The sequence below is a fragment of the Podarcis tiliguerta genome, assembly GCF_965153285.1.
Source record: "Podarcis tiliguerta genome assembly, chromosome: 1".
Classification (NCBI taxonomy): Eukaryota; Metazoa; Chordata; class Lepidosauria; order Squamata; family Lacertidae; genus Podarcis; species Podarcis tiliguerta.
Window position 1 is genome coordinate 31,481,663 of NC_139534.1, and position 108,302 is coordinate 31,589,964.

Genomic DNA, 108,302 nt, shown 5'->3' on the forward strand with positions numbered 1-108,302 from the left:
CCTTTACTCTCCAAACTGAGTGAATGTGCCATAAAATGGCAAATGAAACTCAGTGTAAGCAAGTGTAAAATGATTCATGGGATATAAACTGGTGGTGACTGATCAGGAACAAGACCTTGGGGTTGTAGTGGATAGCTCACTGAATATATTGACCCAGTGTGGACTCAGTTTGTGGCAGCTTTGGAAAAGGCCAATCCCATGCTAGGGGTCATTAAAACAGTAAAAAGACCAGAATGCTGTCACCACATTCTGAACTATTGGTAGGTCAGCCATAATAGCCCACTTTGGCATTACCACTGAGGGTGTGTGAGGAATTTCAGTTTCCGGAAGATGTATTACGAATGTGAGGATGAACTATTGGTTGGGTTTCTCCCATGTGGCCTGTGGCTTCTGACTATCCAAACAACAAGGGGCAACCCTTATGCTTCACTCTTGACCATGCTACCTGGCTATGCATGGGAAGAATCTGATGTAGAGGAATAATCAAAGAAGGAATTCTCCCTCTGTAGTGGTACTTTCATAGGAAACCCATACCTTGGCCTGAAAATTAGACAAAAACTGTACTAGGTTTCCTCCCTGCTGTTAGGTTTTTAAGTTTAGTATCTGCTGAATACTGAACTTGCCCTTGAAATAGGGAATCGGGTGGCAAGCTTGAACTGTGCATGCTGCAATTCTGTAATTAATTTTGGAAATTATCCTAGTTAGGTTCCACTTCCTTGGAAGCAAGCCCCACTGAATTCAGCAGTACTTATCTCTGATTATACAGTAGTACCTCAGGTTAAGTACTTAATTCGTTCCGGAGGTCCGTACTTAACCTGAAACTGTTCTTAATCTGAAGCACCACTTTAGCTAATGGGGCCTCCTGCTGCCGCCGTGCCGCCAGAGCACGATTTCTGTTCTCATCCTGAAGCAAAGTTCTTAACCTGAAGCACTATTTCTGGGTTAGCGGAGTCTGTAACCTGAAGCGTAGGTAACCGGAGGTACCACTGTACAGTTAAGATTGATCCATTAAACCAGAATACAAAAGTGACCCCACAGAATAAAGGAATGGATTGGGGGGATTCTCCTCCCTATAACTATTTAAAATGGGGCTGTAACTGCCATTATAAAGAAACAGATCTGTTACTGCAACTCTCTGCTGGAGGATAGCCTAGGAGCCTCAACCTTGCAAAAACACACACAGTGCTTTTTTTCTTAAAAAATGTTTAGGGGTACTCTCATTTTGACTCAAGAAAATCACCATTTTATAGTTAAAATCAGGGAAAATAAATGCAGTAAATGGACAAAAGTACTGTACATAGATTCACAAAATGTTTAGGATGCATACCCCTGCGTCCCTCCAGAAAAAAGCACCGTTTATATACAGTATATACCACCCTCCCCAAGCACCCCAGCAACTATATTCTGCCAGCCCTATTGCCTCGCTGCTAAACCGTTAAAACTCCGACGGACTGGGGTTCATCTCTCTTGCAGAGCAATACTCTCTTCTGCTGCAGCTAGTTTACTTTCGGTATCTTAACTTCTCATCGCGGGACCTCGCCTTATCTACAGCCGTAGGCCCCTTTAAGGCGAAGGCGTGGGTGTGAGAGAGAGATACAAGGGCTTATATAGCAACTCCTCGCCATCCGCGCGCACTGCTCGGTCTATCTTCTCCTGGCAACAACTTGCGCCTTAACACCAGGGCAAGGCGAAAAAAAACCCTGATTGGCCTGGACGTCCGCCAATAGCTTGCGCCCGTTGTCATTGGCGCTGCGGCGGCGACGGGGACCGAGCGCCCGGGAAGCGCCCAGAGGAGGAGGAGAAGGAGAGGGGCAGCATTTCTCCGGGAAAGCGGCGGTCGCGCCCGCCCGTCTCCGCACTTGCCGCTGCAACTCTGCCGTCCGCTGCGGGGAGGATGAGGAGGGGGGCGCGCCGGCATTTCCTGCCCACCACCTGCCGGGAAGCTGGGCTGCAGCTGTTGCTGCCGCCCCTGCTGCTCGCCACCTTGCTGTGCTGCGGCGCGCGCTGCTCCCCAGGTAAAGAACCGCAGCCTGGCGGGTAACTTGGCCGCGCACTTTTGCGCCCGGTCTGGGGACCGAGGGAACCTGGTGCCGGCCAACGTTGGCGCAACCCCGCAAGGCGGGAAAAAATAAAAATCCCCGCGCAAAGTTCTCGAGGGTTGTTGGGGAAGCCCCTCCTTGTGGCGCGGTGCAAGTTTCTTAGAGGGGTGGGGTTTTTTTTGGAAGAGACGCACCTTGGCGCAGTTAGATTCCATAGACTTAACAGATACTTTTTGCTCAAGGGGGGCGGGCGGCCCTTTAGCTGCTAATGTGCGCGCGCGTGTTATTTCGGTTACTTCAAAATGGGGGGGGGGGCAGCTCTGCACCGCATTGGGACGCCCCCTTCCGCTGAGCAGGGGCCCCAGACGTCAGCCCTGACAGCACCGCCGAAGCGAAGCCTTGCGAAACTGAAAGTGTGCCTCGCTTGTTCCCCATTTTCTGAAGTAACCGAAATGCCCCGAGTGGGTTTTCCCCCCGTGGTGGGTGGGTGGGTTTCCCCTGCTGAACTACCCGGGGTGGGGGTGGGGTGGGAAAGCACATTTGCCTTCCCAGATGCGTAGGACGGATGTCTTCTTTTCGCCTGCGTTGGACAGAAAGAGCTACGTTTGAAAGGAACCGTGACTAGACAGAAATCCGTGTTTTATTTTTAGCTGGGCAACCTGCACATTTCGTCCAAGGGCTCCGGCCTGGAACCCCGGGAAGTACGGATATAAAACGCGAGCGCGTTTGCAGAGCACCTTTATCCTGTCAACTCAGCAGCGTAGCTTCTCGAGATCCGAGCCAGTAGGAGTTCGAGCCTTACTTTCTACCAATAGGGTGGAGGCGATTTCCTCTAGCAGCTACTGCAGTAGAAGGTGCTTTAATCCGGCAAGCCGGAGTGGGCGGGGCAAGAAAGACTTTCGTTTTTCCTCTTCTGATGTCCTGATTGCCAAGTGCATTTTTCACCTCCGTTTTTCAACGGCTTTCCCACACACCCTTTTTGCTCTTTCTCCAGGAGTTGTTTATATGCTCCGGGGAGCCTCTGTAATAGAATCCTTCCGCAGCATGACTCAGGGGCTCAAAGGTTGGCCCGACTCCAATTGCCACCCAGTTCACAGTAAAGAAAGGACAGTTCGTGGGTGGGTGAAGGGGAATTCCACAAACCGGTTGGAACTACCTTGAGGAGCTCAGTAGCTACAGTCTGGAGGAAGGTTGATTGTTCTTTCCCCCCCCCAGGCAACAGAGCAAATTCTCCTAAGGGAGATGAGGCACTTCCTCCACCTCTGGCAATGTCTGCTTGAAAAGAAGGTTGCGAAAGTTTAGCGGTTACAATTTTTCATTTCACTGCATTTCCATGGTGCAAAAATTGCACCTGCACCTGTTTAATCTTTACCTGTTATGCAGTGGTAGTTGTTTAGGCATCTTGATTTAGTTCATGTGATATCCTTGGACCAGTCAGGCACTATGCCTGGTTCTCATACTTAGCTTGAAGACTGGTAGTATTGGCACCAGTGATATGGATTTTCTAGAATTTTTGAACTGAATTAGTTTTCTTAAACTAATTTGAGATTTGAAGTTTAAAAAGTATGCCATGTTAATTTTACATGATGTACCATATTGGCCCAAATATAAGCTGCACTCGAATATAAGCTGCACCTTTAAAATTGGAGGGGGGGAAAGAAAAAATAGAAAAAATCCCCGAATATAAGCTGCTCCCTTCCTCACTGCTTCTGGCTGCATTTGGGGGGGGGGGGGAGCTGCGCTGCGTTGCCGGTGGTTTTCCCCTTCCACGTTCTCTTCCTTCCCAGCCTTGGAGGAGATGACAGGGGACTACGCATAGGGCAGACGCCACTTTGCCGCACTCCTGACACTGTTTACCTGTGTAAGGTCGTGAATATAAGCCACACTTTTCACGGTTGGAATTTGGGGGGAAAGTGAGGCTTGTATTCAGGCCAATACGATATAAACATCCCAGTTTTTCTCCCAATGGCTAAAGTAAATGTTTGAAGAAGAGGGAAAGCTTCCTTATAGTGCAATCCTATGCATGTCTACTCAGAAGTAAGCCCCATTGAATTCTGTAGGATTACTTCCAGGTCGATGTGTATAGGATTGCAGCCTTAATGTCATTTGAATGTTATATTCAAATACACTCAAAAGCTTTCAGTCAAACTTATTTTTTTAATGGAATACTTTCAAATAATTCAAGGCATGATGGTTAGAACCCAACTTGAGACCACACTGTGAAAAGGGCAGAATATACATTTCCCTTATTAATGAAATAACTAAATAAAAGCCTGCAAAAGTACTTGGAGAAACTTGCCAAGCTAGTCATTAAATTGGCTCATGCTACAATGCGAGAGTCCTTAATATAGCATGATAGCAGGGATTGTTTCTTCAATTTACCATAGGTTCCAACACATTGAGGTCTGGGGATCTTTAGCAATTTTCAGGCACCTCACCGCTTAAGGGGTGAGAAATACTTGTTTAGGCTGTTTTTCAATGACCGCTCTGGGTAAATAAGAACTTACTGCCTCAGTTTTTTTCAGTGTGCTTCCTTTCTATAACTCTAATCTTCAGATGTTTACAGGTGGCAGGCATATCTTTTAGCTTGCACCCTGATATGACAACACTTTTGGCTTTTTTTCTTCTAGACAGAAGTTACTGGTTTTGTCTGATAGAACAGGAAGGAAGTACAGTAAAGGAACTAGTAGTAAAGGAAGAGTGGTAAGAGAAAGAAGAGAACAAAGGGAGAAAAGCTGCAATGTTGACAGTCCTTGTACTACAAAGAGGTGATGTGATGTCTATGTATACTTAGGTCTTAGGAACGTAAGGCTCTAAGTTATAACTAAATAGATATTGCCTATAGACAATACTTGTGATTGCTGGAGCTGATTTCAGCTTTTGTAGAGAAGTTTGCCCATCTTAAGATACATATCTTACAATTCTCATGTTTGAAGAACCTGCATCTATGATAGGCATTTCCCCATGGAATTAAGGGAAGTAGCACTCAGATGTAGATGCAGGGCAGGGTGTGTGTGTGTGTGTGTGTGTGTGGATAATAACATGCTTGCTTTGCTCTCGTTCTCATCTACCCTGTGCTGATGGTGCTGTCAGAGCGCCGACCGGTCCCACTGCTGCTGGAAATACAGCCCTCAGGTGACTCTCCTGGCTCAAGGCTGGCAACAAGGCTGCTATAGCAGCCAGGTGCATTACACAGCACAGTGCTGGGCAACTGTGGGTGAGACTCTTCTCTGACCTTGAAAAGGAGGGAAACAAGTGTGAGAGACTGGCCCATGTACAGTGGTACCTCGGGTTAAGAACTTAATTTGTTCTGGAGGTCCGTTCTTAACCTGAAACTGTTCTTAACCTGAGGTACCACTTTAGCTAATGGGGCCTCCCACTGCTGGCGCCACACAATTTCTGTTCTCATCCTGAAGCAAAGTTCTTAACTCAAGGTACTATTTCTGGGTACTGTAACCTGAAGCGTCTGTAACCCAAGGTACCACTGTACATAGCATTTGCAGCACCCCAGAGTTCTACTCAGTGGCCAGCCAGGTGATGCTGATACATTAGAATTACAGTGGTACCTCAGGTTACAGACGCTTCAGGTTACATATGCTTCAGGTTACAGACTCTGCTAACCCAGAAATAGTGCTTCAGGTTAAGAACTTTGCTTCAGGATGAGAACAGAAATAGGGCTCCGGCGGTGTGGCAGCAGCAGGAGGCCCCATTAGCTAAAGTGGTGCTTCAGGTTAAGAACAGTTTCAGGTTAAGTATGGACCTCCGGAACGAATTAAGTACTTAGCCTGAGGTACCACTGTACATTGCATCTCCTCTGATTCATTAGCGCAGTTGCAACAGCCCTGTAGAATAGACCCATCTTCTATTATTTCCATATTGCAGAAGGCTGAGTGAGGATGACATAACCTAATGTTCGTGGCTGAGGTTTAAGTGGGGACTTCAGGCTGAAACCTCACAGTTCTTCAGTAACCAGAAAAGCTTGCAAGTGGGACGTGACAGAAAGAGACACCCCATGATGTTTTCTCTGCACAGCCAGTGATCAGAAACATGCTGTCTCTGATTATAGGCAGTCTATTCTTTGTTGGCATGACTTAACTGCTGTCCTTGTGCTTGTGTGTTCGCTAGCTTTTCCAAGGTAACATAAATTCTGCACACAAAAGAGGAGTCCATGTTTATACATCAACTTGTACAAATTATACATGCATAATAATTTCTCTTATGTTGGATAGTTTATTCTGCTTCTGCCTCTCAAGGTGTTGCAGTCCCATTTCCAAATGACTTGTTGCCTTTCTGGGTTTAACTTTTCTGTGAATTTAGGCATTGTATCTGTAACATTTGCTTTCACTTAGTTAAATGCATCAGTCTGCATCTCCAGGTAGCAATGGTAATGCCCCCTTGTCTGAAACATGGGAGATCCACTGTCAGTCAGTGTAGACAGTAGAGAGCTCAATGATCCGATTCAGTATCCCATGTCTACAATTCTCAATACCCTTTACAATAATTATTTTCTTATCATTGCTTGCACCATTGGAAGGACTCTCAGAATGCTCCATCATTATATTCCAAGATGTGATGTTTGCTTCCATATGTAGTTTATTCTTTTAAAAAATCCTTTGTGTGTCTTAACATTTTCCTTGCAACTCTGTTAAGTAGGGTTAGTTTTAACTGCTGTCACATAAACAACTCAGACTGTCCTATATTGGACTGCCCTGAGTCGTCATCTCTGCGGAAAATCTTGAGAACTTCAAAACATTTTAAGGTAGAGGCTCTTTCCAGCAACCTTAGCTGACATTGTTAATCATAGGAAACCCCTTGTGGTTGGACATGTAGGAGAATCATAGAATTGTAGAGTTTTAAGAGACCCTGAGGATCATCTAGTCCAGGCTTCCTTAAACTCAGCCCTCCAGATGTTTTTGGCCTACAACTCCCATGATCCCTAGCTAGCAGGACCAGTGGTCAGGGATGATGGGAATTGTAGTCTCAAAAACATATGGAAGGCCGAGTTTGAGGAATCCTGATCCAGTCCAACCCCCTGCAATGCCGGAAAATAAACAGGAATCGAACCTGCAACCTTGGCGACATCAGCATCGCACTCTGAATTAGTTCTTCTCTGTTTACTGGGTTTTCTTCAGCTGCAGAAGAGAAATATTGCTTATGTAAAAGAACGTGAACTCAACCTTTCTTGATCCTCTTCTTTATCTATTTAGAAACTTGGTTGTTTAGCATTTACATTTTGTGAGGGCTGATGTGTGCTTTAAAATGGTGTTGAGGTGTGGATTAGCTTGCTGAGCCTGCAGAGATGATAAACAATAAATACTTATGTGACAGGATTGAACCTCATGGGATCGATGTGCTCACTTCTAATGCTGGATGAGGGGTGATTATAGCTAGGAGTGGATTCCTCTTGAGATCCAAATCACATGGGTCAGATTTCTGATGATCAAGTAAGCTTGAGTCTCAGCAGTTTCAGGAAACATGAAGAGTAAAGAGATTATTGTGTGCCAGAGGAAATAGTGCACTACATAAAATATATCTTCTGGTGCTATTCTTTTGTTTTTCATAAATGACATTTTAGAATGTGTTGCCAGCCATAAGATGGCAGCTCTTAAATCTGCCTACCCCTTTATTTAATGAAGCAAGCTATTATACTATACACCATGTCAGCGATAAGGTTTTAGTTAATTTCTGGCTGTTTAAAAAACAAAAGTTATGGAAAGTTGATTAAAAATCAATGTCATAATCAGTTGCAAATTAGGAACTACAGTACTAAGACTTTATTGTTGTATTGTCTAAATACAGAACACACACACTCCAAAGGCTGCAAACTATAAATCAAATCAAATAAAGAGAATATTGCACTCCCAATAAGACTGAACACCAGGCCAATCTATTATTCCTGTGCCCATGTCTTAACGCCAAGTTAAGAGATTGAATACTGACTATTCTTATGCTGCCCCCCTCCTTTCCACAGAATTATCCATGAGGGGTTGGGTTGGGTATTGTTTGTTTATTTTCTTGAGTATTCAGCAGCCTGCTCCAGCACTGGGTGACATTTTAGAAATGAAATAGAACTTGCATAGCGCATTTCAGCTGAAGGCATAAAACACAGCACAATTGTTTTCTTCCAGCAAATTGCTGGAGGCATGACTCCAAGGAATAGGCCCTGAGTGGGCCGTGAGTGCACAAACATACTTCTCTCCAGCTAGAAGCTTTTGTATATAAAATTCCAGCATTCAGGCTAATGAATTCTGAATAAATATTTTATGTCCCAGTTAACTTGCTATTTTCCATAGCTTTATTTAACAGAGCAATTATTACTTCAACACTATGATCTTAAAAAAAAAAAAGGACCAGTAATTTAATAGACACACACACAGGATTCAAACAAACACACATTTTCCTGCATGACAAAAGAGGTTTAACCATATCCATACATGGCTGTCCCCTGGGATTGTTTGTTCCAGTGTAAATTAGACAAAAACCACACCATTTAGCTTGTGCTTTTATATAAGATTTGCTCATCACAAAATCAACTTCCATTTCAGTCAAGGTGCCTAGAGTTATCTGGGATAAATTTCATGATGAGTTGCAACTACTTTGGACTTCAAAATACTTCTAGAGCAGGGTTTCCCATCATCCCTAGCTAGCAGGGCCAGTGATCAGGGATAATGGAAATTGTAGTCCAAAAACAGCTGGAGACCCAAGTTTGGGAAACGTCGTAGCTAGAGACTAATAAAAGTCAGGGTCAGGAAAGATGAACCTGTGGCCATCAAGATGATATTGGACTCCAACTTCCACCATCCTAGTCCATTGGTTATGCTGCTTGGGCCTAATGGGAGCTGTATTCCAGCAATATCTGGATGCCACGGGTTCCTTGTTCCAGGTAAAAGTGAGCTGTGTTCTATTGTCCCTAAGGTGTGATAATGATTCAAGCTCTAGGACCTCTGGTTTACAGAACTTGGTTAACTTACCACTTCATGCTAAATTAAAAAGTTTTCCATTTTTATAAGTTATAGATAAGTTCTAATGAACACATTCCTATTGTTTCTAAACAATACATTTGATTCTAATAAACCTAGAATTACACACACACCAAACAACAACAACAATAATAATAAAAAAATTTATTTATATTCCGCCCTCCCCAGCCGAAGCCGGGCTCAGGGCGGCTAACAACAATAAAATAGTGCAACGTTCTAAAAACATTTCATTATAAAAATTAATTAAAATCAAATTGATGGCAACCATAAGCTTAAGTTCTGTAAAGATTGCCAAAGGAGGGAGTCAGGCTGCGCCCTGACCAAAGGCCTGGTGCAACATCTCTGTCTTGCAGGCCCTGCGGAAAGATGTCAAATCCCACAGGGCCCTAGTCTCTTGTGACAGAGCATTCCACCAAACAAACAAACCAATAAAAAAACCTTATCAATTCCCTTTGCCCATTTCTTTGATGAGTTACCCTGATCAGTTCAGCCTTGATCAAGCTTAACAAATTTATAGTTGGAATACATTTTACATAGCAGTAAATTTACAGAGCAGCAACTTTCTGTATTGGGAATTACATGTTTAGAATCACACATTTAGGGAGATATTATGTTGCATAAACTGTTGGTGGTAGTACTTTACAGGAAACATTTTCTTAATGTACCTCCAATATAGTATTGTTTCCCCACTGCAAATCACAGAAGAAAAACTCACCAAAGCATATGCCTCTTTTCTAACACAGATAACAATGTCTTCACCATCCGCCATGAAAAAACCAACAAGTGCATCCAAGTTAAAAACCAGCAGATAACAACAGGAGACTGCCATGGAGCAGAAGAGACCTTATGGACATGGGTCTCCCAGCATCGCCTTTTTAACTTGGGGTCCCAAAAGTGCCTTGGACTAGAAACTGCCAAATCCCAGAATCCCTTGAAAGTAGTGGATTGTGACTCAGATCTTTCACTGTGGTGGCGCTGTGACGATGCCTCAATATCATCTGCATCTGAGAACAAGCTGACTTTACAGAATGGAATTGTGACAGCAAGCATAAACTCTTCTGATACCTGGAGAAGAAGCAATTCCAGTGATACTATTTGCAAACTCCCTTATCGCAGTATGTATTTTCCTTCTCATTTGTTTTTATCTGGAGAAAGGAGAGGTTTGCACATGAGTTTCAGTTAAGTAAATACATAGGTAAATGCTGATTTTGAAAAGAGTTAAAGAGTAGACAGTCAACAGTGGTTCTGTCTTATGTGTACAGATTTGGACTTAGGAAATCTCAGATCCAAATCTTCACAAACCCATGGAAGCTCATTAGGTACTAATGGCTAGTACACCTCCCTGAGCTCCTTGAAATGGCAGAATAAAAGTGTGATAAAGTGATTAATTGCAGTCTTTTCTAAAGTTAATGGATCAGGTCCAGTTTAAATTCTGACTGGCAGTGCAATCCTGTAATTGTATATTGAGAAGTAAGCCCCTTTGAGTTCAGTTGGGACTTACTCCCCATTAAGTGAGTTTAGGATAGGCATGACTAATGTAAATTTCATTGATTTTAATGAGATTAAAGAAAGCTTAATCTGGCTCAAACTCAGTATTGTTTTACGGTAAAGGTAAAGGGAGCCCTGCCCATTAGGTTCAGTCGTGGCCGACTCTGGGGTTGCGGTGCTCATCGCGCTTTATTGGCCAAGGGAGCCGGTGTACAGCTTCTGGGTCACGTGGCCAGCATGACTAAGCTGCTTCTGGCAACCAGAGCAGCGCACAGAAACGCTGTTTATCTACTTGCACTTGGACGTGCTTCCAAACTGCTAGGCTGGCAGGAGCAGGGACCGAGCAACGGGAGCTCACCTGGGGATTCAAACCGCCGACCTTCTGATCGGCAAGTCCTGGGCTCTGTAGTTTAACCCACAGTGCCACCCACTTCCCTTTGTTTTACAGTAAGGGTTATCTAACTTTTTTTAAAAAAATAGCTGGCCTGAGTGTTGTATTTGTGGATGATTACAGTTATTATGATATCAGAACATGAATGCTTTAAAAATAATAGATCATTTAACCAATTGGCCAAATCTTTTTGTACCTATCAAACTCTGAACCCTAATAGTAGGTCGTATCAGTTTTACATATTAGGAAATAGCAGATTTAGAAATAATGACTTACACAACATTGTGCATGGCTGAGCTGAGTTTTCAACTCAAGTTTCCCAGGTCCAAATATAACACACTGCTCTTCACCACTATTATGGGACTTCCTTTTGGTAGAAGGTCCCAGCGATAATAGCCCTTTTAAATAAGAATCTAATGAAGGCTGTAACCATATATTCCTTTACCTGGGAGAAAGTCTCACTGAACTCGGCAGGCTTTACTTCTGTGTAGACACATACAGATGCTGTAAAAAATGCAGACTGAAAATATTTAATCATGTTATTACAATCTGTTCTTATGTGCAAGCATTGCAGCTTGCCAGCTATACCTCCTTTCCTCCCCCCTCGTGCTTTTCTGATGGTTCCTGCACCCCCAAGGCCAATTTCTAGGAGTGTCTGTGTGTGAGTGAAGAGCCCTGTTGAGCAAGCAGAAGTCCTTGTGCAGGTTTGTGCAGACAGGGGTGGTTAGGTAAATCCTGCCCACAGTTAACAGATCCTCAAGCATGCCAGAAATGGCATGGGAGAAAGAAAACTAAAACAACAGGCATACCTTCATTTTTCAACTACCAGCTGTTGTTTATTATTATTATTATGGACCATGTTTAGTTCAAACAAAATGTGAAACACTATGCTGTAAAACTAGAATGACGAGTAGTGAGAACACATGTGGTTTAGCCTAGTTAATGAAGATGATCTACAAATAATAATGTGAATAATCTCGTTTTGCAGCCAGCTGCTTTGCCAGTAGGCCAGATCTGGCTCCCAGGACCATTTTACCTAGACCCTTGTAGTCCTCCCAAGTTTAATTGAGTTGTTGTTAAAAAAAAATAGCAAGTTTTAGTCATAAGGAATAAAAAACATATTTTCAAGTTGTAAGATATAAAGATATCCCATATTTTATTTTATTCTATTTGCTTTAAAACAAATTCCTATGTGTTTCCACTATAAAAATCCTCAATATGGCCTACAGTTAAAATCATAACAACATGCATGATTTAAATGAAATTTAAGTGCTGTGCTGAGCAGTTTGGCCCTCAAGACTATGGGTGACATAAGTCCATGGATGGATTTCCTGCTAACAGTAACATTATCATTATGAAGAGAATTTAAGCAGGGGCGGTCACACACTAACATGATGAGAGGACCAGTGTGTGCTGAATACAGCTCAAACACTAGAGAAACACGAACAATGTATACAGTATAAAGTGTAACAGTGAGAAGTGGGAGAACTGCAAATGGCGCCATAATGATTAGGCTTTATGCGGTTGCTGCCTCAATCCCCACTTAAGTGCCCAGGAAACTGGGTGTGTGGGTGTGTGTTGTGAGGATTGTCAGTGTAAACCTGTGTTTTCTAATTGGCTGCATAGTAAGCACCCCTAGTTTACAAACCCAAACCCTTTGTGAATTTGTGGTTCTCGCTGAGGAAAATGTTCTGACGTGCCCAAGCAAGTGAAAATTTACCTCAAGGCAGGTAATTTTGTCTTTCCCTGTTGCTGGGGAGAAACTTGGTTTGGATACACACTATATCTTTAAAGCACATTCAAAACACATTTTCCCACTCAAAGATTTCTGGGTACTGTAGTTTATGAAAGGTGTTGGGAATTATAATGTTGTGAGGGGTAAACGACAGTGCCCAGAATACTTCGAGGAGTGGCGGGAATGTGAAATCTGCTTCAAATGTGCTTTACAGTGTGCCACACTGCAATTTCTAGGCATGATTATCTTTCTGTGCTTATGTAACTATGAAGCATTAATGCTTGGATCTGCTTTCTCTTCCTTCCCCTCCCCCTCCCCTTCCCATTCTTTTTTCATTTTTGGTTTTGTCAAATAGCTTATAAGGGCATCAATAGATACTGTGGTGTTCAATCCCTCAGTACAGTGCATAGAAAAAAAACATAGGTGCTTTATATATTACTGTATATAATAACTCCTACTGAGTTTGAAATGGCTGCCTCGTCTACAGAGGCTGCAGCCACCAGACAATTTTGGGGTGTTTGCACCTACCATAGTTTGAGCCACACTGATTGCAGCGAAACAGGTGACAATTTCAGGTGGACCTTAAAGATCCACTTTGATTGCAGTGAGTAAGAATTTGCAAATTTGTTAGGTTAAACTGGAGTAGAAATGCCTAGTTGTCATACAATAGTAGCCTTGACCTACAAAGCGGTCAAGACCAGCTCTGCCACTTGAAGCAGGTAACATAGGTAGGCTGGCTAGTTTTGCACTCCTGCTGAGTTGCCTATCACTTCTAATCCACTTGACTATTTTTCCTTATCGGCTCCACTGACTTTGAGGCATTGGTTTCTGGAGTGGGGGCAAAGTCCCCTATTTGAGCTGTAGAACCCCAACTGTCATTAATAAAAAATAAAAGCAAGTCTCTAGGTCTTGTAGATCTCAAGATATGAGGCAAATGTGCAGGCATTATTCAGCCTGCTGGTTTTGTGAGAAATAACCCTTATACTGCCTTTCAGGGTCTTTAGCCAATGAATGAAGTCATAGGTGCGGTTGACATTTAGGAAAGCAGAGCTAGCCATATAGAGTGACACGGTCACTGCCTGGAGACAGAGTTTTCAGGTTCATTTTTTAAGCTAGTTTTTAGTTCTCCTGGTCGAGCTGAAGTTGCTGCCCACGGAAAACAGTTCAGAAATCCAGGAGTTTAGTGCTTAGGCCCTGGTTAGGCAGTAGTGTGCCTATCAAAACACAACAGGTAGCAGTAAAGGCAAGAGTCGATAGTTCAGGTCTTACTTTACTATTGAAAAATGTGACGTACGCACACCCGGTTTGTAAACATTTAAAAGTTGCTCCATGATGCAAACGCAGATAAAGCCCCATCGTTACTGTATCCAGATTTCAGGGCGTGGGGCTATTTTGCCGAGAGAGTGTTGACCTGTTGAAAGAATTTATGACAGACCCATAAAGTATCCCAGAAGTGTTTCTGAGTGGGATAGGGAGGCAACAACCTCAAGTCTCCTGAGGTGTTGGTTTTTTGAAAGGGAAACTGGGACTGTGAAGTCCATACAAGCAGCCATTATGAGGAGAGGGTGTGATTACAGTGGTACCTCGGGTTAAGTACTTAATTCGTTCCGGAGGTCTGTTCTTAACCTGAAGCTGTTCTTAACCTGAAGCACCACTTTAACTAATGGGGCCTCCTGCTGCCACTGCGCAGCCGGAGCACGATTTCTTTCTCATCCTGAAGCAAAGTTCTTAACCCGAGGTAATATTTCTGGGTTAGTGGAGTCTGTAACCTGAAGTGTATGTAACCTGAGGTACGACTATATTATTTTTTCTCACCCATGGGAGAAAAAAAGGACCCTAGAGACTGGTGGATTTTGCTGCAAAAAGCAACTTGAAGGGAAAGTTAACCACCCATACATTCCTACGTGCCACTGCTGTGGTCAACTCCACAGCCCCCTGTACACATTTCAAAAAATAATAATCCTCAAACAAACCTGAGAAGTTACTAGCACCTCTTACTCATCTGATTATTTTGTCATTGACTGGTTTGGGTTTTCAGTCAAACATGTACATACTCCCTCCCTCTTGGGTCACAACAAAGCTCAAGACTATTTCAGTTGCTCCCTTCCAGAGCAGCAAAGCAGTTCAAAAGTCAAGAAAATGTCTTTCTCCTGAATACAAAATGCTTGTTTTCTGTCTTTAGATTTATGTTTATGTATTTTGTATGTATACTTTCCCGGAATCTAGGGTGAGGGGAATTCCTGCAGGTGTCCATGCTTTTTCAGTTATTACTTTCCTACTCCTGGCAAGACATATTTTCTGTTTCACTTTTCAAATTCATACATTGTTTGTTTGATTGAATGCTTCCTACCACCAATATTGCCGTGAGTATTTAAAAAAAAACTGAGAAGAAACTAAGATTGAAATCCTTCCCTACCCTCCTCAGTATTGATAGCTGAATAGGTGGGTTAGGATAGAGGATGAACCCCTTTCTGCCAGTGGTGTGGAGTCCTGCTGTTGAGGGTTTTGCTGTGATGTAGGCCCAGTCTTCACCTGAGCAGGTGGTATCCAGTGGAGCATGAAAATGGACCTTTTGGGGGCAGGGGCTACAGGATCCATTGGATCCTATGTCAGGCCAGCTCCCAGAGAGGGGCCTGGGCTCTGGTACAGTGGTGAGGGGAGCACAAAATAACTCCTAACACCACCCCCTCCTTCTTCCCTGATCTGCAGAAGCTGGCAGAGATGCAGTAGTTCTTTAATGACTCCCTGGGCAGGGACAGGATTGTTCTGCCCTAAGGCAAATTTTTAAAAATGAGACATGCATGAATGGCATGCAAGAACTGCAGCTCTGTTGCCAGCCGTCTCTCAGAATTTCCAGTAGTTGTGAAAGAATGCATTAGTTATTACAGTACCTTGATGAGGTTGAAAGCTTGATATGTCAATACGTAGATGAAACTGCTACAGGGAAGAAGGTCATGTGAATTGTGAAGCCCTAGAAACAGTATTGGTCTCTGCCTTGAGGCTTATTCTCACTTTTTTTAATAAAAAAAAGTGTTTTGAGAGTGGCTTGCACTGCTAACACAGTTAAATTTACTCCTTTTTCCCAGCAAGCAGGGCAGATCCTTACTAAGGAGGCGCTCATGAGTATTTGCTGTTATAAGTGTCTTCTGTGGGATTGTGGCAACATTCCATTAATGCTAGTAACCCCAAACGTTGGTTGGGAAGCTGCATAGTGCAGCACACCATCAGGAGCGAAGTGTATCGGTGTAGCTGGTGCTGAACTGACATATCTCAGCAATAGCTTTGCTGGTTGAGATGCACTAGTTATGCCTTTCGCAAAGCACTGAACCCAAAACATGGGCGTACCCAGGATTTATTTTAGGGGAGGCAGGCTTTATGTTGAGGTGGGGGAGAACCGAGTTACCTGCAATGCAATTGGTCAGTTAAGTATTTTTATTTAATTGATTTAGAGGGGGGCAGTTGCCCCCCCATACCTCCCGGACTACGCCCATGCCCCGAACGCTGCTTAGGTTTGGGCCATGAGACATTTTTAATTTCAAGAGTTCACTATTGAGTGATTTTTGGCTTCTACGGATCTTATCATATTAATTTGTTTTATATATCCATATTTATGCACTCACATAAATTATGGTGAAAACAACACAAAAAATTTTTTGTTTAATTGAGAATATAATAATAATAATGAATTATTATTGCATGAAGTGCATATGGCTGAAATGTTAAGCATTTTCCTACAGCATTATACAGTGGTGCCTTGCAAGACGAAAAGAATCCGTTCCGCGAGTCTCTTCGTCTAGCTTTTTTTCGTCTTGCGAAGCAACCCTATTAGCGGATTAGCGCTATTAGCGGTTTAGCTGCTATTAAAGGCTATTAAAGGCTTAAGGGATTAGCAGATTAGCTGCTAAAAGGCTATTAGCAGCTTAGTGCCTTAGAAAAAGGGGGTGGGGAGTGAAAAAAATTTGCAAGAATTGCAAGACATTTTCGTCTTGCGAAGCAAGCCCATAGAGAAATTCGTCCTGCGAAGCGCATTGAAAAACGGAAAACCCTTTCGTCTAGCGGGTTTTCCGTCTTGCGAGGCATTCGTCTTGCGGGGCACCACAGTATTAAGATGCACTGCAACTGTGTTATATATACCTGTAAATAATAGTTTGCGTGTGTCAATAATCTTTACTTCTGAATGACTCCAACAGTGTCTTAATATTGGTTCAGTTTACCATGCATTCATATCCATTTTCCCCCCACTCAAATGTCAAAACCATTTCCCCCCCTACAGAAGTTTATACAAAGGATGGAAATTCCTATGGAAAGCCTTGTGAATTCCCTTTCCTATTTAATGGAACATGGCATCATGACTGCACCCGCAATGAAATGTTTACAGATGATGAATGGTGTTCTACAACCTACAGTTTTGATCAAGATAAAGAATGGGGTGTCTGCTTAAAGCCAGGCAAGTAGCATTGCTAAAATGCTATATACTGTGCTACACTGAAATGTTTAAATGTTTCTTTGATTGTCCTTGAATCTTTCTGCTGCAGTTGCTACCCTCCTGCAACACCAATGTAGTGCAGCACATAGATATGGGAGGTGCAGGCAGACTTCGTGTTCATCGCAATGCCTCGTTCTAACTATGCGTGACCATGCTCTTCGTTTGAAGGGTGGGGGAAACATCTATATTGCCCCCTTCTGGAATTCTCAGCACATGGTTACTGTGGTACCCAGGTGGTTGCTTTTTAATTATTTATTTCTCTTGCATCAGAGGATGGTTGTCGGAATGCATGGGAACATGATGCAGATTCTGGAAATTGCTACCAGTTAAACACACAGGCTGCCCTTACTTGGAAAGAAGCATATGTCTCATGCCAGAGTCAAGGTGGAGATTTGCTGAGCATCGCCAGTGCATCCGAGTTAAGCCGTATTCAAGGTACGTACAAGGTATAGTGAATTTCTGGGGAAACCTGGCACTACCAAATTGGGGAGTCGGGATGGAACCTTAGCAAGAGGATTAGTGTCAAGCTGGATTCTTAGCTACCACCACCTATCTCTTGAAGGAGTTGCCTCCGCATAATTCTCTAGAATTATCAAAATAACCAAAATACCCACAAGAAATTCTGGACCCAGAATGTGTCCTTGGTTTTTTCTCCTTCCTTTTGCTTTCTCCTCCTTTTTCATCTACCTGCCACTCCCTCTGATACTTGGCTCCTTCTTAAGCCATGGATTTGCTGAGCATGATGTACAAACTAAGCCACTATCTAATAAATTCATAAAATGCTTGTGCAACCACATCACATACTGTGCTCCATAAGCTTGTGCCCAAATATTTCTGTTTGACCTTAAATATGTATATTATTTTAGCAACAGAAAGCTACCTGGAAAGACGATACCTAGGTTCAGTACAGCTAAATGGGAACTATGAATTTACAGTGTGAAAACCAATCAATATTATTCATCTCGTAATATTTTTAACTCTTTAGCAAAAGAAGGCATCGCAGAGAGATTCTGGATTGGATTAAACCAGCTGGATATTTCTGGAGGCTGGCAGTGGTCAGATCATACACCATTGAATTTCGTCAGCTGGAGTCAAGGTGAGCACATTTCACTGATCGGTTGCCCAGTCAAATTCTGTGCATGTCTACTCAGAAAAAGTCTCACTGTGTTCAGTGGATTACTCTTAGGAAGGTGTGAACAGGATTGCAGCCTTATTTTAAAAAATTGATTTATAGTGCTAAATGTTTGGAACTCTTCCTTTCCAGCCCTATAATTATGTGATGCTATAACTTTAAATTTCTAAATACTTGTTGTTGTTTTTCTATAGAGATTCAGAATTCATCTCCACTAGATGGATCTGGCTGTGTAGCTATGGAAGCCAATGAAGGTACCTGGATGAGTTATCCTTGTGAGAATAAACTTCCGTATGTTTGCAAGAAGCCATTCAACAATACCCAGTCAGAGTTTGCAGGTAAATTTGTATTAAATTGTGGATTTGGTTTTTGTTAGGCAGTTACGTAGTTAAATTGACTCATATTTACAGCTGCTGCAGCATCTGTCGCACACTGCTCCGTAACTCCTTTTTTCTTCAAGAACAACTTAGTTATGGAAGCCTGCTTGCAAGAAAAACAGCATACCAAAAAGTATATTCGTTGCAATGCCTATTGGTCTCTAACCTGCAGAGTAGACAATAAAGAGGTGCAAAGGGTGAGAGGAGAGTTTCAGCCAGGTGTGGCTGTTTCGTTTTTTGTTTGCAGAAATAGTTAATAGTTACAAAATCAGGGGAAACGTTTGGGATTTTTTACCATTGTAAAAATGCTACTGTATAGTGTCATGCTATAGTTGCCTTTCCTTTAAAAAAAAAAAGTTGTGTGTTTTTTTCTGCGCATCACCCGGTGTATATTTCCTGCTGAATGGTTCACATGTTTTATTTATTCTCAGCAGTTGAGCAGTATGTGGAGACCCAGTGTGAACCTAATTGGCATCCCCACAATGGATTTTGCTATATGCTAATGAGCGGCACTGCTTCCTGGGAAGACGCACATCAACTTTGCAATGCAAGCAATAGCAACCTTATCAGCATACACTCCATAGCAGATGTTGAGATAGTGGTTACAAAACTTCATAATGGTAAGTTTGGCTAAGCATAGGCATGAATTTCTTCTGCCTTTTTCATGCTAATCACCCCATCTCAACTTAAGGCTGAAATGACTGGAAATTTGGTTTAGAAGGTTGCTTGCCTGGCATCAGCCTTATATATCTTTAGGGGCCAGGCAAAAACATTCCTCTTCTCCCAGGCCTTTGACTATTTAAACAGTCTATGACCTTTTAAACTATGTAGATGTGTTTGTTCTTATGGTCTTATATGGGTTCTTATATCGTAAACCTCCCTGTGATCTTCAAATGAAGGATGGTATAGAAATTTAATCAACAACAACAGCTGCTGCTGCTGCTACTACTACTGGTACTGCTTCATCTGTGGCCAGAATTTTTGTCACTCTAGATCACAGACTCAATAATAAAAATAAACATATATTTTTTCAACTTGGATAAAATGCACTGTGCTGGTCCTATCTCTATATGTCTTGCCTTAGTCATAGGGCATCTGTTGTATAATTCCGTGCATTCTGAAAAAAGTGAGCTTGTTTGAGTTATATGGCTGTGCTCCTGGTGTCTTGTCTGATTAGCTATATTGCTTTTTGAATTGCTTATTTTTTGCTATTGAATATAGACACCACAGACAGGGTGTGGATTGGCTTCATAAACGAGGATGTTCCAGCTTTGTTTAAATGGTCTGACGGTTCCAAAGTAGTGTTTACTTACTGGGATCAGGATGAGCCGAAACTTCTCTCCAACAACACTCCCAACTGTGTAGCTTACTCAGGAAAGGTAAGTCGCTTATGTGTTACTCTGGTTCAAGTGCCTCTTTTAAGTTTCTGGGAAAGAAAGAAAAGAAGCATGTGGATTTATGTACATAGCCTGGTCCCTCCTATGGAAGTGGAAAAGATGATACCCTAGCAGTTCAACCTTTAACAGACTTCCACAGAATTAACGTCCTAGTATTTCAGTGGAACTCGCATGCTTAGGATTATACCCTTGAATTCTAGCAAACCTCCACCCCAGAAGTCCACTCCTGCCAGCTGCATCTGGTAGCATTGTTGCAGCTGGCTAGGGAGACAGGTGAGGCAATGCTGCTTTGTGTGCATACAGACACCAGCACATGTGTCTGGCAATGTATCTATAGACTCTTTGTTCTTCTTCTTTAGCGATCACTCGTAGTCGAGTAAGATTGTCTTCCCTAAACACTGTTTTAAAAGCAAGCCCACAAGTGGAGGCCAATTTTAGATCCACACATCCTTCCACAGTGGAGACATAGGTTTCTGGGCAGGAGTTGATCATGGTGAAGGTTTGCCAAGCGTGCCTTCCTCTTAACACATTTCTCCCTTTCGTCCTAAGTTTGAGCGTCTTCAAAACCCATGACACCTTTGGTAAAGGCTTTTCTGTAATCGGAGCACTCGCAGGCCAGTGTTTCCCAGTTGTCGGTGTTTATACATTTTTTTAGGTTTGCCTTGAGAGAGTCTGTGTCTGGCGATGTATCTATAGACTATATGGTCTTTGGCTGTGCCTCTATGTGGTCTCTGGACATTTTTCCCCACACCCACCAAGCCCACACTCAGTTCCAGAATGGGATTTCCAGTCACTTCGGGGCACAGTCGGAATATTTTGCCTGCCTGCAAACTGGCGAAGCTGGGCAGGGGTTTTTTCACCTGCTCTGTACTGGGTTCAGGGAACAGTGAGATTTAGGGATGGGTATAGTTAAATCAGTTAACTGGGAAAGGTTAAAGTGAGATAACAAAACAGTTGAGCACCCTTATGTACCTTTGAAGGTGAAGGGCATTTCTGGATGCCAGCTTCTCCAGGCTATTGGGCTCTTAACCTGGATGGGGAATGTTCTTGAGGCTCACCTGCCACACCTGTGGGGCCCTGGGAGGGAATGGGGACAAGAAGGCTGCCCTACTCATCATAATGTGGGGCCCCAACCTTGGGACTGTGCTTTGTCATGCCCTTTGGCATGCGGAGTTGAAGTGAACATTAAAAGGTAAAGGTAAAGGTACCCCTGCCCGTACGGGCCAGTCTTGACAGACTCTACGGTTGTGCGCCCATCTCACTTAAGAGGCCGGGGGCCAGCGCTGTCCGCAGACACTTCTGGGTCACATGGCCAGCGTGACGAGGCTGCTCTGGCGAGCCAGAGCCGCACACGGAAACGCCGTTTACCTTCCCGCTAGTAAGCGGTCCCTATTTATCTACTTGCACCCAGGGGTGCTTTCGAACTGCTAGGTTGGCAGGCGCTGGGACTGAACAGCGGGAGCGCATCCCGCCACGGGGATTCGAACCACCAACCTTTCGATCGGCAAGCCCTAGGCACTGAGGCTTTAACCCACAGCGCCACCCGCGTCCCTGAAGTGAACATTAGCTTCCTGCAATTCTCATTTCCCCTTGCAGTTGTTGATAATAAAATGTGGCCCTAGTTCAACCCATCACTTGTGTCTCTCCTCTCTATTCCTGGGTCCAGTCACAACAGAGGAATAGAAGGCAATTCACTGTGCTAACAGAGAAAACCTTAAGCCTTAGAACAGGAACACAAGGGCCTATTGTGAGCTCTCCCTGTTTCTTCACAGCTTTCTATGAGAAAAATCTCAAAGCAGCTGCTTGTCAGTGTTGGTGGGTTAATAGTTTTTCTGTATGTGGTATTCGTAGCCTATGATATACAGCAGAGGTGCATGAGCAACCATTGCCCCGTTAACAGATAACTCTTAACAGTGGCGGAGAGCAGGCGGGGGCAGGGCACCCTGCCAGAAGTGCACTGCTGGGGGCGGGGCACTCCCCCCGCCCTCCTCTTCCTCCGCCAGTGACTCTTAAGCAATGGTGTAGCACTATGTGAATGCGCCAGAGCAAAGAATCGGGCTCCTCTGCTCCTCCAGTCTCTTGCTGCTGCCTGTGTTTTCTTCTGTTTCCCAATTGCGGGACTCACAAGAGTTGGCCACTGTGAGAACAGAATGTTGGGCTGATTTAGCAGGGTGCTTTTTAAGTTCTTTAAATCCTCATTCAGGTTGGGATGCAGGGCGGGCTTGTTACATTTTTAGACTCCCATCCAGGAAAAAAATAGGGAGGAAGAGAGAGAGAGTAGAAGGGAAGCTAAGCACTCTCAAAATCTGTTCCTGTCTGCATATAGACAATGTGGTTTTAAATGAGACTTCAATTACAGTGGTACCTCGAGTTACAAATGCCTCAGGTTACAAACACTTCAGGTTACAAACTCCGCTAAGTAGTTACAGGTTACAAACTCCGCTAAGTGGTTACCTCGAGTTGAGAACTTTGCCCCAGGATGAGAATGGAAATCGTGTGCCAGCGGCGCAGCAGCAGCAAGAGGCCCCATTAGCGAAAGCACGCCTCTAGTTAAGAACAGTTTCAGGTTAAGAACGGACCTCCGGGACAAATTACCGTATTTTTTGCACCATAACACTCACTTTTTTCCTCCTAGAAAGTAAGGGGAAATGTCTGTGCGTGTTATGGAGGGAATGCCTACGGGTGGCATGCCTACGGATTTTCCTCCTCTAAAAACTACGTGCGTGTTATGGTCGGGTGCGTGTTATAGAGTGAAAAATACGGTATGTTCATAACTAGAGGTACCACTGTATTTTAAAATTTCTTTATTATTGACCCCTTTTGGAAAGACTAATTAGCACTCATGCATTTGTTCATTATATTTATCCAACTACTTTCTTAGAAGTTTATGCATAGATACAGTGGACTTTTTGCTTTGTTTGTGCCTCCCCATTTTTTCCCTTGTATGTTTACTCTGGCTGTTTGCTTTCATTGAAAATCAATAAACAATGGAGAGAATAATATTGGGAATGTTCTAAAAAAAAATCTCCCCCTTCCTCTTGCTGATAGCTGGGTCGATGGAATGTCCTGCCTTGTGACAATAAACTTAAATACGTCTGCATGAAAAACGGAAAGATTCTGAATGACTCAAAAGCTGATAAAAATTGTACTGGTGAGGTAAGGTTATATCAATAATTACATTTTAAACCAATCTTGGAGGTTGTATTAAAAGTATTTTGCTTACTGTCTGCCTGACATTTTGAATTTCAGATTCATTATTAATAATAGAACGGAGTGGAATATTTAGAATTCTTACATATTAAATAAATATTAAGCTTCTGTCATTTATCTAATGTTCCCCCAATTTCAAAGTAGTAGCAATTCTTAAGTTTCACCATTCTGCCTTTGCAAAAATGTAATGTGGAACATAATTAATGCATACTTTTGAGTAAAAGAGTATTATTCTCTAAAACAGGAATGGAGGCATGGAGACTTTTGTTACAAGGTTCAGAAAAGTGAAGAATTGTTTGGGAAACTGTGCAACCTCACTATAACAAACAGGTATTCTTTAGTGTTTGTCTTTGTCTAGGTAAAACAAATGTGTGTTGTGCAACAAGAGATGAGTATGCACTACTGTTGAAACATGAATGTAGAATGAACTCTGCAATATGCTAGTGAAGTATTTACATTTATGACTACAGTGGTGCCTCGCAAGACAAAAAGAATCCGTTCCGCGAGTCTCTTTGTCTAGCGGTTTTTTCGTCTTGCGAAGCAACCCCATTAGCGGATTAGCGCTATTAGCGCTGTTAGCGGTTTAGCGGCTATTAAAGGCTTAAGGGATTAGCGGATTAGCTGCTAAAAGGCTATTAGCAGCTTAGTGCCTTAGAAAAAGGGGGTGGGGAGCAAAAAAAAAATCGCAGGAACTCGCAAGACATTTTCGTCTTGCGAAGCAAGCCCATAGGAAATTCGTTTTGCGAAGCACCTCCAAAACGGAAAACCCTTTTGTCTAGCGGGTTTTCCGTCTTGCGAGCCATTCGTCTTGCGGGGCACCACTGTATTAGATTTATTCATGTATTTGATCATGATAGTTGCATCCTTAGTTTTTGAAACTTGACTCTTACAGATTTGAACAAGAATTCATAAACAATTTGATTAGAAAGCATAGCAGAGTTGAAGAAAAGTACTTCTGGACTGGCTTGCATGATATCGGCTCTTCAGGGGAGTATAGCTGGGGAACTGTAGATGGGAAGAATGAAATGCTCACGTACACAAACTGGGGTCATTTCCAACCAGGTACAGTACCTTCTCGAGATCAATGAAGGGCTACTATTTGTTCTATGTTAAATCTTGAACAATACTAAATTTCTTGGTTACAATTTTGATTTGATTTTAATCTACATTCTAGCATTGCGTGGAGGATGCGTGGCTATGTCAGCAGGAAAATACCTTGGAAAGTGGGAGGTCAAGAATTGCAAAACCACGAAAGCTTACTCTATTTGCAAGAAGTACATTGGACCAAAAGTAGAACCGGAAGTAGTTCCTAAAGTTACTGACCCTTGCCCTCCAGGCTGGCACAGCGGATCAGGTCTTGCTTGTTATAAGGTAGCATATATCCTTCCAATTAAATCACCTAAAGGATCTAGTTCAGCCTTCACTATCCTGATGCCCTCTAGATATTACGAACTTTGAAAGAACCGAGCTAACACTTTAAAAAAACCCATGTATATTATCTTAATGAAGAACAAACAAAAGCACTACAAAATGTTGAACTAGATATTTCCACCATATGGGAAGAGATCTTTTCTGATGTTCATTCCGAACACACCTTACAAAATCAAGTGCACAAATGCCATTTTAGGCATGCTTGTTTCGGAAAGCCTAGCCAGATACGTAGAATGTTGCCATACGTTTTAATCTAGTTTTTAGCGTGTTGTTGATTTTAATCTAGTTTATAGCCTGTGAAGTCATTAATTTTAATGACTTTTGTGAAATTTTGTTTGGACGCGGGATGAGAACCCAGAAGCTGAGAGGCAGGGTGTGTCAGAAGGAATATTCTCTCTCTCTGTGTGTGTGTGTGTGTGTGTGTGTGTAACTTTGTATTAATGTAACATTTTATATGTAACTCTATCTTCGTAATATTTTAAGTCGTCTGTTGTTTATTCAGTTTTTTGTACACTGCTTAAGATATCTGTAATATGTTAAATGATATTTAATATACTAAGTGGTATAGAAATGAAATAATTGAATAGTCGACTACAGCTCCCATCAGCTCCAAGCAGCTGGAACTGATGGGAATTGTAGTCCAAAGCATCTTGAGGGTAGCAGGTTGGCTAAGGCTAATCTAGTTCAGTGACTTGAGTGTGCACACATAGACACACACACACACACACTATTCATATTCTTGAATTACTTTGGACCTGTATCTAAAACTCACAGAACACCCTTGCATAATCCTTCCTTTCCCACGGTCAACTATTTCTTTGCATTACATTTCTTTGTATTAGCTGATTAGATTAGATCTTCGTTTGGTTTTGTTTCCCTGGCTGATCAGCCTCTGTGCATCAGAACAAGAGCACCACTTGGATCCTGAGTTGCCCTTTAAAGGTGCTGGGAGTTGTAGCTTTGTGCTGGGGGGTAAAACCACAATTTCCAGAATTCCTTGAAGGTAGCTATATATTGGGGGGGGGGGGGGTTGTACAGGACAAAAAAGATAAATTTGTGATGCTTTCTTAGGGCAGTTTTTGTTAACAAGACAGGGAGAATAGAATGCAATGTGTGTGTATGAAACCAGATTGGGTAGGTTTCTACGGCAGCCAAGTAGCTTTGAAGTATTAGCTACATCTTTGGCCCCTTTCTTTTTATTGATAAAGGGTTGAATCGGATTTTCTTTTTTTCTTTGCAAAGTTATTTCATAAGGAAAGAGTGCTGAGAACCAGGACCTGGGAAGAAGCAGAGAGATTCTGTGAGGCTCTTGGAGGACACCTCCCTAGTTTTAGCCACTTAACAGAAATCAAGGAGCTCCATGACATTCTGAGAGAAACCATAAGGTAACGTTCTTGGAAAGCTAGTTTTCTGGTCAAACTCAGTTGGTAATGTGGCATTTAATAGTCATGTCCTTTAAAAAGAAGCTCTTCTGGATAGCATTAATGGAACATGAACTAAAACCGCTATTGTTGACGTGCAAAGAACAATCGGCAAATTTGTTCTTTCAATTATTTTGTTTTAAACATTATTTTCAGTAGTATGTGGTGACATGTCTGTTTGCTCCTCTTCCTCCTTGCTTTGAGTATTATTTCCTAGTGAACACATTAGTTAAATGATTAAGCAGTATACTGTTGCATACATACATACGTACATACATACATACATACATACAGTGGTACTTCGGGTTAAGTACTTAATTCGTTCCGGAGGTCCATACTTAACCTGAAACTGTTCTTAACCTGAAGCACCACTTTAGCTAATGGGGCCTCCTGCTGCCGCCACGCCGCCAGAGCACAATTTCTGTTCTCATCCTGAAGCAAGGTTCTTAACCCGAGGTACTATTTCTGGGTTAGCGGAGTCTGTAACCTGAAGCGTATGTAACCTGAAGCGTATGTAACCCGAGGTACCACTGTACATACATACATACATTCCAAGATCTCTAGTACAGATTGTGGTGTGTGTTTTTAGGATTCTGCAGAAAGGCTTCCTGCAGCCAATCAGAAGCCGTGCCTTGGTTTCCAAACGTTTTGGAAGTCGAATGGACTTTCGGAACGGATTCTGTTCGACTTCCAAGGTACCACTGTAGCTAAGTATTTATTAATTAACATAAATGCATTGTGAAATCTACAGTAAATCAGAATGTACAAATGGCAGGCATAATCGGAATTTTGGCAGAATGGTAAAATGATTCATATTCTCTCTCTCTCTCTCTCTCTCTCTCTCACACACACACACACACACACACACACTGTGCTTTCAGTTTGGAAGTCTGCACAGGGCTCTTGTCTTACGTAATTGTAGTGATGAATAATTTGTGCTTTTAAAGCTGCACTTGAACTGAAATGGTATTTCATTTACAGCGATAGCCGGTGGGTCTGGATTGGGCTAAATAAGAGGAATCCTGACTCTCTAGGATCCTGGCAGTGGAGTGACAATAAGCCTGTAAGTTAAACTGATGGCAATAGCATATCATCGTACCTTAGTTGGGGGAATGTAGGTGGGTCTGAAAGAAATTAGGCATCTTTAAAAAAAAAAAAAACTATTTCAGACATGAAGAATGAAAGGGATTTTGAAGAATGCAATTCTGAACATATTTTGTCAGTGGAAGACTTTTTAAGAATCTAAAGATCTAGCCATTTTTACTGTTGTTTTGTATTAGAAGTATGTGCATATACAACAAAAAAAGATCTAGCTGTTTCTTAACATGTGCAGGGGCTCTGAGAAGCATAGGGATGTTTCCCATCACAGGCACTGTGTTCTATCCATTTCATTGGAAGAATCAGGTTTTCATGCAGATTCTTTTGGGCTCACTGAAATAAATTGACAGCCCATATGTAGGAGCCTTGTGTGATCATAGAAGCGCACATGAAACTCTGAGTCACGTTTGGTGACTTTTTTGAACTATGCATCGGATTGTGATCTTGCACTTCAGCCCCTATTCAGGCATTCCTTTATCTTACATGATTAAAGCCTTTGCATGAGGGTGTGCTCTGCTTCTTCCAGTGCATCAAAGTCCCATCTGTTTATTTACAGCCCTGCACGGGTTGAAAGGCATTCTTCTTAAGCAGGGAGACACCTCTGCTTGTGGAGACTGTAGGATTTTGGAACGCTAATTTCGCACGTGAGGGAAATGAATGCTGCAATACAGCTGTAATTCTGTGCAGAAGACCACATTCTTACGTACATTCACCAACCATGAGCCCTAAGTATGGGCTCTCTGTTTACTTCACTCAGCAGAACGGAATGTGTGTGTAGCCCTGTTTCCTCCAATGAATCAAATGGAGGAGTGCCTGTGGTGAAGAACTACAATGTGCTCATTGCCAATTCAATTCAATTCTGTATCTTCTCTTTCTGTAGGTATCTACTGTTGTTATGCACCCTGAGTTTAAAGATGAATACGATACTAGAGACTGTGCAGCCGTGAAGGTGCGGTGTAACACGCTTGATAACTAAGTGGGAATACTTTGGGGTTTTTTAATAAATTAGTTCAATTGATAGATTAAATTTAGAATGATTTGCTGCAACTTTGCCAGTGTGAAGTTGTCATTGAGTTAATACAAAGAAAATGCTACAGCACGCTTACTGTCACGTAACTTAAGAATGAAATAGAAATATTGCATTGGACCGATAAAAAAAAATTAGTCTATAATTTTGTGTCCCTTGCTGTCTTCTCTGAGAAATGTGGTAACAAGCGCTGTCTAAATTCTTCTTTTTGTAGTTGAAAAACAGTTCCTTTTTAATTAGTTTCAAAAATATATAATAAAATAATGCAGTTTTGATTACCAGTACTGGTGATAAACATATTTGTGTGTGTGTGTGTGTGTGTGTGTGTGTGTGTCTGTTACAGCAAATTAAATAAGGCTGCATTCACCTTTTTCCCAGGTGTAAATAACATTGAATACAGTGGAGTCAACATGCTTAGGCTTGCACTGTAAAAGAGTTACAGGGTTTCAAATCTATGCAACAATTACAAGTGCAGTAGGATCCATATCTATTCCACCTGGCCAACCTTGGCCTAAGTGCATGCGTCCTTGTGGTTTAGTTTTTGAGCTACAATCCTCTGTAAGCATACTTGGAAGGAAAATTGATTAGACAGCCATGCTTCTGTGTGAGATTGCCTTAGATCTGGCTGCACAAAAGCAAGTAGCTGTGCTTTTTTATCCATAGAAAAGCCCGATTTATTTATTTTTTAAAAAAGAATGAAATATAATTTCTGTTTATTAACAGTTCACTTAGGTTGTATTACACTCACCTGATAGTAAGTCCCACTTAAAACAGTGGAACTTAGTTGCATGTAAATATTACACTGCACATGCAGGAATCAGTTTCATTGGGTTTTTTTATCTTAATAATGTGTGCAGTTTCTAAGACTAACACGGCGAACAATGTGGACTCTTTACTATTCTGAAGACAGACAAGAAGATTTCTACTTAAAGCCTTTCTACTGTGGTTCACAACTTGAATGGGTGTGCCAGATTGCTAAAGGTAAACATCATTCACAGCTCAGTCGTATGCATGTTTAATTAAAAGTGAGCGCCACCATATTCAATATGGCTGCCTCCCTGGTCAGTGTTCATAGGAAGGCAGCATTAGGCTTAGAAATGTCTTTACTTTCATTTTATTCACATTTGTCAGCATGAACTGTTTGCCCAAATTCTTGTGAATTTGAGGCAAAGAGCACTGGAAAAAAGGTTTATTTCACATGGTGTGTGTTTTTTACAAGAACAATAAGAGCTTGTTGGATTAGGCCACAGGCCTAACAAATTAAGCATCCTGTTCTCAGTGGTCATTGATATGTCCTTGGGAACCCTCAAGCTGGATGTGAGGCTTTAAAAAAAGAAAGGTGATCCTTGAATCAGCATTTGACTTTCTGTGTCTAGTTTACCTTGACTATAAAGAATCTACATGATAACATTAAAATTACTCTCATGTTTTTATTCCACATAATTAAGCAGGCCTTGCACTCCACAATTATTGGGCATGACTTGTTCTGCTTCTAATAATTGGATGCCATTTTAAAATTTTCTGATGATGCCCAAGTATAGAAGGAATGTCTGTCTTTCACAGGTTCTTGTTACAGTGGTACCTCTGGTTACGTACTTAATTCGTTCCAGAGGTCCGTTCTTAACCTGAAACTGTTCTTAACCTGAGACACCACTTTAGCTAATGGGGCCTCCCACTGCTGCCACACAAAAATCCCCATGCCTCTTCTATTCGTACTTTAGAGAACAGTGCTTCTTTACTCAAAAGTAAAATCAGTATGCATTATATACAAAGGACTACTTCCCCTGCTCATTCTGCTTGCCTCACCACAAACCCTCATCCCCCCCATCCTGCCCTGCCCCACCTTCTACACTTCACCCACCTTTGCCTGCCCCGCCCCACAACTTTTCCAAACCTCCCCTTCCCTCACAACTCACCTGAGCCCCTCCCAAACAAACATAATAAGCAAGCTACATGGTTGGTTGGTTGGTTGGTTTTTCCAAATTGCAGTTGTGTTCAAGTTTGTAAGCTGTAATAAAACTTTACTGCTTGCACCTTTCGGGTAAAAAGAAAAAACAACACAATTTCACTCTTTGTTTAATGGTTCTCCTGAAGATTCCAGCTCTCCTTTTCTTCTGATAAAAGGGAAATTGGCATGCCCTAATTTTCCTTAATCTCATCAACAGGTCGTACTCCAAAGACACCAGAGTGGTACAAACCAGGTAAGCGAACAACTTAGGCTTCCTACACATCATTGATAAAGGTGCTAGCCACATATAGGTCTCCCAAAGTGCTAGTGATCTCAAACACAGCCTCTAGCAACTTGGACCCCCAGCTATCTTATTTTCATTACTTTTAATACAGCCTGCAAGCAGAGGGTGTTGTTAGCCTGCTCTCTGCTATTCTGCAGTACCACTGCTTCAGTTGGCCTGAGGGTGTACTGTGGCCCCCAGCCCAGCAGTGGTCAGATGACGGAAAGAATCCAATGAATTTCATCTCATCTTACATAACGACTCTGGCTTGGCTTCACACTCTGAACAACTTACTCAAACACAAGCAGAGCAGCTCTTAGACTGATACCTTACTTGTTCCCTGTTGAATCCAAAAGCCGACTGAAACCTGAAATAATCTTACAGTACTTTATATAGAAACTTAAATTTGGCAAATCTTCAGGGAAAATAGCAAGTGGCGTTGAAGAAAAATCAGTGAGAGGGTGTCTTTCTGTCTTCATTAATCTATGGGTGGTTAATTTAAGAGAGCACTTAAACGCCATAATGGAACATAAAAGCATAGTGCTGTCTCAAATACGTTGAACTGAGGCTGTTCTGTAGGCCACAACTATCTTATTAGCCATTGACATACAATCTCCAAAATGTATCGCTCATAAAATTGCTGTCCTTGATCATTTGCTCATCAACTGAAGGCAGGGATAGGGAACCTACAGCCTTCCACATGTTATAGGATTCCTGCTTCCATCAGCATGGTCAGGAAAGAAGGGAATTGTGACTCCCAACATCATCTTGAAAGGTTCCCCATCCCTGATTTAAAGGTATCTTCAATTGACTTTCGTGGAGATCATACATATTCCTTTGGTCTATTCCTCCCCACAAGATGAATGTGCTCCTTCTGTTTGCCTTGCAGCTATTGAGGCCTCCACAGACAATGCTGTCCTCATATCATACTTACTTTTGGGGACAATGTGTCTCAGAGCACAATATCAGAAACTGGAGAAACTTTTAGAGGGACTCATTTGTTACTTTGCTTAGTTTTGTGTTGGGTCAGCAATGACTCAGCTTTGCTGCAGTGAATGTCTTGGAGCATTGCCCATGGGGAAGCATATGCTCATATTTCTTATGGGTTGGGGGGTTTTATGTTGGCTTTTATCTATGGTTGCTTGCTGCCCTACAATTGCCAGATGAAGGGTGATCTAGAAATATAATAATAATGTTGCAGAGTTTCCTGCATTAATGCACAGTATTTTTTAGATAACTGTTAATTCACTTCATTGTTAAAATAGTTCATCTACCACTACTAGATAACATGGTGAAACTGGAGGTGGGGTTGTGTGTGCATGCAATGTTTCATTTAGTTTAAACTTAGGTTTTTGGCATTCTTTTTCTTTCTTTCTGTTGTAGATGGAGATGGACTTCAGGGACCAGTACTGAATATTGATGGGTCTGAATTTTGGTTTGTGCCAAATAAGCACTTGAGCTTTCAAGAAGCTGCTCTGTACTGTTCTAATAATGGAAGTGATTTAGCGTCTGTGGCCTCTTTCACTGCACTAACGGGAATTCTAAACAGGATTGCAAATGTAATTTATTTCTTTGTCTCTTGGATATATTTTGTTGTGAAAATGTCCGTGCCAAAATAGGGTTTTTTAAAAAAACAAAACCACCTTCTCTTGTTGTTGCTATAAGCTGTTCAGGAAAAGTCTGTGAGAAGTAGGATACCTTTGTCTGGCAGCATATAAAGCAAAAGTGTTTTTCCTGCATCCAATGAAAAAATGTTCTTCTCTTATCCTTCTTCCCCAGCTTTTCCTCTAGTACTAGGGAGGGTATAGAGTAAAGGGTAATCCAGAGCATGCCTAATTCTCATTGGTGATATGAAAATTCAGAGTAAAAAGTGGGAGCAATCCATCTCCCATACTGCAGGCAAAACAGGGCTTGACTTGAAAACATTAGTTTCTGAAATGCAGGAGAAAGCTCTATTAAAAAAACTGCACCAAGAAACCTGCCTGTAAGTCTCACACTTGCTTTTATTACTATGGCATTGGAAATGCTCTTGGGACTGTTTAATTAAAAACTAGGATCTACTAAATACCTGAGGGAGAAGGCTTAAAAATTATCTGCCTTTAGTTTGCATGGTAACACTTTTTAGTGTATTTAGGGTATATAGACTTTTTATGGAATTTATGCCAGATTCTACATTTTTCTGATACTTAGGTTGAGATGTAACATGGCATTTAATGCTAATGCATCTCCTTTTTGTTTTTGCAGTTATCGGACGAAACACAAAGTTGGTGGCTGAAATACACAGCTCCTGCAAGTCGCTACCATTCACTGTACGTAGAACTATCAGAGTCTATATATGTCTGAAATACTTTTGCCATTCACTTGATGAATATGATCTAGTAACGATGAATGTATTATGGTCATAGGTCAAGATACTTGAGCTTTGAGGCTCAGGATTTCTTACATATAATAAACACGTAAACGCTGCAGCAGAAACTTCAGAATTTGGCAGCTGTGCTCTGTAGCTGCAAAAATTAAGATGCCAGCTCCATTTTGGTCCTTTCTCCAGTGAGTCAACAAATCTTTTGTGCAGTAGGACACATGAAAAAGAAATGAGCAAGCTAATCAATGATGATAAATATTTACATGCACCAGGAGGGCAAATCTGAAATAATTCAGTTCTTCATTGTGCCTAGGTTTTCAGTATTTTCATACTATCATGAACGATACTACAGGAATTGTTGGCATATTTCTTATCAAAGTTGGTACAGAGGTAAGCTGTTTAATTTTTTATTTTAAACAATGCTAAGATACTATTCTCTCCCCAAACTTTCAGTCTTAGAGAAAAAGTTCTCCTTTAGACTTTTTATTAGAAGCTGCACTACTTCTAATAAAGTAGTTTTATGGAGTTGGAGTGCTGTTCTGGATGTTAAAAGCAACAAAATAATCAGCTGGCGGTGCCTGTTTGTGGATGTCTTGGGGGTGGCCAGCTGCAAAAGAGAGCAGGGCTCCTAATAGCTGTGTAGAAGAGGGAATTTCAGCAGTTCAGCTTGCACGACAGTCTCCCATCTACACAGCTATTAAAGTTGAAGAAATCCATTCCTCTTTTGCAGATGACCACCCTACAGTATGGCATTCAGAGTTTATAGTTGTATCCGGACCCTACTTTGATGTCCAGTCCTTTGCCTTTCAGAATTTGTGGAAATAATGCACAGTAAATGCAGTATGAATATAAGCATAGATAAATATTAATACATACATGTATGTGTCTGTGATTCCTGCAGACAGCACGATAAGCTGCAGTACAAAACTCCCCTTCATCTGTGAGAAATACAATGCGTCGCTATTGGAGAAGCACGACCCTGGTTATAAACCAACTTACAGGAAGTGTCGCGAAAATTGGCTTGTTTTTATGGATAAGGTAATATTTATTAAAAAGTGCCTTGTAAGAATCTCCTAAACTTGATGAGTATTTGCGAAATGGTAGTTTTCTTGTGAACGACTCGGAGATCTTTTGATGAAGGGTAGTATATAAAACTAGTAAATAAAAAGTAAATAAATAAATAATAGTGACCTTCACCTGCAATTAAAATATTTTTGTAAGGTGTTTTCCCCCTTTAATTTTGTTCTGCTCTGTAAATTTCCCCTTAATCATAAAAGCTAATGTGAAATCCAGGTACTTTAGACATATTGTTTATAATTAAATCTTCTTACAGTGTTACCGCATGGTACCCCCTAAGGATTTCAAGTTTCAGGAGGCAGATGAACATTGTCAAAGTTTGGGAGGTTCTCTTCCATCAATCACAAGCAAAACTGAACAAGGTAAAGTGATAACATTTGATACTTCTTATAAAGTGTGGTTCTCTTCTATAAAACACTGTGCATTGATAATTTTTTTCTTTCTGTGGATATGGTAGGCACCAGTTTTCTTACAGATTTGCTAAAAACTGCTGTGGAAATGCAAGTGAATACTTCCCACTCCTTGAATCTGCTACCTATCTGCATGATATATGAGGGAGGTGGGAAGAAATCCATTCAGCTCGCATTTTAATGTGATCGTGCCTAATTCACACTTCCTAAAACCAAAACGCAGATACGCTTAGCACTTAGCTGAATGTTACAATTTATTTCTCAAACTAAACTAAATGCATATATTAGGGGAAATTACGCACAACTTTTGTGTAACATGCAAAAATAGGTTGCGATAGGGAGAACTGCTTGCAAAAATCTGTATATTAGGAGAAGTGCACATTAAAATGCTGGGGGGGGTTGTGTGTGGATGCATTTTTTTTAAAAAAAAAAGCTAACTAATGCAGAAATGTGGCAAGTTGAACAGAATACTAGAAAATAAAAAACTGAGGGAAGTTAAAATTAACAGATTTGTCCATCCTGTGTGTGTGTGTGTGTGTGTGTGTGTGTTGTGTGTGTGTGTGTGTGTGAGAGAGAGAGAGAGAGAGAGAGAGAGAGAAATTCTGGACAATGTGGATTTAGCTGTGTATCTACTCAGCTATGTTACTTACTGTGTGTTCTTGAGCCAATCACGTTCACTCAGCATCCATTTTTCATAAAATTGGCAAAGGAAGACCACACCACCCTTGGGAATTATGTATCAGTGGCATGATACGGCAGCTCTCCATGACTTAGAAGCATGGCAAAGAGAAGAGGTGAATGTTATCTGAGGAAGAAGAAATTGAGAGTGATCTAGTTTGCCCTTACCTATTACAACAAATTTGCAAAATCAGACCCCAAAATGTTGGAGATGTTCTTTGGATGCAACTTCTAAGCTTCAGAAGGAACTTGAGTCTCATATAAATGCAGATCAAGTATTGCCCAAAATGATCTTAAGGGATGGAAGTGGTAATACCGACAATAGAAGGCTGGAGATCAAAGTTGTTAGACTATGCTGAATTGGATAAGATGACTGGAAAGATTAGATACTTAAGAGACCAAAAGTTTACAGAAGACTGGGGAAAATTTGTTGAATATCTGGAGAGTATAAGTGAAGGTCAAATAATGCTAGAAGGTTTTAAAAGAGCACTGTGAAAACGCGAGAGATATTGTTAAAAGGAAATAGAGGGAAAAAAGACTTAAATAATGACAATATTAAAAAAAAGAAATGCGTAAATTAATGATGACTACGAAAGATTTGCGGAAAAGCTGAAGGAAGTCCAAAAAAGAAAGATTTGGAAAAAATTTGAATGTGAAAAAATGTATGTTTTGTTTTGTTTTGTTTTGTTTTGTTGTAAATTAATAAAAATCATTTTTTTAAAAAAAAAAGGAAGTGGAGGAGGAAAGCCATCAAAGCAAACTAAAGATTGCTTCCATTTATAGCTGCCAAATTGCCGATATTGCGCCAATTAGCCTTTGGGGTATATTGTCTAAATATTATTTACAGTCCACAAAATGCTGTAAATTTAACAGAAGTAGAAGTTGCATTACCTTATGCAGTCAAGTTTGGGATATTTACCCTGTCTACCCAATCCAATGTGCAAATACTTATTTTTTTTTATGCCAACAGATTTCATAACGTCCTTGCTTCCTGGTAAGCCCCCAAATATTTGGATTGGTTTGCACTTTGAGATCCGTACACGTGAAAACAGGTGGACAGATGGCAGTGAGTTGACATATTCCAACTTCCATCCATTGCTGCATGGAAGACTAAGGAAAATTGAGCATGATGTGAGTCATTGGAGGGGTTTTTCTCCATTGTAGGCTTTTCATTATAAGTGAATTAAGCACTGCTAAAATGGGGAAGACTCCCATTTTCAACAGCAGTTTCAATATAAACTGTTTCATGCTACTGTAGGCATTCTGCCACTGCCAATTAGCTCTAGCTGGTAAGCTCCCAGTTGTTCCTTTGTAACCATGTTGTTTCCTTCCCCACATCTGACCTCCCATCCAACCCAGGTGGGTCAAATTGGAACCCCTGTTGGGCTAAATTTGGTCCATAGATCAGAGGTTCCCCACCCCTGTTTAATGAAATACAGTGGTACCTCGGGTTAAGAACTTAATTCATTCTGGAGGTCCGTTCTTAACCTGAGGTACTACTTTAACTAATGGGGCCTCCCGCTGCTGCCGCCACCCCGCAATTTCCATTCTCATCCTGACGTAAAGTTCTCAATCTGAGGTACTACTTCCAGGTTAGCGGAATCTGTAACCTGAAGTGTCTGTAACCCGAGGTACCACTGTATGCTAATCTACTATTACTCAGCCTTCTTGGTTTGTTTGCTTTTCAGTTTTTTGATGATGAGGTGAATAACCAGTGTGGTGTTTTGCTCAACAATCCAAAATCACCGTATGCTGGAACTTGGAATTTCACTTCCTGTGCCAGTATTCAAACTCTGGCCATATGTCAGATGAAGTCAGGTAAGTCTGAGAATAGTAAATTTGCATATGAGACAAAATATTATTAAAACTTAATGCACAGTAGTTTCATTATTAAATGATGCATGAAATGTGTCACAGGAGGTTTTATTTTAGGAGAGGTCGTTTTACTTTCTCTCACACACAGTAAGGAATGCTACTTAAAATGGTGTCTGTGTCAGCTGCAGTTTTTATAATATTCAGTTTTTTATAATAAAACAAAATATTGATCAATCAAGGGCATTGATTGTTTGACCTCTTAAGTGATTGCTCAACTAATTGTTGCAGTTCTAATCTTACCACCTCACTGAGAATATTATGAACAACATGGGTTAAAAAAAAGGTAAAGTACCCCTGACAGTTAAGTCCAGTCGCAGACGACTCTGGGGTTGCGGCGTTCATCTAGCTTTACAGGCCAAGGGAGCGGGCGTTTGTCCACAGACAGTTTTTCTGGGTCATGGGGCGAGCATGACTAAGCCGCTTCTGGCGAAACCAGAGACAGAAACGCCATTTACCTATTTATCTACTTGCACTTTTTGGCGTGCTTTCGAACTGCGAGGTTGGCAGGAGCTGGGACTGAACAACGAGAGCTCACCCCATTGTGGGGATTCGAACTGCTGACCTTTTGATGGGCAAGCCCAAGGCTCAGTGGTTTAGACCATGGGTATAATACCTTTTAACAGTTTAAAACAAAATCTGCCCGAGACCTAGGTGATGTGGTTTTTTTTCTTCTAAAAATCAGACTGTTAGATGAATGATACCATTTCTCTTGCTCAACTTTTTTGTTCTTTCATTAGATGAGGCAGAAAACCAGACACAGCAAGTGCTTAATGTCACCATGGACTATCTAAATGTCACATACACCATAATTCTGAAGAACTTGACATGGCATGATGCACAACAGGAGTGCCTGCAGAATAACATGCAGCTGGTTAGCATCACAGGACAATACCATCAGGCTTTTCTTGCTATGCAGGCTGCCCGTTATAATTACCCACTGTGGATTGGACTCTCCAGCGAAGATGTAAGGCTTGTTTCTGAACCAATTCAAAATATGTCATTCGAATAAGAGGGTTTGGGGAAAACCTACCGAGCTATATTAAACGATGGGGTAAAATGACAGACCTTTGCTGCCGCTTTTGTCTGTGGCAGCAACATGTCTTGTGGATATATGTTTAAAAAGCCTAATGTACAAATAAACAGCTGTGTTATATAGAATGAGCACAGCACATTAATTAGAAAGTGAAGTCCGTTCAGTCCCACTGAAATCATTGTGGTGGGGGGAGGGTTGGCAAAGCACGCCCAACTTTCTTGAGAATCACTAGAGTTAACCTGCAAAAGTAACAACACACACAAATTGCAAGCGGATATATCTCCCTGGGTGGGTCAACAAATGTACTCAGATTCTGGTATTGCTTTGTTCTGCTTTAAGCAGACCTTAAACAAAACTGGTACATGAAATGCATTTAGGATTTGAACTTGGAGTTCTTGTATTGAAGATTAGCAGTACCCATTGAATCATATTGAACACGAGAAGCTATGTTATATTGAGTCAGACCATTGGCCCATCTGACACTGTACTGTTCACACTGACAGGCAGTGGCACTCCAGGGCTTTAGGCAGGGGTCTCTCCCACCCTTACGTGAAGATACTGGGGATTGGACCTTAGACCTTCTGAATGCCAAGCAGATGTTTTACCATCAAGGAATTGCTCTTACTTGTCTTTGATCTTCATAACGCGAGCCTTTTTTCTTTATGGTTATGCCACCAGGATGGAATTCATTATCACTGGGCTGACAGAACTCACATTAGCTTTAGTCAGTGGTCCAAAGAAGACGAAGATTTACTTGATGAATGCGTATATTTGGACAGAGATGGACTTTGGAAAACATCTGACTGCTATACGCAAAAGCCAGGAGCAATTTGCTACCTTCCAGCAAGTAGGTTTGAATGAATAAATCTTTTATTTGCGTCAGAAATGAAACAACAATACTATATACAAAGAACCGAAATAAAAAGTCAATTATATAAAATACATTTTAGGGTTTTGAATCAATAGTCAAGTAGTGGATCTTATTTTCATTGCCCCAGCTAAAAACCCTGCAACCTTTGTTGTCACCTGCTTTTACAGTTACTACGTAAAATATATGCTACTGCTTTGAGAATGTTTTTAGATACATTGAAATAAACCAATGAAAACATTTTATTATATTTTTTTAATAACCATTTTTTAAAATAACCATTAAAATCCAGCAGTACATCTAATGGTGTTTGTTATATCCATTGTCTCTAGACATACACTTACACGTTCAACATGCAAAATATTACTTAACGTAACTCCTCCACTGACAATATTTAGTGGTTGGTATCAGAAGATCTTGATTTTGGTCATTAACATAGTTAAAGAAAGGGGCCCGTGTGTCTTGGAAAGTGTCTCTATTCATTATGCCTTTACTTGCCCTTGTGTGTCTGGTGAGACACTCAAACATTGCTACATCCCAGATTTTATTTTCCCATATGTTATGGGGTATTTCAGTCTGGTTCTTCCATTGCTGAGCCATCACTAATCGTGCTGCGGTCAGTAAGAAGCCTACTAGTTCTCTGTGGCACAGGGTGGAGTCTATAAGTCTATGTCCAAAGAAGGCAGGATTTGGAGAAAGGGATTGGCCTGTAATTGAGGGTATAATGGAGAACACTCTACTCCAAAAGTTTTTAACTTTGGGACATTCCCACCAAACATGAACCAGGTTTTTCACAGCCCTTGCCAGCCTGACTGGCATCCAGTGCCATCGGAAGATGGTCTTGAACGAGGCCTCCTGTAAGCAAGCAGAAATTGTTTTGAGCAGAGGGTGGCCCAGATACCCTCCCATTTGTGATCTTCAGTTGGGTGGCCCAAATCTGATTCCCATACATTTTGAAGGACTATAGCAACCCCTGACTCATGATCTAATAGATTGCTGTATATTTGGGAAGCAGCATCCTTCAAGTCATATGCCTGGGCTGCCCCATTCAAACAAGGTAAGTGTATGTAGGCTGTCTCCCCTGCACACCAAATGGAAGTGCAAAAGAATGAGCCTGAGCTACCTGAAACCAGGTAGTATGAGTGCCTTTTAATTAACCTTGCAGGTCCTCTTTGGAAATTGCTTTCCCCTCTTTGGAAATTGCTTTCCCTCCTTGAACTGTTGCTATTTATATTAGCGTCTGAAAGCTGTCGTGACCCAAGAACAGGACCAGTGGTGAATGGTCAGAGGCCAGAGTTTTGCTCCATGTTCTCCACACCATCAGAACTGATCTAGTAAATGGATTGTCTATGTTTTCCTCCTTCAAGTTGCTTTCTAGGCCAACTAATTTTGATTTGAGTAAATATGAAGTGCCTTTAAAAAATGTACCTTCTTTTTCTTTCTTTTTTAGCTGAAACTGAAAAACCTGAGGTATTTGACTTTATTAAATGTCCACACAAGATTAAGAATACACCATGGATGCCATTTCGAAACAGTTGTTATTCATTCATGATAGCAAAAGACAGATGGAAAGGATTGAAGTCAGATGAGGCCCACCATTTATGCAGGATGATGAGTAAGAAGTTTCTGTTTAAAGTTTGTTTTGCATTTCTGTGTTCATAACTTTTGAATCGTTTTTTTTCAGATCAGAGAGGACTCTGCTTGTTTCCTCCATAAGACTACATGAGTAGCAATTTCCACTAAAACAGCCTCTTCTCCCCTCACCCCCTTAGAACTGCTGTCTTGGGGATGCTGCTGTTGCTTCCATGTTGCCACTGTTTCTTCACATAGTTGTACTTTATTAGTCAAAGGAAATAAGCAGGGGTCATATCTGTGAACAGGCACAGAATTATCTACATAGCTGTGCAGATTTTACAATGCTGTACAGTCCTGTATGTTTGCTCAGAAAGGAGCCTCATAGAGTTGATTGGGCTTACTCCAGGGTAAGGATTGTATTTCACTGGAGACTTGTATTATATATGTGGTTCTCTCTGGCCTTGCTTGGACTCTGCTCACCGCAGACTTAGAAAAACATTGCAATAAAAACATCTGTTGGCTATCTAGATTTACAATGTGTTAATGTGAACTATGTTGGACCTCTTTCGTATCTAGATTAAGAGAAATGATGCCTTTTAAAAGAAGCTTCTCTTGACCTGCTAGAAGGGCATCCAGGAAAAAAAGATTCCAGTGTGTAGGCTTCTTACCAAAAAAAGCATTTAAAAAGTGAATGCAGTTTTGTATAGTTAAGAAAAATAGCACTTTGAGTTCTGCTGGACCATGAACATTCCCTGCTGTTGCCATTAGCAATTGGTATTGAAAGCTATACCACCTTCTGAGCTTAGATGTTCTGTTTACCTACTGTAGATAAGTATCTCTCAACTGCTTCTGCCATCATACATTAATTTGTCTAATGCTGTTTTAAAACCATATAATCAAGCAGCCATTATACTACATCTTATGGCCGTCGATGCCATATGTTAATTGTGTGAAGATTTGCTTTCTCTTAGTTTGTCCTGAATCTACTACCAGTTTAGTTTCATTGGATGACCCTAAAAGTACAGTGGTGCCCCGCAAGACGAATGCCTCGCAAGACGGAAAACCCGCAAGACGAAAGGGTTTTCTGTCTGAAGAGGCGCTTCGCAAGACGAATTTCCCTATGGGCTTGCTTTGCAAGACGAAAAGTGACGAAAAATTTTGAGGGGTTTTTTTTGCTCCAAAACCCCTTATTCTGAATCGCTAAGCTGCTAAAAGCATTTTAGCAGCAAAACCGCTAATCCCCCACCCCTTAAAAAGCCGTTTTTAGCCCTTAAAGTGCCAATAGCGCTAATAGCGCTAATCCGTCAATGGGCTTGCTTCGCAAGACGAAAAAACCGCAAGACGAAAAGAGTCCCGGAACGGATTCTTTTCGTCTTGCGAGGCACCACTGTATGGGAGAGGAAGAAAAATTATCTCCACTGCACATCATGTATAATTTTATAAACCTCTGTCACATTTCCCCTCACTCATCTTTTCCCCCCTTTACTGAAAAGTTCCAAATGCTTTACCTTCACTGTATATGGAAAGTGTTCTGCTCTGTGTGGTGTGTGTGTAACGTGTCAACCAGGTCACTAGACAATCTCTCATTTACAGGAAAGAGTATTACAGTCCATTTCCTAATGATGCCCATTATGGAGTCCCCATTTCACACTCTGCAGAGCCTTCACGAGAGATAGCCATTGTGGTGCCCTCCAGATGTTGGACCACAATTCCTATTAGACCCAACCAGCCATGGCCAATGGATGGATATGATGGGAGCTGTGGTCCAACCAGGAGCAGTTCATCAGTGGGGTGGAGCCATAGCAACAACCTCCTGCAAACAAGGTCAATGCCGCTTACCATGAAAAGTGAGACATTGACTACTTTCTGGGTGTACTGAAGAGAGCACTGGGTTGGTTCTGCCGTGCATCCACACAACCCTGCTTCACCACCACTTCACCCTTCCCAGGAAGCAGTGACAACCCTAGTGCAGAGAGGCTATTGCTGCTGCTCTACTATAGCCACCAGGCTTGTCTCCCTTGAGCCCAACAGCACCTAGTAGGCCAAAGGTTCCTCACCCCTCTCTATGCTTTTCCATCATTTATGTATCATGACCTCTGTACATCCAGACCTAAGAAAGAGCAGCTGACTTCTGTCACTAATCATTCAAGATTATTATTTTTTTGGTTTAAAAACTAAGGTAAACGGCTAAACCTTCCATGAATTCATTTCATAAACTGTCTATAAAATCCTGCCAAATCCATTAAGTGATTTGACTTTTAAAAATTGCTTCAACAGATACGAATGCCTCCCTCTTGACTATCAGGGATGAAGATGAAAATAGTTTTGTTGTTGAGCAGCTCCATTCTTTCAGTGGCCTTGCTCGCTGGCTGTGGTTGGGTCTGATTTATGACGCTGATGGTAAGTTGTAAGTTCTGTAAAGCTCTCTTGCTAGGATGAATGCCTTTCTTATACATACAAAGAGACCAAAGCTTATAACATTGTCTACAGCCATTGATGAGGATTTAAAAAACAAAACAAAAAAATTATATTTGATTAGAGTTCAAATTGTCAAATGCAGGTTGATGAGTGAGAGTCTTTAAGCTTACTCAAGAGCACTTTGGATAATTTGTTCCTTATTCAAGCTTATTTTTATTGTAGAATTTAATGACAACCTAAAGAAGATGCATGCTGGATGCAGATTTGGGGGTTCAGAAGTCACTAATCATGCCTGTCATTTTTAATCTGATAAGAAATACTAAATGCCTAATGTTCCTGGTGCGTCTGCTTTTGAGCGTTATTTGATTGTTGCTCAAATATGGCAGTAAGGGTTGCCATAGGTCCTCTTTTTCCAGGACAGGTCCTCTTTTTCAGGAGTAACATTTCTGTATGGGGGTGCATGGGCTACTTTTTATGTTGTATATGCAGTAGTAGACAACCAAGTGCAAAACATATACATACTGTGTGAGTTTTGCATGGTGCAGGAAAGGACCAGGTCCTTGTTTTTGTATATTTTGAAAGGACATTGTGGAATGTGCCCACTCCCACACCCCAAGCGCCAGCCAGCGTGTCCTCTTTTTCGCTCTTCAAAATATGGCAACCCTACAGGTAGTTTCCTTCCTCAGGCCTTTCATTGCACAACTTCAGCCCACTCATTTCATTTGCAACTCTGGTTCCGCAGAAGGGAGTTTCTGTGCTGCTTTCATGTAAACAAAAAATGTTTCTAACGAATTAATGCAGTGGGAATACTGCAGCTGTTGGGGCAAAGTGATATTGACCTGTTTTATAGATTTTATTTTACCATGTTTCACAGTATCTTCAAAGACTCCCCTGATAAGAAGGAATAATTTAGATGGAACAAACATTGGGCTCATCTAGACTTCCGCTTGTCCCCCACTGCTTTCCTCCAGGAAAATCTGATCTTTAGCGCTGAATCGGAGCAAACATCAACTGGATTTTCCATGGATTGACATTTGCTTTGATTCAACACTAAACAGCAGATTTTCTGAGGAATTACCTTTATGAAAAAATACATTTTTATCACCTGAAGGTAGATTTTAAATTACTGATTTATTTTATTTTTCCCTCTTGGCATAGTTAACGGTTATAATAAAACTAGTACAATGCTAACATAAAACAAGTAAGAGTTAACATGGAATAGTAACAGAAACTAGATACCTCAGGTTAGGTATAGTGATAAAAGTGTAGAATTGTGTATTTCACCATCTGCAGAGAGAAAATCTGGATGTTAGCATTAATACTGTTGCCCAATTCCAGCGAGAACATTTTTCTTTAATAAAAAGAAGTTTTCCATACTGGATATCTCTGCCAGCAAAGGTGTTATAGGAAGATGAACTACTATATCCCAACAGTTGGTGCATTCACAGTGCACCATTTAAAGGGATAGCTCCCCATGTTTGTTATGAATGCTTATGTGAGTATTTAGATGCATTCAGAAGACATCTGAAGGCAGCCCTGTTCAGGGAAGTTTTTAATATGTGACATTTTAGAGTATTTTTCATCTTTGTTGGAAGCCGCTCAGAGTGGCTGGGGAAACCCAGTCAGATGGGCGGGGTACAAATAAATTATTATTATTATTATTATTATTATTATTATTATTATTATTATTATGTGTGTATTAATATAGTTTTTCTGGATTTAATTTTGATTATAAGAAACAATTCTAAAGTGGGAAAACATTTTTTTTAAAAAAATGTTGATACCGTCAACAAACCAGGCCACATCCAAATAGCATATGCAAAAGGTAAAAGTAAAGGGACCCCTGACCATATGCAAAATGTAACTCCTTTTATTTCTAAGCCAAGTGTTGGTTATTACTGACCTTCCAGTAATGTTAACATTAGCCATTGTGGGATAATTTCAGCACACTCTCTCTCCTAAATAAAATCTGTAGCACTCATTATGGAAACTTCTTTTGTTTATTATCTGCAGATGGAAATCTGAAGTGGGATGACAACACATACCTCTCATACAATAACTGGAGACTGGGGAGACCTTATGTAAAGAATAATAATTTTGTTGCTGGTATTGGTCTCGATGGTGTCTGGGATATGTACAATTACAGTGGCAACTGGTTACCTCAGCAATTTAGCCTACACAGCATCCTTGTCTGTAAAATAGAAATGGGTAAGCAATGTCTGCAATTTGGATTGAATTTCCAAAGGCCTATGGTATTATTATTAATTTTTTTTACATATGCCTAAAACTAAAAAAACTAAACTTCTGTCCTTGTTGTAATATTGAAATAGGACCCAAAGAATACAAACCACCGCTGCCTGAGAAACTACCCCATGGAAATAACACGTACTGGATCCTTCAAAAACAGCTCAGTTGGTATGATGCATGGAGAGAATGCAAACGAAATGGCAGCGATTTAGCCAGCGTACACAGCGAATCGCAGCAAGTGTTTCTGGAAAATATTGTAAAAAGAGATGGATATCCACTTTGGATTGGTTTATCCAATCATAATGTGAGTTTGAACTGTTTCATGTGCTTTTGCAACCATATCCCCATGCCTATTATCTTTAAAGGTTTTGAGCCAGCTTTTCGTTTCTGTTATCAATATTTTAACTTGTCTCGTACATTAAACACATGGTAGGGACGCGGGTGGTGCTGTGGTCCAATAATTAGCCGTGATGCCTGTTTATCCCAGTGTTTGCTAAAACAAAAAGTGACATCTGCACTTGTTCAACTGGAATCGAATTGCTCTCTTTCTAGGAAAGCGATTCTGATTTTGAGTGGTCTGATGGAAGCACATTCGACTACAAGCCCTGGGAATATGAGCATTCGCAATCTCCTGGAAATTGTTTCTTACTGGACACTAAAGGGCTTTGGAATCGCTTGGATTGCTCGCGTGGTGCTGATGGTGCTATTTGCTACTACCCTTCAAACAGTAAGTCTGCATTCATGTGTCCAGTGCGGTGCTAAGACCAAAGAGAACGATGAGGGCAGATCCCACCCGAACCCCTGGCCCTATACTTAAAAGCATTTCCTTAAAAGCAAGTCCTACTGGTAACATGCCGAGGATTGTTGGCCAAAGAATATAAGAATAGCCGTGCTGAATCAGGCCAGTGGCTCATCTGGTCCAGCATCCCATGCTCACAGTGGCCAACCAGATACCCATGGGAAACATCGAAGCAGGATCTGAGTGCAACAGCATTCTCCCAGAAACTGGAATTCCATCTCAGGCATCAGAGGCAAAGGTCTGTATTCCCTGGGATGCCCTCTGATGTATCATAGTCCTGTACCTTTACAGTAAATTATATTGCTCCAACACAACAGCAAATATATATGTGTGTGTGTGTGTGCCAACAGTCAGTTTGTGTTTATGTGGCAATGGCTTATTGAGGCTCCATTGAACCACCTGAATGGATGATAGGAGTGCCTCAAGGTGTTTGGATGATGATGATGATGCTATTTATATTTTCACAGAAGTACAGTCAAAGCAAGCAGAAAATCCCACATACTGCCCAAAAACTACTGGTAGTGCTTCACAGTGGATACAGTATAAACAGCATTGCTATGCATTTGATTTGGCATTTTACAATTTCTCTATATACAATTGGAAAGAGGCTAAAGACGTCTGCAAGAAGCTTGGTATGTCCAAATTATGCATCATGTTATGTCTTAAAAAAAAGAGACAATAATATAATTAAGAATATTTTGGATAGAGAGTTGATTTTTTTTTGTTATTACTTTAAATGTTGCCATAAATTATTTCCATAAATGTTAATAAAGAGAACTTTCAAGAAGTTATTTTCACTTTTGACCACTAATATTATCCGCTTAGATCCTTCTGCAACACTTTTGACTATAGAAAATGAGGAAGAAAATAAGTTTGTGAGCACACACTTACGAGAACATTATTTCGTAACTGGAAGAGTATGGCTTGGAATGCAAGAAAATGGTAAGCAGTGAATAACTATGAAGCACTCGTGACTTATAACTGTTAAGGCTGGAATCATAACCATGCCTGTTCAGAAGTAAGCTCCATTGAATTCAGTGGGACTTGCTCCTAGGGAGTGGGATTAGGATTGCAACCTAATACCTCGGATTAAGTACTTAATTTGTTCTGGAGCGCCGTTCTTGACCTGAAACTGTTCTTAACCTGAGGTATCACCTTAGCTAATGGGGCCTCCCTCTGCCGCCACCGCGCGATTTCTGTTCTCATCCTGAAGCAAAGTTTTTAACCCGAGGTACTATTTCTGGGTTAGCGGAGTCTGTAAACTGAAGCATCTGTAACCTGAAGTGCCTGTAACCCGAGGTACCACTGTACTGTACAAGGCATAATAAGCAAGGCAGGTGATGTCAAGCATCTGTTAGTCCTTCAAGGAGAGTTAGCTGCATTCCGTATTTCCATTGATTTTAGTGAAACTGAAGTTTGGATTATGCTCCTGAAATTTACTGTGCACTACAAGTGCATTACGGGACGCGGGTGGCGCTGTGGGTAAAAGCCTCAGCGCCTAGGGCTTGCCGATCGAAAGGTCGGCGGTTCGAATCCCCGCGGCGGGGTGCGCTCCCGTTGCTCGGTCCCAGCGCCTGCCAACCTAGCAGTTCGAAAGCACCACCAGGGGCAAGTAGATAAATAGGGACTGCTTACTAGCAGGAAGGTAAACGGCGTTTCGTGTGCGGCTCTGGCTCGCCAGAGCAGCGATGTCACGCTGGCCACGTGACCCGGAAGTGTCTGCGGACAGCGCTGGCTCCCGGCCTATAGAGTGAGATGGGCGCACAACCCTAGAGTCTATCAAGACTGGCCCGTACGGGCAGGGGTACCTTTACCTTTACCTTTTACAAGTGCATTATTAAAATTTTAATGAATAGAAATCAAATAAAGAACATGCATTGCAACTTGGCATATTTTCCATGCTGTAAATAAAAGCACAGAGAAAGAGAATTAGCCAGGCTAGAGGGCATTAGCCAAGGATGTATGTACCTGGTTATTTCAAATCATTTCATCCATGCCTAGCTCTGCAATTCGCGGCCATATGCAGGCATAGAGATTGTTCATTTTACCAGTTTTTCTTCTGGCCTAATGGTTTTCTATCTATTTCTCTATACCTACCATAGACCTCCTTTCCTAGGCTTCCCTGCTTCCCAGTTCTCTGCATCCTTCTGCCAGCACTAAAGCTTTTAGAAGCTGAAATAGACTCTTGACTATTGGTGCTTAGTAGACTTTTCTGGCTCTGATCATTATATTAAATTGCTGCTTGTACACAATGTAATAATTGCAGCACATTTTTGCTGTTAAGGAATAACTTTTTGTGGGTGTTTTTTCCCTTAATATACAGCTGAATCCATGAAGTGGCTTGATGGCTCAGAAATTAAATATGTCAACTGGGAAAAGGGAAAAGAAAAAGGCAATGGTAAATGTAGCGTTGTGTTTTCAACAAATGGTACATGGTCCAAAACTGACTGCAGAAATCTCCAAAGCAGAGTTGTTTGCAAAGCTCCTCAAGGTATGTATGATTTTGATTTTAAAATAATGTAGCTTTTTAAACTGGCCTGTGATTGTGTCAGCAGGGGGGGGGGGGTCCAGTCTCTCATCAGGAGCAACTGTATGTGATGTTGCTATATCAGTAAGATGCAGATGATGATCATCATCATGACACTAATAATACTATAGGTAATACCACACATAATAAATACAGAGATCTGTGGAGGAGGAGAAAACCCATCTCCCTACAAAAACCTTCCTTTCCTGCAACCGTGTAGGGGCTCCCTGTGCTTCTGCAAACATGGACAGAGGTAATAGAGAATGCCCATATTTCCTCAATGCAAAGAGCACGTCAAATTAATAAAGGGTTTTTCTTGCTGAAAATGAGAGGAGCAAGGGCAGGGAAACGCTTTGCATTCTAGCTGGCATGAAGTAGCCTTGCACAACTTTTTTATTATATATGATTTTCAGTCGTTGCTTCTGGATTAATAGTTACGGATGGATGACGTTGGGTTGTTTTTTTTCTTACAGTCTCTAATCATGTAGGAGGGGCAATAGCTGTCGCTATTCTAATTATTGTCGCACTTGTTGCTGGATTGATATGCTTCCTGTATAAGAAGAAACGACTGAATTGGGGCGGATTCTCTTCGGTACGCTATGAACGGGGGTTGTACGAAGATGAAACGGACACTATGTTTTCCAGAGATGGTGACTGAGGAACAGTTCGTGATGGATTGGGCTGTTTAGGCATAATTTTATAGGTTTTGGTTTGGCAAACCTATACCAAATGTATTCAGTAGCAGGTAAATGCTGACATCTGGGTTCAGTATCTGTTTTTTGTTCAGGGTGTGACAGCAAACTTTCCCCCCACATTTGAAAGGAGGAGGGAAAGTCAACTGTGTTTCACCAACTGATTTAAACTCCAATCAGACTTTGCACTTTCCATGGTCTTTAAGATTTGCACATGCATTGAGATACGACCCTGAAACTGATTTTTGGACATGCTTTAATTTTTGGACATGCTCTCCTATATGAAGTATGATTGATGCCTAGAGAATCTTTTGGAATCGACTCACTGGACGCAAAATAACATAATGTAATAACTTGTATCAACCATACTCTTTTACAGTGGTACCTCAGGTTACATACGCTTCAGGTTACAGACTCCGCTAACCCAGAAATAGTGCTTCAGGTTAAGAACTTTGCTTCAGGAAGAGAACAGAAATTGTGCTCAGGTGGCGCGGCGGCAGCAGGAGGCCCCATTAGCTAAAGTGGTGCTTCAGGTTAAGAACAGTTTCAGGTTAAGAACGGACTTCCGGAGTGAATTAAGTACTTAACCTGAGGTACCACTGTACTTAAAACCTATTGGGGTACAGAAGGGTTGTTTTAAAGAAAGAAAGAAACTTGAAATGTTTTTAATACAAACTTGAATTGTTGAACTTTTTCAATAAAAGTTCCAAAGATCCCTCCCATTTTTGGTTCAGTTCTTTAGTTTAGCTTTTTAGTTACAACAGTTAAAAGAATAACAACAATTTGTCAGCCTGCATTTTGAAAACATTTTTAACTTTAATAAGCCATACCGTCCCCCCACACACAAATGTAAGAGGCCAAATGGAAACCAAGGGCTAAATGAAAGATTCAAACCCCTAGTATGTACTAACTAGCCTATAAAGAGTGGAACCAGGAGAAAGATTGTGGTTCCTGTTGATAATGTTTGACATTTGTCATTATTACCTCTGTCATATTTTGCTACTTCTAAAGGGGTACTCATTTTGTTCTGTACTAATACAGAAAACACATTGAGCTGCATGTATTGTTAGCCCTACTTAGGTCCATTAATTTCTGTGGGTGTCCTCTAAGTTGGTCTTCATTGAATGCAACCCATTGATTAGCATCTAAAAGACATGCAGACGTGAGAGGTCAAAGCACTACCATGGTTAAATGGGGTCGTCCACATTTTCTTCTTCTGACTATAGCTCCTACTGTATAGCTCCTACTTCTAGGTGGTGTTTCCTCCCCTCATGTCACCAAAGACTCTTTTTCTTGGTTCTATGTTATGACATGGTAGGAACACCTGGCTTCATGTGATAAGCTTCTGCACATAACCGGCTCACCATGTGGTGACAGTTGTCACATAGAGCAAATCAAAGTGGCCTCAACACAGCAGCCAACCCCTAACTGAGCTTTAGAAGAAGAGGGGTAATTATAAGACACATATCACTTAATATGTAGCATAATATTTGTCTCTTAGCCAAAATAAAGGAACAGCTTCTATTAGTATAACTCCATTAATTTAATAAAAATGTACCATGAAAATATTTAACTAATTGTTCAGATAATACTACTGACTTAAGGAATGCTGTCAAAGATAATACTAAAAAATAATTGGCTTACTACTCAATTTAGTTTTATGCTAGGGGGGGGTTTTGGCCAAAAAAGCCCCCCAAGAATCCCACATAGGTAGAGGATTCCCATTTAATAAACGAGACAAAAGCACTCCATATGCAAATAGAAAAGAGGTGCCTTAACAGATACATGAAGAAAATCTTCATGTATGAGAGCAGGAAATCATTGGATGCCTAGGGCTCTGGGCTGTTTTTCCTTGGCCCAACATCCATTGTTCTGCATACTATGCATAGAGATAGGAGCATGTAGATACTCAGTCTTGTTCTAATTAGCAAAATGAAAGCCACCCTATTAGCTTTCCTTTGGAAGCGTGTGTGCGTGCATGTGAGTCCCTTTTTTTCAAGATTGTGTAACATCACCTATGGTGTGTGTGTGTAATATATATATATATATATATGAGTAGGCCTTTGTCCAACTTCACACTTAGCTCTTGTGGACTGCTACTAGTCTTCCTGCTATAGATCTCTTCAGCAGGGGTATTTCTGCAGGATCATTTAAACTGTGCTACTCATGCATTTCTGTCCACAAGTGTCTTTTCAGTGACAGCAGTATAATAATCTTATCAGTACATAATAAGGGAGGGTGATAGTGTGATGTATAAGGAGGGCCACATATGTAGCTCTCCACACCTTTTTAAAAAAACATTAAGCATTTTGGAGAGGAGATATTTAACTGGACACACACTGTCTCAGACAATCTCCAACAAGTGCCCTCAACAATACAGCAGCCCCAATAGCAATGAATGTGCTAGCTTGGGTAGACTGTGATCTCCAAGATACAAAATGCTCCTCTTTTAATATCTGGAAATTGTGATAACACAACTGCTTCTGATGTACAATGAACGGGCAAAAAAATGGACATTTGTTGCACACAAAACGTTTGTGCAGAAAGGTCTTTAATATAGTGCCTATAACAGCCCATGAGGGACTGGTGAATGATAGTGATGCATGTATGTGTGTGCGTGTGTGCATGTATGTACATACACACACACACAGGAGAAAAAATGCACTTTGTCTTTTCTTTCTTTCTTTTTTTTTTGGAAGCATGATTTAGAATATTTAGATAAATAAAATGCCCATAACCAAGTCCTAAATTAGTAATGGTGAAGAAGCTTATTCACCATTTAATAAAATTTGCCTCACAACCTGTTTCTAATGTGCGCCCTGACACACAGGTACTTGTGCCAAACAGATGACTGGTGTGGTTATCTTTGACAACGCCAGTCACCTGCTAAGTGGCAGAGAAAAGAACAAGGGGCTATATTCAGCATACACACCACACACCAGGGAACTGAAACTGGAAAGACAAACGGATGACCATATGTTAAGATATTTTATATTGCAAAGATTGAGACGTATGTCTCTCCCAGCGACGGCATACTCCATTAAGTACTCTTTGCATGTGCAGTAGTAACCAGGGTTTGGGGCAATTTCCACTAAATAAGTGTGCTCAGCATTACTGAATTTATGACTATTTGCACTTGTGGGCTTCTATATTGATGTGAATCTAAAAATGGAAAGTTTATTTTAAATATATTATCAGGGCTATTCAGTGATGCAAGATGTAGATAAATATGCACAAAAGATTCCAGTGTTTCTACAAAGTGTTTATTTGTATAATATTCTGACAGAAATTTTTTAAATTATGTTTTTAATTGTGTGTGCTGGGTTTTTTTTCTGGAATATCTATTCTGCGATATTGTGGGAAATATCATGATGTGAATGGATGCAAATGCCTTAATATATCTGTATTGAGAGTTCGCAACAAAACCTTCCTGTGGGTCATGGCCTTAGAAATACTGTAGTAGATTTAGTAGAAAGCTTCAATGGTGATTAGATTTGTACTTGTGAAATAATTTAAGCTGATTTCAGTGCTTTTCACCTGATTAAAAATGTTTTTGTACTCTTCAGTATTTAAAAAAGAACACCCACAAACATCAAAGTTAATAAAGATTTAAAAAGTAATATTGTTCTGAGCTGGTTTTTAAAATTTCTGTGCAAAGAACTCATACCCTGAAAAATTAACTTGCTCTTTGAGGAGCCAAGGGCAACATTGTAGAAGTTGAGGTTAAAATTTTGGAGATGTGTTGTTTCCTCCCCACTTTTATTGTAAACGAAACAGACCACGTTGCTGCAAAACGGTAACTTCCATGTTGCAAAGCCTGTCAACCTAACTATCAGCATGTTTACTTGTAAATAACTGTACACTGCAGCTTCCTCAAAAGGGCACAATGACACTTGATGCTGGCGGCAGCACAGAAGTAGAGCGTCCGCTTTGCTAATTCCTGCCATCTCCAAGATAGGGCTAGAAAAGTCTCCTGTCTGAAACCCTGGAGAACTGCTGCCAGTCAGTGTAAAAGCTGAACTAGTGGCCTGAATCAGTGTAAGGCAGCTTCCCATTTTATTTATTCTGTCCTTTCTCTCTCATTCTCTCATGCGCACACACACACCACTTAATATTTTTTTCATCCAGCTGAACTTTTTCCTTGTTCCAAACAGCAGCTGAGAAAAAAAACTGACTGGAGGGAGGGAATTGAAGGGTTCTGCACCACTCACAAGGACTTTCCCACTTGAACTCATTGCATACTTTGCTTTACAGGGTGTTTGGCAGGAACCCACATTTTAAGACCTGGGTGTGCTGCCATCGCATAGTTCTGCTCTAAGGTTCCTAAGGGATTGCAGCTGTTAAAAAGTACCACCATGCCAAATTTCAACAGGTGATGGTGGTGAGGTCTTTGCAGCTTTACAGAGAGTCCTGCACAAAATGAAATTTGACACTGGGTTAGATCCGGAACCAGCAAGAAAAACGTGTTGTTGAAACATTTATTAGAATTGGGACAGGGCCAATGGGAAATCCTAATCCTGTCAATATTAAATAAGTTCCATCAATTTCAAAGATATAGTTACTATCACTGAAATTAATGATAATGCAAAGCAGTTTACTTTGATAGTTTTCTGAATATTGTTATTAAAAAATGCATAGCATTCCCATATTGCTGGTGTACTAAGGAAACAACACTGGTACCCTCTACTGGTCAGTTTGCATATAACTTAACTGAAGAAGCATTTTGTAGTTCCCACTTTCCAAACACCTACTCAAGCCAAGTCTCTACCATCCAGGGGAAATACTTTTAAGGTAATTTAAATTTTAGGTTAAAAAGAACAGATAACTAACCTAACTTGCAATTGTTATTATGTCTTGCGTAGAAAGGTGAAATGGCATTACCAATATTATCACACACAAACAAAACCTCATTATAACTAGTACTGTGACATTTAATGTTCCTATATTTTGCATCCGTGTGCAAAATTCAATTGATCAGTCAGTAGTGGATTAGTACTGATTGCAAGCATGGAAAAAAAGGAGTTATGCTGAAATAATTAGCACAGCGTACAAAAAGGAGATTTTGCATTTCTGACAGAAGCACCAATAGCTAAAAGATTCCTCGAGAGGAAAGGAGCCAAGCGCATCTGAATAACCTTCCAAGTAGTTTAAGTATTTCCATTAAGTGCCGTTTTAACTTTACACACGGAAACTTAAGCAGGGAGGTTCCAATTGCTTCCGACCGCCTTTTCCCAGCTGGGTGGGACGCGAGGCGTTCGACAGGAGCGTCCCTTGATGACGGAAACCTGTGCCAGTTGAATTTCTGCCTACACTTAAAGACGCAAAAGCTCTGTCGGGATCACAAGACCCCAGAGGCAACATTGGATAAATTCTGCTGTGCATTGGAGGGCTTTTCTTCGTGACCAGCCCCTTCCGCCAGCTGAGGAGGGGGAGAGAGAGAAGTCCCGCCACCCAGTTCCCCTTGCAGAAGTTTGCTGGACCTGCTGCTCTCCTCCCTCCCGCTTCCGAAGCCGGAGCACGAGCCAGGGCTCGCCCACGCCCACCCCAACCCCGGCTTCCCCGCCAGCGGCAGGGAGTGGGTGGCGTCGTCGTCGTCGAGCCCCGAGTGGGCCGGGCTCGGACGGAGCTTGCTTCGCTGCGCCATGGGCGCCCCCTCGAGCGCGCGCTCCTGCCTCCTGAGCGGCCTCCTCCTGGCCGCCGCGCTCCCTTTCCAAGGAGCAGCAGCAGACGGTAAGGAGCGGGCTCCTCCTCCCTCTCTTTTCCCCGCTAGTCCCGGCCGGGCGCGCCAAGTGAATGCGGGGCTGGCAGCGGGGCGAGGGGGTTCCTCTTCTTCGCGGCCTCCGGGTTGCGCTTCCCCGGCTCGCCCGCGCGCCCTCCTCTCCTGCCTGCAGGGCCGTTGCCCAGGGAAGCTCTCCCCGCGCGGGCTCGTCGCGAGAAACGTGGATGACCCCCAAACGCAGGGCTTGCAGCGCGACCTCGGCAGTGGGTAAAGCGGCAAGGACTTGGTGGGGAAACCTGGCTTCAGATTCGGAACTCGCCCATAGACCTCCTTAGGTTTCCCTGAAGCACTTTTTCCATATCATTTAGCTTGGGGGGGGGGGAGTTATTGGGAGACCAGTATGGTGCCCCTAAGCTCATCGGGGCTACAAATAAATAAGGTAAACAAACGCTGTTTAGTTAGAAGAATTTGAATAAATAAAATGCTTATTCCCAATTATGCATTCTCTCTCAAGTGAACATTTGTAGGGTTGTCGCCTGAATCTGAGGCAGGGCAACATGTGACCCACTTTCACATTTGGTTTTTACTTCATGTTGGTAATGCACATTACAAATGGCAATTTACAGAGCAATTTGCTTAGGGTTACCCTAGTTAGCCTTCCTGCCATGGGCAAAGCCAAGAGAGGGCAGCAATAGAAACACTTACCAAACTGAAGTTCTCCCCCCCCCAACAAAAGCTTGCCTCCAAAACAGAACCCTGCCCCCCATGTCCTCTCTGGGGGGGCATCCTTTTTAAAAAATTGGAAAATCCTTTTTTAAAAAAAGGAAATGTCAACAATTTTTTGTGTGATCTAAAAACAACTTTTTGGGGCCCCCTATCAAAAATCCTGGCTAGGCCTATGCTTTCTACTAAATTAAAACCATCAGAAAAATGCAGAAAAGGTCTCCTTTTGAGCAGTCTCAGCTGGAGTCCAACATAGTAGCAACTGCTTTGCTGCAGCTGCACCTGGTGTGAGCTAGAGGAACCAGTGGCCTGGCAGCTTACTGGCTTAAATTATGGCTTATTGTGATTGTGCAAAATTGAAAGCTCCTAGAGAGGAACTCCTCTCTACCCCCCCCCCTTTTTTTTTTGCACCTGCACCGCACTGAGCTATGTCTAGGTTGGACTTAGCATGTCTTCCAAACCTGGGCTCCTAGCTCACCTCACTTACCAGGAGCTGCAGCCAGAATTTGGCTCATATTTTATTAGGTGTAAAGGGATTTCCCAATGGAGAACCATTACTTTCCTGAAGGCTTGGGAACCAGGGTTTCTCATTAAAAAACAACAAGGTATAAAGTATGTATAGCAGATAAAATGTCAAGTTATAATACAAGAGATGAAGTTGTTGGATCAAAATCTCCAAAACACTACACAATTTCTGCCCTTGGCAGCATGATTTCTACTGGATTCTGAAGGATGTAAACTGGACCAAAGGTCCCACAGTCTAGGCCAGGGGTCGGCAAAGTTTTGTGGCTTGGGCCGGTTCACAGTCCTGCAGACGCCACGGTGGGCTGGAGTGCGTACACATGCACAAACGCTGTTTCCAGCACTCCTTCCGGCACATAAGGCGTACGCAGCTTCCCATTGGCTGCAGGAGCTTCCTGCAGCCAATGGGAAGGCGGCCAGCATCACGGAAGGCGGTCCCCACTCTGCTCCGCGCCAGTTTAGCGTGGCGCACAGGAGCTAACCGAGTGAGCGGCGGGGGTCCATAGGCCGGATAAATGACCCCCATGGGCCGCTTGTGGCCCATGGGCCTTAGGTTGCCAACCCCTGGTCTAGGCAATGGTTTCTGCCTTTGTGGGGTATAAAAGGTAAAGGTACCCCTGCCCGTACGGGCCAGTCTTGACAGACTCTAGGGTTGTGCGCCCATCTCACTCAAGAGGCCGGGGGCCAGCACTGTCCGAAGACACTTCCAGGTCACGTGGCCAGCGTGACATCGCTGCTCTGGCGAGCCAGAGCCGCACACGGAAACGCCGTTTACCTTCCTGCTAGTAAGCGGTCCCTATTTATCTATTTGCACCCGGGAGTGCTTTCGAACTGCTAGGTTGGCAGGCGCTGGGACCAAACAACGGGAGGGCACCCCGCCGCGGGGATTCGAACCGCCGACCTTTCGATCGGCAAGCCCTAGGCGGTGAGGCTTTAACCCACAGCGCCACCTGCGTCCTTGTGGAGTATAGCCCCCTGTAAAAAGAGGGGAGGATGTCCAGCCATCAAATGTATTAAAATATATTTGTAAGTGTGTTCTAGTTTTAAGTTTTGCTTTACATTTTAGTATGAGCATGAACTGGAGAACCTGTAATTTAATATAATACATTTTAATTCAGAAAACTGTTTCAAAACGTATTTTAGAGACCTGTTCTCTTTAGGACAGATTCCCTCAACAACTCTGTATTGCTGGTTGGTCAGGATGAGGGAGGGATTGTATTTGGTTTATCTGTCCAGAGCTGAATGAAGGGGGGGAGGAAGAGGGAAGAGGTTTTGCCAGAATGAGATAATACATACCAAGATATATCATGTGACCCACAAGCTTTTAAGGCTCCATCATCACAGGAAACAAATCAGACAGTGGGCAAATTAATTTCCTGTTTTCTCCATAAGGAGATTAAAAAGACTTGCATTACTCTGGGTAGTTGTTTGTTTGAAGTCCATTTGGCTAGTGCACAGATGTTGAGAAAACATGAGTCAAAGTAAACAAAACCTCCAGGCTCATGGCCTGAAAAGAAACACTTTCTTTTTCTGTTTCTCCCTATTTTGGTTGTTGAGAGCTATTTCAAGAATCATATAGACATTAATTCCTATATCCACTGCTAAAATTATTTGGATGTGTAGGTGTGAGGGTGTGTGTGATCCTGGTTACATTGTGAAGCTATCTATATGTGTAGATATACTGTGACACTCTTCAGGATCAGAGCTTAATTGTTGAAATGCTTAGCAACAAGGGAAAATTCATTGACCACAGGGGTGGGCCAAAAAAAAGGTAGGCCACAGGATTAGATGCAGTAGATCTGTCAGTGTTTTCTACTGTTATTTTCTGAAGTGAGGTGTTAAGACTGCTTGGCTTGTAGCAACTGGGATGCAGATTGGTCAGCTAAGGCTGCTAGCCTTACTTACCCAGGAAGCGATTTGATAGGACTTGCTTCTGAGCACACATGGTTGGGATTAAACTCTGAAGTCTGTTGCCCAAATACTGCAGCGGGTAATTGACTCTACCTTCTGAGAAGACAACACTTTGTCCCTGGCTCTGCACCACTCTATTCCAGCAAAAAAGAAAAAAAGGTCCGGGAAAAAGAAAAAAAAGCTAGCAGATTCTGCAAGATCCTCATCCCTGAATTAGGGCATTTTTTTGTTTAGCATTTTGAAGTGGGAAGACCATGGCTAAAAGGAGAACAATGCATCCACTGGCAGGTGCACCCATCTAATATATATGTAGCCTTGTTAAGCAGTGGAGAGAGTCACTCTAATTTGAAAAAAAGAAGTGTGTCGAATACAAGTGCTTACTGTTATATGTGGACAGTTATTTGAAATAATAGTTAATTTTTTTCAAACTTAAAGAATGGATTTCTCACTCCCCAGCACTGTAATGTATACCTTTCATTTGTTTTGTCTTTTTCGGCATCCTTTAGGGATTAACAAAAAACAGCTGGAGCATAGGGCTGGAGAACGTAGATCTCTTGCATTATGCTGACTCCCTCAAGTTTTGCAGCAGGCTATCATATTCCATGCACGTTCTGGACTTTCTCTGCTTGGAAGAGTTTTATGAAATTGAGCTTAGATGTATGGGGAAGAGCTGAAAAGTCCCAGATTCAGGCCTTGGCATCTCCAGAAGCAGCTGGTCAAGAGTCTTGTCTAAAACCTTGGAGAGCTGCTGCCAGCAGTCTTCCTGTGTTTCTTTGAAACTTTATGAACCAGAGACTTTTGTACCATCAAAACTGTTCAACCAACAGCTATTGTTTTTCTGACGCTTGGGTAGTTTCCCTTATCTCATGTGTGTTGCTCCATCCATCCTCCTAGGGTCTTGTACAGGGACCACATAACCCAGTCTCAGCCCACCTACCTTCACACATTACTACGCATCCAATGGAAAGGAGAGTTTATCACTATATTTTAGCACATTGCAGAAAGCCAGCCTCCGCTGTCTTTAGGAAGCAGGATGAGCGCTGGCATAAAGGAAGCATTTCTTGTCGTGGCAAGGAACGTTTAAGAAAAAACAAGCCCAAGACAAAAGCTACAAAGTTTTATTTCCAGAATACATACTGCATTTTTAACATGGTTACATGAAATCAAAGGAGTGTTGGCGGTTTGGCTGCATCTTGCCATATGTAACTGGACATGTTATTTTTAAAATCGTTGTGGTATTTCCAGTTCTTTCTTTTCAAAATGAAAGTATATAAAGTATGCCATCTGTTTGTTGCCCTAGACATATGGTACCCATATTTGTTTTTTCCCCGCGGAAGAGGTGAAGTAGATTCTTTGGTCAGTGAGTATTTCTGTAACTATAAATAAACAATGTTTTATAGTTGAAAGCAGGGCTTTGGTGTTAGCCTACACTTTAAATGAATATCTGTTATAACTTCTGTTAGATGGCTGTCTGTTTTCTTGATTGTAGGCAAAACACAAAGATTTTAAACTGCTGCTTCTGTCTTCAATTATTTTGATGGAGAGAGAGAGCTCTGTAGAGCTTACAGTATTAACTCCTTTTTTTGGCCATGTTATCCAATTTTTCGTACAGGTAGGCCCATTATAATTAATAGGTTTAAGTCTATTGATTTCTATGGGTCTACTCTAAATATGACTTAGTTGTATATCACCCACATATATAAAGTTATAGACAGAGGTTTTTAGTGGAGATTAATGGAAACTTGATTCAACCATGGGTTTTGTACTCTTCTCATCCTATGGAAATCACTGGAAAATCCAGCCTAGGGTGGATTATATCATAAAGCGACCACAGCTTATATCCATAAAGTTTTGAAAGACTTCTTCCACACACGGTGTTTGGGTTTCAGCAAGCCAGTGGTAACCCACATATATGAGATGTGCAGGCTGCCAGTAGTTAGGAACGATAGTAAGAAATGTTACATTGGATGTGTTGCATTCTTACTTGCTTTGCCATCTATAAAACAGAAATAAGGTGAACAATGCATATAGTTATGGGTCTATATGTTGCTAGTCTGTTGTATAGAAAAAGTTGTTCAGATCAAGACTAATTGACACTAATTGTTCTCTTGCAGAGCTGAACTGATTTTAGGATCCTCCCTCCCCCTCTTTTTGTACTTCTTTCCCCTTGCAAAATGTTCCAAAAGCAAATTTTATTTGTGCCCTTGGAAGAGAAGGAATAACAAACACAAAATGTACTTAGTTCCTTTTAAACTGTTCTTTGTGGTTTTGAACACGGACAAGCAATTTTTCATCTTAAACAGAGCTGAAAGTGCCTCTGCAGTACAAACCCGCTAATGTTTTTTGCAAGGCAACAGTTTCTGTAAATCTTCTTCTGCGCCAAACCTTTTTAGGCATTACAAATATAGGCTATCCATATATAAAATTTTAAAATATATACAAATATACAGCCATGTAAAACATGTAATAATAAGGATTTTCATTGGAGTTTCTTCCCGCTAAATAGTGCCATTCACCACTCTTAAGAGAAACAAAAACTCAGCCACCTTTGCAGTTACTTCCAGGTTAATGTCAGACAGATAAAATCTGATATTTTCATTGTGCCGTGATGTAAATAACAAGTTCTGTTTCCAGCAGGCATATCTGACTTCACACCAAGCAAGTACGTAGTTATAATAACTAAAGCAAAGAAGAAAAACCTTTACTGCTGATTGGCATTCTTTCTCGCTTTCTTTTTAAAGAAAAGCACATATATTGAGTCATTTTTATTTCATTATCCCTGACCATTGGGACCAGAGGGGATTCTGAGCTAACATCTGGAAAGCTATGGGTTTTTCATACCTGGCTTTAAAATATTCCACCCTATTTCACAAACACTCAGCGCGGTAGTAAAATAATTAGGGCTGTTGCTATTTTCATATATATATATATATATATATATATATATATATATATATATATAGTTGTTTTATCATGGATTTAGTGGGTTGATTAAATCAGCATATACTTTCCATCTCCCTCCCCCCCCCCAAAAAAAACAGTTGGGGAAGATGCCACCACCACTATGGGACCTCAATCCTTATTGAGCTTTTTCTTAGGGTTCCCACCCACTTTGGTGTTTTCACCTAAATATGTAAATTTCGTACTTTGGCAAACCTGAAGTTTTCCCCAAACCTGCTGATACTTCTGCCTTGTTCAAAGATGTCCCTGTTGTAAGTGCATATGCAAAGGCTTTCACAGCCTGAGCATGAGATATAGAGGAAATTCATCAAATGCTGCTTGACTTTTCCTGTCTTTCCTTATACTTCTAGTACAAGGAGGAGCACGCCAGTTTAGCTCTGATCAACTTACTGCGATTTTTTTATGCCGGTTAATTAGCAGTGGCCTTTGCAATATAGGTGGTGCTATAACTGTCCAGGAAAACACTTTGGATGAGACAAGACTTAGAGGAGAAAGCCTTGAATTAATAATAAGGCTGTTCCAAGTAATCTAGAGCCTACCTAAAGATGATGATGGAGATCTACAGCTAGATATCTTGCTTCTAAGCTTCTTAGCAAATAGAAGCTTCTACCAGAAGTGATCACTGCATGATCACTGCAGATGGTGACAGCAGTCATGAAATTAAAAGACGCCTGCTTCTTGGGAGAAAAGCAATGACAAACCTAGACAGCATCTTAAAAAGCAGAGACATCACCTTGCAAACAAAGGCCCGTATAGTTAAAGCTATGGCTTTCCCAGTAGTGATGTATGGAAGTGAGAGCTGGGCCATAAAGAAGGCTGATAGCCGAAGAATTGATGCTTTTGAATTATGGGGCTGGAAGAGACTCTTGAGAGTCCCATGGACTGCAAGAAGATCAAACACATCTATTCTGAAGGAAATCAGCCCTGAGTGCTCACTGGAAGGACAGATCGTGAAGCTGAGGCTCTAATACTTTGGCCACCTCATGAAAAGACTCCCTGGAAAAGACCCTGATGTTGGGAAAGATGGAGGGCACAAGGAGAAGGGGACGACAGAGGACGAGATGGTTGGACATTGTTCTCGAGGCTACTAGCATGAGTTTGACCAAACTGCGGGAGGCAGTGGAAGACAGGAGTGCCTGACGTGCTCTGGTCCATGGGGTCACGAGGAGTCGGACACGCATGACTAAACAACAACCAGAAGTGGGGGATTTGGGTAGGAACTGTGGTGCTAAGAGAGGATAGGTTAAAATTTTCCCCAGTACCATTTTACCCATGAAAAGCTCTCTTTGCTTCCATGAGCTGCAACTCCCCCCCCCCCCCCATTGCAAGTATCCTCTAAAGAGGCAAATAGCCAGCGGGGGTTGATTTTTCCTTATAAAAAAGTGCTGGGGAAAATTATGGAAATGTCCAGATCCAACTCAGGGTCCCTCCCAGTTGTTGTTCTCTAACTTTTAAAGTTAACAAGTGATCTAGTTTGGCCCTAGTGCACAGGTCTGATCACAAATCCCACCGACTTTGCACTGGATTTAGTTGTGGCTCACGTATGCTGGGTTACAACCATTGCATGGTGTTACTTTTCTACAAACATCTGGAGCACTGCTTGTATTATATATTTTTTTTAAAGTTTAGTGAAGTGCCCAGGACACCATGTTGTTGGGAGCAGCTTCAGAAATAGAACTGTTATAGCAGAAATGGCAGTGTGTAGTAGTTCTACTGTATGGCACAGCACAGATGAAATGGGGGTGGGAAGTGTAGGCTGGAAGATAAGGCTCTAAGATGAGTTTTCTGCCATCTATAGCCCAGGTGTCATCCTTCCTGCATTATTGCACTCAGTGGTTTGCTAAACTGCTTGAGTTGTCCCCAACAAGCCTTCTCCAGTTATGAATCCTGGTGTACATTAAGATCTTCCTTGGAACTCCTGTTCCATGTGCTCTCATCATCTGAATGGTGGGTGGTCACTAGAGGTCCAGCCTGTTCCACACTAGCACCCAAACCCTGGAACTCTCTCTGGGGAGATTCCCCTTGTCCCTTTCTGGTTAACTATCAGGTGTTTTGCAAAGGTGGTATTTTCTGAGAGGGCCTCTGGGATCTTCTGGTGTCTTGTCTTTTTACTGCCATGGATAGTTTTCCTGCTCTAAAGCTTCTTTTGAATACGGAGTTTGTCTAAACAATTTTGTTACAGTTTTAAGTACAGTGGTACCTCAGGTTAAGTACTTAATTCGTTCCGGAGGTCCGTACTTAACCTGAAACTTTTCTTAACCTGAAGCACCACTTTAGCTAATGGGGCCTCCTCCTGCTGCTGCTGCGCCGCCGGAGCACGATTTCTCATCCTGAAGTGAAGTTCTTAACCTGAAGCACTATTTCTGGGTTAGCGGAGTCTGTAACCTGAAGTGTATGTAACCTGAGGTACCACTGTGTGAATTTTTTTATCAAAAGGCAGGATGCAAATATACAGGAAACTAATTGTGACCGTTGTCTTCCCTAGTTGCATGTCCCTCTGCTGCTTGGCTTTCTTTTGGAAGGAGCTGCTATGCTTTACTTGAAGGAACGTTGGAGACTCTCGATGATACCAGGGAGGTCTGCAAGGGGAATGGTAATACAACTAATCCCTCTCCAGTCCCTTTTTGAGTCACAAATGAGATACGTAGGCTGTGGCTATGCTTGAGGGCTGCGTTGTTCTAGGTACATTATTTTTTGTAATTATTATATCTGTGACAGTAAGAGTGATTGTAGATCAAGGGAGACTAGCCTAAGGCCCTTCAGATGCTATTGGGAGTGTTCAAAGCATCTCACACATTTTATCCTCCCAACAGCTCTGTGAAGGGTTATTGGGCTGTGGTTTTATATTTTGATTTTATTCTGTGAACCACCCTGAGACCTGAAGGTATAGGGTGGCACATAAATTCAATCAATAAATAAAATAAGGCAGGGATGGGAAACCTGTGGCCCAGCAGTATAACCAGTAGTCAGGGATGCTCGGGGTTATAATGCAGCAACCTCTAGAGGCCCATAGTTAGTCGGCCATCGGAGATAGAATGTTACTCTGATCAGAGCAGCAGCTTTTCATGCAGTACAGTGTTATCAGTATTTCATCCTGTTTGATGCTTCAGTGGCTGCTCTGATTTAATTTGCCCAGACCGGAGTTTCTGGTAATCTACCACGTCCAGACTCCTGCAAATTTACTTCAACAGGCTTTTAATTGGGCTCTTGACCATATCCGGAGGGGAAAGGAGGGGAGCAGTTTGCTATTTCATTGTTAGCCCAGTCTTTTTAAAGCCTTTTTTTTTTTTTTTTTTTTTTTACATTCTGGGAATGATTTCCACTTGGGATCGTGTGCCACACATGCTTCTGTATGTCGCAGCAGACACTCTGGCATATTTGGGGCCACAGACACAGTTAACTTGGGTGGTTGGGCTTGTTTGTCTTTCATGAAACGGGGGGGGGGGGTACACAAAACCTAATAGTACTTGAGCATAAGAAAAGGTCACATATGAGCACTCTTTCTGTTCGGTCTATTTTAGACTAAGATCTGACAAAGCGCTGGGATTTGATTTTTGGTGTTTGTTTGTTTCCCACCCACCCCTTCAAATGCAGCATCTGGAGCTGACATTATAAGCATAAATAACAAAGAGGAGAATAGCTTTATTCGGAGTACATTCTGCACCCATTGGCATGGTCCGGAATACATATCATTGGGCATGTTTTTTGATACAGATGGTAAGTGAACTGAAATCTCAAAAGAAATCTTACCTTGGGTTTAATTTTGATCGTATAATCAAGCACAGGGGTCGGCAAGGTTTATCTTGCCTGGGCCAGATTGGTGTACGTGCGTGAGCATACACACGTGTCCGTGATTTCCAGCATCTGCACAGACACAATTTCTGGTGCTGCAGAAGCGAGTCCCCATGCTGCGCTGCACCGGTTTAACGCAGCATGCAGGTGGCTCAGTTCGGGGGCAGCTCATGGGCCGGTCCAACAACCTCCGTGGGCTCCTTCCAGCCCATGGGCCTTAGCTTGCTGACCCCTGATCAAGCAACTAAAGAACAATCCTAAGTAAGTTCCAGTGATCTCAATAGAGCTTCCCTTTGAGGTGGCAGAGGACACTTTGTGGTGGTGGAGGGTTTGTGCTTGTGTTTGTTTTATTGCAAGATGTTGTTACTATTAGACCATGTTCAGATGTTACCAGTCAACCACGTATTACCTTTAGCAGTACGAAGTCGATATGAGACTTGCTCTTCCCCCTCCTCTTGCAGGACAAGGACTGTAGCAGATTTTCATTTCACTTTCCAGAAGGCCTGGCATGTTTGTTACCCATGAAACTAAGATCATAGCATAAAACAAACTCTGGTTAATTATAAAAGTTCTCTTCATAACTCCTGCTTTTGAAGCTAACTTTAGAAACTGACTAGAGTTTCTTTAAACCAGGATCTTTGCTTCTGGAAAGTGAAATTAAACTCCCACCCACACAGGAGGTGAACACAAGGCAGAGGCTTCTTCCTACACACACAAACCAGCCTTAATGTTATAGGACTTTAAAACTTGAATTTTATTTTGTTGCAGAGAACGTTTTCAAATGGTACGATCAATCCAAAGTGAATTTTACAAACTGGATAGAGGAGGAAAGTAATGAGGAGCTAATAAACACCTGTGCTGTTATGCAGACATCATCAGGCCGATGGAAAAAAGCAGCCTGTGAGCACCTTCCACTGACAGAAGTCCTTTGTGAAACCTCCAGTATGTAATACCCACACTATTTGTTATACTATAAATGGTTTCTTAATGCTAGATTTCAGAGTTCAGAGATTTGCACGGAATTGTCTTGGGAGCAATTAGCACTGCTACGGGTAAGAATTTTACTTTAAGAGCATCTTCTAAACATCTTCCCTTTAGTCTTAAGAGATCAGCTACACAAAATTTTGCAAGATTGCTCAAGGAGGGTTAACTTTTGGGAAACTGTTTTTGTGAATACCCCTATAAAAAGCATACCAGTACTAGCATTGCTTTTGACTAGTTATGGAAGATTCTTGGAAAGGCGATGTTGTTGGTTTGGTTCCTGCTTCCAGCTTTTATCACATTGGAACCGAAGGACAAGACTTCATTTCTTAACATCACAGAAGTCTTAATTAACTGGAGCAGTCATTTCTGCACAATAAAGGATTCTGCTCATTTTCTGTCCCTTCCACATGAACATGAAGATCTGGTGTTTCAGCACCTTATACAGAAATGAGCTTCTCATATGCATACAGTGCACAACATTCTTTAATGCAAGTGAATAGGAAAGGTTACTGGGATTGGGGCCTGAAGAGCATAGAATGCTGTGTTCAAGATTCAGGATGTTAGAAATGTCAGTTATTACAGTGAAAGCAAATTGCTGCTTTTAAGATGAACACATATTAACACCTTTCATTTTCTTTTGCATGTATGTTTGCAGTTCCTTATGAAAAGAAGTATTTACCGGGTGAGTTATCTTTTGGTTGCCCCCCCCCCCAAAAAATTTAGTTGTTGAGCTTTGAAAAGAGAGCATTTTCTCTTGGTTATTCAGAGCTATTGCGCTTTGTAATTGAATAAGGAAACTACAGCATTCACACTTACCCTGTGATCTGTGTACATATTCAAGTGGTTAATGTCATGGTTGTTATTTGTTATTATTATATCAGTATTTCAGGCCCATTTACAATGGTACCTCAGGTTAAGTACTTAATTCGTTCCAGAGGTCTGTACTTAACCTGAAACTGTTCTTAACCTGAAGCACCACTTTAGCTAATGGGGCCTCCTGCTGCTGCCGCGTCGCCGGAGCCCGATTTCTGTTCTCATCCTGAAGCAAAGTTCTTAACCTGAAGCACTATTTCTGGGCTAGCGGAGTCTGTAACCTGAAGCGTATGTAACCTGAGGTACCACTGTAATTTGGTTACAAGCAAGTAGCAAATGACACCCAGAGTTCTGCATTGTTACCCAGTAGTTTTACCCTGATTTGGTGTCACATAAGCTTTTTTAGAAAAGAGATTGTATATAGACATGCTTGTCACTAGTGGATACTACTCTGTAGAACACCAGCAGCTTTGGGAATAAAGTGCCATATAGAACAATACGTGAAAGCAAAGAGGTGACGAAGTTTGTTTTGTGGGTATGCTATGATAAATGTTATCTGATGTTGTGTATAGTGAAAAATGTGAGAATGTTGTCCACCGAGCTACCTTTGTGTTCCATGGTAACTTGTAGAAAAGGAGCTATTTTCTAAATAGTTGCAAACTGGTAATTAGATCCAAGCAAAGAGGCAATCACTACTATTAGTGTGCCAAGTGTGATAGCAGATAAACATTAGGTGTAGTGTAGAAAGAATGTACATAATTTGACTACATCCCATTGACGGAATCCCTGTATCGTTTCAGATGAAACCGCTTGGACAGCTACCTTAGTCATAACTTCAACAGTAATTGTGGCAGTGTCTGCAGCATTTCTCTGGTACCTATATCAAAGGAGGGTTTCTTCTGGAACAGGATGTACAGCATACAGTTCCACCACTCAAGTGCCAAGCAGTGATGAAGTGGTTCTTGTAGAAGAAGAAAATGAATATACTGCCTAAACTGTATTTATTTATAACATAATTACAGAAAGAACAGTGGCTCCCAAGAAATATACCTCAAGGAAAAGACAGTCTGACATTATTCCACATGAAGATGAACGACCTTCAATGGTAAATTAAATTGCTCTTACGCACAGGAAGTAAATTTCCATCCATGCAACTGTTGTACCATTTTCACAAACTGCACTTTCATTCAATTGTGTTTTTCACTATGCAAAAAGGCCTTGGCACAAATTGAACTACCAGTTTGGTTGCGGGAGCGGTTAAGGCTGGCTAGAGGAGAAACAGCAGCAGATACAGTTCAGCCAAAGTTAAGCACTTCCACAATTGCTTAATATCTGCAACTGCCGGCCTTCACAGTGTTTAGCTTTGGCTAGGTAATATAATGGAGGAAAGGACAGCTGTACATAGAAACCTGCCATTCGTCCAGAAGTAAGTGGTCTCCTACAGCCAGAGATTCACCTCTATCACTCTCACCTTAAGCTATTGTGCTAAACTTTGAAGATTATGTTGTGCCTGAAGAACTTTTAAAAGCCCACACCTGAAGCCCTTATTTACATTAACAAATGGCATCGAGAAACAAATGACAAACCACAATTATACATTTTTCAATTGTTTCTGAAATCAGAATTCCACTTGTAGATTGGAACCATCTGCAGAAAAGGTAGGTTTTGTTATTATAAGTTTCACCATAATACTAGGGGTGGTCCTGTTGTCAAGTCTAAGATGTTATTTCACAAAGCCTCCACAAAAGTTTCTTGGAGCATGTAGTAACTCCATCCTTCATACCTTTAATCATGAGGCCATGCCAAATGTTTTTTAAAAATTGGTCTTCCAAGCTGAAATGTTGCATACTGTAGCTATCTGACAAAACCCCGTACCTGAATGCCAACTCCTCCTATATTAACACAGTGGTGGGGAAAATCATGCATGTGTACATGTCTTTATATTTTTATGTGTATAATTCTGATATAAATAAATATCTAGTTATATGAATTCTTTTTGAGAATGACAGATGGAAGGCAGAACCCTCTTACACCATTTGTTTTAACACTATCAACTTGCCATTGGTCCCAAAGGAATCCTTCAAAATACTAGCAAAGAAACCCAAACAAAAATTTGACTCTAAATTACTCCAGTATGAAATAAACATGTATTTTCTTGGTGCCATATTCCAAAAAGTGTTATTGGGGTTGTTGTTGTTTTTCTTAAAGTGTTAAACAAAACCTGACATTAATTAGGAAAACTTCACTGTGCTATCAGGAAGCCCTGGAAAAACAAAACAAAGATGCCTAGGAGGAATATGGTGCTTATAGTAAATAAAAGAGAATTTGTTTTTTACAAAAGAGCATTGCAAATATTAAATCAGTATTGCAGGTTTGAGCACTTTAAGCATCTTAATTCAGGTGCTGAAGTAAAACCACCATGGAGAAGCATTAATCCCTAGAGGGGGAAATCTATGGGGTACAACATGCTCCATTGCATTCTGTAATGGTTATTTTTGGAGAGGGGGTACCTAGAGAAATATGGTCATGCTTTCTTTTGCAAAATCAAACAATGCATTCTAGTGTTAAAGTGTATACCCATATAAACAAAATTATACAGGCAAAATGTGGTTATTCCTCTCGACCCTATTTTGAGATGTTGGTGAGGATAACCCAAAGTGGCTTAGGAGTCTGAGACACCATTTCTCATTCATTTGAATAGAGGCATATGGTATCATCTGTGGCTAGTAAATGTAACTTTAAAAAGGAAATGGAGGGAGAGGAATAACATACTGCAGGACAACTGAACCCATTATCATTCAGAAGTATATGGCTCATGAAATATTCCGAATCTGCAAAAACCAGTTTGCAAAATACTTCAAATAGCTGCTGGGGTCCACAGCAATCAAACGGAGTAGGGGGGGCACTAAAGGTGATTAGGCCTTCCTAGCATTCTACACATTAAGTAATTCAATAAAGCAGTTTATAGTAAAACAATAAAGTACTGAAAGATGTGTGTTTGAGAGAGTAAGCACCATCGATTCCTGAAATGACTGCACAGGGGACAATACTATGCAGGAAGTTTACCATATGTTAAATTGCAACTAGTAGCTCAACTGAACTAGCACTTAAACAGATTGCACATCTCTGTGGGTTTAAGTGCACAATTACACTTAATAAGCTATCAATCATTTGAATACTTTACCACAGACATCACATCCTAACTGATCTAACACTAGTAAGTCTTCAAATAACTGCATGCCAGTCACCAGAAAAAGCAATGCAATTTTGGTTAGAAAGGTGGCATTAAATAACATATTGCTTAAAAATGAATTTAATTCTGAACATGTCATAAGAGGAGTTTTATATAGTTCATCAACATCAGTGTAAAATCATTTCAGGTTTTATCCCGGTAACTTGCATTTTTCAAACTGGATTTACTAACCTTCTGTGTTCACAGTAGGGCCATCTAGATTTCTCTTCGCTGCCAACTGCTCTCTATGCTACTACAGAGATTCTCCCTGGAATCGGAACGGCTACAGCAATTGCCAAGGTTGGAGGGGGGGAGGGGAGATTATGGTTACAGTTCTTAGATCATTCAATAGCTTTCAAAACTTCAACCATACTATCATTATAGAACATCTGCAAAGGATTAGAAATAGCAGCCTCTCCTACCTTGCTGAAAGGTTTCAGAAGGTGATCTTAGGTCTGTATTCAGATATGGGGAATACATTAGTTTTCTTGATTTTAATTCTGGCACTTCAATCCTGTCTTCCAAATGTTCCTTTCATACTGCAATACCTGCTGCATTATGGAACTGTGGCTTTTTGGCCTGTATATTATGCTAAATTTCATTCACACCAGTGGCCATGGTATGTGACATAATGAGCAGCATCCTACAATGTCACAACTCCCAATCCTTTTTCCCTGAAGGCGCGGAAGATGTTCTGTCTTGACAAGCTGAAAGACCTGTGTAGACAGAACTATCAACTATCAGAAGAACACAAGGCTGAATTCTCCCCAGAATTTTAAAGAACTTAAATGCAGACTGCAATTTAGAAGACAAGTTGTACACTATTAAATACTGTATTTTAAGAAGGCAGGCAATTCGTATGCGTTGTAATTTTTATTTAACAAACAAGTGACAACACTAGAAAACACATTGATAACCAGTGCTTCAGCAGTGAATGTGGGTTCTAAAAAAGGTTCATTAAGATAAATAGCTTGGTTAAGATTCTAAACCATAAGTTTTATTCCTTCCAGGAATGCTGAAATGCAAGTGTTTACAGCTGCAATTCCTTACCGGAACTTCTACACAATATTATTATCAAATATAATCAGCAGTTTCAAAATCAATACTTATAAAAGCCATAATTAACGCTTATTAGTAGCCCCTTGCAAATTTATTGCTTTGAGTTAAACATTCCTCAAGAAAAACTTAGAAACTTAACACTAACTTCACAGAACCCATTCATTCCCTCACTCAACCTTGGTTAACACTGGAAGCAAAATAAAAGAGACTTCCCAAAGGTGTTTTAAAATGGAAAGCTAACACAGAACTATCTCCTCCCCATGACTTGCAAACACACTTTAATGTTACCACTTAGAGCCAGTAGAAGAGCAAAAGTTGAGAAACATTTTCCAGAAGTTTAACTGTAAGAAGTTAACTTGTTTAACTTGTAAGAAGTTTATACAAAAGGAGATCACTTGCCTTACATGTAAAAATCTGTTATTTTAGAAGAAGGCATACATGTCATAATCTCAAAGGAGAAACAACACACTTGCAGGTCTCTCGATACCAATGTGCAACAGCAAATTTTTGAATTCAGCAATGCGTCAGAAATCTAATAGCATTCAATGTGTTTTACAAAACATATGCATACTGATGGTACTTGTGCCAGTTGAGTATCCACCCGGTCCTTCCATTCACATTTATGCAGCATCAAGTGTTCTGTCGAGTTCACCATCTTCAGAATCATCATCATCAGAAGCTGCTGAAGGTACACAACCCAATCAAAAACCTTTCTACAACTCTAAGGTACAGGAAGCAATTTTTAATTTGAACACGAACATGTTTAACATAGCATATATGTAATTTTAATTAAGTGTTTCCAAATAGAATGCTTCCTAAATTGAAAACCACAGTCATGCTTCACAACGCACACACAAATCTTTTCTCCTGAAGTGAAAATGGAAAAACACCTACACATGCTTATGCTAAAATGAAATAAATATTTAATGAGCACCATGAAGTAAATGGAAGCAAATGTGTTTTAAACCCAATGCATGGGTGAGGGTAAAGCTTCCCATTTTATTGATGAAAAAATTGAAAATGATCAGAGAAGTCAGGTATTTCTGAAATGTCCTAAGGTAACCTATTTTTTTAATTGTTAAAATAAGACCATCGTACTTTTTTGTACCCATTAATTGTATCCTTTAAACAACATTTAAGAGGAAATTCCCAATCACCACAATAGCCTAGTTTCTGTTTTAACCATTTCAGTCCAAAGTTTTCTAGGAAGTCTATGAGTTCTATCCAACTAAGTCATACTCAGAGCAGACACTCTCTAATTTAATTCAATTACTACTGTGGATTTATTCAAAGTATGCTTATGCTGGATATAACTCTTTGTACGATGCACTGTGTGATTTTGCTTTCATTTGATGTACAAATACATGTACATGGAAGGCACTATATTAACAATAAATGACATTTTGAAACACTTTCAGCAGAAGCAAAGGTTAAATCTACGTCCCTCAGAAAGGAAAAGTTGCTAAACAATTATTATTCTTCATTAAATTTCTATACTGTCCTTCAAAGATTACAGGGTAGTTTAAAATATTAAAACAAACCACAAAAATACATACCATAGTAACACACAATACCCCCCCCCCCAGTTTAAAAGACCATAGATTGTTTAATTAGCCAAAGGCCTGGGAGAAGAAGAATGTTTTTACCTGGCGCCTACAGATATGTAACGAAGGTGCCAGGTGAGCTTCCCTGGGGAGAGCATTCCACAAGTGGGGAGCCACTGCAGAAAAGGCCTGTTCTCGTGTTTCACCCTCCAGACCTCTCGTGGAGGTGGCACACGCAGCAGAAGGGCCTCTGATTACGATTGCAGGGTCCAGGGCAGTTCATATGGGAAGAGTCTGACTGAATCACTTGTGTTTAAAGTATAATACATTTTCTAAATAGTTACCAAATCAGTTGCTCCCACCCAAAGTGTGTCAGTGGCCTACACATTCCCAAAATTCATTGAAAAGGAAGCAAAAAATCCATTAAGTAGAATAAATTATACCAAACAGCTATAGCTGTAGGAGCAGCAAACTAGAAAATGGTATTTAAAGAGGGCAGCAAAATGATTTGCAACTACTGGAAACTGATTAAAGGAGGGTAGCTAGTGTTGCTCCATAAGAGCAGCACGGCTGAAATAAGAACATATGAGAGAGCTTCAAGGAAGAGAAAAATAAAGGCAGCTGGTTCCTGGCAATACTATATTTCTCCTCTCTACAAATACAAGCATTTCTGCACAAACACTGAAGAAGACATTCTGCTCTACGAGCCAGCTCACAAATTCCTGGCCTCTGCTGTAATCAGGGTTTCATCAGCTCAAGCAGAACCAAAAGAAGCACACAGCTTGGACTAATTCAACTTCAGTTGGTATCAAAGACTATTGAGATTCCTACTCATTGGGAAGAGAAAAGGGGGCATGGGAATGTACAGCTGTAGGGTTTACAGGGAACAAGAAACTACTAATAACTTCAAGTTTAACAATTGTAAATGCTCACCTCTTTTTCCTCTTGCTGATCCACTAACGGGTTCACCACAGACTGTATGGCAAAGCAACTATAGATCTCAGGCCCTCCTCACTAACACTTCAGCATAGATACATACTAGAGACTGATTACTACGAACATGCAATGTAAGTTACAGCTATTCTACTGGTGCTATAATTGGCTAATGCATATTCTGTCCAAAATGCAAGCAGAAAGTCAGGTGGTTTATACTAGACATGACCAAGTTAGTCATCACCTACAAAGCAGCAGCCCTTCCCAAAAACGTAATTACCTCTAAAGAACACCTCTATACAAGTTACTTAAGATTTCATTATAGAAGTACACACTCCTGAGAACCTGATTACGTTATTCGGAGGCAGACATTAGGAGACAGCTAGACAAATTCCTAATGTCCACCTGAAAGTCAGATTGAGACAGTAAGAGGTTTCTCTTCATTCAGAATGGTCTTGCTAAAGGGAACAATCCAGTCAAGAATGAGTGCTTTTAATGGACTCTTTTCCCTTTCAGTTTTATTAGGTATACCAGTCACAGCTGCGTGAAAATTGCACATCAGCCAAGTACTCAGCATTATACATCGCAAGATACGAAACAAGAATAAACTTCATCTTTGACTTTTAAATGAAACTGAAACAAGCAGAAGCCACCTACTTTCAATATCATCCATGTGTGCCTGAAGAGTCCTTGCAAGATTAATAAACTAGAAATAATACAGAAATAAGGTAGTTTTAAAAGTTGTAAATCACTGCAGGCCTGTAAAACAATTCATAAACCCCAAAGCATATATATGCATGGAAGAATTTAAGTTTTCCCAATAAGAACAGTCTGCTACATCAGGCCAATAGCTTATGTAGTTCAGCACTCTGTTCTCACAGTAGCCAACCAGATACCCATGGGATTTCCAGCAACTGGTAGTAGGAGGCATGCAGCCTCCAATAGTGGAGGTAGGACACAGCCTTGTCCATCCAAGCTGTTGGCCATCCCTACCTGTTGTGGAAGCAGATTCCACAGAATGACTATGTGCTGTATATAATACTTTCTTTTGTCTATCTTGCTAATGAAGAGTCCCAATTATCCCCATGAATGCACACCTATAGAAAAACATGTGAGCTGGGCCAAGGGGGTGAAGGGATACTGATAATCGCAGAGGCTTTAAAAAGGCCCAGGAAACACCATCTGTATCTGTGAGCCAGAAATTCACACATGTAAGTTTCTCCACAAAAATGTGGGAATGTGCATGGCTAAAACTGACCCAACAATTCACATGTGAAGTTTCTTAATGCAGAAGTTATTAACTGCATGTAGAAAAGTACTGTATGAGCTAGGCCTTAGAAATGGACATATGTTGACTGTGAACCTACTTGCAAGTTTCAGTCTAGTTTACTATATAGACAAGATGAGCACCGTCTTTAGTTTACGGAAATACATGCAGATCTTCAGATCCAAAACTAGAACAATGATTTAGAATGACTGGATTTGGGGTTTTTTGAATATTTGTCAAGGACACCCTTTGAGCAAGCAAGAGTGTAAGAAAATCTTGCTTAAGTACTATAATTGTAACAGAATGAAATCCATCATTAGATGAAACTCCTTGTTAAGGAAGGAGTGGGTGTTGAGAAAAACTTGCATAGAGAGTTGTCATTAACTCCTGCATATTTAGTCAATCTTGATAGCACCAGCCATCCAGGGGACTTTGCTAGAGGATAAAATAAAATCCTTTCCCAAACAGGCACATTTCTAGGGATTTTTATTGGTCAATCAAGAAAAAATATAACAAAGTCTGCTCAAAAAAGGTACCAAGTACTGGAAAGTGGATAGAACAGGCAGTGGGTCAATTTATCTACAAGCAGAGGCTGCATGGGGCTTCGTAGTTTGGAAAAAAGGGCAACTACAATAATGCTCATGAGCCCAAATAGGCATATGAGACTTTTTAGAATAGAAAAATTAATGCATGTTCATGGAGGTTATGCTTATCCTCCACTTTCCTTTACCAGTAATGTACCAGTACAGGTGGCCAACCTGCAATCTAGGGACTCATTTTATATGGCCCCCAATGCCCCTGAAGCTGCCCCATTCTTCCACCCCATCACTTCCTCCTTTTTTCTCTTTCGATGCAATTTCAGAATAATTTGGAGTAGTGTTTTATTTGGTAAAAATAAATCGGTGAGTGCTGGTAGTATTTTTATTCCCAGATGTTCAAGAACATCTTTTCCATAAATGTGTGTCTAGCATAGTAAAGTAAAGTGTGTCTAGCATAGTAAAGTTATTACTTGCATGACCAGTAGTTGTATGTGTTTGTTGCACTGAAAAAAACCCCCCTCTATATACCAATTTGAATGTAACCATATTAAACCCAGTGGGTCTTACTTCAGGTAGACCTGTATTAGATTGGGAATTCTTATCTGAGATAGTCATGGATGCAAGACAGCCTTTATTCCAATTAGTTTGTGGCTCCACCCATCAGCTCTGCCCCACCTACTCTCTGCATGTGACACACAAACTCAGAGACATTGCTCCAAAGGAAATGTAGCCCACTCCTGCTATATGCTTTTTCTTGTCCTTGGATCCCCAGATGTTGCTAGACTACAACTTTCATCATCCCGAACAAGTGGTAGTGCTGGCTGGAGAAGAACGGAGTCCAGTTGAGGATCCAAAGCTGGGAAATGCTGCTTTAACGTACTCTTAATCAACTTTAAAATTACATTCAGATACTACCCAATGCCTATTTAATCTCCCCAATGTGTGTGGCTTTGTTTGTTAAGCAGTACTTTAGGAAATAACTAGAACCCCATATGCAAGCAGGAAGGACTTGTGCCAACAGAACATGTGTACATGGCTGCATTTCCTATATAACATCTCCAGAGGGTCTTCAGACCTTTGTGAGCAACTTTGGGGCATGAGAGACTGCAGCAGGAATGAGCAGAAAGCCCCAGCTGGGAGTGTGGCTTTTGATTCTGACCAGTACAAAATTCGAGAAAATATCAAAACATGCTTTAACAGGTGTCACAATCTGCTTCTGCCACAGAAGCTGTTTGCACCACTTACTTACCCGGACACGCGTGTTGGCCTCACTTGTAGTTCCCAGCATATCTGAAAAGCGCTGTTCACACAAGTGCAACAATACTACAAGGTAAAGCCCAGAACTGATAAATTCATAGTCTGCCTGGAGAAAGAGGGTATCATCAAGTCAAACATTTAAGTTGTCTTAAATGCACAATGAGTGCTGTTTTACACTGATTATTTTATCCCAGCACATGCAGGAGCATTATTGCTTAATATCCATCAAAGATTTCAATCTTAACATGATTGCACTTTTAAAGAAACTGCTTTGTAAAGACCGTTCTTCCAAGTCAATGAACACCTCACTAAAATGACTAATTCTATACTTAAGTAGACATCTTGAGAAAATTGAAAATGAGAGCCACACTAAATAATGGGAAGTCTTTTGGGCTCCTTTCTGCAAAACAAAGGGTGCCCTTGATAAATATTCAAAACTCAAACTCTAAACTAAATTAAATGTAATGATTCAAATAAGCATAAAGTATTAAAAAACAGAAGCAAAATGCATTATACATTTATAAAACTTATATTGAAGCTTAATACAACTTGGTGTTTATATAGCAATGAATATGAGACACAAAAAGGTTTCATCTGCATATTGGTTAGAAAGATGCACAAGTATATTATACCTGTTTGACAGGGAGGATTCTGTCAAAGACACTAGCAATTTCATTTGTTGGCAGGTAGGTTTGCACATGTATGCCTTTCAACATGCCACGCCCCCCCCAAAATGTTCTCAGACCTACCCCTCGTCTTTAAAAATTCTCCTAGCACCTCTTGCTAAGCCTATTTTGTAAAATTGTAGAAGGGAAATATATTCAGCATCAGCACACACACTGCTTATGACTAATGCCCCATTGATGTCTCCTTACTTATCAATGGAAACTAGCGCTGCCCTCTCCAAGTGCATCTAAAGCCTACTCAGATATTCATTAATGGTGTCTGGTGCTATCACCTCCCATGACCTTCCGCATAGTGCATGGGAAATGGAACTGCAAGTATGTAACACTTTTTGCTTCAGACTGAAAATCCTCCCAGTTATTAGAAAGCTACACAATCTCTCACTGAGCAGGGAGGATTGTGACAGCATTCAGGTGAACTACACTCTCCCTTCAGACTCCATGAGGGAAGGTCAGCGTGGAGGAAGGAGGACGCTTCCACAGACATATTATTAAGAGTTCATCCTATGGACATCTTTTGAGATAAAATTGCACTGTCACTGTCAGAAGACAGTTTGTTTCTGCTATTCCATAATCCCAACTTTTATCTTGGACCACACAGCAAGTGAGGTCACTTTATCAATGATGTTCATTCTGGCTTCCCATTTATTTTGTTTTGCATTGTGTCTTAGGAACGTAGGATGCTGCCTCATTCTGTATCAGACCACAGGATCCATCTAGCTCAGCATTGTCTACATGGGCCTGGCAACAGCACTCCCAAGGTTTCAGGCAGGGGTCTCTTCCATTCCTACTTAGAGATGCTGAAGTCAGAACTGCCTGCATGCAAGGCAGATGCTCACTGAGTTACCGCCCCCCAAAATAAAAAAATTAGAACACAAACACACAGACACAAAGCCCAAGATATACACACATATGACAGAATGTTATTCTAAACGGGCATTGTAGATATCAAATGTAGTTTGTGATTTATTTAGGACAATTAAAAATTCAGAATCAAATTTGACCTGAACTGATATTTTCTTCTAGAAAAAAGTGTCCCGAATCACAGCACAAAACTGACACTTACCAAATTAGCCAAAATATACTAACTTGTTCATTTGCATGTGCTCTATGAAGCTCATGGATATCAAAATTGTCAAGATTGAGATGCAGCTTCTCTTTGCACAGCTCACAAGTAGTTACTGCTACCAGTGAAGAACCTGAGGGAACAAGGGAGTTACACTTTTTGTTTCAGAGTAAAGGCATTCTTGAGTCAACTGGGCATATGAAAGCACACTAACAAACAGAAAGATAGGTTTATCTTTGTTTATATAACTGGGCCATTAATACAAAATAAACATGCAAGGCAGAATACACTGGTGCCGGTGATCAAACAGCCATAAGTTTCAGCTGCATTACTTATGTCTCGCAGTTCACTTACTAGCATCATATTCTCTTCATTGAAGCGTATAAATTTATGTATAGATTCATATAAGGGGGAGGGGGCAGGTTGCTAATGCAGTGCTAGCAAAGTCCTTCACTGGTCAAAGAGCCCCAGACTCTTTGAGCTTTCTCTTTACAAAAAAGTGCATCTCTAGCCCTTCCAGGAAAATGTTACAAAACAGTCCACAGGCACTCTTCCAAGCCAATTTCTGTGAAATGACTCAGCCTGGCTGCTCCCACCTGTCAGTGGTTCTAGCCAATGAATGAAGTCAGAGTTGTGACTGGTAAATGAATAGAAATCCTTCAGGTCCTAAATAATTGCAAATCTTCCCCTCCCCTTTAATGCAATTTCCCCACTTCTGTCTTAATTTCTAGTCCTTTGAATCGCCATAAATTGCCCTTTCTTTTTCCTCTAGCAACCAGGATCCATCTTTCCTGTGAGGGGTTCATCTGACCCTAAAAATTATTTTCTGCAAAATTCCTCTCCCCGCTAAAGACAAATAAAACTCTTCAAAGAGATTTAAGGCATGTGTCCTGCTGTGGAGGAACTAAGGAATAGGCATTCATGAAGAATTCATTGTATAGTTCAATGCAGTACAATTGTATACATCATCTACTCAGAAGCAAGCATTTTTCTTTAATGGGGCTTACTTCCAGGTAAGTGGGTACAGGATGGCAGCCTAGACTTTGGATAGGTCGGCAAGGGGTGGGGGGGGAGGCAGGGTTCTTGTGCCTTTAAAAGTTGTATAGCAGTAACAAACAGGTTAAGCATTTTATAGTCTGAAAATACAACTATGTGAAAAGCTTCAATATGACTATTATCTAATATTATGCTAAGCCATGTCCCAATGGCAGCCATCTTGTGTTATGCCCCGCCCCCATGGAGGCCATTTTGTTACTGGTACCAGCAACTCTCAAAATTTGCAATGTGACCTTTTATCCAAAAAGGTTGGCGACGCCCTAACATAAAGAGTGTGGTATGTCTCTCTATGGTCATACATACATACATACAGAAACAGGAACATAAGTAGGTATTTGAAGCCCCCTTTGCATCAAGCCTTCAGTCCATGGAAGAGCAACTCAAAAGAAAAAATCTTGTCCTAAAAAGGAGCTGCCTTACCTGAGTTAATCTTGGATTGTAGCCACTTTTTCATACACTCCTGGTGAACATAGCGCAGACTTCCAGTGCATTTACATGGCTCTATTAAGAGGTTAGTAGCAGAAGTAGACGACATCTGACAAATTCTACATAAGTCTCCCTCCTCCTCTTCAGAGTCCTCGGAAAGGAGGCTAAGTAAGAGGAAACAGTTATTATGCAGAAAAAACTTGGAATACACTTTTCACATGTTAACGCATTAATCTGAATCACATTCACATGCAAGACAATCACGAAGTTTTCCCCAACCAAAGTTATTAATGGCACTGAAGAGAGACCATTAACTAGGGGGCGTATACCATCTCCAGGAACATTGCCTTGGATCCTAACATTCCTTGCATGAACAAAAGAGGTGATATTCACCAAATGAGACTTGCTGCCCTCTCTTCCATCTACTGCCCTATGCACATCCCCTAATTCTGCTCCTGGGGGTTGGGGAGCATTAAGAATGGTGTGAAGGGCTGCAGATGAAGGCAAGTTGGCAGAAAACCCCGCCCCACCCCTCAATTAAAACAGAGGAGCAATTTAGGATCAAAACCAACATTCCCCCCCCCCCAAAAAAAGTTAAAGATCTCTTGGTACATGGTATCAGTTTTATAATTGATTTAAAACTCCATTTAAAAAGCTATGGAAATAGTGCTTTTACCTCTCTTTAATTTTTCGAAGCCTTTCAGGGTCTCTTGAGGATAGTATTTTTGACTTGTCATTATCTTGTCCATCAGGCTGATTCCAGCTTGAAGGAATAATATCGACAGTTATCATAACATTGTCAGACAAATTACTCCCCAGGGTTGGGGGCACTGCAAACCGGAAGAGAGAACCAGGAAACATTCCTGATATTCCTGAATTTCTTCTACCATGCGCTGAATCTGGCCCAGAGGCAACAGACATAGCACCATTAGGTACTGCAGGTGTTGGTGGCCTGGCAGCAGGCCTGAGGGATTCACTTTGTGCTTCAAGAGATACCTCCCCACCAGGTTCTCTTCTTCTGAAAAGATGCAGTGATCTAGCTGGTGTTTCAGAGGTAGAGGTTCTTGCAGTTTCATCTCTTCCTTCTCTTCGTCTTCTGGAAAACAAAGGTGTGCACCTGTTCCTCAGGGAAGATGACAGCCAAGAACCTGAATTTCTACTTTCAGAATCGGGTCTGTAACTTTCAGCTTCCGAATCAGAACTAGGATTTGATGAAACACCCGACAGGCCCCATCGTCTTCTAAGAAAGCTAAATCCCTGAGAAACATCAGGAGTCTGCCCTTCTGTGCCTTCAGAAGTTGTAACTGTGTTAGTAGCACTAGCTTGGGTAGAAGAATGAGCTCTTGGAGCAGTTGAATCTTCAGAACCTAATGGTCTTGAAGTCAATGAGTCCTGGCTAGACCTTCTTGAGAAAAATGTTGATGACATACTAGAAGCTAAACGAGACAACAGTTGTCTTGTTGTACGCCTTCCTTCAGTATCTGCAGGAGGCTCACTCAGTGACCTTTGGGATGGCATAACTCTTTCGGAACTGTTTGAGGAACCGCTTCCACTTCTCATGGCACCAAGGGTAAACTCTGGTTGTATATTCCTTTCAGAAGATTCTACTTCTCTTGGGACATAGTTAGATCTTGAATTCCAGCTATGCTCTCGAGAGAGTAATGATGACTGATGTTCAGAAGGCAACTGGCGGTTCATGGATGTGTTCAGCCTCAAAGAGCTCAGTGAGTTCTCTTTTGGTCTTGCTCCCTGTGCATACGAAGCAGAAGATCTTTCCTGAAGATCTACAATAATAAGAATCACAAAAAGTCAACTGTAAAATACTGCTATGTAGATAAGACTAACCAAATATGATTATTATTAACTAGAGCCCAAGAAGTGCATTTTTAACTAGACCCCAATTATATGCATTTTTGCTCAGAAATAAGTTCACTGAATTTAGTGGGGCTTATTGGCATGTAAGTATGCTAGAGCTACAACCCTTGGTCTTGCTTAGAACATGGTTGATTATATTGATATATGGCATTTTTAGCATGCCCTTCTTCCATGAAATTCACGACAGCATACTTGGTTCAGCCTTCCCCCTCCCCATTTTATTCTCACAACCAACATTTGAGAAATTAGACAGTGTGCAGTAGCAACTGGCCCTACTACTCTGGTAAGTTTATTTATTTTCTGTGTATTTCTATTCTTTTCTATTCCATAAAGATAATATTACAACAACAACAACAACAACAACAACTGCCAGCCAGCATTAACTATGTCTTTTTATTTGTGACTATGCACATGTATGGCTGGCTGTAGCAATTCAAAATTACTCCTGGGTTAAGTTCTATTTTATTTTCTCTATAGCGACACACCAGCAGAAGACAAGAGAAGCAACAAGAATTAACATTTCTAAGTTTTTGAAATTGTTTTGACCAAATTTGAACCATCCCCACCCCCCACCCCCATCTCTTTTCTTATTCTACTTTTTTGGATGTGACAGCTATTTTGTGTTAAATAGGCCACACCCTTAACAGCAGCCATTTTAGGACTGGCACCCTCAGCACTTTCTCAAAATTCCAAATGTGCCCCCAAACCTAGGATGAGCATACCTTCCTCCCACAAATGCATCCCTGGAGACAGTGCACAATTAGGAAGCCATATCCTTAGTACTGTTCAATAATGCTATTTTATTAGCTTAAACTAGTTACGGGACTAGAAGTTAAGCTTTTTTTAAAAAAAACCTGACCCAATACATTCAACCCATAAGGATTCTTTAAGTAAAACTTTGCCGTTCACAATTAGCAACATTCTAAACCCCCTGAAATTTCTATCCTGCCATGTGAGCCAAGAACAGTGTCTTCATCTAAGCAAAAACAGATAATAGACTGAACCTCATAAATAGAATGAAACAATACATACATGATGAAGATGAAAAGTCACCATTTCTGCGACTACAGTCCACAAGACTGCTAATAGATGGTTCTGTTCTTTCCAGCTCTCTCCTCTCTCTTGCAAGTTCAGTTCCTAATGATCCAAGTACCATGGATGAAGATCTGGGTACATCGCTGTATCTCCATGGGGAATCTAAAATCAAAAAGTGAAAAACATATGTATTCTTGCTTCCTTGATAAAAGTCTTAAACACACAATATTTACTGCTGTGTTTTTAGGCCTGATTGGAATACACTTCTCTCTTCTGAAAATTATGCACAACAATATAGTTATTGTTATTCTAATGGCAATATTCATTCAAAGCCACTCTATACTAGAAACTCTGGTTGTGGAATAAAAGCTTTATATGTATTTCATTGCCCCAAATAGATATTTTAGGAGCATAATAATAGTATCTGATGCTATATGCATCTGATGAAATAGACTCAACCCCACAAAAAGCCATAACATTTGTTAATTTTTTAAGTTTCCACAAGACAACTGTGCTTGTGTAAGAGCATGGATAGCAAGAAGCTAGCTAAAACAAAATAAATACACATCATTTTATACCTTTTAGCACATCACTTACCTGAAACTGTGTTTAAACCATTATTTCTCACACTAGAGGTAGATGTATAAGAAAGTTTAGGTCTCTTAGAATCAGTATCCTGTTGCTGGCTATGCAGTCTTGAAGAATATGATCCCTGAGTTCTTTCAGATTCGCCAAACCAAGAAGATGTAAGAGGTGAAGATGAAGATGTAGACTACAAACAATGTTTTGAAAGGTTACTAATTTTCTGCAAAATACTGGGCCTTAAAAAAATAAGCTAGCAGAATATTAAATCAAATCAAAGTGAAAATGCTTGGGTTATATAATGAAAAGGGCTTGTATGAATGAGATTGAAAAAGAGCAGGCTTACCCTTAAAAGTATTAAAAATAAGTCTAATATCTATTGGTGATCTTCCCTCCCTCTTTTTAAAGACTTGGGAGCAAGCTTCAGAATCAGAGATAGTGCAAAGGGCTCCAAGTCCAACAACCAGAAACACAGGATTTGATATTTCTACAGTGGTACCTCTAGATTGGATCCGTTCCGGAGCCCCGTTCACATCTAGAAGTAAATGTAAGTAGCGGTGGCACGTCTGCGCACACGCACATCGCTTTTCACCGCATCTGCGCATGCGGAGAAACCTGGAAATAACGCGCTCCGTTACTTCCGGGTTGCCGAGGAGCGCAACTCGAACGCGCTCAACCCGAAGCGCATTCAACCTGAGGTATGACTGTATTCACTGTTAAGTAATACTAGTGAAAAGGTTTTTTCTTACTATTTAGACAACATGGTTAGATCCATTCTCAAGGATATACACAATCCCTTTAGCACAGTTCAACAGGTTTTAAAGAAAACAGTTCAATTAGCATAGTTTCTCTTAAAACTGTTTTTAAACTATCATTCATTTTCACATTCAGAAGCTAATGTCTTACATGCTCTGAAATCTTCTCGGATTTTAATTTATGCATTCATGTGGCTGCCCCTTAAAATGTCATCAGACACAGAAAGCCCCTGGTTGGAACCAGATGTGACATTTGTTAACACCTGCTCTTTTTATCTGCATTAGCTGCTGGTTTGATTCTAGGCTGAATCTGGTTTGATTCTAGGCTGAATCTGCGTCAAATTTTCAAGTCTTAATAGTACTATCCTAAGCATGTCTCCTCATGTAAAAGTCTCACAGAGTTCAGTGAGGCTTCTCCTGGCAAGTATGTACAGCAGCAGGGGGTGAAGAACCTGTGGAAATTCAAATGTTGTTAGACTCCAGCTTTCTTCAACCCCAATGGTTAGGAATGATGGAAGTTAATAGTGCAAGATCAGAAGGGCCATATGATCCCCACCCTTGGTATACAGGACTGCACCCTAAATGACTGCAACCTAGACCCTGAATATAGTAGGAGTGCCTTTCCCCAGGTTACCACCTTCACCCACCTCCCATTTTAAAATAATCTGAAGAATTATAAGGTACCATCACTAAGGGAAAGGTTTTCATCTACTAGCAACAAAGCATTTGCAGCAGTAGCATTGCTTTGTCAAAGCTGTGCAGAGCTTTTAGGATGCCTCTCTGCTGGTGTTAAGCGTTTTTCCATGTATTCTATTTTGTTGTAATAGCTATGTGGTTTCATATTTTATCTTTTGGAAGCCACTTTGTGATAGTTAAAGCAGAATATACATCTAAATCTAAATTAATAGTTAATTTGGGGTCTTGGTGTGGGAAATAATGCCAACTCTTTAAATTAAATTTAGCACTATTTATATTAAATACAAATATGCTTGTGAATTTATAATTGTGTGCTTATTTTTTATTATATTTCTCTATGTTAGAATTGTTGTTGTTGTTCTTTTTGTTATATCCCACCTTTTTCCCTGACAAGGACTCAAGGCGGCTGCAGACACATGTCTCCATCCTTAATTTCCCTTCATTTCTTCCACCCCATTCCCTGCTTTCTGCTCACAACATGTTCTCTAGCACTTACACAGAAATGTAACTCACAGAGCAAAAGTTAGAAACTTCCAGACTGAATGCAGATACTGAAAAAGTGAAGTTTGCACTGTTTGTTACAATGTAAAAAGTGTTGTTGTTATTGTTTGGGGGGAAGAAAACAACAACATTTCCTGAACAAAAACAAGAAATAACATATAAATTGCTGTACTTAATCTCCATATTTGGAGGCCACCCCAAGAATGCCTTCTCTCATGTCTGCCAATCTAACTGCTTCTTCAGATGAGAACAAAAGTGGAGCTTCCGTACCCAATGGGTATGGGCAAAATATTACAGGGAAAGAGTTGTTAGGCAAAAACTAAGTAATTTGTGAGTAATGTTCGCAAAACAGGATTCTACAAAGTCCATAATGGCTAAGCACAGATACTTACAGATGCTTGGATTTTTCTAATACAATTCTAGGCATCTTAGTTTTCTAAGAGAAAGCTACATTTCTGCAATTCAACTGCAGTCTAACACAAAACTAGACAACTGATAACATTTGCATGTTTCTTTGAAACTTACAAGAAATTAAATTAATGCGACTGCAAACTTGGAAAACATTTAAAATAAATATTTAGGATACAAACAGCTCTTACCAGTCTGTTTCTGCTTCCCAACAATCTTCCAGACCATGGACGATCAAGTGTTCCTGAGTAGCGAGTTGGAGATGAAGCTGGAAGCTTCCATGGGCTTTCATATGCTTCTCTTTCTCCAATTGCCCAGTCTCTACTGGAACTATGCAACCGACTAGAATCCTACAAAGTAATATGGTCACATTTCTGCTCAAGACATCAAGTTGAGTTCCATCTATGGCTACCATCCTTATGATTTTAATAAGTACATAAAAGCTATGTTTGTACCCAGAGTATTACACTTTGGATAATGTGAAGCAACTCCTGTACTTTTTTGGATGAAGGACGATTACTTTCATAGATTTGTGATATACCACAACTATATATACACAAATGAATGTGTCCCAGTAGGATTTGTACTTTAGTCCAAGAATGGAAATCTTTAAAAATGAGCTCAAGCTATCAATTTAAAAGCTGCAAATGTTGGGTGTCAGTTCGGTGTACTTACTTACCTGACAGTTAAGTACTGTTACTCTACTAGATTCCTTTGGACTAAGAGGAATGAATATCTTGCTAACAGTGTATCACCATGGTGACTACTGCCTGAGGCTGGTTTGAACATTGCAGGATAAAAGAAAATATGCAAAGCATATCTATCATCACAAATAAATGGAATTGCAATTAACTGCAAGATTAGCCTGCCAGGGACCTGTGGCTGGGAGTACAGCAGTGCTGATGTGCTTAACACTGATATACTGGCAACCAAGACCTAATTTGGAGCAGAGTTTTACAGTACAGTCAATGGCATCCTGCTGTACTGCATTTTTTAAAATATTGATTTTACACTGGTTTTATTATTGTTCTGAGTTTATTGTATTTGTATAGCAACCTCCTTCAGAAGGATGGGTGGGATAAAAGAATAAATAGTGACATAAATAAATAAAATTTATATGCCACACCAGGAACATGGTACCTGTACATATAAGGTCAACATTCCCAACACAATATTCGAAATGTGTTACAGTACGTTGGGTAAGGAACAGTCCAGGAAAATTCCCTTGTGAGGAAGAGCTATCTAGTATGACAGCATTTATTCACTTCCTCACGCTTGCCTTTCCAGAAGCCCTTAAGTGGAAGATGGTTTAAGCCAAGCAAAGTTTGTTCATCGTACATTTCATTTGGGCCACATTTTGACATTTCTGATACTCTGAATATTCATTTTCAATTATCCCATTGAAATTATCCAAACACCCATTAGGTGTTTCATTGAAGGCCTAATAATCACTATCGTTCATGGATCACTCTCTCAAAAAATTCCAATAGAATATTACTTGTAGAATGTCTTGTAGAATATTACAAGACATGCAGCTGAACTTGCTACCCTGATACAGGCTTTTATAATTTCTAGGCTTTAGTTCTGCAATGAACTTTAAATAGGCTGTCCATGAAAATGACTTCAAAACTTCATCTGCTACAATAACCAGAACCATCTTTTGACAGGTATTACAAGGAACACTTATTTAAACCCTGCGCTGTTGCAGCAGCAGTAACTGCCTATATACTATCAAACCAAATTCAAAATGCTGCTTTTGACTTTAGTGTCTGGGACCAATATACCCAAATGACCATTTCTTTCAATATCAGTGCATATACCAGTACGAACCACAGGCTTGTACTGTTTGAATGTGACTCAAGGCACACAGCTATCTAGATATTACCTTTGTAGCTCTGGAATGCTCTGCCTACCACAGTGAGGAAATTGTGTTTTTTTGCCCACCCTCTGTGAGGACTGCATATGTTTTCTATTGGCTGATTTCTCTGATTATTTTTTATTTTACATAAGCAGCCTAATATGCTTTGAGAAAATGGCCTTAAAGCATTTTAAATGTTCTATTTGGGGCTAAGAAAATATGACTATGAGCCCCTTCCTACCCATGTTTACTTAAAATCAAATAACACTGAATTCAATAAAGCATCCTTTCAACTGAAGGATGGTAGTTAAATCTCCTACTTACAGGAAGCATCAACTAAGTTTCTAAAGTGTTGCAGGAATGCAACTCATTTTTTTACAAGTAGTCATACCTGTAAGACAGTCTTAAGAACATTCCCACAGGAGAATTCCTGCTTATATAATCTACTGGAAACAAATTGAGAAAGAGCTATAATCCCTGCCGAAGTCCTTGTTTTGTAAGTTACTCTTAACAGAGAAATGCTAAAGTTTAAAATAGCCACAAGCATTTCTATATTTAGAGGCTTAATTCTGCTAATTCTTCAAAAAAGATAGCTAAAAGCACCTACAAAATAAACTATTTCCCAATACCACTTTTCAGTTGAAGCCAAACCCTGTTTTAGGATAATGCTTTAAAATAGCAATGCTGCACTATGTAGTCTAGCGTTCTACACATACAGAATACAAAAAAGTAAACTTGGAAGAGAAATTCCAAGGCCACATATATATATTCTAATTATGGACAGTATATTGACAATATAGACAGTATGTTGGCAATTGAGGAAAAAAGAAGTGTTTTTTTCCAGCAGTACAGCAGTTGCTTGTACTGTGAAGTTATGGAAACAAGCCAATCTTCTTTACTAAGAACTTAGCACCAAATACCTAGCATGCACTACTAGTGCTGCATTTGCCCTGTAGGAAGTCCGTCCATCAGGTGGGGAAGGAATATAAGTGGCAGAAAGAATGCTTATATGTTGAACTGGAAAGTGCGGGTCACAGAATGAACTCAGTGAGCTTTGCACTCAGAGATGGTCATGTGGTCTCTCAATGGACCACCCAACAGGGACAGGGATAGCATTATATTGTTTAAGGCTAAATGGCATGTACTAATATGGAAAATAATAAAAGGTGTTATTTGTACATCATTATCATGGGGTTAGGCTAAGTCTGCCACAAAGCACAGGTCATCTCAGTTTTTGAGTTGGCAAAGAAGTTTTATCTCTGCCCTAATGCCCCTTGGGATTATAGCCCAACCTACCTTACCCCACATTGATGCACCCATCCTGTGAGGGAGAAGATATATATGGTTTGCATGCCTACCACAGTTAATGCTATATAAAAATTAAGCTTATCCCTATAAAGTAGCCACTAAAGAGTAGAATGTAGCCCTTATGCTTTGTTCAGATTTTTAAAATATATATTTAGAAAATGCATAGCCTGTCCTTCCACTGCAGTTATAATACTCGGGGAGATTAGACTAATTTAACCAAATTTACCGTTCTAAAAAAGGTGTGCAGGATTTGTGCTTGTTTCCACAAAACCTTAATTTCAGAACTCTGATGTAACAATCAAGCTAACAACACTTTTTTATTTATTTCCTTGAGATATGCGTAATACCCAAAACCAATAAGCATACTTTTTATAGGCTTAATAACTGTAAACTTCATTCCCCTTTTTCTTTTCTTCTTTTACACTTTTTGTCACTAAGGCTCCTTTGTCCAAGACAAAGGATTTGTGCATTTGAGAACGCACTTTTAGTTGGGTTTCCAACTGTTGTTGGACTACAACTCCCATCATCCCTAGCTAAGCAGGGCCAGTGGTATGGGATGATAGGATTTGTAGTCCAACATTTGAGAAACACTGTTCTAATATATAAAAGTTACCATTAATATCTGTATAAAAGACTAATACATACACCTAAGGTTTAATCAGTATGAAGAGATCTGTGTCATTCACAAACTGCCAAGTGACAGAATTTCTGGTATTAAATAAATCTATCAAGGCTTCAGAAGATGTTTTTGGACATCTTATCATGATCATATCTTAACATGTTAAACAGATTAATTAAAGTTCTTTTTCCTAGCAAGGTATCCCCTTTTCATGCAACTTAAGTCCACTCATTTGTTCCTGAGCAGAAACTCAGAAGCGGAAGCTGAATGAAGCATGTATCACCATCAAATACTACTTACTTGGCATCCAGGTTCCAATCTAAGTGAAGATTCTCTTGTAAGATATGAGTCAGTTAAACTGGTTCCTCCATTTCCTGCTCCTGTCCTAGCACTTTGAGAACTGGATGGCTGAGTGGATACCCTCCTTGGAATTCTTGGTGGCTTTGATTCCATATTCTATGCAATATGAAAAAAATATTTACATTTCCAATTAGATAATGGAGCATATTCTTTGTAGTAATACAACAATACAAGTTATAAATTTAGCATTCATATGGCTTGTAACATTAAGCTTTGCACAAATGTTTATACACTAACCTGAGGATCAACAAATTAAGGTTAAATCTAAGTACAAAGCAAATATATACATTTCAGAAACTTGGAAATAAACTGCAGCCTCTTAATCATTTGGTCTACTGTAATGGATAATGTCTTCTTACAGTCGCTAAACAGCAACAAAATCAAAGTCTGGACAATGCTATAACACTTGCTGAACTTTTTTGAAGAGACACAACACAAGTAGAAGTTTGGGGGCTTTAATAACAACACCCCAAATTGCACAAGTGGCTATCCAATTAATGTCACAACAGTGGTTTCAGTTTGGGGCAAAGAGGTTCCAGTTTACTATACAGTTTTACCTGCTGATCAGAAAAATGACAGCCATTCCCCTCAGATGACATTATTCATAGAACTGGAGTAACAAATACATACCTAGTCAAAGCTTGACAAGTCGCAGCTAAAAACTACAAGGAAGCACTTACTAGAAGTAAACCTAAAGAAGCTGGCATTTCTGAAATGTATGATATGCAAGAATAGGAAAGTCATACATGTTGAGGTATCATAATAAAGTTTCAGGAAGGTCAACACTGAGCACCTGCTACCTTCTAATAAAGTTATTAACCTGGTTATCTAGAAGAAGCTCATATAACCTTGGTAATAAATAAACTATTTCAAAAGCTGTTCACAAGATATACAGCCCTGAAAGTAAATACCCTGTGTGTAACCTAGTGGAAATGTAGCTTACTTTATAATAAAAAACAAGAAAAAGCAAGCACACAGAGCTGTTTCAGCACTCCATCAACTCACAAATGTGCACAGACAAGTTCACCTGGCTTTGGGGGAAAGAGCTTTTTGTGATTTTCTAGGTCACGTACAGTTATTACTGTACATTCAGACTGTAAGAACTTCCTGGGTATCATTGCACATGCTTAGTGTCTTGCTTAAATGCAACCCATGGCCACTATACATGGAACATTAGTACGCCAACACAGCACCTGCTCTGGCCATAGACACACAGTATGCTAACATTTGTACATACCGAAGTCAATCAGAAGCCAAGTGTGTGCTATACTGCAAACGTAAATTCTTTTTGCTCATTCAACATATTTACAACAGGCAACAGTTGACAAAAAATTGTGATGATCTGCCTAGGTTCCCTTTTGTATTTTTTAAAAAAGATGACTGCCCTTTCCACCCTTCCTATCACTCTTCTCTCAACTTCTGAGAAGTCACAACTGATGGTTTTGTGTGCAGACGCAAAAAGTGTAAGTTTCATCAAGTAGTACCTTCTGGTTTGAGCACATTCAGTTGCATCTAACCAGTTCCTTCCTTTTTCTGGCCTCAGTACCTTCCTCATTCTTATTTTTTGGGTATGTTAAGAATACACATATAACCTTCCACTCTAAAGTTTAAGGCATAACATGCATGTTTGTCTGAGGTAATGAAGCCTCATGCTGTATTCACACGATAATGTTTTGTGAATAATGTTTTGTTTAGGACTCAAGCCAGATCAAGTACTCAGTTATCCCAAGACTGCTTCCATGCGCCCATCCAGACTAGATGAGGACTAGATGGGCAGAAATTCAAAAAGACGCAGTGTGCTCAAAACTGGAGTTCAGTCTATATGTTTATGATTATTTTCTGCATATTGTATTTTACTCTAAGGAACTGTATTTTTTCTTATGTTTGTTTCTGCAATGACTACATTTAAATATTTTTCCTCTGCTGAACTGCTATTTCATTGCTGCCATTTAAAAGTTACTATGTCTTTGGAAGTTTTGCTCATGTCCTGCCAACAGTATCCTGTACACTTCAGAACTGAGTCACTTAAAGAATATTTACTGTATCATCTACTCATTTGACTGAAGTTAATAGTCATGTAGTTTTGGGACTGCATTACTTTTTCCAAGTTTATGGGCAGAGCAATCTTATGAAGGGGGAGGGTCCTTGAAAGAGGTACCACCCCTACCCACTGGTTCCAATGGAAAGGGGAATTACACATTCTCTAAAATTGACATAGCTTTCTCCCAGTTCTGGAGTACAAGAGGATTTGGATTCAATGGATCTAAAGTGTCACTATAAGCTCCTAGAATTACCCCTTTTCCCCATCACCAGCAGGGCAGTCACAGCAGTGAATCTCCTTTTCCCTGCATCTGTACAGTGGTACCTCGGGTTACAGATGCTTAAGGTTACAGACACTGCTAACCTAGAAACAGTACCTCGGGTTAAGAACTTTGCTTCAGGATGAGAACAGAAATCGTGCAGCGGCAGCAGCAGAAGGCCCCATTAGCTAAAGTGGTGCTTCAGGTTAAGAACAGTTTCAGGTTAAGAATGGACCTCCAGAACGAATTAAGTTCTTAACCCGAGGTACCACTGTACTTTGAAATGCACTGCATCTCTGCATGGCTCACTGGCATCTACCTTCAATGAAGTTTGACCAATTACTGTTAGAAATCAGCTAAGCAGCCCTGATTCCCAACATAGTTCCCTAAGAGACTCCACTATTTATTTCCCTCCCTGATTAAGTCTGTTGCTGTATTTTTATCACTGCCTCTTCTTTAACCATTATCTTATCTCTCACATTACCCATCAGCTGCTAAAGTTTTCGAAGGCACTTTTGATGAGAGGCCTTAAAAGGAGGCATTTGAGAGTTCAAATCTACCAGATCGATCCAATTACACATTTGTTTGATTAAGTACAGATACTTTGCTAATGTCATTCAAATAGTTCAAGGAACAGCTTATAAATTTGACTGAATAACTGTACAAAAAAGTCTTTTGAATGGTGCCTGAAGCTAAAAGTAGGCATTAATGAAGTAGCAATGTAAAAGTCATGAGTACACAATGTTGAAAACAATACAAACTGTTTATCACTTGTCTTGTTTCTGTATCCAAGAAAGAGATCGTTTTAGGTAATGGGTTTGGCTGAAGTTCTTAGGAGAAAACAGAGATGCTCAGTGCAATATATAGTAAAAGTTATCAAATGTCAGCTGAAAATTACCCTTGCTGACAGTGGACACATAGTGGACACACCACTGCGCTTCACCAAACTGCTTCGTCCTTATATTTTCATCCCAGTTGTCTCCAAAACAGAATGTAACACCAACTGGGATAAAAATATCTAGGTAAAAAGAGTTCTGAAGAAGACTACTGTATTGCTTTTCTTTCCCACCCCACCCACACTCATGCTGCCATAATGTTTAACTTGGCCCCAGACAAGTAAAAACTGGAAGAAGGAAACAAAACTGTCTCTAACTAAGCAAGACTATATCCAGCTAAAGAAGCCATCCTCCTTCCCTGTTTACAATGGCAGGAAAAGAACATGGCAAACAGATTCTGAAGACGGTAAAGTGAAGTTGCAGCAAAGAAAGTTGCAGCTTACCAACAAAACTCTGCTATTGATGCTGGCTCTAAGAACTTCCCTAACTTCCTCCCTGCAATATTGCTTCCAAAAAAACTCTTGCAACACTGACAGTGATGATTTAGACCTACTTGCAACACACATTGTTCCATACAGAACACATCTAATTAAGCAATGTTTCTCCTGAGGGGCAAATTTTTACATCTGCATTCTCCCTTCTAATGCAGTTTCGCAATTATCTCATCCTGAGACAAAGAAGGCCGTCTTGGGGAAAACATCACAGAGTATAAATTATTAGGGAGCAAATATCATGAACTACTTCAATGTTTCTCCAACAGGAGTCTGAACATAAAGCTAGGGCACTAATTTGGCTAAACTAATATAACAACACTTCCATTAAGTCACTGCAGTCATCTTGGGGCAATGTAAGGATTCTTCTCATCCTCATGGCAAATTCTAACATACCCACATACGATAAACATCATTACTTGAGCAAACTTAGTCAAAGCAGTTACTGAAAACAAATCTAGTTCCCTGCAGATTAAACTAGCTGTTTACCGGTAAGATAGCACTACTCCAAATTTTAGCACTAATTCAGGATGGGCTGCAGGAAACAAAACTTACTGTTCTCTCGGGCCACTTTTAAAGTGTGAGCTGGATGTCCTAAACAAGGGAGTAGTGTTACATTACATAACTGTAGTAAATGCAGAGCAAATTATACATTCATGTTCATCACTGTAACATCAAGATTTTAATATACAGTGGTACCTCGGGTTACAGACGTTTCAGGTTACAGACTCCGCTAACCCAGAAATAGTACCTCGGGTTAAGAACAGGATGAGAACAGAAATTGCACAATGGTGGCGCGAAGGCCCCATTAGCTAAAGTGGTACCTCTGGTTAAGAACTGTTTCAGGTTAAGAACGGACCTCTGGAACAAATTAAGTTCTTAACCAAAGGTATCACTGTATTAAAAGCCACTTCTGAGTAAAGACCACAACCCAAGGTTTGTCAGCTTATGCCACCTTAAACACAATACTTTTTCAATGGTGACACAGTACTCATCTGTGGGCAACTTCACCAAGTGATGCAGAGGCATGCAAAAATTGCAGCCCTGTGAGGCTGCTGACAATTTTATGCCAATGGTCTCTGTAACCCCCTTGCAGAAGAGGAAACAAGTCTGTAAGGAGCAAAGTGTCACACAATGGGACATGAGAAAAGGGAAATGGAGAAACTAGAACAAGGATCTTTCCATTAGCTTCTTTGGGGGGGGGGGGAGAGAATCAGAGCGGCCCCAGAATCTGTGTCAAGCTGCCCCATGGGACGTAGCTGAGAAAGAGAAAGGCAATGCCGTCAAGGCTAGATGAGTCAAAGCTTGTTCCAGAGCATTTATTCGACATAAATAATCAAAGACGTGTAAATGCTGCTGAGAAACTAAGGGATGCTCTGGATGCACAACTGGAAATGGGCTAGGGAGACCTGGGCCTCAATTCCAACGCCCATTACTCTCAGCCTTACCTATGTCACAGAGTTGACACGTGGATAACATAGGGAATAACACCAGGTACACACCTTGGGAGGAAGGGCAAGACATAAACCTGATGATGAAGACAAATGGAAAGAAGTACAGCATGTCGTAACAACAGGGTAAGGGGGGGGGAGGTATTAGAGGCTGCATAGTTATTGCCAACCCCATAACACATGTATCTCTATGGAGAGGACTAATTAAATCAACGAACCTAGTTGCATATCTGTCCCTACTGTTACTTTTTGAAACAGGCAATGCAAATTAATATGTACTCCGTGTGTTGTTGTTATGTTATGTTTACAGTGCTACGGTTGAAAACCAGTAATACGAGTCCCTTCCCTTTTCTTTTTTTCTTGGCACACTTATGGGGCGAAAGCCAGTGAGAATTTCCAGTTCCACCTCCTCGACTGCATGGTTGGGAAGCATTTGAAAAGGAAAAAAGGTACGCCTGCCTGAGAGGAATTATTTTTATTTTCTGCTCACGTAGCCATCAAGACTGCTGGATAAGGGGGGTCAGGCCAGTCCCTCAGAGCCTTACAAGGGAAAACGAGAACTGGGCCAAGGGCTCCTGCCGACTCACTCTCACACAAGATGGAGCCTCCAGCTTCAAAACGGTGGCCCTCGCCTCCAGCCCCGACACGGAGCACCGCCCCCACTTCGCCCCATGTGCCCCCCACCCCACCAGACGAGATACGGAACACGAGACACAAGCTGCTCACCGCCGCTTGCCGCTCTCCGACTCTGCTTCCTCCTCCTCCAGCTGCTGGCTGATCCGACAATGGCGGCCGCTTCAACGCCGAGTCGAGGGAGGGGAGGGAGCCACCCAGCGCCGCCTGCCAATCACCGCCGAGCCAACGGCCCCGACTCGCCGCGAGCTTCTCCCCAAACTGCTCTCGCGAGAGCAGGAGCCGCAACCAGCGTCGACGCACATACAACACCCTCCCCCCACCCTTATCTCGTGACTATCTCCGGTGAGGTCGATGTGTGCCGAGGAGGCGCCCGGAGGCTGCCGGGAAAGCGGAAGAGCTGGTGCTTTTGTGGTTTTGTGGGTGGGGCCACACTTACCCTTGGGGCGTGTGACGTATGACGCACGTCACTTGCTGGAATGACGCCCGGGGTGCGCGCGTGTGTGCGCGCGCGGTTCTATCTGTACAGGTCGCTGAGACTCGTTGAATTAAATGGTGCAAGGTCCACGCGGCGGTTTTAGAGGTGTCAGAATACTACTACACTGCATCTCCGACCCCACCCTACAAAACACAAACACACACACACGAGTTTTAATTTGTATTTATCCCAATTTAAATACCTCAGTGACCCTTTCGCAAATTAAGTCCCCGCCTGGAATTAAATCTCATGTAAAAGGTAAAGGGACCCCGGACCGTTAGGTCCAGTCGTGGCCGACTCTGGGGTTGCGGCGCTCATCTTGCTTTATTGGCCAAGGGAGCCGGCATACATCTTCCGGGTTGAAACGCCGTTTACCTTCCCGCCGGAGTGGTACCTATTTATCTACTTGCACTTTGACGTGCTTTTGAACTGCTAGGTTGGCAGGAGCAGGTACCGAGCAACAGGAGCTCACCCCATCGTGGGGATTTGAACCACAGACCTTCTGATCGGCAAGTCCTGGGCTCTGTGGTTTAACCCACAGTGCCACCCACGTCCCTAAATCTCATGTAGGTGATGTTAAAGTTTGTTGGGTCCTCTATCTTGTAGGATTGCAACCCAACAGTGCAATCCTGTGCACATCTCAGAAGCAAGCTGTGTGGAGTTCAATACAGCTGACTTTACGGGACTGCAGCCCTACTGAACTAGAGAAGTTCTTGCGTGTGGAGAAAGGGCAACAGTGTATGGTTGTTGTTTTTTGGCAGGTTATAAGCAAAACAGTGTTACGCAGAGAAGATTGGCACCCAGACAGATATTAGGGAAGATTGCGCAACACCAAATTCACTTCTCTTCCCCGATCTTCCACACCTGGCCAAACTTCTAATCTACACCTTTCTCCCTCCTTAATTAGTCAGCTGAAATGAAGAAAGCTTGGATAAAAGCTAGGCATGGATTCTCATAGGAAATGGCTGTTAAGCTCAGTTCCAGTAGTAAGAACATTCCTGGGGGCTCAGAAGCACTTATTCCTAATAATTGTATGCCTGCCTCTCTAAATTACTCTTTTGCCCCTGCCTCCAGTTTATGTACCACAGAGGTCTATTTAAAAAATGAGGTAGATCTGTAGTCTGTATTAACCATAGATTTTGCTAACAGCATCATTATATTGGCAATTTTAGGATGCAGGCTCAATTCATCTGGCTGTTTACTTTAGAACAAGCTCAGAATCTTCTACTATGCTTAGATGTTTACAGCAGATGCCCATACGTTTTTCAACAAATAAGTCAATATAGAAAAGATTCCTCAGCGTAAAAAGACTGAAAGGCACTGCTCTAGGACCCCAAATTTCCTTTTTGATAAGTAGGAATAGTTCACCTTATGTGGTCAGACAGAAATACATCAGAGCTGGAAGGAGAAGCATTGCTGCTATATCCTAAATCTATTGCTCAAGTACTGTACATGTAGGATTTTTTCAGATGCACTTCTAAGCTATAGTTTAGAGTTAGACCTCTGTGAGTAAACCTGAATGAGCCTCAGAGTCACACATTTCCCTTTACCAGCTCTGGTGCAGCCACAAATAGAAGATCAGAAGCTTTTACTTCTGCTTTTAAATTAACCACAGCTTCCCATTATATCCAAACTCAGGGGAACGGTGGTTAGTTTAAACAAGCCAGGATCAAGCCATGGTTTATGACCTGGGCTTGTTCATTAATCACAGTTATAGTGAATATATTATAGTCATCAGAATTAGGGAAGCTAAAGTCAATGCCTTTCTCACTTTTGAAAAACTGTTTCACAAATAACAAGAAAATGAACACAGAATATTTCCCAGCTAATCTGACACTCTCCTTCCTTAACTATAGTCCCACTAAACCTGTTTCTCCAGAACCAAAGTCCTGAAGGAAGAGACATTCTGACAATTCTGAATCAATGCAAATTAGCGTCAAAGTTCATAATAAGGACAACATTACATGCAGGATGAAAAGAATTCTATCACAAGCTAGATACCAGTTTTTGTTTGAAGCTCAGCCTTCATCTCTTTAGGAAACTGGTTGGGTAAGTTTGTCCCATGATTCAAAATCCACCCCATTAGATCATCAACCACCTACTTTTTAGCACAACAACAACGTAGCCTAATATTAAGCACCAAGATTATAAACAAGCATAAAAACTGTAAAACTCCATGCATTAACATTTCAACATGCTATTTATTTCATTGGTTAGGATTTAAAATTCAAATTTGTAAACAATCTCTCAATGCCATTCAATAAATACTATGTTTGTCCTAAATACAATCAGAGGAGAGGGAAATGCTGTTATGTTTATAAGTAGCTAGTTGCTAACTCAAGGTCACTCCCTTGACTCATAGTCCTTGGGGTTTTTTATCATATTTATAAAGATGACATCAAATGTCTGACTCATTAATTACTGGCCCCAGTCCTGTTTTGCTAACATCCAATTTGCACACAGAAATTTAGCAGATACATCTCCAACCAAGGAGCAGCTTGACGCGGTAGATTTCTGTGCGTCAGATTGTTGTTCAAGGTACACAAGCATTAAAAAATACGGTGCAAAATAGCAGTGCAAAAACGGTTACAAGTGCTTCCATAAGAAATAGAAAGCTGAAACTCGATACGCATAGTAAAAGGCAACCCTGTGTTAAATTCCTTATGCAAGATGTTCAAGTACATGGTGGCAAACCATCTCCAGGTTTTATTTGATGGTTGTTCTGATTCAAATCGAGTTTGGGGACCTAAACTGCCTTGCGCACCCTGGTGGGATGACATACACAAGCAGATGGACATTCAGAGTGCCAACTGGCAGGTCAAAACGTACAAGTCTGATAATACAGCTCTTTTATTTTTGGTAAAAAGTGAGGTGCTGGCACTCATATATTGATAAATGTGCCATAGGTGCCAGCTATAGGCAGAGAGAGAGAGAGAGAGAGAGAATTGCTGGTATTCTGTTCCAGTGAGTACCTGTACTGTCTTTTTTTTTTTTTTTTTAAGGCCCTGCTAATGCTCAGTGATCTACACTAGCCACTAGTTTGTTTATGGTCTCAATTCAAAGTACTGATTCTGACCTCAAAAGTCCTAAATGGCCCAGGACTACAAAATCTTAAGAATCATCTCTATCCATACAAGTCTGGCTCTTGTTGGCTTTCTTCACTTACTGTTAGGCTCCCTGCCCTACCAGTCCCAATTGATATCAACTACCCAATGGGGACATAGTCATGATCTGGGAGAGTATAGCATGTAGCATTGGTTGTTATCTCCAGTAATGCTTCGTTCCCTATTACTCCCCTGTTGTAACTGTCCTGGCAAATCTTTGGTAGAGTGTACCAGCAGAGCGTTCTACAGATGTTCTGCCATGCTGTTTATCATGGCAGCAGTGTTATCTCAAATTCTATCAGTGGGACAGGGTTTCTACCTGAAATATACTCAGAGCCGAGAGTGGATTTCATGCTCTTTATTCAGCTCATAGTGGTGAGGAGGAATGAAAGTTTCGCCCAAAGTATCTGCATTATATACATTATTTACACAATGGGCTGCACGTGATTGGCTAATTCCGGAATTCTCCTGTAGGCCAATCAGGTTGTGGATTCACTTCCATCTGGAGCTGGATTGGGTGGCTCCTGCAGACCAATCATACTGCTGCATTGTTATAGGACCAATCAGACTGCTGCATTCTGAATCCTATTGTTCTAGGACCAATCAGACTGCTGCATTTTGGATCCTATTGTTCTAGGACCAATCAGACTGCTGCACTTTTGGATCCTATTCAGCTCTGTACATAACACTACCATATCCCTCAGCTGAAGGATCTGATGTACAGTATTGCTCTGTTAGTTCTAAAACAAGTTTTATTATGAAAGCTTTAAATCCTTTTGTTATTTTAGAAATTTACCAACAATGTACTTAGTTTAACCTTGCTTAAAAGTTTCAAAAAGATGTGTTTTCAATACTCCAGTGGGATGAAATACTGTAATTTTTGTATCAGTTTTCTCAAATTATTATCTTACACCTGACACCTCTTTTTCTTTGTTAACATCTGAAAAAACAAAATTGTGGGCCTAGAAAGGAACCTTTTACAACCACCTTTAGCATTTTAGCACAGAAGTCAAACAAAAACTTTATACAAACTTCTTACCAAATATGTTTTTAATACTTACCAAGTATGTTTTTCTTCTTTACAATGATACAAAGATATGGCTGTCATAATATTACACCCTGGGAGTGTCAATATGTTCAAGTCAATGTTTTCTCTTGGAACATATATTTACACAATATATCTTAAATTCTTTACCATGTGTTCTGTTCACAATCTGGATATACGCTGTTATTTTTATATTGGCCTTATCATAAACCAGTTGCTTCTTCTGATGTCTTTAACATAATGTGAAGTTCAGCACAGAGGAATCTGAACTCCCAACCACCAAATCCATTTCTTGATATCTGGTAGCACCTTCACAAGCTCATATCCATATACAGTGGTACCTCGGTTTATGAACTTAATCCGTTCCAGAAGTCCGTTCTTAAACCGAAACTGTTCTTAAACTGAGGCACGCTTTCCCTAATGAGGCCTCCCACCGCCGGTGCCCTTCCACTGTTCGGCTTCTGTTTGTAGACCGAGGTAAAGTTTGCTAACCGGAACACTACTTCCAGTTTGCAGAGTTTATAAACCGAATTGTTCGTAAACAGGGCTGTTCTTAAACCGAGGTACCACTGTACTGTATTCAGCTTGAAATGTAGAATAGCTCATTAACCTTTGGTTGAGCAGTGAACTGAAACCATTTTCCCCCCTATTTCAGTTTGATGGAAAATATACAATCTTTATGTATACAGCATTTATTTCATCAGTTTATACATATTTGCAAATTCCAGAAAGGAGGACTTTGGCAGAAAAGCATGAACTAGTCAAGCATTTTACATCTTCAGAAAATGAAAAGTATCAATTTTATTTTTGTCCTCATTAATATGCTGCTCATATGTGTGATTCCATTATCTTATAGATAAAACCTTTTGTCATAACATGTATTTTCCACTTCCTTTCTTTCCAAGTTATATGTAGATTTGGTTCGTTACGTCTTCGGTTCTCCAGACACTTTTGCAAGGTTAGTGGTTATTACCTTGCCTTTTGCTCAGGGTCTTTTATTCTTCAGTTACAATTTAGTGGTGAAGCAACAATTTGACTTCTGCTCTGGTCAAAAAGATGAAGGTGGTTTGCACCATCAGCTAATTTTTTTATTTATTGATTTTTTGTGGGAGGAACCACTTGAGCTAGAACTGGAAACCCTCTGTTCTGTAGCTCTGTCAGCACAGCATGAGACTCTTAATCTCACAGTCATGGGTTCGATCCCCAAGTTGGGCAAAAGATTTCTGAGTTGCAGGGAGCTGGACTAGATTACCCTTCCAGCTCTACAGTTTTATGATTCATGTGTGTTGAGCCATTGAACCGAGGGTTAGATCCTTTCTCTTACCAATAAAAGTATTCCCATACCGGCCACTGGACTTAGATAGAAAGGCCTACTAGAGTTTTCCTATTTGGACTGAATCTTGCCTGAGCAGCAATGGTCTTCCTTGTCTCTGACTCTTTGGCTTAGCTCCTAAGCTCCCTGCTGTGTGCTGCCTACAACCCAGTCTCGACACAGTGATGGTTATTGCTTCTTAGATCACATCTCCCCAACACATTTAAAATACTTTCATACCACTTCTACAGTCATGGAGAATTCTGGGAATTTAGTGGATTCTTTGGGGAAGACCATGACTGCTAAAAAGGGACGCGGGTGGTGCTGTGGTCCAAACCACTGAGCCTAGGGCTTGCCATTCGGAAGGTTGGTAGTTTGAATCCCCGCAACGGGGTGAGCTCCCATTGCTTGGTCCCAGCTCCTGCCAACCTAGCAGTTCAAAAGCACGTCAAAGTGCAAGTAGATAAATAGGTACCACTCCGGCAGGAAGCTAAACAGTGTTTCCGTGCACTGCTCTGGTTTCGCCAGAAGCGGCTTAGTTATGCTGGCCACATGACCCGAAAAAACTGTTTGTGGACAAATGTCTGCTCCCTCGGCCAATAAAGCAAGATGAGCGTCACAACCCCAGAGTCGTTCACGACTGGACTTAACTGCCAGGGGTCCTTTACCTTTACCATTTTTAAGTGGTATGAGAGTGTCAGCAGCGACTGGCACAGCTGCTCCATGCTGTCAGCTGCAGAGGTGAGTCAAAGAGACAAGAAGAGGCTGGGCAGGTGGCCCCACTAGAGAAGGAAAGGCGTTAGACCACCTGGTGGATAAAGGTGTGGCGGGCAGCACATTTAGAGGGGGCTCCAAGCACAGATGGAGCAAGGACAGGGAACAGCTTGACACAAATGGGAAAGAGTAAAGAGTCTTGCCACAGTGACTTAGGACACGGTGTAGAAAGAAGGAAAAGGCAGCATTTCTGGGGTTTACCCACGTGGTAAGTCAAAGAGAAAAAGGATTCACTGAAGGAGGAAGAGGCTCCTTACACACCTGATGACAGAGGGATTAATAGGGAAGCAAGACTGCTTAAAGAGATCTCAAAAGGGTTCTGAACTCATCTGGGGTGGACCAAAGTTGTGGAGTGTTTTTTTAGGACAGCTGCCCCCCCCCCCCCCGCAGCACCTGGAACGGCGTGCCACCCTCAAGCCCCCCTGCCACCCAGAATCCCATCCCCTGACACACAGCAGCCACCGTGCTGCACTACAGATCCCCATGGTCCAGGCAGCAACAAAACAGAAACTTTGCATGGGATATTATATCTGTACATTGGTCCGTTTCCTTTTCCTTAGGTGAAGCCCTACACAACCTCCTTTTAGTTTTGGAGTGTACCCCTTCATATGCTCTTCTTCATTCCTCCATCATCTTTATGGGAATTGTCTCTTGTGCTGCCTTCCTGAATCATTCTAGAATTCCCAGCCGACTATTTGACTTGCACCAAGCCTTTCTTTTCTGTCCGTTTGACGGTGCCTGGTTCTGTTTGATCTCTGTGCTCCTAACCCTTTGGCCTGAATGCTCCCTGACTAATGAAAACAGACCTCTTCCTGCCAGTACTCAAAAGCTCCAATATTTCAAATATTACCCGTGCCTAGTTCTGGAGGAAACTATTGGTCATGTGTTGCCGTATTCCTCCTTACAAGAAACTAAACGCTGCTATGTGTCAAATGTTGTGATTTACAGCAAGTCTCCCTAGATTCCTAAGGGCTCGCCTGCATCTCCCAATGCTTCTTCTCCACTGTATGTGGGCAGGAGAGGCTGTCAGTTTAAATAAATATACCTCTCTCTGTAAGGAGGAATGGAGTTGCATAAGCATTCCTATCATGTAATTTGGTGCAGATGGGTTGGATAGGTTGACATCCGTGTGCAAACAATCCACTGCTTGGTATTTCATCTGCTACTGTATTTTGTTTTGTTTTTTGTTTCTTTTTACAATGCCGTAATTTATTTTAATCAAGTTATATTGGTTGTCTATTTTGCAATATGTTGTTAACCACCCTGGAGTCATCATGATGTGAGGAAGTACAGTCTACGAATTCTGTTAAATGAATAAATAAATTGATGTTTGTTGTTAAAAATGGACTAATTACACATGAAAAATATGAAATAGTGATTATGCAACATGACAGAGTGGCAACACGAGAATGGGCCTTCTCTGCAGTGGCTCCCTGTCTGTGGAATGCTCTCCCCAGGGAAGTTCGCCTGGCACCTTCATTATACACCTTTAGGCGCCAGGCAAAAATGTTCCTTTTTAACCAGGCCTTTGGTTTATTTGATTGACATCCTATGCTCTTTTAAAATGTGGAGGGGTTGCTGGGTTGTTCTTTTTATTTTGATTATGTATTTTGTGGTTTTATATTTTCCGTTTATTCTGTGAACCACCCTGAGTCCTGCTCAGTACCAGCAAAGAAGTCTTTCAGCCATTAGCCTAGTCCTGCACAGCTTGTGACTCAACCAGCTGAATGTAGCCAACCACTCATTTATAGCAGCCAACAAGGAGCTTAGTAAGACCTGCATGAAGCTGAAATACATAGTGGCTCGGTTGAGTGGCTTGATGGCTCATACGTGCCTACACGCATTACCCATGGAAATTCTACTTGGCACTCCTTTAATTCAAAGCATGCACAAGGAGGTGCCTAAGTGGAGAGGACACTTGCAGTATTTCCTTTTTCCTCTTACTAAAACAAAATGGCTACTCCCTCCTGATGTCATCAGGGAACTCGGCAATTGGGCATGTGCAGAAAAAAGGGCATAAGCCAGCTCCCTGCTAAAGAACTATTGATGTGGATGGGTCTGAATTTGGCAAGGAAAGGCCAGCTGCCTGTGTTTTTGAAGCATTTCCTGCAATGCTGCTGAGTTAAAAGACCCTATAAAGAAGGCAGGCAGGGTTTTGTACAAGATTTGCAGGGCCCCCAAGTCTGCCCTGTTTGCCCCCCTAAAGCCAGCACATCAATGTTCTCTGAAACACATATCCACACACGCTGCGAAGGTTGGCACAGCCGTCCTGACAGCATCGTATATCCATAATACTGTATGATAGTAGATATTACTAAAAGTTTTAATTAGGCATCTGGCACAATTCACAAGTGGTAGCATATAACACTGATGTTTAAGATCAGCAAAGGGGACTGTTGCTCTCTCCTGAGCTTCAGATCATATGCGATTCCTCCTCAGGAGCATCTGGTATTCCTGGCAAACTCTCTGGTTCTGCACACAGCAACTATTATTATAACCAATTAAATGAGCCTCTACCTGGTCCATTTGCTTAAAAAGGATGACCTGCTTTGCTAATTGTGTTATAGACTTATCAGGTATGAACAAATTTTCATAAAATACTGGGGTGGTAGAGAATGAAAACTCAGGATTCAAGAGGGAATAGAGGATTCTTTACCCAAGGTTGCTACTTGGGCCTCAATCAGTCCTACTGGATCTACCAAAGTCTACAAAGGGGTACCTACATCCACAAAACAGGTGTTGAACAGCACCCCGCTTTCCCCTACCTGCTTCTAAACACCTAGCTGAACTCTGAAGTAACCATCTTTGGCCTGACTGCCCCACAACCAATACACAACCTACTTCCACCCCAGCCAGTGATTGCTTCCTGTTTCTTACCCATCTCTTTTGTGACGATTACCTCCGGTGAGAGCAAGAAAACGGCCAATCACTGGCAGTGGGGCAAGGATTCGTCTCCACATTTGGGCTGTGGAGGAAATGCTATGAAAGTACACTCAGAAGTAGCTCACCAGGTAGGGCAGTGCCGCTGTGCTGGTGAGTCACTGTTGCTTACAGGAAGGGACAAGGTGATGGGGACGTCAGCATAGTGAAAGCACATTGGCAGGCACCTATGCACCACAGGACTCCTCCAGGAAAGCAACAGTGACCTACCTGCCACAAAGTGGCTCTTCCCCTACCATCCCAGCAAGACCCTTCTGAACCTAAGCTTCTTTTCTTTAATCTTTACTCTTGGCTACATTCAGGAATGGCCCCATGAATCTATGTTTTCCCACAACAGGTACCAGAGAATCCTTAGCCTTGTGTGCTGGTGCTCCATTGTAGAACAAGACTCACCAAGGATTTATCTGTGGTGGGAATAAGGTAGCACTTTATTTTAATAAACAGAGGAGTTGTCAGATCTTCTCTAACACTTACAGACATTTCCATCATTAAATTACTGTGGCAAGTAGGTAGGAGAAGGTTTATAGATATATGGTGCACAGCTCTTCAGGGAACTGGTGGAAACAAGGCTAACTCTTTGAAGGCCCCATTGTCTTTTTTATTTACATATAATTGAATTATTCCTCTTGCTGTCTTTAAATCTTATGAATTACCAGCAAAATTCAACATTCACCAAATTTCTGAAACTCGCTTAGTGGCAAAAAGTAACATACTGTATTCCTGTTTTGCTACTTTTTTGCTCTTCATATACTGAACACAGTATTTGCATAGCTTTCTGTGCAACATAAATAAAATATAAGCTACACATGCTTCCAGTTTATCTCTTTTTTAAAACAACAACAACACTAACTCAGTCTATAGCCAATTTTTTCCTCTGGTCATTAAAATACATGCTGTTGGTTAGCGTTATTTTAAAAAGTCAATATTATTCTCAGCCATAATAAGGTATCGGCTTGGACACAAGCTGTGTGGTTTTTAAAATAAATAAAAAATAAAAAAGCCAGTCATTCTTTAAATATCTGGGCGGATGGGAAAAGATTTTTATTCAAACTATAGATAAACAGTGTATATATGTTGTTGTGTTGGGGTTTTTTTAAAATACTTTGAAATTATCCCAGTTGCTCCAAACAAAACATAAATATTGCTGGTATTCTAACTGCTGACTTACTTTTACTAGGAAGAAAGACAACAGAAGGAAAATATACAAAGACTACTAGCATTTGTACTCCCCCATTAAAAGAGTTGAAAGAGAAAAAGGGCTTCAATGGAATAAAGCGAGAGATGCTGTAACACTTTACTCCTAAAACAACCAAATGTGGGAGAAAAAGCTTACAATGGGAGCAACGCTCAGAGTCTGAATAGCAGCTTCTGGGGGCCTATTTAGTAGACTTTTGTGTGATTGCTATGCTGAGAAAATGTGGAATTTAAGCTGTTGTTAAATGCAGATAAAGGTCAGAGAGCAGGATCTCCACAAACCATCATTTGCAATATTTTTTAAACTTCTTTTATGCACCGAAGGGATCCACAGTGCCAAAGCTAGGCAAGGCTATTGCAAAATAAGGTATTCCTGGCAACCATGAGGTATTTACTGCTGTTAACAAAGACCAGCATGTAAATGCATTTGAATCTCAGACACAGACAACTCTTGAGAAAGTGGTCCAGAACGTATTCACTTTTTGTCCACTTGCTCTTGGATAGAATGATATCACACTTTTATTTAGAAATGTACTTGGTCGCTGATGCGTTGGTTTTTTTTTCCCCTTTCTTTCTCTGTTAACTTAATAACATTTGGAAGTTACTAATATTAATATAAACTCTGCTGTGCCTTGTGCATGTTAACCGAACAACTTTCAGATCTCAAAATCAATTAATACATTTCAAAATCAATTAATACAAATGAAGTATGCTTAGTTCCCCTTCATTTCTTCCAATATTACAGTTACCACAACATTCATATTTATGAAATTATATGAAAAGTGAACCTATTTGATTACATTTATATTGAAATACAAATATTTTCCAATAATTTTATTTAGACCTAGGGAAAGCTTAGCAGGAATTACAGACACACCCCCCCCTGTCTTGCTTTCCTCCCTCCCCCCCCCCCCCAGTACAGCTACTAATATCCTAGCCACTAACCCTTAGTGGCAAAATCTACTCTTGATATATTGCTGGTTGCCAAGATAGTGGAACTGTTCTTGAAAGGTTTTCTCAGGTTAGTAAACCATACCTAATGGATTAGTTTATTGGATTTCTGGAGTCAGATTTCAACCTGTATTTAGCATTTTTCTGTCCATTCCTGAATCTATATAAATTTACAAGTGGGCCATTCCTTCAGTATTAATCTTGCCATTCAAAAGTAGAAGTAAGGTGGAAAGTGGTTGCAAAGCTATGATTACTTTCAGCCAAAACTATATCCTATTTTGCTTAGTAATTCAATACCAACTCCATGTGATGGATGTTGATATGGCCAGTAAAATATGTATATATCATACTTTACCAACCTCACCTTTGATATCAGAGATTGTGTATAACATTATGTGAATTTACTGCTAGTGGTCACAATCCAGTGCAGTTGTAGCCACAAGAACCGCTGAAATCAATAGGGCTTGAATTGTGGCCAACATGTTTGATCTACACAACTTAGCAAGTGTTTTGTCTCTAGGAACCTACTTAAAAAGAATTCAGAATCATCTAAATCCGCTGAACACAAGACTAGCACTGGGGAAACAAATGCCAGATGGTTGGTATAAGCATGACAGAGCTCCAAGAGCTGAACATTGGTACAGTGGTACCTCGGGTTAAGTACTTAATTCATTCCGGAGGTCCGTACTTAACCTGAAACTGTTCTTAACCTGAAGCACCACTTTAGCTAATGGGCCTCCTGCTGCTGCCGCACCGCCGGAGCACGATTTCTGTTCTCAACCTGAAGCAAAGTTCTTAACCTGAAGCACTATTTCTGGCTTAGCGGAATCTGTAACCTGAAGCATATGTAACCTGAAGCGTATGTAACCCAAGGTAGTTCAAATCTCAGTTCATCTATAAACACCGATGGAACTTCAGTTTCCCCTTCCTTGTCGGCCAGCTTTACAGGGTTGTGTTGTTGTTGTTGTTTAGTCGTTTAGTCGTGTCCGACTCTTCGTGACCCCATGGACCAAAGCACGCCAGGCACTTCTGTCTTCCACTGCCTCCTGCCTCCCTTTACAGGGTTGTAAGGAATGTTAATTAAAAGCAACATGCAGTGCTTAAAAAAATACTTTGGGGATGATCCAGTCAGTTCCTTACATACACCACTGAGAGCATATAGCACTCACAGAATTGTACAGCTCCATGCATAAAAGAGAGGCAACAGAGAGGGCAGTGAGAACACACATGAGTGTGTGGGAAGGATGTGGCAGAGAACTGGATTATTCTCCAAGTATTAATATTCCCATGACAATTGCACAGTTT

General features: G+C 41.0%; 3 protein-coding genes and 1 long non-coding RNA gene across 27 annotated transcripts; 3 read left to right on the forward strand and 1 right to left on the reverse strand.

Moving 5' to 3' along the window:
• The first annotated feature begins 1,394 nt into the window (after positions 1 to 1,394).
• Positions 1,395 to 52,624, forward strand: LY75 (lymphocyte antigen 75). Of its 2 annotated transcripts, none has more exons than XM_083405288.1 (35): positions 1,395 to 2,015; positions 9,763 to 10,134; positions 16,907 to 17,080; positions 17,390 to 17,554; positions 18,105 to 18,215; positions 18,446 to 18,589; positions 19,060 to 19,248; positions 19,850 to 20,007; positions 23,074 to 23,181; positions 23,480 to 23,565; positions 24,128 to 24,297; positions 24,410 to 24,606; positions 25,909 to 26,051; positions 27,069 to 27,150; positions 28,066 to 28,134; positions 29,070 to 29,193; positions 30,378 to 30,413; positions 31,827 to 32,002; positions 32,688 to 32,752; positions 33,119 to 33,195; positions 33,707 to 33,843; positions 34,139 to 34,244; positions 35,941 to 36,101; positions 36,659 to 36,788; positions 37,583 to 37,809; positions 38,557 to 38,725; positions 40,197 to 40,361; positions 42,599 to 42,721; positions 44,753 to 44,947; positions 45,070 to 45,290; positions 45,539 to 45,713; positions 46,253 to 46,417; positions 46,611 to 46,727; positions 48,109 to 48,276; positions 48,786 to 52,624. In XM_083405288.1, exons 1-35 carry the CDS (start codon positions 1,895 to 1,897, stop codon positions 48,968 to 48,970), a joined length of 5,211 nt encoding a protein of 1,736 aa, XP_083261414.1. In that variant the 5' UTR covers positions 1,395 to 1,894; the 3' UTR covers positions 48,971 to 52,624. The 2 variants fall into 2 exon arrangements, with proteins under 2 accessions (XP_083261414.1, XP_083261415.1); XM_083405289.1 differs by having other exon boundaries at positions 1,642 to 2,015; positions 19,063 to 19,248.
• A 1,618-nt stretch (positions 52,625 to 54,242) lies between these two features.
• On the forward strand, positions 54,243 to 68,419 carry CD302 (CD302 molecule). Its single transcript, XM_083413776.1, has 6 exons — positions 54,243 to 54,734; positions 63,326 to 63,433; positions 64,435 to 64,557; positions 65,401 to 65,574; positions 66,272 to 66,298; positions 67,230 to 68,419. The coding sequence occupies exons 1-6, from the start codon at positions 54,647 to 54,649 to the stop codon at positions 67,421 to 67,423; spliced, it is 714 nt and encodes a 237-aa protein (XP_083269902.1). The 5' UTR covers positions 54,243 to 54,646; the 3' UTR covers positions 67,424 to 68,419.
• A 2,096-nt stretch (positions 68,420 to 70,515) lies between these two features.
• On the reverse strand, positions 70,516 to 95,637 carry MARCHF7 (membrane associated ring-CH-type finger 7). 23 transcript variants are annotated; one of them, XR_014504173.1, is made up of 13 exons: positions 95,293 to 95,513; positions 94,564 to 94,617; positions 89,429 to 89,584; positions 85,535 to 85,693; positions 82,999 to 83,173; positions 82,399 to 82,563; positions 80,168 to 81,275; positions 79,486 to 79,655; positions 78,033 to 78,142; positions 76,253 to 76,366; positions 73,855 to 73,903; positions 71,103 to 71,402; positions 70,516 to 71,061 (listed from the first exon to the last, which is right to left on the reverse strand). XR_014504173.1 is itself a non-coding variant. In XM_083408505.1 (12 exons), the coding sequence occupies exons 2-12, from the start codon at positions 89,579 to 89,581 to the stop codon at positions 71,393 to 71,395; spliced, it is 2,358 nt and encodes a 785-aa protein (XP_083264631.1). In that variant the 5' UTR covers positions 89,582 to 89,584; positions 95,293 to 95,576; the 3' UTR covers positions 70,516 to 71,392. The 23 variants fall into 23 exon arrangements, 10 of the variants coding, with proteins under 10 accessions (XP_083264631.1, XP_083264635.1, XP_083264632.1 ...); XR_014504174.1 differs by having other exon boundaries at positions 94,564 to 94,643; XR_014504175.1 differs by having other exon boundaries at positions 71,103 to 71,399; positions 95,293 to 95,512.
• Positions 84,049 to 84,736, forward strand: LOC310665425. Its single transcript, XR_014505471.1, has 2 exons — positions 84,049 to 84,112; positions 84,179 to 84,736. It is a non-coding gene; the product is annotated as an uncharacterized lncRNA (long non-coding RNA).
• Positions 95,638 to 108,302: the final 12,665 nt, after the last annotated feature.

What these genes read in the sequence shown, in the direction of transcription:
- LY75 (XM_083405288.1), top strand. Translation starts at nt 1,895, where the DNA reads ATGAGGAGGGGGGCGCGCCGGCATTTCCTGCCCACCACCTGCCGGGAA. An exon ending in TTCTAAACAGGATTGCAAAT is followed by an intron (nt 32,003 to 32,687) that starts GTAATTTATTTC and finishes TTGTTTTTGCAG; the next exon opens with TTATCGGACGAAACACAAAG. An exon ending in CACAAGCAAAACTGAACAAG is followed by an intron (nt 34,245 to 35,940) that starts GTAAAGTGATAA and finishes TTATGCCAACAG; the next exon opens with ATTTCATAACGTCCTTGCTT.
- CD302 (XM_083413776.1), top strand. Translation starts at nt 54,647, where the DNA reads ATGGGCGCCCCCTCGAGCGCGCGCTCCTGCCTCCTGAGCGGCCTCCTC. An exon ending in CCAAGGAGCAGCAGCAGACG is followed by an intron (nt 54,735 to 63,325) that starts GTAAGGAGCGGG and finishes TGTCTTCCCTAG; the next exon opens with TTGCATGTCCCTCTGCTGCT. An exon ending in CATGTTTTTTGATACAGATG is followed by an intron (nt 64,558 to 65,400) that starts GTAAGTGAACTG and finishes ATTTTGTTGCAG; the next exon opens with AGAACGTTTTCAAATGGTAC.
- MARCHF7 (XM_083408505.1), bottom strand. Translation starts at nt 89,581, where the DNA reads ATGGAATCAAAGCCACCAAGAATTCCAAGGAGGGTATCCACTCAGCCA. An exon ending in TGGTTTAAACACAGTTTCAG is followed by an intron (nt 82,564 to 82,998) that starts GTAAGTGATGTG and finishes TTTTGATTTTAG; the next exon opens with ATTCCCCATGGAGATACAGC. An exon ending in AGGCCAACACGCGTGTCCGG is followed by an intron (nt 73,904 to 76,252) that starts GTAAGTAAGTGG and finishes TATTATTTCTAG; the next exon opens with TTTATTAATCTTGCAAGGAC.